The following is a 144179-nucleotide window of genomic DNA, read 5'->3' as shown; positions in this document are numbered from 1 at the left end:
TTTTCTGGTGTATAGAAAGTGTTTTATGAGAACTAAGGGCCTTACCACATTCTCCGCACTTATAGGGTTTCTCCCCTTTATGAATCCTCTGGAGTGAGTTAAGATGAATGTCCTTGCTATATTCATTACAATTATTATGTCTTGTTCCTGTTCAAAAAAGTTGAGATATGATCAAAAAGTAAGCAATATACTCATATTTCTAATGCTTATTTTTTAAATGGAGTCATTTATTCATGCATATTTTACCATGAATCAGAAAGTACAGTGTATTTTAACACCTATATACAGTACACATAATTAACAAAATAGAGTAGGTGAACACAATCTGTAATGTTGTTTTAAAGAATGAAAATCCCAACTGTTCAATTTAACCAATAAAGACTCAGAAGCCAGTTGCTGGGGTGAAAACCTGCTAGCTTAGACAGGCAGAGAAAGGACCCAGCTAAACTTTCTACTCAGCTCATGTCTTGATGGAAAAAGCCCCCAAAGCTCACTAGCTCAGCTGACAGGCCAACAGGAAAAAGCCAACCAACCCAAGGCCAAAAGGCTTGCTAGCTCAAACGTCAAAAGCCCCAAAGCCTCCTTCACTTCTGCACACTGTTTTAGATACCCTTCAACTTAAAGTCCCTCCTACTCTTTAGTTCCTTGGTCATGCTCTGCCTCTTGACCAAGGGTTGACTTTAGTAAATCCTGTGTATAGAACGTTCTTAGAGTAAAGATGTTATGTCAGGGATCAACCATGGCAAACAAGAAACAGGTTTTTACAGTTCACAATCTCAGGTTTCACAGTGAGATTAAATATCCTGTAACATTTCCCCTGTAACTGGGCAGAAGCCAAGGAGGCGGCGCTTAGGTTCCAGGGCTTGAGATTAGATGGGGACCAGGAAGCAAGGCAGGAGAGAAAAGCAGAAGAGGAACCTGGAGAAAATGAAGTCAGCAAGGGGCATATAGACCAAGAGCACGTGGCCATGAGGGCTGGCCTGACGGAACAGAAATAGCCCAGACAGGAGTAATTATGGCAATTATTTCAATTATCCAGTAATTATTGGAGTGTGTAGCTGGTAAATGGAAAAATAGCTTAGAGGGTTGAAATCTGTCTAGGTATTGTGCCTTACATCTTTTATAAAACTAAAAAGTCTCTCTCTCTCTCAATTATTTGGGAACTCGGTGGGGCAGCGAAGCCCTGTAGAGTCTAATATCCCTTCACAGCAAAAATGCTCTCCTGCAGCCTCACCTGCAGCCTGGGAGGAGCCACATTTTACAGCATAAATCAAATTAAACTGATGGAACTGAAACTTTTGAAATTTTAGGTGCCTCTGATATGATGTAATTGTGGGTTTGGTTTTATAAACCCAATCAAATCAGTGTCAGAAAGTCCGTAAAAGGCCAATGTATTTCTTGACACCAAAACCAACTGAGTCCTTCTGGTCATCCAAAGAAGTAGATGAAGATATTTTTCTCTGGTTCTGGTAAGTGGAAGCATGCCTGAAAGTGACTCCTTCCCTAGGTCTCCTTCTAAGAGGAAACTGACTGAAGAAGTAGTGGATAACCTTGTTCAGTTAAATCCCTGTCTTATGTCATTCCTGTGGATGCTGAGTGAATAAATGAATAATACACTATGGTTCTGTACCTCACTTTTTGTACCTTGGCCTGGCTCTTATAGTGGAAAGACATGTAGGCCACTCTTTTAGCTCATTTTGGCTTCAAGGTGACTGGAAGCTATAGGTTCCTTTGTCTTCCTGCCTAAGGTCCATCAGTGGTGCCAGCCTTCTTTCTGAGTTGTGTTAGTGGGTCTGGGAAACTCTGTCTGTTCCTCTTCAACTCTCTCAACCACGGCACCGAGCTGCCCATTATGGGGAGCTTGACAAGTGCCGAAATCTAGTCAACTCCCTGCCACACTCCTTCAAGGTGCTTTAGGCCAATGGAGATGGGGCAATTACTCACTGACTCAACATGGACAATAAGGACCCAATAGAAGCAAACATCCTCTAGTGCAAAAGCCAAGTTGGCTAGGAGAACCACAGAGCCAGGCCCTGTGATGTGGGCTGGAGCAAGACCGCCAGGCATCCAAGGGTCTAGCCAGTGTCTGGGTCCATGACTCTAGCTAACAGTGGCCAAGGAATTGCAGCTTGTGTTTCCAGGTAGGAGAGTCCCTTAGCTGTACTACTTGTATAGGAGACTGTAGACAGGAGTTATGTTGGGCCCTTTCTATTGTGTCCCCAAGCCTGCTCCTTCTGAGACAGGACATTCTGTTTGTTCTTGGGACTCTTTGGCACAAAGCTTGTGGTAGATCTTTGATTCTGCTCCAACAAGCCTGGAATTTCTTGCTTTCATTTCCAGCACTTTCTGAGTTCTCAATTCTGCTAGGCAGTGGTGATGCATGCCTTTAATCCTAGAATTTGGAAGGCATACTAAGTCTGTGTGTTTGAGGCCAGCTTGGTCTACATAGCAAGTTCCAGGACAAGCAGGGCTATACGGAAAACCCTGTCTTAAAAACCAAAACCACAATGCAGAGTACTAACCATTATACGATCTAGAAGAACAATATGATGGCCAGATCTGGGCCCAGGGGTCTTGCTCAAACTATGGCACCAGCCAAAGACAATACGTGCAGTAAACATCAAACCTCTACCCAGATCTAGCCAATGGGCAAGACATTTTCCACAGTTGAGTGGAGAGTGGGAACTGACTTTCACACGAACTCTGGTGCCCCATATTTGACCACATCCCCTGGTTAGGGAAGTCTGGTGGCACTCAGAGGAAGGATAGCAGACTACCAAGAAGAGACTTGATACCCTATGAGCATATAGAGGGGGAGGAGGTCTTCCTCAGTCACAGTCATAGGGGAAAGCAACAGGGGGAAAGCTGGAGGTAGGGAGAAATGGGAGGATACAAGGGATGGGATAACTATTGAGACATAAAATAAATGAATTAATAAAAAAGTGTAAAACAAACAAACCAACAACAAAAAAACAAAACAAAACAAAAAACCAACCAAATAAACAAATCCCTCAATACTAACTCCAAAACCATAGTCAACTAACATCTGTTAGATAGTGTTAACATCAATTAATGGTGATTATGCTGGCGACAAAGCTGTCTACATCATAAAGACTGTCTTGTGTTTGCTATAAGGTTTACCTGGACACATTGGGAGCACAGTGGTTGAACAGAATGTTCACCGGTTATGTTCCTCCATCACGTTACTCTCCCTGTGAAGTTTGCATTCAACCTTCTTTTATTTAGCTGATGTTGCGTAGAATCTTCTAAGCTGAACAGCTACCACCTTCAAAACTCTTGCTGTGCTTGTTAAAGGTTAGCACTGGTTCATAAAAGGAGGATAAAAGCAAGATGGCTGCGCCCTCACCTGAGCACCCAGTCACTCCTCCCAGATAGTTGCATGCAATGGGGCATTAACTGCAGAAAGTTTTGAGATTTTTCTACAAACACGAGGACATATAAGGCAGAAAAACTAAAATCTCCCTCTGACCTTATGGGAAAGCTATTGTACGTAGTGATGTTTTGCCTCCATGTTGGTATGTGTGAGGACGTCAGATCCTCTGGAATTGGAGTTACAGATAGTTATGAGTTACCATGTGGGTGCTGGGAATTAAACCTGGCGCCTTCGGAAGAAGAGCCCATGGTCTTAACTGCTGAACCATATCTCAGTGCTGTGGGAGGCAGCGGCAGGAGGATCTCTGAGTCTGAGGACAGTCCGGCTTATAGAGTGTATTTTACGTAGTGGGTACAGACCTCACTGAAATAGGTATGGCTAAAGCACCTCCCATTCAGGAAATATTCTTACAATGAATGGTAAATTTTTTCTTAATGTTGTCATGTCTCCTTTGAAATTGCTTTATGAAGAGAGATATAGGTACAGGTTCTGCTGCCTGGCTCACAGGAAATGAGGTAGCTCAACTGATTCCTCAGTCAGTTACAGACTGAACTCCCCTGTTCAGTACTTCCCACTCTTGGTGCTTCACAAAAAATTGTTCTCTCATCCAACTTTACTGAGATTTCTAAGCTTCTTGCTGACATGTACATTTTCTCTGTATGGATCAGGGAATCCATTTTTTAAAAAGATACAAAAGATATATTTGACAATATCTCTAATAAAAGGATTTAATTATTTAAGATAGATAAATTCTGTACCTAAAGAGGCAGGCAAAACTTTACGAACTTAAAGACAAGTGATAGGAATTCTTACTGTCGTATACAGGCCTTCTGGAGGATGAGACTTAAATGTCATGTACTTAACAATCACAGCTGTAAAAGTTCCTGAGGCTCTGAAGGTCTACTCGTGTTAACAAAAACTGACCTAAATATGCCTGTCTAGTCACTTATGTCTTTGCGAACCTTGTTACACTTTGGGCATTTGGAGAAACTGAGTCACGACAAGATCTGTGGTAATGAACTGTACACGTTTTTGTTCTTATGGGTGTCTCTTTAAAGGACAGCCTTACTATTTTCTCCTCTGGTTGTATTCTTTGTGATGAAACAAGCTACTTCCTGTAGCAGCCCTGTAGGACTGACCGAGATTCCATTAACACACTGTGGAGGGAGGAGGAGAGTGAGGCCCCAGCCCATGCATGGACTGTGTTTATATCTAACGTTTATTTTGGGACGAAAGAGCTTCAGTTCAAAGACTGAAACTTTTAACATTCATGAATTGTTTTCATTTATTAAGTCATACACTTTTGAGTTACTAATTTATTGTCAGCTGTTGACCAAAGGTAATTAAGATATAATAGCTAATGAGTCAAAATTTTAATGATGAAATATGCCTAAGGTGCCCAAAATTGTGTTTGTAATAATGCTAAATACAAATGTAATCCATTTACAGAGACAATGTTGGAGAGAAACACTTACACTTTCAATAATACAGTTCTCTGTTCATGTTATCAAATTTAGGCATAAAGCAGAAAACTCTAATTTCAGGTCAACTCAAAGCTTCCTTAATATGTAATAACATTCAAAATCAGATGTTCTTTTAAAAAAATCTGGCTTTATTCTTCCTCTCTCTTCCTCTGTCTCTGTCTCTCACTCTCTCTGAGGTACTCCTCCCCCTTTTACTTCTCTTCCCATGCGCACTTAATAAACCTTATAATATATATATATATATATATATATATATATATATATATATATATATGCCTGGTTATTGAAACTGAAGGAGTAAAAAGGGTTAAATATATGCTACACTTGCAAGACATTCCCAGGGTAGACTGGCTTACATGCCCTCTGATGGGACACAGACCTACCAGAGTAACTGGCACACTAGTCATCACAGGATAAGGATGCAGGGGAATAGGACTTGCCAGCATCTGCTGCTCCTGTCTCCCTGTAGCCTGTAAGCCAGACCAGAACTCCTAGTCCTTATCTGCAGGGAAGATGACTTCCTCCTCATGTCTCCCAAGACAGGGGGATGGATTCTGTCAGCTGAGATGACCTTAGCCTCAGCACCCACAGCTTGAATGTCCCAAGCAATGGAGCCACTCACTGCAGTCACCCTGCACTCAGTGTCTCCTGAACTGATAGCTGAGGAGAGTGGGCACAGGGGAACTTGTACCTGAGCCTGGGACTCAAGAGGTGTGTGAACTACAAGCTAGCTAGAACGGCCGTACCCTGTCCCTGCTTTTGACTTCTCCTCTTGACAAAGCTAATCCCTGAGCGGAGAGGTCAGTGCCTGATTCTGTAAGCAGTCTCAGCAAAGCGTGAGACACTATCCAACAGCGGCTCTGCCACAGCGCCAGCCAGCACAGCAGGCTGAATTATGGACATTCATTTCAACTAAGTGGCCTGTGGAGCCACCATAGCCAGGTAAAGAAAGCAATACAGTCTGAGGAGGAGGAGATGTGGACTGTGAAAGCTCACCGAGTACAGTCCCTCTGTGTCACCTTCCAGAGACAACTGAGACTATCCCTTTAGCCTGGTTCCCATTACAAACCTGAAAGCCAATGAGCCAATACATACATGGAGGAAGTTTGCAGAGTTCTATAGAAGACCTTTAGAAAAAGGGACCATGAGTTCTCTCCCTCCCGCTGGACTCATGTAGTAAAGTCATAATGTTTCCTGTAGGGCCAGCAGCACTGGCTACCCATGGCTAGACTCTGACCAAAAAATTGCTACCAGCTCTCATGTATCTGGGAACATTATGTTCATAAATACAAATTTCTGATTCTTTAATAAAGATAACTGGATATATATCCAAAGGAATTTGGTCTTTGTGTATGATAAATAAATTAACCAAAATGGAGACGTACAACTCAGCCGAAGGCCTACATCTACTAACTGCCATGAAAGAGGCACACGATCCCTGGTGCCACAATTGGTGTATGAGGACCCATGGATGAATACCCATAGGCCTTGAAAGACCTCTTGTCCCTCAGTGCTGGGTACTTATAATTAACTGCTTGTAAACCATCATCAAAAAACCGCCAGAGCCAGGTAGTGGTGGTGCAAGCCTTAAATCACCACACTCTGGAGGGAGAGGCAAGAGGATCTTTGTGAGTTTGAGGCCAGCCTGGGAATCTAGGACAGCCAGGGCCCAAAGTGACTCCACTTTGTCTGACTTTTGTCCAACTGCTCTCGACCTCTAATTGTTCTGATCAACAGAACAAAAAACTATTGAGCCTCTGTACCTGCTGCCTCTGTGCAATGGAACTGTGTGACGGTTTGCTTGTAGAAACCCAGTCACACTCACCTCGGTGTAGAGATTTTTTTCTGTCTTCAGTCTGTTCTTAACCCCAGCAAATAAAAGACTCTCAGTTTGACCCAACAAAAAGAAAAACAAAACCGTAAAACCATGGAGGTCACCATATATAAAAGTGCATCTCATCACTGAGGAAATGTAAAGCCGAAGAGACTTAAATTGAGCTCTTGTTCTTCACTTCTTCTCTTGCTGTCTCTGTCTGTCTGTCTGTCTGTTCCTCTCTGGCAATCCCTCTTCCTCCCCTTCCTTCTCCCCCACATGCACATATAATAAACATCTCTATATCATAAAAAATAATTTTTTTTAAAGAAAGATAGACTTAACGGATCATAAAAGTCTGAAAGATGTGCCTGTTTGACAATAAAGCCAAGAAGGAGAGACCAAAACGAAGATTTCCACATGAACACCATGTTTCAATGCACGTGGCAAAGCCTGCTTTTCTGTTTGGACTGCAACTCTGTCCTCTGCCCCCCTCATTCTACACACCAGGAGGCACAGTGGCGGCTGCTCGTGTCCTCACATCCCAAGGTCCTTGTCTCTGCTCCAGAAATGTCACCAGCTGTGGCTTAGACACAGCAAGACCTGTTTGTGGGAAAGAGAACAAGACCATTTCAGTGTTCTTCTACTGGGAATTGACACGACCCTTCCAGGACAGCGTTTATAAGGGAGGAGATGACGCAATGATCACAGACAGTTAGTTCCTTACATGTTTTCTGTTGGGACCATTACAATATGTGAGGGAATTTACAATACCCAGGTTTTGAGTTTCATTGAAAGGAAAAACATTAAGACTGAATTGTGAACATTTTTCATTAACACGAGTGCTCCATGCCTCATGCCATTGAACAACTAACAGTCCCACTAGTGTGAAAGATGCATGCTTTCAACAGACAGGTTAAACACACAAGCGGAAAAACAACGAAATGGTTCTAAGCTATACAGCAACCTGCCTCACTTTTCTTAAAGAATGTGAAACTCGCTGGTGAAAAGCACAGCCTCCCATGAGATAATATAAGTAGTGAGGAAAGTATATGTTGAGGGAGAAATAAAGATTCACTGTAGATGCGCTCCTCACCCAGGGACACAAGGTGGCTGTAAGTCTCCAGCATCACGTCCCTGTACAGACTCCACTGAGCAGGCTCCAGGCATTCCCTCTCTTCTGGAGAAAAATCAACAGCTACATCCCAGAAGGACAGCATTTCCTGAAACAAAGACCAAAGAATAATACCACACTTTTGAGTTATTAAAACAGTGACTAGCAATATCAATCCCAAGATGCACTGGCTGACTAGTTCACCTGCCAAGTTGACACTAGCTAGGGTCATTAGAGAAGAGAGAAGCATCACTGAGAAAATGCTTCCCTAAACTGCCATATAGGAATGTCTACGGGACATTTTCATAATCAATTTTCATACGATTCTAATTTTAGAACTGTATAATGCTTCTGAGAACTTATAAGTTTTCAGAACAAAAGAACCAGACACTGAACGCTGGATCAGACCTGACAAGATTCATTCCTCTCATCATGCTGGATGCGGACATCCTGCATCCTTCCTGTTCCAGGCCCAGGTACTTCCATTGCTGTTACCCATCAGAACAGCACAGCTTCCAGGACAGCGTTGTGGATAACTTCTGATACCAATTGGTCCAGCATTTCAGACTGTCCCACAGAGGACTACTATTAAGCCTGGAATTTCTCAACATTTAAAAACTGGACGACAAATGCTATCCCTGGTTTGTTTAACTATTTTACTTGGCCCCTTCAAAGGTATTATTCACCCTAAATCAGCCTGAAGAAACCTTAAGAGAATGATGCCCCATTTCACCTAAGAGGGGTGTCTGTTTGCTCTCTTGGGCTACAGATACTTATTTTCATCAGGAGTTGGTTATAAGTTATTGGTCTTATACAGAAAGAAAACTAGGTTGGAATCAGGGATGTCTCTCTTTTCCTTTATCTTTCTTTCATATGTAAGGAGATAGGAGCTGAAAAGAAAAAAAGGGGCAATATAGAAATATATAGGGATGATAGAACAAAAAGTAGATTATTGAATCTACCCCTCAACTTAAGGCTATAATTGTTACTTACAAATAAGGTTATTTTTAATTAATTGGTGTAGATTTATGTACATTGATGCAAAATAAGGTTAATTTTGATACATTGGTATAGAATTCAATATAAGATTATTCTTCAGACACACATACACACAATATATATCCTAATAGGAGGTATTGTACCTATCCAACTCAATTATAATACAAGGTTTACTTCTAATACCTTGAAAGTAATATTGTAGGATGTTTAGGATAATTAAGTAATACAAGCTAGTTGTTAGTTGAGTAAATCATGGGCATGTCAATTACTAGTTTATTTTTATCACAATGATATATATCTTAGGTCTAATAGATTGATATGATTCTATAAATATATAAGGTAAGGTAGTTATATGAGGTCTTCAAAATCCTCAGAGACCTACAGAATATGGCATTTAAAGATGTTTTTACTATTCTAAAAATTCTTTGACAAGTCATGTTAATTCCTGGCAACACTCAGACTACCTCAAAGAGGATGGTGAGCATCCAAGAACCTCCTTATGGAGATGGCTTCAAATGTGGCAAACCAGCCACTGGGCAAAATGTCCTTGTTTCTGCCACATACAGAATTCTGCCTAAAAATGAGCAATCTTGGATACAGGCAGAGTAGACAGCCAAACTCTGCAAAGATAGGGTAAGCAAGTTCTCAATAGTTCCTGTCTCTAAAATATGTCTGTCAGTTATATTGGGCCAGAAGGCTGAAATGATGCTCCAACATTATAGTTATAGAGTTCTGGGTAACTATTCAGGCAGTAAACTATCTCTGTCAGTTTTTCATTTAGGAAGCTGCTAACCTGAATGTCTGGTTCACTCAGGTAATTAAGTTTTATTCATTCTCAAGTCTCTGATGGGGTTGAAACCAGATACTTTAGTCTTACAATTAAGCTTAGTTAGTTAGGGGTTAAGATGTTTTTGGCTCTAGATAGACATTTTTAGGTAATAGAGACAAGATATGATAGATATAGATTTTCACTCAGAGCTTAAGACTCAACAAGACAGGAAAGATATTTACTTCAAGTTTGCCAAAGACAAATAGCCAAATCACTATGCATGTAAAAGTTATATAATTCCTGATAGTTTCTTGGTTCTTCTTGCTGTATGTAGTGTATTTTACATATGTGTAATAATATAAATGTACATGTTAAAAAAGGAAATATAATAATTAAAAAAGGAAAAATAACAACAACAAACAAAGAAGAATGACCATATAAATAAAGGACAGAGTTAAGCAGCAATGAGGAGGCCAACGGATCTCCCAGTCACAGGCAGAGTGAAGAAAAGTGGCGAAGAGAACACCCAGCAATTCCTCAGGAGAAAAGCAAGTGTACTGGTCTGAAAGCTCCCTTGTACCCCGTAGAGCATATTCCAGTTTTACCAGGAAATAGAAAAACAACAGCAAAAACTCTGATTCACTGTTTTTTACCTATGAGATTGTCAACAGCGGGGAGAAGGTGGGAAATGACAGGAGTCCAGAGCAGAGTGGAGATGGAAACATTACCCTCTGAGAGAACTAGAGCAGGTCCCCAATCTCCTGGGGATGCTGTGGGTGGTGGGTGGTACATCTGTGAACAGAATAGTATCTGGTAAGGACATTAGCCAATACAATTAATGGCCAACATTTTAAGAGAACTTGATACTGGCAAAATTCCTTTTCTATGGAGGAGAAATGCAAGTAAGGTCAGTATAAGGCAGGCAAAGTGCCACTCATTAATACTTGCTACATATTCTGACTATAATTGGGAGGTGGACATCTGTACTTCACTTGAGTGGAGGCTAGTCCCAGAAGCAAGCCCAGAGTAACAGAAGAGACAGAGTAGAAGTTGTAAGGCATCTTGTGTCTCATGTCAGTGTCTCTCAGAGATTGAAAATTGAAAATAGGCAGGAGATTGGTGGGAATTCAGAGCACCAGCAAGTGAAGGGTATGCCACAAAGACTTGGTACTTGCACTGTCATCCATCTGACTTAATTTTTATATAGATACAGCAAAGAAGAGAACAGCGGAATGCTGTGCAGACTTGAAGAGAATTGTCAGGGCAACCAGACACCTTTCTGTTGGCTCAGTTTATTAACAATTAAACTTTATTATACAACCTAACTAGCATATACAAGAAGGAAAAAAAAGTTAAAGGGACAGAAGATTAAAACCTCCTGGAATCCGTTCGGCAGGACGGGTCCTTAGGTGTCTCAGTCCCACGAGCTGGTCTGGTCCTTTTTTCTCTCTCCATGCCTTCTCCTCTCCTTCTACCTCTTGTTTTTCTCTCCCCCACCTTCCCAGTCATATGCAAAGGGCGGTCCCTTCTCCCTTCGAGGGTCAATTAGGAAAACAATAGCCACGGTGGGGTTTCTAGGTAGGCTTCCTGAATTTCAAGCCCAGGAAGGCTCCAAACAGTCTCTCACAAGGTATTCATGGTGTGCCCCAAGGGTAAAGCCCGCCAAGACTGCTTCCACCTGCGACAAAGCTTAATCTATCCCACACCTTTCAACTCAAGATATGTCACTGAGATGTGACTGCATGTGAGAATGACTAAGGAGGACACTATGACAGACACGTTCACAACAGAAAATGACAACACAATGAAACCCTGTGCTGCTCAGGTTTACTCCTTGCATACGCGTTTGACTCCTGATCAAATCTGTTGTAATTTCTCTCCATGGCCTCTGACGTAAACACACACACCGGCAGGGTCTGAATGTCGTCACCCGGCACACCTCCTCTCCACAGCTCTCCAGATCTGACATGTCTGACACAGCAGGGCTCATGCCTGCGATGTAACAAGTAACTGCTTCCCTCATGCTCACACTAGAACACAACGAAAGAAGCCTGGGAGCAGCGAGAGGACCACACACCAAGGGGACCTGGACTCACACCGTGGAAGAGGACGGAACCCCACATCAGCAGATGGCTTCACTGGCTGGAGATGGCGGTACCCACGGGAGGGACAGGGAGGAAGTGGTTTTGTGCTGACTGTAAGAAGCATCTGCACACAGCTGGACAGGGACAGGGAAGGCATCCCAGCTGCAGCTGCAGCAGAAGACAGGAATGCAAACCACCGTGGCCTGCATTCATCAGGAACTGCAGAAAGGAGCTGAAGAATAATGGAGTCTCGGGGGAGATATGAAAGTAGCAAACTGGAAGAATTCGGTGAGACCAGAGGAAAGCATCGTCAGGTCATGACAGTAGCTAATCCAGATTATTATCCAAAAGGAGTGAACATTCAAACAAGTATGTAGTCACCAGAGTGTAAAGCCTTTAACAAAAGTATGTTAGCAAAATAAAGTTTATATTACACATGGAATGAGACAAGTTAAGCACGGGTAGTTTGTAAGTAAGCAGAGTGTTGATCGCCTGTGCTCACTGTAAGAAAAAACATGAAATGAACCATAGAAAGTATTTCCCATGTCCATCCATATGTTTAAATGTTTTCTGACACAGACTGAGCCTACACTGGGCTTGAGTTTGCTTTTTAGCATGGAAGGACCAGAGGGTCGTGCCCCACCTCACAGATGCAGATGACAGGGATGCCCTTGGGCAGGCCTAAATTTCTTTTCTATCACAGGTCTGTTTACTTTAAATCTCGTGAGGTGGCTTCACCCCGCTGACCTGACACAAAAGTCTCCCACACTAAACAAGGACCAACTCAACAATTTCAAGGCCATTGTGGATCAAGCAGATACTGGCTCTCTTTTTTCACAATTACTCAGCCCTATATTTGGGGATGGAGGACCTGTCAAAGGTTTAAAAAAAAAATCAGCCCTCAATGTGAAGCTAGATTCAGCTTCCCTGGCCCCCAGTTTTGCTTCCTCTCTCCTTGGGTCTGCTGTCCCTGTGTCCCTTGTCAAAGCTTTTCTAGAAGAGCTCCTTCTAGAAAGAGCTCCTTAGTCCCCTGTATTCTAGAATTTCCCATATGCGACTTGCTGCGCCTCAGATTTTCCTCTTAATTCTTTATCTTGAAGAGAAAATGAACACAGTCAACGGGACAAGGCCGTTATAAAAAGCCAGCTACAGAACACAGGAGGGACAGAAAGCCCATGTGCTCTAAATGTACTGAGGAATCTGACAGCATCCATGTGAGATGGGGCAGCTAGTGAATCATGCAGTTCAGTGAGCTCCCTGCACCTCCTCAGGATCAGTTAGTCAGCTGACCACCATTCGCTGGCAATGCTGGACCTTGCACGGTTATCTGCTCCTCAACTACCAGGCAGCGTTGGTTCCCAGAAGCCCCAAGGAGGACTCCGGTCGGTCGCCAGCAGCCCCTAAGGAAACAGTCGCGCGGGGCACAATCCCAACCGCCCTGCCCCCAGCCCTGATCTGCAATCCGTGTCCCAGCCACTGCAGCACAGCATCTCCGAGCAGTTTCTTCTGCCCTCCCATCCAACGTAGGTCCGCTCTCTCCAAGAGGGATCCCTGCACCCCGCACCCCACACAGAGCCTCAGGCTCCGCTGCTCCCTTGACCGACCTCCAGTCAGAGACGTTACAGCACCGCAAGACGCCAACTCTTAGGAACACTCAATGTATAGACCAAAATCCGGATAGGGATTTCCTGGATGGCTCTCTGTGATGTCATACTATCCAGACTACATTTCCCAGAAGTCTGTGCGAAGAAATTCCCGGAACTCAGGTAGAGGTCCCTGACCATCCTCAGTAGAGTATGGGAGGGAGAAGCCTAGTCCACAGTACAGCTGTGGGGAGCCAGGCTGGTTTTCACCTCCAGATCCACAACAGGAGACGTATGAATGTGAGTCGAGCCTGTGACAGAAATATTAGGATTTCAAGTCCTTTCTGGTCCATGTGTTCTGATTTTAATCTTACTACCCTCCGAAAATACCACACTGACTCAGTTATAGTTTAAAATAACGAAGCAATTCGTTGTGAGTTCGAGGCTAGCCTGGTCTACAAAGTGAGTCAAGGACTGCCAAGGCTACATAGATAAACTCTGTCTTGAAACAAAACAAACCAAAACCAGAAAACACCTATGTGAAAATGAAAAATACCATTTTTAGAAGCAAACTTAGTATGCTCGACTGTGCTCTTCACCACTCAGAGACTTCTGGAAGAAACAAGGCTGGAGTGGACAATGTATAGAGAGTTTCTTTGTTAAATTAAACACACACACACATCAGAAGAAAACCAATCTAAGGGAAAAATTGATACTCAACCAGCCTATGGTAAAGCACTAGACTATAACGTAGGCTTTGTCTTAGTGCACAGTCCTGTAAATCAATTACCCTGTTCCTCTACACTGACCCTGTGTAATTCATATATGGATCACTCTCCACAGTTTTGGTGTGAACAAGAGAGTTGGTCAGGGACACAAACAGTATATAAATCATTGAACAAACTTAAAAGTCCAACTCTCAGGCAAAGAACTCCAATAATCCATCTCTGCATTTTTCCACCTGTCCCTTGGGAAACATTTAACTGGTTAATCTATGTAAGAAATTCAGTTTTTCTGAGAGGCCCCTAGACTACTGTCCTTCACAAACACAGGTACATAGTGTTGGCTGTTTGTGGCAGGGAAAGCCTTCCTTGTCAGACTCCAGTTGTCCACTTTGCAGACTTTGTAAACTTTCTATGCTTTGCAGGAAAGTGCCTGGAGCCCCTGCTTAGGAGATTCGGCAGCCAGGCTGGGCAGCTTCAAGTTATGCTCTGGGCTCCCTCTACATCTTTTCCTGAGTGCCCCCTTTTCAGCTCTTTTGCTCCCCTGGGTACCACACCCTGTGGTCCCTGAAAGGGATGCTGGGATCTTCAGGCTGTGCTGCTGGCCTCTTACAGCTCTGGACAGCAACACCTCAGGACTCCAGAGTGGCTGAGGTTAAATCTCAGCCCTGGGACCTGAGCTCAGACCTGGAGAAACTGAGAAGCTGAAGGCACAGAGAAAGCAGCAGCACCTGAGGTCTCGGTTACGGCTGCTGCTGACAGGGAACTCAGAGGGAAGGAGGTGTGTTTAACTGGAGCTGGACTGTGCGCTCTTGTGGTGCCGTCTTTGTGGCAACATCATAAACCAGCCATTCTTCCCAGACAAGGAGATTTACATGGTCTGACCCTGTCATCCAGGCACCAGAACTAGTTCTGACCCCTTAATTAATTCTGACCCCTTAATATAAATTCATAGTTTAGTTATGGAAAGTTTGTTTTGTTTAGCTTAGAATTCAAATCTGAGGACCGGGCATGGTGGTGCACGCCTTTAATCCCAGCTCTTGGGAGGTAGAGGCAGGCAGATTATTGTGAGTTCAAGGCCAGCCTGGTCTACAAAGTGAGTCTTGGACAACTATACAAAGAAACCTTGTCTCGAAAAACAAAAACAAAAACAAAAACAATCCTATATGAAGGCTGTGTTTGCCCAGTTCTCTGCTGTCTCCTTCTGGGAGCAGGGCCAGCCACTCCTGGATTAGTCCCTCCTCTTCTGGATTAGTCCCTTCTCTTCTGGATTAGTCCCTCCTCTTCTGGATTAGTCCCTCCAATAAGTCTCTTTTAAGAGATGTACTGTCAGCTGTGACTCATCCGAAGAAGGAGGAGGAAGGGAAGAAGAAGAAGCTAAGAAGGAGCGAGACTCAGGTTCCAAGGCTCCTCAGTTCCTCAGGGTATAGGGGCAACCCTTCCCTGGGAGCTGCAGCATCTCCTCTCAGCTCTAAGGTCCCCAGGCTCCCTTGCCTCAGGATACCCTTGGGACTCTGTCCCACCTACAGGCTGGGATACCTTTCTGGATCTCGGAGGTTTGGACACACTTCCACCCAAGTACGGGAAGGCAGGTCACACAATGCACACAATGCATGCAGCAGCAGCAACAATGACCACCAGCCCATTATCCATCGTAGGAATCCCCTATGCAGGTATTTGTTCTGACTTGTTCAATTTACTTTGTCTCCTCTGAGACTGAATTCATTCCTATATGAAACATCTTGGAATTGAAAGAATTTGCCTTGAATTTCCCTCAGTTTTCCCAACTTGGGACACAGAAATAATTCTTCCTCAAATACAAAGATATGAGAAATATCAAATGAGCTCATTGGTGTTTGACAACAAGATACTTCAATATAAGCCATGGCCTTCTGTCCTGGCAGCCTCACAGAGTTTCACTTTTGTCTCTTATTAGGAAAGGCAACTTTGGGGCTAGAGTGATGGCTCAATGGTTAAGAGTACTGTCTGCTCTTCTAGAGGTCCTAAGTTCAATTCCCAGCAACCACATGGTGGCTCACAGCCATTTTTACTGGGATCTGATGCCCTCTTCTGGCATGCAGGTGTACACATGAAGACAGAGCACTCATATACATAAAATAAACAAATCTTTTTTAAAAAGGAAAGGCAATTAGTAATTGCTCAAAATTCCCATAGACTTTAGTAGTTTTAGCACGGTCAAAGTCCAAAATCTATTGACTTTATAATTCAAGTGTTTATCCCACAGTGCTTACAAGATAACTGCTTCAACAAACTTTGGAAAAGTGGAAACCTGCCTATTGTAGAAGGTAGGAATAGACATATAGGAAGCAAAGTCAGGAACACGGTAAGCCTGAAATGTGTGAAAATCCAACTACTACAGGATTACATGCATGGCGTCTGAGACTCCTGATGTGATCACCAGGACCTCAAAGAACTATGTCTCAAGCATCTGTCTGTGTACTGGATCACAGATAGCCCGTCTTGGGTTGCTATGTTCTAACGTGAGAATATGGTGGATTTCCAATGCAGCTTTGCAGTCACTTGAACTGTTTCATGTAGTGACCTCACAGGTACTCTTGGAGAGCGAAGGCACACCCCACAACCATCTCTCTTTAACAGTTCTGCAAAGCTCCATCTTGACCTACATAATGTATCTTAAATATCTGCAAAACTAGTAGTACAATGTGGAAAAAGCTGTCGAGTTCTGCTTCCATTTGGGGATAGTTCCCCATAGTACAGTGTCCTTTATATTTGGGTGCTGACCCTAGAGACACTTTCCTAGAAGTGTAGTTTCCAGTGTGGGACCTCTTCAATGGGCTCTCCTACAAAAGAATAAATAATCCTTGTTTTTCTGTACTAACCATCCATGTGAGACATACTCTTCTTCCACTTTTGTGTAGATTGCACTGTTCATAAACCATCTCTTAAGTGTTGTGGGACAAGCAGTTTTCCATATCAACCTGTTGCCTGTTCCTGGACATCTTGTTTGCAGTCTTAATTTCTCTCTGCACTTTATACATTGTTTATCTGCTTATTCATAAATACATTGTCTAGTGAGTGACCTCACTATTGTTTTTCACTTTCTGTAATGGCAGTAACTTCTTGTAAAAATACTCTCAGTTTAAACACACACACACACACACACACACACACACACACACACACACAGAGAGAGAGAGAGAGAGAGAGAGAGAGAGAGAGAGAGAAGAGAGAGAGAGAGAGAGAGACTGTTTCTTGACCTACAGCTGTATAACATCATGTCAGTGTATGATTAGTTAAGAGACAAAACAATCATTTCTTGAGTCATACACAGAGACCATACGTCAAAAACATAGGGGGACAAATGGGTCAATGCCAATCATCCCTCTTCAATTTGGAATGAAACTTAGTAGGTGTGGGTGATTTTCGATGTGTTCACTAATTTCTTTTCACTCCCAGTGTATTCCTGGTGGCCCTTGATGCCTCTTTCAGCTGTCATGCTCACTCAGAACGCCCTGCCTCCTCTCTTACTATAATCTTTCAGCTTGAGAGGGCAACAACTCCTCTTCTCCAGCACAATACCTAGTGGCCTTTCAGTTGTAGCACACCCTTTTGAAACCCATTATCCATGATGCTATCAGGTCAACAGCTCTCATTGCTGAGAGACAGTATGAATATCACTGCTTATCTCACTTGGACTCAGGGGTGTCACCGGGATTTGCTGGATGCTCACTAAGTGTCCAGTTACCTTACAGGAACCCAGTGGTAGGTGAGCAGGCTGGAAGTGTGCTGCTTTTGTGTGCTCACATCCTGAGGTAACGGAGGCAGGACAGTACTGCCTGTGTGACTACAGTGTTAGCAGGAGTGGGGCTTCCATTCTGCACTTCTCTGTCTTTCTGAGACCCAAGGATCAGGAAATTTAACCAGCCATGGAGGCCAGGGCCCAACTTCACTGTAGTCAGAGGGTGGGGGGCATGTTATTCCTGTTAGGGGGCACCTTACCTGTGTGCCTTTCAGGCTTTCAAGTTAGAGAAGCTTTGGGTCCTAATGCCTTCCTCCCTCCCTCTCTCTCTCTCTCTCTCTCTCTCTCTCTCTCTCTCTCTCTCTCTGTCTCGTGTGTGTGTGTGTGTGTGTGTGTGTGTGTGTGTGTGTGTGTGTGTATACACACATATATTTTTATGAAGATTTCCCAATGTTCACCTCAACATAGTATCTCAATAAACATCAAAAATTAAGATGTATGTTACCAAATGAAAAGAAGGAATTGTTTTAATGAGATGTGTTGGCTCTGATTCCTTAACGATTCTATTAGCAATTTATTAAAGGATGTAACTGCCTTACAACTCGACTTCCTTAAATGGGAGGGCAAGGAGATTAAGGAGAACAAGAATGAAAGCTTCTGGGTATCAGTTCTATGGGGCAAAGCCTCTGGCGTACTCCTCAGGAGTCCAGAAGATCCTCTATCCCGTAGAAGAAGTTGCACTTGGACCGAACCTGGAAGCCTCCATTGAGCTCTCCACTCACAGGTGAATCTTCCAACGCCACACTGTTGGGCAGGAACTCAGATCTCTCTCACTCTGATTCCCCAATGTCATCCTCCTCATAATCTATGGTCTTTTTTGCAATACAATAACCTGGGTGAAGTTGCTGGTGTCTGTCTTTTGTCTTGGGCTGAAACTTCCTCTCTCTCTGAGTCTATCTAAGCTCTGTATCAGTTTGTAGATATAAAGTCTCGGTGGGGTCAAGCCCCTTAAGACTGTTTTCACCTTGGGCCCAGCCTAAGGCAAGGTTACATTCTCTCCACAGAGATGTAATAATAAATGAAGGTGTATCTTAGTATGTTCACTCTGCTACCAATAATTTAGAAACAATTCCTGAAAACCATTACATAATATTAAACACTATAAAAAGCACATAACTGGTAAAATAAATCTTACTTTATCAAGTTTTATAAACAATGTATTGGTGATACATGACTAACAATAATATTAGAATTAGCACCAAAAGATTGAAAGGCAATCGTTTATCAGAGAATATCAGGTAGGCGTGTGTGTGTGTGTGTGTGTGTGTGTGTGTGTGTGTGTGTGTGTCTGTTAAGATGTTATCTTGACCATTTGATAATGAGAAGTTAACTATTTCAAAATTACCTTCTTTTTCAGCACTTCTTTTATTCTCAAGTTTTTAAAAAAAAAACATTTCAAGCATTCTTTCAGCACTAAAGTTCATCATGCTTTGATTGCCTATTTCAGACAATGTAAATGATACCAAAGTGTGTGCACTGGAAGGCTGAAGAGGTTCTTCAGTAAACTTTTGTTAGAATTTGACATAAAATACAAGAGTCAAAAAGGGCATAACTTTATTTCTACAAAGCAAAAGATATAAAAAAAAAGTACCAATGATAAAGAGGGTGAAAGTGATATAACGTAAAAGATAATATGCTACAAATTACCTGAAGCACACTAACATTAGGAGCAGACTGATTATCCCACGAATGCCCAAGAGTGTACAATTCAAATGTTAGCTAGACCCTTCTGGTTTGCTTCTCTGTTGCTTTCATAAACCTCAACCCCAAAAAGCAACATGGGGGGAAAAGGGTTTATTTCATCTTACACATTACAGTCCATCATTGAAGGGATCCAAGGCAGGAACTGAAGACAGAAACCTGAGCAAAGATCATGGAGGAATGGTGTTTACTGGCTTACTCCGACTGTGATTTTAGTTACCTGTCTTATACAGCCCAGGTCCATTACCTAAGGACGATATTGTCCACAGTGGACTGGGCCCTTCTGCATGAATTGCACTAAAGACAATGTAACCATAATGTAATCGTACTCACAGGCTAATCTCATAGAGACAATTGTTGAGTTGAGGTTCCTGCTTCCTAGATGTGTCAGGTGGACAGCCAAGATTAATTAGCCTTCACACTTCACTAAGGTAGATATTTTAATGTCTGTGACAGAACCTAATGCTATGTACAACACTGATAATAATTTAAAATCTGCTTATTGTTATTTACAAGAGTCACTAAACTGCATATTCCAAAAATGTATCGTCTCTGGGAAAAAACAAGCTCTGATGTCTCAGGACTCAGTCTTGTTGTTCTGATAAAATCACTAGTAGTGGTGATCTTTTCACTTTTCAAAGTTGAGCTTAACTTATAATTTGGATTTATAGTGATTTCTTCACAGACTTATCTGCATGATTCCAATGTCTATAATGAGTTTTTCTGTCACACCAAGCATTTCCCTATTAACTATAAGGAGCATTTGATGCTTTAGTAAATACTATACACTTCATGGAATTTGTCTCTTATGATAATTCCCTTATATCTCTTAAGACATACATGATGGGCAAAGACTTCCAACATCATTTACACAGTGATTTTTACTGTACCAGTTTGCTTTTCCCAGTTTTATATATTTAACGGTGTTCCTTCCCAAGTCATTATGCAAGTATGAAGTTCGATTAGAATTCACTCATGATTAATGAGGATTTCGCACAATTCTTGCATTTGTAGAATATCTCCAGTTTTTGATGCTGGATAACAATAGAGTGTTCAAAATAGCCATCTTCTTCACCATTACAAGGTCCCTACAGTATACAATGGTGGATATTGAGTAAGGGTTGAACTATTATTAAAGGTCTTCCCTTTCCCTTCATTTCTAAGGTTCCTCTCACATCTGAACTCTTTAGTGTTGAGTTATTATGCAACTTGTTTTTACTAATCTGGATTTTCTCTAGTATGGATTCTGTAGTGTCTAGTAAAGCCTGAACAGTTTTTAAAGGCTTTGCCACACCGTTCACATTTGTATGGCTTCTCTCCAGTATGGAGTCTCCAGTGATGTTTAAGATTCGAAGAAGAATTAAAGGCCTTGCCGCATTCTTCACATTTGTAGGGTTTCTCTCCAGTGTGGATTCTTTCATGTTGAGCAAGACTTGAAGTATAATTGAAGGCTTTGCCACAGTCTTTGCACTTGTAGGGTTTCTCTCCAGTATGAATTCTTTGGTGTTGGATTAGATTATAACAATTATTAAAGGCTTTCTCACATTCATTGCACTTATAAGGTTTTTCTCCAGTATGAATCCGCTGGTGCTTCATATAGGATGAATAAATGCTAAAGGCTTTCCCACACTCATCACACTTATATGGTTTCTCTCCAGTATGAACTCTCTGGTGGTAAATAAGGTTTACAGAACAGTAGAAGGCCTTGCCGCATTCCTTGCACTTGTAGGGTTTCATGCCAGTATGGATTCGCCGATGCTTATACAGATAAGAGGAACAGCTAAAGGCCTGCCCACAGTCATCACATTTATACAGCTTCTCTCCCCTATGGATTTGTTGGTGTTGGTGAAGGCTGGAAGAACTGTTAAAAGCTTTGCCACACTCTTTACATTTGTAGGGTTTCTCTCCAGTGTGGATCCTCTGGTGCTTAGAAAGAATGCAGCGAACATTAAAGGCCATGCCACACTCCTCACATTTGTAAGGCTTCTCCCCAGTGTGGATTCTCTGGTGTTTAGAGAGTGTTGAGTGAACATTAAAAGTCTTTCCACATTCATCACATTTGTAAGGCTTCTCTCCGGTATGGATCCGTTGATGTTTAGAGAGCGTTGTGCGGACAGTAAAGGCCTTGCCACACACTTCACATTTGTAGGGTTTCTCTCCCGTGTGAACTCTCCGGTGAACAATGAGGCCTGAGCAATTAGTGAAAGGTCTGCCACACTCTTCACACCTGTAGCGCTTCTCTCCAGTGTGGATCCTCTGGTGCTTACTCAGGTATGAAGAACAGTTAAAAGCTTTGCCACACACTTCACATTTGTAGGGTTTCTCTCCGGTGTGAATCCTTTGGTGCTGTTTAAGGCTGGAAGAGTAGTTAAAGGATTTGCCACATTCCTCACATGCATAGGGTCTCTCTCCAGTGTGGATCCTTTGATGTTGGATAAATACTGAGTTCCTATCGAAGGCTTTCCCACAGTCTTTACACTTGTGGGGTTTTGATCCTGTTGAAAAAGTGTGGAATGGTCAGCAAAAGCAAACCACAGTACTTTGGATTCACACTGCTCTTTCTTCGTGTGGACGCTTAAACAATTGTGACTACCTTTTGACACAAAATCAAGCATCCTGTAAGCGTGAAAGTATTCACGGACACTGGCACACCTATGTTCCCAGTGGCCTCCTTCAGAGACTACAGCTGCAAACAACATAACCCACCATTAAACTGAGACTATGAAGACAACGTGGACCAAAGAAGGGAGAACTATTATAATTAAACAGCTAAACTTGATATATAATACCTAAATAAAATATTATTAAAGGGCATTGTAATAAAGGAAGTAAGAGCATTATTTGAAGATTGTACTTCTGGTCTTACAGGAAAACTCAAAATTGGAAAACATGTCAAACAGGTAGCCAATGGTGATTGTGATATGTTGATTAGAAGGAGAAATACAAAACATTTTTTGAGCATACAGTTTAAGTTTTCAAAGCTAACACTTTTAATCAGTATACATGAACTCATTAACATAGTGTTATGTTTTGCCAATAATAATATAAACACCTTAAAAATAAAATTATTAAACTTTCTAGTTTACCTAGAAGTGGCATAAGTTCTGCTAAAGGGAACATATGTGACAGTAAAGAAAAAGTCACACAATTTCTAGGAACACTCATTTGGAAGTTACAACAACTATTGAGTAACCAATGAAGAAAAAAAATACATATGGCTTGAAATTAGGAATAATATTTATATAAGTAAATAATACCACTTCCAATAGACTTATGGCATAGGTATCTTAATATTTTACATTATCCTTAAATAAAACAGCATTCATAATATCATCTGAAAATATATGGGTACAGCTAAGCATGCTATCATAAAATATAAAAGTGTCTAGACTTAAAAAAAAATCAAACACAGAAAAGAGGTTGCAAAATGAGTAAAAGATTGAATTTGGGACATATAACAATTTGAAAGACTATCAAAGATCTACTAAAAAAAAAAACGTTATCTATATGTGTTGGAGTAACTTTCACATTGTGTGAAGGTATGTCTCTGTATTTTCCCTTGTTAATTCTGAACCAGCAGTGAGCTAAGTGTGGGCAGATGTTGGTATTGTCATTTCTATGGCCCATCACTGGCTTTATATTTCTAAATATTTGTCCTTCCACATGAGCTCAGATACTTGAAGGTTAGGCAGCGTCTCAGTTACAATAAAGATCATTATAAGAAAGAGCTGATGGCCCAGTAGCTGGAGCAGGAAGTGGAAGGCAAAAATGGAAGGTGGAACTTTGGGGAGAGAGAGGACGCTGGGAGATTTGAAATCAGAAACCAGAAAGGGACACAGGAGAGAGAGGTAAAAGAGCTAGCCAAGTGGTGGGTCACAGGTAGAAATAGCCTGGTAAAGTCTAGATGGTAGCTGGGAATCACCCCAGCTAAAGGCCTACACTTCAAGCTATATAAAAGTCTCTGTGTCATTATTTAAACCACTGGCAGGTCCAAGTAAGTCCCACTATGTACATGTGTAGTTCTTAGCTATGACTGTACACTCATAAAAGTATAGATTTTTAAATTACTTGTGTGTGGCAAGAAAATAAAAATAAGCCCAAGCCTCATAAAAATATATTATAGAGCCAGCAAGATGGCTCAGAAGGTAAGGAGCACTGACCCGCAAGCCTAAACATCTCTCCATCCCCACAATCCACATGGTGGAAGGAGAAAATCAACTCTGAAATCTGACCTCATAACCAGCAGTGTCATGGCACACACATACACACATGCACTTGCACACACATGAGAGCTCTGATGAAACCAGTTTGGCTAATGAGCATGTAAATGAGAATAGAGATGCTTATTTGTGGGGGTCTTGTGTTATTAAGGCTGTTAGAAATGTGTACACACACTTTCTGATTCATGGAAAGGAAAGTCTGTTATAATCTAGACCCTCCCAGGAAAAGTAAAAGAACTGGGACCAGGGAGATGGCTCAGCAGTTAACATGCCTGCCAGCCACACAACTATGAGGGCTAGACTTTGGAGATCCAGAACTTTTGTAAACGCAGAGTGGGCATGGTACTCAGCTTGCCATTCCAGGCCCTGGAAGACAGAGAAATCCCTGGAACAAACTGGTTCCGGAGACTGGCTCTGAGTGTGACTGAGTGACCCTGCCTCAATGAATAATGGAGGAGAGCCATCATGAAGATTCTCCACATCAACGTGGATCCTCCTCAGGCACATGTGAACCTGTATGCGCACATGCACAGGCAAACATACACAGGCACATATGAATACAGACGAGAACACTGCACACAGAGATACAAGAAAACAAGTTAAACGAAGGACTTCGGCAACAACTGTAAACACATACAAAGCTTCTTGGAGGGAAGGAGGAGGGTTGTCATGTAAACATCTTGCAGGGGAAGCCACCAAACCGTAACTCCTAACGCACATTACAGACGAACCTGTCACTGGGGCCTCTGCTCCTTCATCCCACACACCTGAAGGGATGGCAGCCGCTGCCTCTCTCCTCACACTCGAAGGCTCTGCGCTTTGCTCCAGAAAGGTGACCAGGGAGGGCTTAGAGAAAGCAAGACCTGTTTGGAAAAGGGCACAAGATGCTTGGCTGTTTTCTGATGGAAATTAACATTTGAGTCCACTTCCGTGCTTAGAAGGAAAGAGAAGAGACGATACAAGGTTGTGGGAAATTCTATCTTTAAACATTTCCTGAACGACAGGTGCTTAGAAGTCATTTACATCCTGCAGAACCTGAGCCTCACTAAAGGAAAAGCATCAAAGCTGAGGAGTGGGACATTTTCTTTAACATGTGTGCCCCGTGACTCATGCCTCTGAGCTGCTGACACTGTCACTGCAGGGCAAATAACTCTGAAAACAAATATAGTAAAAATCACAAAAGGAAAAAGAGTTTCTTGCCTATATCAATGACATCCTAATTTTTCCTTTTAAAATGGGCATATGAAAACAATCAATAAGCTGGGCAGTGGTGGGGCACACCTTTAATCCCAGCATTTAGGAGGCCAACAGGAGGAGAATCTCTGAGTTCAAGGCCAGCCTGCTCTGCAGAGAGAGAGTTTCAGAACAGGCAGAGCTACACAGAGAAACCCTGTCATGAAAACCCAAAAAATAAATGAATAGAAAGTAAGAATAAAGAAAAAAAAAACAACTAAAAACACAAGCTCCTGTGAGATACTCTTCAGAGGCAGTGATGTAAGAGCTCACTACGGAAGTGATCCTCACCCAGGAACACGAGGTGGCTGTAATTCTCCAGCATCACATCCTTATACAAATTCCACTGAGCAGAGTCCAAGCACTCACACTCATCTGCAGAAAAATCAATGGCCACATCTGTGAATGACAGAGGTTCCTGAAATAATAAATTAATTAATTAGGATAATAGAAATTAATTATAAGTTAATATAAATTAATAATATAATTTAAATTAATGTAAATTAGTATAAAAGAATAATAGAAATTAACTAAATAGGATAATATAAATATCAAACTCAGCAAGCTTGCAGTCAAAATTCTAAATTTTGTCAAAGGTGAAGGGAGAGCTGGAAATGCTTCCGAAACTGGTATGTAGTGTTAATTATATTCTTCAAAATCTAGTTTTACTACCTCTACTTAAAAGAAAAGAAAATTACATAAGGGCCAATAAATAATAAAATAAATGAATATAATTTATGAAATAAAAACGTAAAATTTAGGCTTCCACAAATATATGCATTTATTGTGGTACGCCTACATTATGTGCCAGACATTACACACATTCTCACAGGGGAAAGACATGGTGATGAGGTAGCTGTCCACACTGAGTGCACACTATCCTGAAAGAGAAATGCAGTGAGCATGCAGACCCAGACGCAGCAGCTCTGGGCTGAGGGCTGCGGTGTGCGTTCAGTTCCCTGGTGAAGGCTGGACAGATGCGTCAGAGGCCAAGGGCTTGAGCAGCCAAGGGGAGATCAAAGGAAGAATTAGGAGATAAAATGGAAGTGCAAGAGTATTACCATTTACACACTTTAAAACAGCAAGCCTAACTCAGCTGCAGTGCAGGCCCTGTGAGTGACAGAGTCATGGAAACCCAAGTCCAAGCGAATGCCAATAGATCATCCGCCAACCTTAGGTTGCTTTTATTCGGGAAATCTAGAGTTGTTTCAACCTGATATTTGGCAAAGAGGTAAAAAACACACACTGAGAAAAGATAACACGTTCACTAAACAGTGCTTGGAAAACTGGATGACCAAAGGCAGAACAATGAAACTAGACCTGTGTCTATTACCCTGCACGAAGTTCGGAACCCCCAACCTGAAACCTGAAACACCAAACTGCTGGGAGAAAATATAAGCAGCACCTACAATAAACACGTGCAGGAAAGGAGCCTTTAAGCGGGACTGCATTTGCCCAGGAATTCAGGCCAACAATTGACGGGTGGGACTTCATAAAGTAACAACCTAGGTACGGCTAAGAAAACAACTGCATGAAAAAGAAACCCACAGGAGGGAGGGAACCTTTGCCATCTGCACATCTGAGAGTGGATTAATACCAACGCATACGAAGAACTCAAAAACAAACATTCAAAGAAACAAATGACACCATTTAAAAAATGAGCAAGGGATTGAAAGTTCTCAATAGAAGAAACAAAGAGGGCCAAGAACTACCTCATCATCCTTAGCTATCAGGGAAATCAAATTAAAGCAACTTTGAGATTTCATCTCACCACAGACAGAAAGGCTAAGATACACAAAACAACTGACAAAAGATGCTGGCAAGGAGTGGGGGTAAAGGAACCTTCGTTCACTGATGCTAAGCCCGCAAATTGGTACAGCAACTCTGGAAATCAGTATGGACACTCCACAAAGAGCTAAAAGTAAATCTACCTGACTCTGCATAAGCACAAAGGATTACACATATTACTCCACAAATACTAGCTGAAACATGCTCGTTGCTTCTTTATTTACCATAGCTAGGAAATACAATCCACCTTTCCTTTAACTGACGAATGAATAGTGAAGGTGTCATACATAGACACCATGGAACACTATCCAGCTGTAAATAAAAATGGATCATGAACTCTGCAGGTAAATTGGTGGACCTAGAATAGTCTACGTTGGCCCAGAATAACAAATATCATGTGTTCTCTTTCACCAGTGGTTCCTGTCTCCAAATCCTCAGATGTGAGTACACGATATGAAGTAACCATAGAAACCGGGAAAATGTAAAGGGACACTGTGAGGAGGGGCATGAGAGAGGAATAGCAGGACATGGGACAGGGAAAACCTGGAGGGGGCTTCACCTGGGGACCAGGGGGGAGGTCAATACAGATGGACAAGGCGGGGCATAAGGACAAATAGCACCACGGGTATTTGGTAAAACCTCATGAAATCTTATTTTATACTTACCAAAATTATACACTATACATTATATGCTTAGATAGACACAGAAGCACAAGCCCTGAGCTAACCAGGTGTCATGATGGTTTTGTTTAGAGTTATCCAATTGTGTGTGTGTGTGTGTGTGTGTGTGTGTGTGTGTGTGTGTGTGTAAGGGTTTGCCAGCTTGTACATTGGTGGGCAACACAGTGCTTATTGAAGGCAGAAGATAGATAGCGTTGGATCTCCTGGAACTACAGTTACAATTCTGAGCCACCATGTGTGTCCTGGGGACTGAGCAGTGTTCCACTGCTGGAGAAACAAGAGCTCCTTTTTTTTTTTGTAAGTTTTTGTTTTTGTTTTTGTTTTACAGTCTCATATAACATACCTGGCCTTGAATTTGCTATGAAGCAAGAAGTGACACCCCCACCTGGGAAATGCACAGATAATAGGGTTCTGCACAGAATAGAGTGGTGCTTTCTTTCCAGTCATAGATATATTAAACATGTGTGTGTGTGTATATATATTAAATGTATAGGTGTGTGACCTGTAAGTAAGCATATCCCTGTATCACATCTACAGTGTAAGAAACAAGATTTGAGGTACAAGAAAATGTAGTTTTCACACCTTAAACAGTGTAAAATGGTGTATTACCTTCCTGCATACTAGTGACATTAACTAGAAAGTGTCTCTGTTATTTTTAGTTAGATAGCATAGAAAATATTGGTATTTACGATAATGTTTAAAGCTCATGCTTCTTCGGAGTATAGTTCAATGTTGTAAGTCAGTTTCCAGCACACAAATCAATTTGACTTAAGTGTAACAAAAATATAAAACAGCACAAAGGGCTGGGTGAGCAGCCCACGGCATATAATGAGAGAGAGAGAGAGAGAGAGAGAGAGAGAGAGAGAGAGAGAGAGAGAGAGAGAGAGAGAGAGAGAACACACACTTGGGCGCCCAGTCTCCTTCCCCAGAATAACTGTACAGGGTACATCTGGGAACTCAGCATTGTTGGTTTCAGGGAGTTACAGCAAGGATGGAATAATTTGTGCTTAGAGAGCAATGTAGACAGCCTGTCAGGGCTGCAAGACTTTCTCCTCCTCAGAGACATTCAAGCCCTTCCATTAACAAGCCTCACACCAATAATCTCTCCTTTCAGAAAATCAGTCGTGTTTCTGACATAGCAGCTTCTGATGAAATTAGAATGTGATACTATTTTCTAGTATTTTTCACTCTGCACTGTAGGATCAGTGCAAAGCGCTCGGATGGTGCAAAACTTAGTGTGTCCCCTTTATGAGATTTTTCTGCTTCTTATTGGGTGTGTGAGTGTGAGGATTCTAGTCACAGCGTGTATCCTTGAGAGATTCTTATCCAAAGTGAGCCGCCCCCAAAACTAACAATTTAGTCCAAAGAAAACGGGACTAACATCGCATGCACCAAACTCCCCCGCGGAACTCTCTGTCCTGGAAACTAAGCTCTACATGAACTCAAAACCAAAGCCCTGTGCCGGCCATAGCGTACGGGAGGGACCAGAAAAACCCACTTGCTCTAAGATGTCCTGAGAAATCCCACAACAGCAATGTGAGAGCTACTGACAGCCAGCTCACCCAGCCAAGGTGGATGGAGTGTGAGCGCCCACCCCATCATCGCCTCCTGCAGTCAGCCCAGCCACCCTGCTCTAGCAATCCTGCACCTTCCACGCCTGCCATTCTCGCACTAGCAGACCAGCTTTCCGATCTCTGAAGCATCATATTGACGCAGTCAGCCTGCCAAGCCCTAACGGAGCAGCCACTCCCCGCCATCCGCCCGCAATCTACTCTGCCCTACCTGGAGTCCTAGCACTTTGGACAAGCCTAGTTCAGCAGGGCACAGCCAGGCTGGCTTCTCCCCGCCTCTCGCACTCCCCTTCTCTGCTCCCTCCAGGACGGACCCGCCCATCCGGCACAGTCTCCGAGACCCTGCAGGCCTAGGCTGCACCCTGACCCACCTCCATGTCCAGCGCAGAGCAAACGCCACACTGTCTCAACTTCCAGAAAGCCACAGAGTTTGGAGAAACGCAAATGCAAAATGAACCCGGAAGCAGATAGCAGACTCCTGTCTAGTGACGTCATGATGAGACAGACTACATTTCCCACAAATCCAGCCTCTGGCAGCAGCGTGTATTAGTTTTCTTACTCTGACCAATATGTTGTGACTTAAAAGGCTCTGGCGTACCTAGAATCTTAATGGCAGGAGGACAAATTCACAATGACTCAATTTTATAATGGAGCAAGAAGCTACATTGGGGACACATCATAAACTCTTTAGGATTGTTTTCAAAACCAAATTTCCTGGAAATGTTCTATAATATCAGCTACTCCGGGATTTAAGACAGAATAATCACACGTCTATGCCCTGAACTACTAAGTACCAAAATATTCGGGGGCTTCTTACTGTAAAGAACCTGCATAGAGTGAAGTAGGCTTTGGCTTAACACCCATTACTATAAATAAATCAATGAAGAAAAAAGCTCCACAGTTTGGGGAGTGGGCCAGGGGACACAGATGTCTCTTGTTACCTATAGATAAGGGCCAGAACCCCTTTGAGACTCTTCATCTGTCCACAGTCCTTTGTCCACACTTTATTCCACTATTCTACATAAACACCTTAATTTTGTGAGAGCTGTTACAAGGTTTTACCCACTTCTCTCCGGGGTCACAGACTCAGGCAGATATTTACCACCAGGTCTTCTCTGAGCTCCCCGCTCCTCAACCAATGCAAGGAAAACTGGTCTTGGGACCAATACAGTATGGTGTGTGCACTGACTGCTGACCCTTCATCCAGCCTATGATTTGCCTCCGTATTGGGTTGGATCTGCCCTATTCATTTTCCTCTGTCTTTTTCTTCTACTGCCATTCCTTCTGTGTGGCAGTATTCAAAGGATGTTTTTTACTTGAACTTCACTCCCCATCTCAGAACACAGATATGATTCTTCCTTTAATACAAATGTATCAGAAATGTTTTCCTGATACTATAAAATAAACTCATTGCAATAAAGAGGCTAGATTGATACCGTGGAGTAATGGGACACGCCCATCTATTTCTGGACTGGTAATATCTGAGACTGAACTATAAACCCCACGAGAGGAAAGAGTTCATTTTCATGCCGTGGACATTGATTCGCAATGAAATTATTTCTCAGCTGAGACAATGGAAAGATCAGTTTATTTTTATCACCAGAAGAAACTCACTGTCTTGGAGTTTATGTCAACTTGATGCAAGCTAATGTCAAAAGAGAGAAGTTAGCCTCAAGTGCGAAAATGCCTCTCTAAGGTCAGGATGTAGGCAGGCCTAGGACATTTTCTCAATAACTCACTGATGTGGAATGGCCCAGGCCATTGTGGGTGATGCCAACCCTAGGCTGGTGGTGCTGGGTTCCTTAAAAAAACAGCCTGGGTAAGCTACACCTCTCCATGGCCTCCACATCAGCTCCTGCCTCCAGGTTCCTGCCCTGTTTGAGCTCCTGTCTTCTTTAAAGGGACTTTCTTTGGAGGGCCAGATCACTAATAATGACATGGAGACTTTTATTAATTGTGAGAGCTTGGCAACTAGCCCTTCAGCCATTTATAATAATCTACGTTCTGCCACATGGCTTGTAACCTCTCCTCGGTCTCTTACTACAGGCATCTGTTTCTTCCTCCACATCTGGCTGGTGAATTTCTTGTGCCTCAGATCCTTTCCCAGAGTTCCTTTCTCTGGAGGAAGTCCTGCCTTTCCTCTCTTCCCTCATATATTGGCCATTCAGCTCTTTATTAAGGCAATGAAGAGGTGAGAGAGGGAGTGTTTACAAAATATGATGCAGATAGCTGGACAGTGCTCGGCTATGTGGTGGTACAGAATTAACAAATGAATATATATCTCCTTTGCACAGTGCACACAAAGATCACTGAACAGCCTTGGCTTCCTGCGATGGCCAATAGTCCTGGATATGTAAACCAAATAAACCCCTTTTTCCCTGTTGATTGCTATTCTTGGTATGTTATTCTATCTGGAATTAACTGGAATCCAGAAATAGAAGGTACTGTGGGGGATTTTTTTTTAAATAAAGAGGATGGATCCACTTCTACTTCAGCCTTTTGAAGCAGAAAGACAGATGCCTTTGATCCCAATCTTGAGGTGGGAAGATACACCTTTACCTGGGCCACACCTTCTACTGGAAGCCTAGATAACAGTAGTTTTCAACCTGTAGGTTGCAACCCCTTGAGTGACAAACAACCCTTTCACAGGGGTTGCTTAAGACCATCTGCATATCACATACTTACACTATGACACATAACAGCAAAATTAGTTATGAAGTGGCAACAAAAATGATTTTATGTTTAGTGTCACCACAAAATGAGGAACTGTATTAAAGGGTTGCAGCATTAGGAAGGTTGATAACCACTTCTATATAAGAACATGGGACGCTTTGGGGTTTTGTCGGCTTGCTCTCTCTCACCTTGCTGCCAAGTCCATTCCTTCACTGGCATTAGAGCTAATTCTTTGGGATTCCAGCAAATGCTGAAGACCAACTGAGACATCCAGCCATGTGGAGTGAGTATTATTGGATGCCTGGACTATCCACTCACTGCCAGCCATCGTTAGATTAGCTAGACTGCAGTCTGTAAGTCATTCTAATAAATCCCTTTTCTATATATATAGATCCATCCTATACATTGCTGTTCTAGAGAACTTTGATGCACCCCAAAACTTCCTTTGGTTATAATAGTACATCCTACAAATACTCATCCAAACTAGGACATAAGTTGGTACCAGGCTTGTGGGGTACTCATCAGACAGCAGGCCTGACCATCTTGTCTTAGGGAGGATTGTGGAAGGACTTTGGAACTTTGGGCCAGGAAGGCTGTTGAATGTTCCAAATTTGGTGAGCCATTCTGTGGGAGCCTGGAAGACCAGAATCTCAAAAGAAATGCGGAGGATGAAGGCTCTCAGGGAAGCTTGAGAGTCGCGTACAGTGTCTGTGGGGCTGTTGCATATTGAGTTAAGAATCTGTGGTCCTCACCTGGGGCTGAAGGATCTGCTGTGATTATCAAGAGAGCAGAAGCACTGAAGTGAGACCTTCGTTTTACAGGGATAAGTGATGCTGATGGGTGCTGCGGAGTTCACGGCCACCAGAAAGACTCCCAGACTCAACTCAGGAGATAATTAAGCAACTTTATTAAAGCTGCTATCAAGGCCATAGTCTCTAACCCAAGTGCGCTCAGAGGCAGGTGAAACAAGGCCTTTTAAAGTAAACAAACAAACAAAACACAAGACGTGCTCTGTTCTGCCAAGGCTAGGTGACCTCAAAATAAACTGTGACTGACTGCATAAACAAGCTACAGAAAGCAAGCCAGCAGTTAGTCTTGTCATAACAAGCAGTCACAGCTGCACATTTCTGAGTGGCGGGTCCCGGTGTCAGGGTTGCTGAGAAGTTATCTTCCAGAAACTTGAAGCAGAGACAAACGGCTACTCGGTACCCAGATGATACCTAGCACAAAACGGGTTTCTTTACTCATCTCCCAATGGCTCTAGACCACATGAATAAAATCGTAGATTCATGTTGAAGGACAACGTGGTACGGAGCCTGTAGTGATAATATTGTGGTACGGAGCCTGTAGTGATAATATTGTAGCAGAACTGTTTCTTTTTAAACCTATGTTAGTAGCCAATCCAAGGGCGATTGGAACACCGAGGGGAAATACAAGAATAGGTCCAGATACGGCAGCTAGAAGGGTAGTAAGCCATGGTGACCAAGAAAAGAAGAGACTTGTGCCAATTACAGTGGTGTTGGCTTGTCCCTGCAAGGGGGGAGCATCTGGTCCTAAAAAGAATGCAGGGAGCACCTTGCACAGTTGCTGCACTGAATTTAGTTAATATTTCTTTAATCGTCTTATTAGTGCTTTCTATCTGTCCTGAGCTTTGGCCCTATACACACAGTGCAATTTCCAGTGTATTCCTAGAGTTCAAGCCACTTGCTGAGATACCCCCCAAAGAGTAGGAAAGGCTAGATAGGGAGTGAGATCCGTCAGGAACTTCTTAGTAGCCATTTCTGGTCTGGTGGAAATAGCTGCTACCCATCCTGAAAAGCTAGCTGCAAAAAAGCTAGCAAATATCAGTAGCCAAACTTGTCAGAGTAACTTGAGTAAAGTCCGGTTCCCAGTGTCTGCCAGTCAGGAGGGCCTGGCCATAGGTGTCTAGTGCGACCTTATCTTGACCCGTTTTGGGGTCCAGATTGGTAAAGTTGAGGGTACTATTCACTCAACCCATCATTCTGTGTCCACCTGGATTATCCTGAGACCCACCGGAGCCTTCCTGGCTTCAGTCAGCAGTAAAAAGGTTACCTGGAAGCTGCTTATGGTCATCCCGGGTCAGAAAATAGTTTCCCGCAGGCTGGGGAGGGCCTGAGGCTTCTCAGAGAGGGATGCACCCTGAGTGTTCCAGACCGCTGGAATGTTAACTAGAAAAGAACGTCTGGGCCTCTGCTCATTAGCCCCTTGCACTAATGGGGGCTCAGTAGGCTTCTGTGGGGGCTCAGCTGAGGTGTAGCATAATCCAGCCAACTCCTGTGAGGTGAGGTAGGTCAGGAGAGATTCTTGGGACTGCAGATGCTCGATCATTTCAGACAGTCAGATCCAGAATTGGTTCAATGTGAGGACTGTAAGGCAGGGGAATCTCCTCCTCCACAGGGGCCAGAACAGAGAGGCGAGGCATCTTACTTAGGTTTTTATTCAGGCTCTGACTCACTGACTTGGTAACTAAACCAAGTCACAGCATTTCAGACAAGGAGGGGGGTTGAGGAGGAGGAAGACCCAGCGGTCCAAGCAGTCTGGTATCTACTGCACTGGTTGCTCTGATGCCAACTTGATATAAGGTAGAGTCACGAGAAAAGAGGGAACCTTATTTGAGAAAATGCCTCCATACAATCCAGCTGTGGGGCAATTTCCTCATTAGTGATTAATGTGGAGGGCCCAGCCCACCGTAGGTGGTGCCATCCCTAGGCTGCTGGCCCTGTGTTCTATAAAGAAACAAGCTTGACAAGTCATGGGAAGCAAGCCACTAAGCAGCACCCCTCCATGGTTTATGCATCAGCTTCTGCCTCCAGGAGGATCCTGCCCTGACTTCCTTCGATGATGAACAGTGATATGGAAGTGTAATCGAAATAACCCTTTCTTCCAGAACTTGCTTTAGAGTCATGGTGTTTTATCCCAGCAATAGTAACTCTGAGACAGAAGCTGGTACCAGTATTGTAGGACATTGCTGTGACAGACATGACCATGCTGGTTAGGGGAGGGCTAGGAACGGACTTTAGAACTTTGGCCTAGAACAGCCATTAAGAAAGGGAGGAGAATCAATAAAAACAATAAAAATTAAGGAGAAAAAAAAAAAGATCCATTGAGTGTTTAGAGCTCCGAGGGTTTTTCTGGGATTTAAAGATAAGAACGTTGAAAGCATGGCAGAGGATGGAGGCGTGGCTTATAGAGGATGGAGGCGTGGCTTGTGAAGTTCCAGAGGGATACAAAGACTCCACCATGAAGAACCTGAGGTGTCAGGCCAGCTGGAGCTGAAAATTTTGCTGTTATTAACAAGAGACCAGAACCGCTAAGGTAAAACCTTTGTTTTGCTGAGATAATGGATGCTGGTCAGCTGGAGGTGAGAAATTAGCAGTGAAGAAAAGAGACTAGCATTGCCGAGATGAAATGGTTTTGTGTTTCATGAGACTCAGAAACTGTGGCCATGATCTGTACCTCACGCTGGCAGCCAACTTGGTAGAGTACGCGGTGTCATCCAAGTGGTACTGCTCTTGAAGGGATGAAGGGACCACGGAGAGCAGCTGAGGCTTGGCACTGTGAGAATGTGGCTTCAGTAGCTGCTGAAGTCCCAGCGGAAAGACTCATAGAGAGAAGTTGAGGCTTGAAACCCTGAAGGCAGCCTAGGAAATTCTAGTGGTGAAAGGGCAGCCCGCTTGTGGGAGACGACCCCAGAAGGTTGGAGACAGCAGTACAGTAGTACTGGCTGAGTGACGACCACCAAAGGCCACAGTAGGTGTGGGAGGAGCAGCCTGAGCCTAGGAAACAAGCTATGTGTGTTGCAGAGTGTGGAACGTGAGAAATGACTCAGGCCTTTATAGGAACCCAGATGATCATGAGTGATTCTGGGATAATTGGACATTGAGTTATTTACACTTTTGTACTTTGCTTTTGCTTTGTTAAAACTGTGACTGTGCCCTGGCTCTTCCCTTTTATTTATTTATTTTTTATTTTTATTTTTTGAGACAGGGTTTCCCTGTGTAGCCTTGGCTGTCCTGGATCTGCTTTGTAGACCAGGCTGGCCTCGAACTCACATAGATCCACCTGTCTCTGCCTCCCGAGTGCTGGGATTATAGGTGTGCGCCACCACGCCCAGCTGGCTCTTCCCTTTTAAAGGAAGAAAATATTTAACTCATCTCTTTTATAGAGGTCCACAGGTGAGTGAATAAATTTAAAAAAATTTTTTAGGGTTTAAAAGAGACTTTAGATTCTTAATATATATATATCTTTAAAGTATTTGAATTTGTAAAGACTATGGGACTTTTAAAAATTATGTATTATTTTTATATTATGTGCATTGGTGTTTTGTATGTGTGTGTGAGAGTGTTGGATCCCCTGGAACTAGAGTCACAGACAGTTCTGCGCTGTGATATGGGTGGTGGGAATTGAACCCAGGTCCTCTGGAAGAGCAACCATTGCTCTTAACCACTGATCCGTCTCTCCAATCCCTGACTGTGAGACTTTTTCTGTTTACTATGTTTATATTGTAAAGTTGATGTTCATGTTTGATCTTGGTAATGAACAAGAAAGAATACTTATTATGACTTAAAAGTGATATGTTGACAAGTTGTCCTGGCTAGTCTTATGTCAACTTCACACAAGCTAAAGCCATCTGAAAGGAGGAAACCTCAGTTGAGGAAATGCCTCCATAAGATCCAACTGTAGGGCATCTTCTTAGTTAGAGGTTAATGGAGAAGGGCTCAGCCCAGTGTGGGTGGTGCTCCCTGGGATGGTGCTCCTCTGTTCTATTAGAAAGCAGGCCAAGCAAGTCACAAGGAGTAGGCCAATAAGCAGCACTCTTCCACGGCCTCTTCTTCAGCTCCTGAATCCAGGTTCCTACCCAGTTTGAATTCCTGTCCTGGCTTCCTTCAATGGTGGACTACAATGTGGAAGTGTAGGCCAAATAGCCCCTTTCCTCTACAACTTGCTTTGCAGTCATGGTGTTTCATCACACCAACCATTTGACTCAGCTACACCATCCCTTAGCAAATGCCCAAAGGACTCTTAATCCTACGTCTGATACTTGCTCACCCAGGCTCATTGCTGCTCTATTTAAAATAGCTAATATAAAAAAAACCTAAATGTCCTTCAGCTGATAGATGGATAAAGAAAATGTGGTATATATACATGATGCAATGTTATTCAGCTGGAAAGGAAAAAAAGAAGAATGAAATTTGTGGGTAAGCAGAACTAGAAATTATGTTATTGAGCAAGACATGTCAGACCCAGAAAGACAAACATCATATGTTCTCTCTGCAGCTCCTAGTCCCAGATAGATGTTCAGATGTGAGTACATGCCCTGGACTGATTGCAGACATCAGGAAAGTGAGAAGGATCCATTCCCAGGCTCAAGGGGTGGCAGGAGGAAATAGAGAGAATAGAAAGATATAAGTGATGTTGAGTGAGGATTTGGGGAAATGGGATGTAATTAGGGAGGTTGTAGATAAATACAAAAGGAGGGAGGCAGGCAAGACTATTTGAAAAAATCATAAAGATTCACACTATCCACTTCAAAATACCCATAATACATGAAAGTTGATGCATAAACTAAATTTATAACTTTAAAGGAAATTTTCCCATCTGGGCTAATGCTTCCTCCAAAAACCAAGGACCATCTAGCAAAATCCCCAACACCAGGGATGGGAAGTCCTCTTATGACTTATTGGTCAGAGTTGTCTTAGGAGACTCCCCAAACACTACAGGATATTGTGACTGTTCTTGGTAAGGCAAATCCCTATTGCAGAGGAGACCAAGCATGTAAATACACAAGGGCGAGAGGCCTCTGACAAAGACCTAACCCAAATCTCTCCTCTCTTTGGACTAGCATTCATAGTTAACAGAAGGCACTATGCAGTCTTCCAAAGAGGGGAAGCAACCAATAGTCATATGCAGGCATGATGCCTATGAACCAAACAATGAACAGCATGGCAAAAAAAAAAAACCACAAAACAAAACAAAAAACAAAAACAAACAAACAAAAAACCCTCTAAGTATGCAGTCATGCCACTCACAACTTAGTGATAATCAACAACTCTCTATTTAAGACTTCAGCAGAGGAGAATCATTCCTGATGCTGCAAACTTAGCCAATCACCTAGTGAAACCATACGTCTTGGAGGAGAACCTACAACCACCACTTTTCAAACACAGTTTGAGGGTCCAGTCCACCATGACAGGAGATGCACAGAAGGATGGGGATGAAGCGACACTGCCACCGAATGAAATAAGCAAGCGGAGAAACAGGCACGCCCTCTTGCTCTTCATTCAGCCTCGGGTCTAATGCAACTTAGCTTTCACCTTCACTTCTTCATGCAGTGAGGACTTAGCTCTCAAAACTCCGAACATGTCACATGTGGCCTGGACAGATCAACTGTCTCTAAGAGTGGTGCAAAGCTGTGTAACTTTTGCACTGCTGTATCGTCAATGTAAGAAATACATTAGTGCAGACAACGCTGCCTGCTCTGCTCAGCTCAATCAATGCTTCTTGAAAACACAGTAATTGAAAGATCAGATAGGGCACAGCAAAGGGAAGTCTCTGTTTTGGACTCAGGGTTTTCTGATGAAATCCGGGTAGGTCAGAGCTGAAGGTTGCTAATCTACCTGCCACAGTTCCTCAAGGCAGGAGCTGATGCAGAGACCACGGTGGGGCAGCTCACTTGCTTTCTCCAAATGGCTTGCTCAGGCTGCTTTCTTATAGAACCCTGGACCACCAGTCCAGAGATGGCATCATCCACAAGAATGTGGGACCTCCCACATCAGTCACTAATTAAGAAAATACTACAGGCTTGCCTATAGCTCTACCTTATGGAGACATTTTCTCAATTGGGGCCTCTTCCTCTGATGGCTCTAGTTTGTGTCATACAACAAGCCAGTACAGTATTTAGTGAGCAAATTTCCTACTAACCAAAGCAAAACTATCAAATAAACAGGATATGTGTCAGCACTGGAACAATTTTTATTAACTTCTCTATAACCTCCAGGCATCTCTACTTTCCTCCAGCAAAATCCAACACTACCAACATGGGAAGAAAGGAACTTCCAAGAAGCCACCTGGATGAAAAATGAATCATACACAAAAGCCAACCCTTCTCAGCTAGAACTCTGAATGCAGGTGAACTTAACAGACCAATTAAGTGACAAACAAGTGCACTGAATCCAAAAGAGCTGTCTTTGGCATCAAAGAAAAGCATCTGGGAAAGAGATCCACTACAGAGTCAAACGTTTAGATATCCAACTGTTGAGAGCTACACTGATCAACGGAGGCTTTCCCTGAGGCCCTGAAATATGGGAAAGGCCCTGGCCTTCTCAAAACCAGAAGCATGCTTGGCAGAGCCAGTAGGGCTAGAACTGGGGCTGCTGGAGCTTTTTTCTGAGGACGTGGTGTATAAAGAAGGAACTCAGCTACTTCTCTAAAAACAGAAATATGCTTGGAAAATCTTGGAGCGGTGGCCTTGGGGGAGCTGTGGCTTCAGATCCTGAGAACCCACTACTTCCCACAGAGATATGGCTATCAGTCCCAAGGCTGCTGTGTGCTTGGTCTATGGTGTCCTTGAGATACCCTGTGTTCCAACATTGTTTGATTTGCTTCTCACTGACTTTGTCCCATTGTACGATAGTTTCTGCTGACTTTGTCCTATCTAGCCCTCTTCACAGAATATGCCAAATGCTATAATTCTCAATAAGCTTGCTTGGCATAAGGCATAGGTTGTGCAAGGCCTCCCAACCCCAAACTTTATCTTTGTGACGGAGTTTGTGGCCCCTTGCGAAAAGACCATGGGCTTGATCTGGATTATTTAATTATATTTATTGAAGCTGCTAGCAGAACAACACTCTTGGAGCCAAAGTTGAGATTGCAGGCTGAAGGAGGGTGAAGGACTTTTAAAGGCAGAAGCACAAGAAGACTTTGCATACCTGCACAAGCTGTTCTCCTCTGCCAAGACTAGGTAGCCGGACAGTCCTTGAAGCTGCATAAGCAGGTTACAGACGCTGAAAAGCAGTCAGTGGTATCATAACCAGCAGACAGACCGTCAAGGCATTTGTTGTGTGGGGAAGCACTAACTCAGGGTTACTGGGAATTTACCTTCCAGGGACTGGAGTCAGAGACAAATGTCTAGTGGGTACCAAGGTGGATGCCTAGCATAAAATGGGAGTTTCTTCAGCCATCACAATCTTCTCTATCTTCATTCCTCTTTATCACCTGATCTTCTGGTCCTCTATCTCAAGACCCCATCACTGAAGCATGACCTGCTGGGCCAGGTCATCAAGCCATAAAGCAAATGAAGCCTCAAAACCTTGGATGAGAATTCATAACTGATGGAGTAGATGTCACACAAAATCTAACCAGAAGACATGAAGAGGGCCACCACATGTATGTAAAAACAGATACAACTGATGGGGATGCTTCTGCACAAAATCAACATGTTTTTCAATTCTATCCAGATAACATTAAAAGACACAGAAGATCAAGCAGTTCAGAGAAACTAAAACAGGACACTTCCACTCTCACATCTAAGTAGGTCCTCCAAACCAAAAATGTGCAAAGGATTCTTCAAGTATCCAAACTATCAACTGGATTTAAAAGATAGCTACAGAGCATTGCACACAAAAAATAAGGAATATATATTCTCCTCAGTGGCATAAGATACATTTTGTTTTTGAGACAAGGTTTCTCTGTTACACAGAGCCCTGCCTGTCCTGGACTCTTTGTAGACCAGGCTGGCCTTGAACTCATAGAGAGCCACCTTTCTCTGCCTCCCAAGTGCTGGGATTAAAGGCGTGTACAACCACCACCCGGCTAAGATATCTTTTCTAACATGGACCACGTTACAGGCCACAAACCAAGGCATTATAAATATTAAAAAAGAGAAAAGAAATAATCATGTGCACCCTACCAGAACCCAATGTACTGAAACTAGAAACAAAAAGACTAACCTAAGACAATATGCAAATATTTGTTGACTAAATGATATGTGTTAGAATGAACAGTGTCTTACTGAAGGATTAGAGGAAAAGCCACTCCTAAGTGGAAGAGTGATAATGACTTCAAAGATGGGATGTAAGCTATTCTGAGGAGACCTGATAGACTATGATCAGATGGTGGGGAGAGGAGCCCCCCCATAAAGAGGTCTGGGGGAGGGGAATAGAGCAGAGGAGGGAAGGAGGGTGGGACCTGGAAGATAGAAGCTAGAGGATAATAATTGGGATGAAATGTGAACAAATTATTTAAAAAAAAAGAAAGAAATAGCAGAAAGGTATCAAATTGAAAAGAAAGGGGGGGAGGGCGGGAGGAACTAAGCCAAGGCAGAGAAAAGCAAGAAGCCAAACAGAAACAAACAATACAAATGATAACAAGAAATAGTGAGCAATGAAAATAATAAAAATCAATACAGAATTCATGAGCTTGAGACTGAAGAAAAACATACAGAATTAATCAAATGTGGCCCTTTACTAAAACCCACATGACTGTATCCATCCACTAGCCAAACAAATCAGAGACAAAGAAATGACCATCATGGGATACATCGAAAGCTATAGTCCAAAAATATCAGAAATGTATAAAATTAGATAATCTTACAAATATTTTATGGCCCAGTGAAAATGAAGGCAGAAAATTTAAACAGCCAAAACAGACCCAAAACAAGGAGACTGAGGCATTCATTAAAAGCCAAGAGCCAGATAGACTTCCTAAAAGTCTTTCAAGGAAAATTAGTATTTTTATTTTTAAAAATTTATATTTATTTTTAAAACAAAAAACCCCCAAATAAACAAAACCCTCAAGTATCAACACTTTTCAAGACATTCCACAAAATAAAAAAAGAGGCACACTACCAAACTCATTCCAAGGTGTCACTGTAACCCTAATTTATCAAAAGTAGACACATGCACATGTGCACACACACACACACACACACACACACACACACACACACACTCGGGCACAAACGCACGCATACCCACACCAGACAAATAGCCCTAATTAATATAGATTTTTAAAAAGAAAATTAACTATAGTCTTACATCTTGATGAAGCTGGCTTCATGCCCGTGATGGACGGTTGGCTGAATATGTGCAAACAAATATATAATACACCATGAAATAGACAAAGCAGAAATCCCACGATCATCCCACGTAGAAAAGTTATTTGAAAACCTTCAAAATGTGTTCATAAGTCATGAGGCGAGTAGGAGTAAATGGGGCATCTCTCGGCATGATGAAAGCTAGGGATGACAAAACTATAGGCCACCTTCAGTAAGTGGAAAAAATGAAAAAAAAATCCAGCATGAAGACTACGGTTCCTAATATCTCTACTTTTTCAATACTGTACAAAAATTCTTAACTAAAGAAAGAAGAAAATATAAAGCTAGGCAAAGGGAAAAATTAGAAAGGAAGAAATTCAACTATGCCAGTTTATAGATTACATGAAGGTATATAAAAGACCTTGTATACTATACCAAAAACTTCTAAGTATGATTGTGCTGGCTACTTTTATGTTGTCTTGACACAAGCGAAAGTCATTTTGGAGAGAGAACCTCAAATGAGAAAACGCCACCAGACTAGGCTGTGAGGCATTTTCTGGACTGATGACTGATGCTGGAGGGACCAACTTACTGTGGACCATGGCACAACTGGTCTGGAGGTCGTGGGTGCCATAAAAAACATGCTGGAGAGATGGCTTTCGGTTAAGACCACTGGCTGCTCTTCCAGAGGACCAGGGTTCAATTCCTAGGACTCACTGGACGTTCTCAAGTGTCTGTAACTCTATTTCCAGGGATTCTGACATCCTCACACACACACACACACACACACACACACACGCACGCACGCACGTATGTACTGGCAAAACTCCAATGCACATCATTTTTTTTTTAATATAAAAAAGAATATATATTAAAGGAGTAAGAAAGAAAGGGAGAAAGGAAGGATAGATGCTGAAGAAGCCACGGAGAGAAGGCAGTAGGCAGCATCCCCTCCAAGGCCTCTCTACGGTTCCTGCCTCCAGGTTCCTGCCCTGACTACACTCAGTGATGTACTGTCACCTGGAAGTGTATAACAAAGTGAGCCCTCTCCTCCCCAATTTGCTTTTAGTGACACTGTGCTCTGCTGCAATAGCATCACTAAGACAACGATAGCCTGTTTTAATCCAGCAACATGGCTGCTCTGGCAACAGGATCACATCCAAAGACCTTTCAGGCCTATATGATCCAATGGAATTTAGACAGACACACTCTTAGCACACAGTTTTAATCCCAAACAGTGAAGGTAAGGTTAGTTGACAGAAGGAAATGGCCATGTTTGAAAGTGAAGTCTAATTGAGAGGTAAAGTGACCAACCAGAGGAAGATTTGGCAGAATGAATCAGAGATAGGTTATGCCCAATTCTCACAAGAACAGAGCAGAAAAGAGAGGCTACTTAAGAGTAGCACCGGGAAACAGAAGAGTTTTTCCTTTTCTTTTTTTTTTTTTTTTTTTTTTAACCAGAGAGTTTTTGTTTTAACCAGCAGAGTTTTACAGAAAGAGGTTGAAGAGAGAACAAGCTAGACACAGGTGAAGACAGAATGAGCCAGAGAATGAGAAAGAGCCACAAGATTAAATCATGTTACTAGAATTAGTGTGAGGCCAGGCAGAGCAATTCAGTCAGAAGGCAAGAGAAGGCAGTTTGAATCAGTCAGCTTGGCGAGGAGTTAAGGCCAGAGAAGCTGAGTTGAAATAGCCAGTAAGAGTTCAGAAAGCACTAGAAAGGCATGGGAATGACTCTCATCTCATCCCCTCATCTGAGGAAATAAAAACATTTACAATAAAATATCAATTAAAAAAGCTGTTCTCAAAATCAACATGAAATATCATTACCCTTTGTACACACCAACAAGATACTTGCAGGGAAAGTAATTAGGAAAAATAGCACCTCGTCATCATAGTCTCAAAAAAATTTTTTAAATGAGACATATCCAAGAATGACCCTAAAGAAAGAAGTGAAAGGCTTCTATAAGCAAACTTTGAAAATATAAAACAGCATCACTTACAGGAAGACCTTATAAGACAGAAAAACATTCTGGGATTTGCAGAGGCCATATTCTAAAGACATCTAGAGTAATAAAAACAATCTATACATTCAATGCAATCCACAGCAAATTTCCAATGACAAAGAACTAGAAAAACACACAACACATGGGAATAAAAATGGTCATATATAAGCAAAGCAATTTATGCAAAAAGAACAGTCAAATGTGCATTACTTTGTCTCAAACTATACTTCATAGCCATAGTGATAAGGATGCCATGATACTCATTGAAAACAAACATGTAAATAACGGATTGTAAAATATCACCCAGAGAGAAAACACTGAAGTAAAGGCACATAGTATTTGACAAAATTTCCAAAAATATGTTCCATTCCAGAATAGAAAGCCTTTTCAACAAATACCGCTAGCAAAATTGGATATTCAAATTCATCCAAAAAGAAGAATAAAATTATAAAATTAGAACTATCCTAGACAAAAATGAATTCAAACTGGATAAAAGATATTAATCTAACACTGAAATGCAAAATGTATAGTAACTCGTGGTGCAGCATGCACACATTCAAACCACACACAGCACATTTTTTCTTTTTTGTTGCAGTTTTACAAAGAAGTTATATTGAGTTGTATTGATACTACCATCTGTAACTCTCCATGTGTGTGCACGCACGTGCATGTGTGTGTCTGTGTGTGTGTGGTGTGTGTGTGTGTGAGTGTGTGGTGTGTGGTGTGTGTGAGTGAGTGAGTGTGTGGTGTGTGTGTGTGAGTGTGTGGTGTGTGGTGTGTGTGTGTGTCTGTGTGTGTGGTGTGTGTGTGTGTGTGTGTGTGTGTGAGTGTGTGGTGTGTGTGTATGTGTGTGAGTGAGTGAGTGTGTGGTGTGTGTGTGTGAGTGTGTGTGTGTGTGGTGTGTGTGTGTGTGTGTGTGTGGTGTGTGGTGTGGTGTGTGTGTGTGTCTGTGTGTGTGTGGTGTGTGTGTGTGAGTGTGTGGTGTGTGTGTATGTGTGTGAGTGAGTGAGTGTGTGGTGTGTGTTGAAAGGAAAGAGTTTAGAAAGAGAACAGGGCAATAAAGAGGCAGGAAGGAAATAAAGGGAAAGTAGGAAGAAACACTATGATGCACATGTAGTAAATGTTAAATTGAAATTTTTATTATTTTTATTTGAAACTGTTCCAGTTGCTGTGATAAAATACAAGAGCAACTTGAAATGGAGAGAGTTTAATCTGGCTCAGGGATGACGGTTACTCTCTACTGTTGTGGTGGTTTTAACAAGTGCAGGCCCTATCGGCTCATCTATTTGAATGTCTGGTTCTCAGTTGGTGGAGGAGTTAGGAAGGGTTAGGAGGCGTGGCCTTTAGGGAGGAGGTGTGTCGTATCTATAGGGTTTCTCAACAAAGCAAATTCTCTGATGTATGAAGAATAAGTAATTTGTCTTAACACTTGATTTGCAGGGTTGTTTGTTTGTTTTGTTTTGTTTTGTTTTGTTTCTGTTTTTTGAGACAGTTTCTCTGTGTATCTGTGGCTGTCCTGGACTTGCTTTATAGAGAAGGCTGGCCTCGAACTCACAGAGATCCACCTTCCTTTGCCTCCCCGAGTGCTGTGACTACAGGTGTGTGCCAGCGTGCCTGGTTGGGTCTCTCTTATGTGTAAATTTCAAATGCTGCGGATTAGAATAACTGTTCAATAGTTATCTAATATCTAATATATCACAAAGTTCCTCTCTTGTATGATTACGCAGTGTTTAATTAAGTACAATTAAAAAAATCTTCTTCGTCCTGTTCTTTGCATAGGTAGGCCTTTTCTCCAATGTGAATGCTCTGGTATCGAAGGAAGGTTGAACAAATCTCAAGGCTGTGTGTCCTTATCTCCCATATAGTGTCTGCTGACAACTAAGTATAAGGAAGACTTAAAATCTGTCATACATTTAGTGCCATCTTACTTTGATTTCTCTTTTCATAGCAAATGCCAAGACCTCAAACACTTTAGGGGGAGAAAGGTTTGTTTTCAGCTTCAAGCTTAAAGGTTCATCATCCAGGGAAGCCAGAGCAGGAGCTACAGAGCTGCTATTCTCAAGCTGTGGGTTACAACCCCTATGGGCATCCAACAACCTTTTCACAAGGGTCACCTAAGACCATCTGCATTTATATTACAGTCCATAACCATCAAAAATTACAGTGATGAAATAGCAGTGAAAATAAGTTTGTGGTTGGGGGTCACCACAACAGGAGGAACTTTATATTAAGGGATCGCAGCATTAGGAGGGTTGAAACCCACTGCCATAGAGAAAGCTACTTACTTCTTTGCTTGCTCCATCATTCCTGAATATGCTCCACCATGCAGAATTCTCACATAACCCAGGAACACTTTCCTGGGATGGCATGCCTTACCCTTGGATGGACTAATGAACATCACTTAGAAATCAAGAAATGTCCCCCAAATATGCACATAGGCTAACCTGATTGAATCAGACACCTATGAGAGTCCCTTGGGTAATGCTGGGCTGAGTGACGGAGATATCTACAGCAAACAAGGTCATCTGCACCTGCAGGGTTTGTCACCTGCACCAGTTCTTTGGCATTGATGAAGACTTGAAGTACTATTCAAGGCGTAGGGACAGTGTCCATATGCGGAGAGTGTCTCTGCAGTCTCAAGTCTTTGGGGATAGTTAAGGTGTGAAGAACAGGTAGAGAACATGCCACGTTGATTGCTTCTATAGGCTTCTTCATAAGAGTGTATTATCTGATGCTTATACAGGCACGGGGAATAGCTCAACCCTTGTCCTTTTCTGTACGGGTAGGGTTTCTCTCAAGTGCATAGTACTGAGGTTGAACCAGGACTGACTGATAACTGAGACCTTCACCACATCTTTCACATTACAGATTTGATGGTCAGGGTAAAGATCATTGTTACTTAAGATACAAAGAAACACTAAAAGCTGGTCACTACCTTCATGCTTGACTGGCTGGTGACACACTTGCCCTTCTTCACATGTGTGGCTTCTGTACTCAGTGCATTTGTTTGTGCTCTGTGAGGTCTCAGTGACCATCATAGGCGTTACCACATTCCACACACTGTGGAGTTTCTATTCAGAATTAACTATTTGGTGTCTTTTAAGTGATGAAGAAGTATAAACTTTTTTACGACATTTGTAGGATTTCTCTCTAACATGAACTGTCCTGTGTCGAGAAAGGGTATAACGATTAACAAAGGCTTTGCCACATTCCCCACACTTGAAGGCCTTCTCTTCAGAATGGATTGTTTTGTGGACCTTAACATATGAAGAACAAGAAAATCCTTTGCCACACTCCTCACACTTGTACGGTTTCTCTCCAGTGTGAACAAGCTTGTGCTGGGTGAGTGTGTACAGCTTAGTAAAGGCTTTGCCACAGTCCCCACACTTGAAGGGATTGTCTTTAGAATGAATTCTTTGATGTGTTTTAAAGTCTGAAGAATAGGAAAAACTTTTGCCACACTCTTCACACTTGTAGGGTTTCTCTCCAGTGTGAGCTATCTTGTGTTCAGTGAGGACAGAGGGCTTAATAAAACCCTTCCCACACAGGTCACACTTGTAGGGTTTCTCTCCAGTGTGGACTGTCTTGTGTCTCTTAAGGGTTGTACGTGTAGTAAAGGTTTTGTGACATTCTTCACACTTGTATGGTTTCTCTCCAGTATGAATTTTTTGATGTTTTTTAAGATCTAAAGTAGAGTAAAACATTTTGCCACATTCATCACATTTATAAGATTTCTCGCCAGTATGGTGTAATTTGTGCAAAGTAAAGTATGAGAGAGTAGAAAAGGTTTTTCCACATTCCTCACATCTGTGTGGTTTCTCATTGGTGTGAGTTCTCTTGTGTACAGAAAGTTCTGGGTGAGTACGAAAATCCTTGCCACATTCTTCACATTTGAAGGGTTTCTCTTCACAATGAATTCTTTTGTGTCTCTTCAGTTTTGAGGTAGAGGCAAACATTTTGCCACACTCTTCACACTTGTGGCATTTCTCTCCACTATGAACTATTTTGTGCTGAATCAGGGAAGAATTCGTAGAAAAGGCTTTTCCACAGACTTCACACTTGTACAGTTTCTCTTGACAATGAAGTCTTCTATGTTTCTTCAGTTTTGAAGTAGAATAAAACATCTTCCCACATTCTTCGCACTGATAAGATTTCACTCCCGTATGACTCAGCTTGTGCTGAACTAAGGAAAAATTGTAAGAAAAGGCTTTCCCACATTCTGCACACTTGTGTGGTTTCTCTCCAGAATGAACAAGCTTGTGCTGAGTAAGAGAATAAAGTGTAGAAAAGGCTCTGCCACATTCCCCACACTTGTAGGGATTGTCTTCAGAGTGAATTAATTGGTGTCTCCTATGGGCTAAAGAAGAAGAAAAACATCTGCCACACACCTCACACTTGAAGGGTTTCTCTCCAGTGTGAGCTACCTTGTGCTCTGTAAGCACAGAGGGCTTAGTAAATCCTTTTCCACACACCTCACACTTGTAGAGTTTCTCTCCAGTATGAGCTGCCCTGTGTCTTCTAAGGGATGAGTGATTACGGAAGTCTTTGTGACAATCTTCACAGTTATATGGTTTCTCTAGAGTATGAGTTTTTTCATGTTCCTGTAGGTATGAAGAACAGGAAAATCTTTTTTCACAGTCTCCACAATTGTAGAGATTCTTTCCGGAATGAATTCTGTGATGTTGCTTAAGAAGTGAAGGATAGCAAAAGGATTTGCCACATTCGTTACACTTGTATTTTTTCTCTTCAGAATGGGTTTCTTTATGCTGGCTAAGGGCTAAGGCAGAGGAAAATGCTTTGCCACACTCGTCACACTTGTAGAGTTTCTCTCTGCAATGAACTTTTTGATGTTGCTTAAGGAAGGAAGGGTCATAAAAGGCTTTGTCACATTTTTCACATTTGTAGGGTTTCTCTCCAGAATGAATTCTTTGATGTTGCTTCAGCATTGAAGGGTAGTAAAATGATCTGCCACATTCTTCACACTTGTACGTTTTTTCATCAGTATGATTTTTATGGTGTATAAAAAGTGATGAACGAGTACTGAAGGCCTTATGACACACTTTACACTTGTAGGGTTTTTCCCCAGTATGAAGTCTCTGGTGTATTGAAAGGGTTGAGTGAGAGCTAAGGGCCTTACCACATTCTTCACACTTGTAGGGTTTCTCCCCTGTATGAGTTCTCTGGTGTTTAATAAAAAGTGAGTTATAATCAAAGGCCTTGCTGTAATCATTACAGACATTAGGCATTGTTCCTGTTGAGAAAAAGTTGAGGTATAATCAAAAGCTAAGCAATATCCTTTTTTTATTTATACTTTTAAATATATTTTATTAATTCATTCATATTACATCTAAATTGTTGTCCCATCCCTTGTATCCTCCCATTCCTCCCTCCCTCCCATTTTTCCCTTACTCCCCTCCCCTAGTAATAGTCTTTATACTTATAATGATTATGTTTAAAAATGGGGAGATTTATTCATACATATTTAACCATAGGTCAGAAACTACAGTATATTTCAACACCTATTGTCACTGGAGCCAAGAAGTCTCGGAATGACCACATATTTCCTGATACCGAAACCAACCTAGTCCTTCTGGCTCTTCGTGGGGGGTAGGTGTGGGGTCTTTTTCTTTCTGGCCCAGATTCTGGTAGTTAAAATAAACCTTGGCAAGAACTCCTGCCCTGGGTCTCCTTCTAAGAGTAAAGATGTTGGTTGAAGAAGTAATGGATAAAATACTTCCGTTAGATCCGTGTTTTATGTCACTTCTGGAGATGCTGAGTGAGTGAGTGTATAGTCCGCTTCATCTATGCTGTCTCAGCTATTATCTTGCCTTCTCTTTTGTCCCAATCCTTGACTCTCCTCAGGGAGGCTAGGCCACTGCCTGAGCTCACTTTGGAGTCAAGGAACTGGAAGCAGTGGGGTTCTTCTTCCTTCCTGCCTGTGCCCTATGAGTGGTACCAACCTTCTTTCTGAGGCTGTATTAGTGGGTCTGGGAAACTCCATGTTTGCTCTTCTTTAACCCACTCATCCCCAGCACCAAACCCTGCCTTATGGTCTTGTCAGGAGCCCAAACCTAGTCAGCTCCCAGCCCCATACTCAGGAAAAGACAGCATGCACTTGAAAACAGCTAAGAGGTGAACTCTTTCCAGTAGCGGTGTCTATTATTTGCCTCATGATAGGAAGCTGTGTAGAATAAACAACTTACAGAATGTTCATCTTTAAAGGGATTAAAAGGGACGCTTTGTGTAAAATTGCTCAATAATAACTGAAAAACCATAGACAGCTAAGTTCTGATAGATGTTTAATGTTGAATACATTTAATGATGATCATGGTAAGTCCGAATGCTATCTAAGTCATAAAGACTGTGTTAAGTTTCTTATAAAGTTCTCCTGGAAACATTCAACGTAAGACAATTTAGCAATAGCCCTTGATGTGTAGTCTGTCATCTTCGTCAATCTAGCTGTGCCTGCTACAAATACTTAACAGCCGAGCTTGTTAAATGTTAACATTCTAGCCAGGCTTGGTGTCCCGAACCTTTAATCCCAGCAGTCAGGAGGCATAGGGAGAGGCAGGCGGATCACTGTGAGGTGCAGGACAGTCATGGCTATACAGAGAAACCCTGTCTTGAAAAACAGAACAAAACCAACCAACCAAAAAAAAAATCTTCAAAAAAGGACATAGGCAAGGTCACTGACCCCTCACCTGAGCATCCAGTCAATCCTCAAGGACAAATGCATGGAATTGGGCCTCAACTGCACGAGGTTTCAAGGTTTTGTGGAGACACTAGGCTATACAGACAAGAAAACCTAAAACTGGTTGGAGTCCGCCTCTGCAATCATGGGGAAGCTTTTATATGTACCCAGTAACGGCCTGCAGGAGGACAGATACTGTTTAATACCCTCCTCTTGGGGAAATTTTCTTAGAACAAATGGTAAATTTACTTGTTCAGGTTATTGTGTCTCATTTGAAGTTGCTTAACCAAGGGGGCGGGGGATATATGTAAAGGTCACAAGGCTGGTCCAAAGGTAGTGAGTGATCTCAATGGATTCATTACAGTCAGTTGCCAGAACTCCCGTCCTATACTTTCTGCCTCTAGATTCTTGTTTTTAAAAAAAATGTTCTCCCTTCCAAGGTTATTCATGTGTCTAAAGCTTTTGCTGAGATGTAAATTTTCTCTCTTAGACCAGTGAAACCATTTTAAAAGGTTACAAAAGACATAAACTTGAAGCTCATCTCTAAAATGGGGGTTAAATTATTTTAAATAAGGTAATTAATTTTATTTCTTCTCAAGTCTCTGATGGGGTTTAATACCAGATAGTTAAGTTTTTATAATTAAGCTTAGTTGTATAGGGGTTAAGATGTTTTTAGGTCTAGATAGATGTTTTAAGTTGATAGAGATGAGATATGATAGATATTGATTTACATTCAGAATTTTAGACTCACCAAGATAGAAAAGATGTTTTCTTCAAGGTTGCCAAATACAAATAGCCAAATCACAATGAGTGTAACATTTATGTAACTCCTGATTGTGTCATGGTTCTTCTTGCTGTATGTAGTTTATTTTATTTATGTGTGATAATATAAATGTATATATAAAAATAATTAATTAAAATATACAAAAAAAGAAAAATTAGATAGATAAAGAAGAGGCCAAAACCATAAAATCTTTAAGAAGTCACAGTAAGTCTAAATACGTTATATACCACTCACGGTAGGTGAGTCTTAAAGATCATATACTTAATGGTCAAAAGTTGCTAACATTCTACAGCCTATTAACGCTAACAGAAACCAACTTAAAGATGTCTACCTAGTCACGTAGGTCTTTGCTAACTTCTTTAGCCTTTAATCATTTGGAGAAACTGAGTCCTGAGTAGAACTGTGGTGATAATGATTCTCTCCACTGAATATATTCTTTTTGCTTTGTTTGTTTTTGCATTTTTCTTTGTTTTGCTTTGAGACAGGGTTTCTCTGTGCATCCCTGTGTGTCCTAGAACTCACTTGGTAGAGCAGGCTGGCCTCAAACTCAGAGATCTGCCTGCCTCGACTGCCTGAGTACTGGGATCAGAGGCGTGTACCACCACCGCCTCCGGCAAATGTATCCTTCATGATCAAACAAGATACTAATGGAGAGTATCTGTAGGATTGATTTAGCTTCTGTAAAGGTACACAATAAAGGAATCGGGAAAATAAAGTTCCCAGTCTCTCTATGAACCCTATTCATGGTTTAAAGTTGGTATGGTATAAAAGAGCCTCATAAAAAGTATGATTTTTTTGTTTTTGTTTTTTTGAGACAGGGTTTCTCTGTGTAGCCTTGACTGTCCTGGACTCACTTTGTAGACCAGGCTGGCCTTGAACTCACAACGATCTGCCTGCCTCTGCCTTCCTTATGCTGGGATTAAAGGCGTGCGCCACCATGCCTGGCTAAATTTATGACTTTTTTAAGGCTCACAATTTTAACTAAGATAAGTTACTTTTAATTATAAAACTCCAATCTTATGAGTTACTAGTTCATTGTAAGCTGTTACAAGAAAGATAATTAATATAGAGCAGTTAATGATAAGCCACCTTTATGTGATTGAGTACCTTTAATGTATCCAACACTGTGTTTGTAGCCCCACTAAATATACATGTACTCATTTACATAGACAATGTTGGAGGAAAAGACTAAGATCTACCTACCATTATACAGTCCTGTCTCCATGCAATCAAAGTTAAACCTAAAGCAGATATCTCAAACAAATTTAAGGCCAACAAAACATTTTAATAGCTCTGATGTGTCTGAAATATCATGTCCATAAATACAATTTTCAGAGGTCTTAAAATGAATATTTAAGAAAATTTAATTATTTTCCTAAAAATAAATAGAGCCTTACAACTCTTTAAAAAGACAAAATCTATTAGCTTCCAAGAAAGCCATATGAACGACCCCTGGATTTCCACCCACTCCCAGCCCTGGCAACAATATCCTGCTGTGCAAATGTTCCCATGCAGCCTCAAATGCAGCTTTGGGGTATCCATGTTTATAACACAAAGCAAGTTGTTGTCATCAACAGATATGAAAGCTTGGAAACTCCTGACCCCTGTCAGACTCCGGTGTGGTGGAATTGTGTGTTTATGAAACTTTGTAAACTCAATCATGCTTCCCTTTAGGATATAGAGTTCTTTCTGGGTGAGCCCGCTCTACACAACCACCAAATAAATGCTTAGTCTGACCAGCATGGAGTGGCAGTCCCCTGTTTCTTGCATTACAACTTACACATAACAAAAGGAACTCTGCATGATCATTAAATATAAGAAGAGCTCATCAGAGAGGAAGAACAAAGCTTGGACACATAAACATCATACATGCCTGAGAGATGACGTTTCATGATAGCAGAAGACAGTAAAGGAAATACCTTAAAAATGAATTCTACCACAGTGAATATCTCAATATACGCTGTAAAGTCTGGCTTCCTGTTCTACCTTGGGCTCTCTCATGTCTCCTCTGACCCCCTCATTTTACACACCTGGAGGCACAGTGGCTGCTGCTCGTGTCCTCACATCCCAAGGCCCTTGTCTTTGCTCCAGAAATGTCACCAGATGGGGCTTAGACACAGCAAGACCTGTTTGTGGGAAAGAGAACGAGACTGTTTGAGTGTTCTTCTGCTGGGAATTGACACGACCCTTCCAGGACAGTGTTTATAAGGGAAGAGATGATGCAAGAAATGATTGCAGACAATTAGTTCCTTAAATGGTTTATGGCAGGTGTTCTACAATACATAAAGGAATGTACCATGTCCAGATTCTGAGTTTCATTTGAAGGGAAAGACAAATTAAAACTGAATTGTGAAACACTTCATTTAACAAGTGTGCTCCATGCCTCACTTCCCTTGAATTTCTAACAGTGAAGGATGCACGCTTTCAACACAGACAGGTTAGACACACAAACTGAAAAACAATGAAATGCTTCTTAGCTATACAGCACACTGCCTTAGTTCTTTAAAAGAATGTGAAACTCACTGTTGAAAACCAAATATTCTCATGAGCTATTGCATAAGTGAGGAAGCTACATGCTGATGGTGAGATACATATTCACTGTAGATGCGCTCCTCACCCAGGAACACAAGGTGGCTGTACGTCTCCAGCATCACGTCCCTGTACAGACTCCACTGAGCAGGCTCCAGGCATTCCCACTCTTCTGGAGAGAAATCAATTACCACATCCCAGAAGGACAGCATTTCCTGAAACAAAGACCAACACATGATATCACAGATTAAATTAATAAAAAGCATTAAAAAGTAATGTAATTCCGAATAGGCACGTTGGTAAATAGTTCTCGTGATAAATTGGTACAAACTAGGGTCTTTTTCACATGATATAGACAAACCTGACTACTGGAGATGGTTGCGGCAGTCAAAGCCACATGCAAAGACAGAGCTGTATTACGGCACAGGCTCCAAACACTAGTGACCCTCCATTCAGACCTGGACTGTCTATCAACTACGTAACATAGCACTTTAAAAACACTACACACTCATGAAGTAGCAACTCACCGGTCTCTGTCCCAGCTCTTGACAACAACCATTCATTTAAAAAAATTTTATTTTATTAATTTATTCATATTACATCTCAATGGTTATCCCCTCCCTTGTATCCTCCCATTCCACCCTCCCTCCCATTTTCCCCTTACTCCCCTCCCCTATGACTGTGACTGAGGGGGACTTCCTCCCCCTCTATATGCTCATAGGGTATCAAGTCTCTTCTTGGTAGCCTGCTATCCTTTCCCGATGTGGTCAAATATGAGGCATCAGAGTACATGTGAAAGTCAGTCCCCACTCTGCACTCAGCTGTGGAGAATGCCCTGTCATTTTTGCCTCAAGTAAACACCTTTGGCTATACTGACTCAGTGCATGGAGCTGACCCTGAAGAGGACATGCAAGCGCATATGCCCGATATTTTTATCGGCAGCATGTCTGTCCTGAAAAGGGTCCACACTTCCAACATCACAGGGCGAGGTGTTAGTTTCTGTTATTATCTAGGCCGGCACCGTAGGACTAACATCGCTGGGACGAAGCAGAACTCAGTTTATCCCGTTAAGTAATTGTTCTGCCTCCCCATCGGAGTGTTGGTGTGAGGATTCTGCCCACAGGAGTGGGCACGGTGAATGCCTAAAGCAAGTAAACCATCCTTAAATCCACAGCTCATTCCAAAGAAGGTGGTGTAACCACCACACACACCAATCTCATCCCAGGAACCTAGCCACTTGATGAACTTCAGTCACCTAAAACAAGCATCCTGGCCACCCAGTCAGTAAAGAAGGGACCAGAACTCCCGTTGCAAAGATAACAGCCATGTGACAAAGGCTCAGCATCTGAAGACAGGCTTCAACAGCCAGCATGTGATGTGAGCTTCCAACACCACCTCCAGCCAACGGCTGTCAGAAACCCACGCAAGCAATCCTGTATCTTCCAAGTTTCTCCATTCCTGAAGTACCAAGCCTCATCTCCTGGCTCAAAAGCACAGGAGGATTAAGGCAGCAAGATGCCTTCTTACAAGGTGGCTATTCCCAGCATCAACCCCATCGTTTTTCTTGCCAGCCTTGACATACATGCTGATGGGGCCCAAGCCAATTCTGCAGAGCTCCTCCAGGAAGCTTAGATCCCACCCCTCCTCCACTCCCTTCAAGCCCGACTACGCCACGCCCACCCCTCACATTTCTTCAGGCCTGCAAGGCTGCCCTGTACCCTGGACCAACCTCCATGTCAGAGGTGCACTGGGAGAGCAGAACAGAACCAGATCTCGGAGAGGTCGCGGGTGTGTTTATCAAAAGCTGAATGGCGGTTTCCAGTGTAACTTCTGTTCAGTCAGAGTCACAGGGACTACATTTCCCAGAGGCCTTGCGTGTTCCAGGAACCCTGGGAGAGAGGCTAACACTGTTTATGGTTACTGCTCCTAAGGTCTGCAGAACTGGCTTCAGAGTAAAAGCAGAGTAGCACCTGGAGAGCGCCGGGAGTCAGGAGGTGTTTGTATGTGAGCTGGGTCTTTCACGGGAATGTTCATTCAGTTTACAAGTTGTTTATGATCCAGAATAGCAGAGCTACAAACTGACAGTGAAGGAGGCAGGGGTTTGGGGGTGAGGGGTGGGGTGGGGGGCTGGGTGGGGAGAAAGAAAAGAAGAGGAAGAAGGCAGAGGAGGAGGAGGAGGAAAGAAACAAAGAAAGAAGTAATTTAGTTTCACTTGAACATAATGGTAGCAAGAATTTAGTGTGGGAATGAAAATTATCTGTTGTTTTTTTAATTTGGTTTTTGAGCCAGCCTTGGTGTCATTGCATGTGCTCCCAGCAGCTCTCAATGTTATGGCAGAAGAACCCTGAGTCCTAAGCCAAAAAGGACAAGGCAAAGATCTTGTATCTAGATAAAAAGTAAGAAAACAGAAGGAAGTTACCTTGGGGGCAACACACTAGCATAGAATGAAGTCAGCTTTTGGGTTAATACCCAGTACTACACTAAATGCCCAGTACTATACATTTATATTAGGAAGAATCACGAATCCTGTCTCACAAATATGTCTGTCAGCTATATTGCGCCAGGAGGCTAAAGATGATGTTCCAACTTTATAGAGAGCTTTGGGCGACTGTTCAGGCAACAAATTGTCTCTGTCATTTCTTTTTTCCCCTTCTCATTTTGGAAGCTGCTTACCTGTTCACTCAAGTAATTAAATTTTATTCCTTCTCAAGTCTCTGATGGTTTTGAAGACCAGATAGTTTAGTCTTACAGTTAACCTTAGCTGTTTAGGGGTTAAAATGCCTCACTCTAAACCAAACCCTTCTACCCTGGCAGCCTTCCTCTCAGAGTTTCACTTTCCTCTCTTACTAGGAAAGTCCATGCCTCAAAGTTCCCATAAACTTTAACAGTCCCGACACTGACAAATTCTCTCGACTCTGGAGTTCAAACAATTGCTTACCTCATGGTGCTCACAGCATCACTACTTCAACATGCCGCAGAGCCGTGGAGCCTTGTGTATTGCAAAAGGGAGAAATAGCTATTTAGCAGGGAAAGATAAGAACAAGTACAACAGAGATGCAGTGGGAAAAGCCAGATCCTGCAGCACCACTTGTGTCTGGGGTCCCTGATAGAATGATCTGGACCCCAATGTAATGTATCTACTCAAACCTCCAGTGCTGTGGCCTGAAACACCCATCAACCCTGAGTCCTCCTCTCCTTCCATGCCCGGTTCCTAAGGTTCTGCCATGTGTACATTGTGATGTTTTAATGCCACTGTTGCAGGGTGTTCACTCAAAAATTACTACTTGGACATGGGTTTAAAAGCCAACAGAAAATGTTGGGAGTAGTGTCAGGCACCTGTAATACCAGTGCATAGAAAGGCAGAAACACGTGGATTTCTTTGAAGTTAGACCAGGTTACCCTAAATTTGGTAGAATTGCTTGCCTCTTCCTACCCGAGTTCTGGGATTTAAGGTGTGCTCCAGCATGTGAGGTACATGTTACTGCCAGGGACCAAAAGGCCTGAGGCCGACCCCCACCCATTCAGTATTTGCAGCAAACATCCTGCTGGGCCACTCATTAGGTATGCAAGGCATCCGGCTTAGTCCTGAGAAGACAGCGATCTGATCCTAAGATAACCACAGAGATATCCTGCTTTGTGTCACCTGGAAGACCCCTCCCCTTGCTAATGTTCCCGGGGCTCAACCCAGAAGATTTTGTACTTTTCCACTACTCTCCTTGCGTACCCCCGCCCTCACTAAAGCAGGTTTTAAAAAGCCTGCCATTACCTTCAATAAATGGCTCTTGACAAGCAACTGTTCGCTTGAGCTCTACGTCTCTCTCGCCCATTTCTTTAAATACAGGTTGCGACCCCCCTCGGCCCCCCAATAACTGACCAGCTGGACTGGTCGGTGGACTAGTCACATGGACTAGTTATCGTTACATGGACTAGTTAATCTGGCGCCCGACGTGGGACTCGAGGTGCGGGTTTCTTCCCGAACGGATTAAGGGACCGGTCCACAGGAGTTTTCATGACCAGCCGAGTTCGCCCGGCCGGCTTCGTCATTAGGTGAGTCATCCGTTCGCATATCTCAAGAATGGGCCATTCGCTGTCCAAAGAAGCAAAGAGGCTTAAAGGACGTACTCAGAGAGAGGGGTATTAGGGTAAAAAAGAAACATTTGATTGAGTTTTTTGTTTTTATTGACCAGACCTGTCCCTGGTTCATGATTGATGGACCTACTATTCATTCTGAAAAGTGGCAAAAGGTGGTGGAACGGCTCCTGACCCTACCCAGCCTTTCGCGCTCATAATTTTTCCTTCCCTCTTTGCCCCCACAGGACTGCTCTGGCAACGGGCCCCTCTTTTTTGGCTTCATCTCCCCTCCTCCTCCACTAAGGTCCTTCCTACTTATCCTACTCTGGTTGCGTCTCTCATTCGGCAGGGGCGGGAAGCGGCCACCAGGCTTTTCGGAAGGGACCCTCACTCTATTATCACGCCTTACTCGGCCACACAAATAAGGTGGCTTTTTCAAAATTCAGATGATTGGGCGGTCTCCTGTATTTCTTTTTGCGGCCTATTAGATAATCATTATCCCCCAGATAAACTAATTCAATTCCTGCAGCGACAACCTGTCATCTTCCCGAGAATCACCCGCTCCAGACCCCTCCCCCAAGCTTCCCTGGTTTTTACTGATGGCTCCTCTACCGGGGTTGCTGCCCTCTCTGTGGACGGAGCTATCCTGCAAAAACAAACCCCCCATACCTCTGCTCAGCTTGTTGAGCTGGAAGCTGTCGCACACGCCTTTACATTGCTTCCCCATACTCCCTTTAATCTATATACTGATAGTGCCTATGTCGCGTCCTCTGTTCCACTCCTCGAGACGGTTCCTCGTATTAAGCCTGCTACTAATGCCTCCCCTCTCTTCTCCCGTATCCAACAGCTTATTCTTTTGCGCTCTCAGCCTTTTTTCGTTGGTCATATTCGCGCTCACTCTACCCTGCCAGGGCCTTTGACTACACTTAATGCCCAGGTGGACTCAGCCACGCGCCCCCTGCTTTCAGGGCTGGCCGTTCCATCCGCCAGTGACCCCGTTGCTATGGCCAGGGAGGCTCACGCCCTCCACCACCTTAATTCCCAAAGCCTTCGCCACATGTTCTCCATCACTCGGGAATAAGCCCGGGCTATTGTTAAAGAATGCCAGGCATGTGTCACCTTTCTTCCCAAGCCACATACGGGAGTCAACCCTCGTGGCCTCATGCCTGGACAGGTCTGGCAAATGGATGTTACTCATTTCTCCTCTTTTAAGAAACTTAAGTATATTCATGTGTCTATAGATACTTTTAGTGGATTTATTTGCGCCTCTCCGCACGCTGGAGAGGCTACTAGAGATATTATTGATCATGTTTTGTATTGCCTTATTGTACGATGGAGAGTCTACTAGAGATATTATTGATCATGTTTTGTATTGCCTTATTGTACGATGGAGAGTCTACTAGAGATGTTATTGATCATGTTTTATATTGCCTTACTGTTGCCCCCAAACCCTATACCTTAAAGACTGATAACGGCCCTGGGTATACAAGCTCTGCCTTCAAGTCCTTCTGTGCCCAACTACAGATTAAACATGTTACGGGGATACCTTACAATCCCCAAGGACAAGGAATTGTCGAGAGGGCCCATCAGACACTTAAAGCAATGCTTAATAAATTACAGTTTTCCAAAGGAATCCTATATCCCTCTACAGCAGGGCCTCGCCTGCTTCTCAATCATGCATTGTTCATCCTAAATTTTCTACAAAAGGATGATCTTGGCCATTCGGCGGCCGATCGCCTTTGGCACTCCTCCACCTCCTCCACCTATGCCAAGGCTCTGTGGAAGGATCCACTGACCCACCGATGGCATGGACCCGACCCAGTCCTTATTTGGGGCAAAGGTCATGCCTGCATTTATGATCAGAAAGAACAAAATGCGCGCTGGTTACCTGAGCGCCTAGTCAAACCTTTTAACCCCCCTCTCCCAGGGAACTCCCCTGAGGAAAAGATGTAATTGTGCTCTTTTTTAGGATAAAAAAGATACCGCCGATGCATCACGTTGCTACTCACCACGTCGCTCCTTTGCCTCTGCCTCCCTGAAGTGATTCTCGCCGCATTTCTGCGCCAACCTCAGCCTTATACAATCTATAATTTTATCTGGGTCATTATTAACCAAGCGGGAGATATTGTTAGTTCCTCCTCCTCTCAGGGCATTAATCCCCAGTGGCTCGATTTACAGGTTGACCTCTGTGCCCTGGCCCTGGGAGGCCCCTCTTCTTGGGGCGTGGAAGACATTTTTTTTCTCTCGCTCGGTTGGTGGTCCCAGTCCCGGCTGCTGTAATGACCTGGAGCGCATCATGCTCCACAAAACCTTACACCAAGATGGGATTGCTTGGGCCGGAGGGCTCTATGTTTTCCCGGGACCCTCTCATCGCTGTGGTGGGGCCCAAGATTTTTACTGTGCCTCTTGGGGGTGTGAGACCACTGGCGACACGTACTGGAAGCCATCCTCTTCTTGGGACCCTTAAAGACCTTTGCAATGTAGCTCGTTCAGTCACCAATGGCTGGTGCAACCCCCTGACCATTCGCTTCACTGAGCCCGGTAAACGTGCCATTTGGACGGGTCGTGGATTTGAATGGGGCCTCCGTGTTTATAAATCAGAGTACGATTTTGAACTTACGTTCAGGTTACACCTCCTGAAAGAAGGTACCCAGTAAGGGCGCTACAGTGGTTGGGCCTAATCATATTTTCCATCATCCTGTTCCCGTTCCTGCTCCTGACCCGCCCCCCCCCCCGCCTAAACCCGCCACCCCCATGCCTCCCTCCCCTCCCACCCCCTCCCTTCCGACCTACCCTCCCCGTGGGCCCCCCCCCCCAGTTCGGCTGATGTCATTCCCCAGTTGACAAATGCCTCCATATGGGCCTTAAAAAAAAAAAAAAAAAAAAAAAAAATGAATGACTCCTCCTTGTCATTTCCTGAATGTTGGATGTGTTTCTCCCCCTCCCCGCCCTTTTACGAGGGTATTGCTCTTCTTTCCACCTTGCTCTTTACTAATGTTACCCCACCCTCACCGGCTTAGCTCCCGACAATCGCATTACCCTCCAGCCTGTTTCCGGCATAGGTACTTGCCTCCTGGGTCCCCATATGCTCCCTCCCCCAACCTCTTCCCCTCAGCGACGTTCGCGCCCAGACTGTCATTCCCGACCTCTCCCTCCCCTACATTCTCGCGCCAAATAACACCCATTTTGCTTGTTCCTCTGGTTTAACCTCGATCGTCTATGCCCCTACCTTCCTTTCCTCCAAAGACTGGTGTGTCCTTGTTATTCTTCTTCCCCGTTTTACTATTCATGACCCCGACTCATTTTTAAATTTTCTGAAAGGGGGAATTTCCCCAACCCTAACCTTGCCTCCCCCTGGCTTACTACCCTTCTCCTCACCCTGCTCGGGCCCCTCGTTGGTGTTCTCCTTCTATTATCCTTTGGCCCATGGACTTTAAACCGTCTTACAGGGTTTGTTAAAAGTCAGGTTGAAGCTGCCACCAAGAATATCCAGGTTCACTACCGCAGCCTGGAGACTGAGGACTCAAATGAGACTTCTATTTCCATCCAGGAGATTTCACCTACACCTACGTTAACTATGGGCAGCCTTTGCAGTTCCTATGGGCGGCCTTTGCAGTTCCCGAGGATGCAGAATGCTGGATGGTGAGATTGGTTGTGCCCTCGGTGCCTTTGATAAACCTGTGCAAGCCCTCCCCTATATCTTTTGGCCTGAGCCCACCTTGACCTGACCCGCGATAGTGCCTGGTAAGTCAGAGACGGAGCGTTCGAATAAGCCTCGGTTATCAGACGTCGGTCGGTCCTTGGTGGGAGGACAGACCATAGGCGTGGTAAGATTGAGCATCGATCCTCTAGCAGGCTCAGGCCATCGCGAGGCCCCCTCTCCTTGGGAATTTGGCCGGTCCAGAATAACTGTTGTCCTGAAACACTTGGACAATAGTGATTCTCAAATATACCGCCATCCTGTAACAATGACTGGTGACCTCCTAAAAGTCATTCGCTGGGCTGTAAGGTCTCCCTCAGGCCAAAATAAACAAAAGGGGTGAAGATGCCAGGGACCAAAAGGCCTGAGGCCGACCCCCACCCATTCAGTATTTGCAGCAAACATCCTGCTGGGCCACTCATTAGGTATGCAAGGCATCCGGCTTAGTCCTGAGAAGACAGCGATCTGATCCTAAGATAACCACAGAGATATCCTGCTTTGTGTCACCTGGAAGACCCCTCCCCTTGCTAATGTTCCCGGGGCTCAACCCAGAAGATTTTGTACTTTTCCACTACTCTCCTTGCGTACCCCCGCCCTCACTAAAGCAGGTTTTAAAAAGCCTGCCATTACCTTCAATAAATGGCTCTTGACAAGCAACTGTTCGCTTGAGCTCTACGTCTCTCTCGCCCATTTCTTTAAATACAGGTTGCGACCCCCCTCGGCCCCCCAATAACTGACCAGCTGGACTGGTCGGTAGACTAGTCACATGGACTAGTTATCGTTACATGGACTAGTTAATGTTACAGTTATCACACATGCAGCTCTTCACAGTTACCATAGAGACTAGTTCATTCTCCTGTGACTACTAGTACACAGCAATGGCATGTGTATCACTGATTATTTAAACGTGCTCATTCATATAAGGAGGAAACAGATAAAGGCTACATGATTTCTATATGGTGATTAGAAGTAGCTTTGTGATTGTCTATTAAAAGCAGCTTCCTCGTGCCTCAGTGCCCATCATATAAGCATAGACGCTGCCTTCTGATAGAGGTTTGTACTGTGGCTTCTCACCTGATCTGCACAGGAATGGCCATTCCTGCTAAGAGACTCCACAGTGCCCAATCTGGCTCATCCCGTGAGCTCATTTGACATCCCCATGAAGCTATTTCTTATGACTTTGCATCCAAGGGAGAATCATTTCTGGGCCCTGATTTGGAGAAACTGAGGGAAGTTCAAGGAAGATGCTCTTGATTTTCTAATTATTGTCACAGAGGAACAGTTTCATGGACAGCAAAGAAAGGCAACTGAAGACCCTGCAGGGAATCCCGACAATGGATGACAGATGGGACAGGGGTCATCACACAGGCCGGTGGGATCACAGTACCTGTGTCCATCCGTGAGGGAGAAGAGCAGGTGAGGTAGGCAGGAGCTTGGAGAACACCTGGTGGCAAATCCTGGTCCAAGTTAATGAAAAGCCAGGGCGAAGTGGATGAAGTTCTCTTACAGCTCGCACGTTATCAAATTGCTTACACAAATTATTGCTGTGTCCTTGGGACTTATAGACCAAAAGATCCTGAAATGGATTCTGTGGATTTCTTTGCAAGTAAACATCAGAGAGCTGCAATTTTAGCTTTGTCCTGTGATTTAAAACCTGTACCCCTGACCTGTGCCCTTCACGGTATGGGCCCTTTATCCAGCTGTGGAGTCTTATCTGTGTTTAGCTCACACAGTGTGTACAGGAGAAGAAGACGAGGTCTTTCTTTCGCCCAGGTTAGCCTTTGATTTGGAGTTCTCCTGTCTTAAGATCCTGAGCAGCTGGTTTTTAAAATTATCCTAAAGATATGGTGATCATTTCCTTTTTATTTTTTTCTCAGTTATTTTAAAATAAAATCGAATCAATGTGAACTTTACACATGAAAGTAAAATTCCATAGTAAGGAGACTTTAGCTGCAACATATTGACCAAAAATAAGCTGCAGCCCTTATTATTAACATTACTGTCAAAGGCTCGACCCACATTCAAACATCTCCTGCTCTGAGTTAAGCATTTTAAAAGCAGCCTGCTCCTGGTGGATGTCCTAGAGCAGAGGCTGACTGTTTCCTCCATGCTTCTCTACAACAAGGAAGCCAGGAATTGTACCAATCACAGTCCGTGGGAACCCGGAACTCTTTCGCATAGAGTTGTGGGAAATGTAGTGTCGCCCTCTATGATGTCACAGGGCACCACTCTGAAAACCGCGTTTCCGCTTTTGATATGCACACGTGCATCTTTCTCAAAGTTGGGCAAGAAACGAATCGTGCTCAGTACTCGGTTTGCATCTCTGACATGGAGGTTGGTGTAGGGTGCAGCGCAGCCCTGCATGCCTGAGGGACTGCGCAGTGGGACGGGTCAAGATCGCGTGGGAGGCGGGAAGAAGCGGACTTGGTGCTGTAGGAATGCAGAGAGGAGGGGTTGGTTTTGAGAGAGAAGGCTTTGTTTGCACCAGGCTGCTGGGCTTGTAGGACTAAAGAGCTGACTCAAGACCAGGGAGTGAGAACTGCAGGAAATCCAGGATTGCCCTGATGGGATGGGTGCTGATGGCCTGAGGCTGTGCTGGGTGCCCTCGTTCAAGCTTGGTTGGGGAAGCACGCTCTGGGTAGCCTACTCACTTTTTCAGGATATCTAGAGCCAGCTGGGTGTCTGGCCCCTTCTATACGTTATTGTAACCTCAGGACTCTTAGTTTGAGTTGACAGAAGTTCATAACCTAGTTTGCTTGCAGGTACAGAGTTCTGTGAGGGTGGCTGGTGTATGATACAATAGTCCCGTTTTCTCTTGAATAGGAATCTTTCATGATCACCCTATGACCTGAATGCTGAATGTCCACTCCGGCGAGGTGCCAGGATAATCCCATAAAGGGAAAGATAGAGTTTTGCATCATTAATTATTCACTCTGTAGTTCAGAGTGAAAAGTACTAGAAAATAATAATAATACATCCTCGAGTTTCTTCAGAGATTGATGTTTTGGTCTTCCCCCCTCTGTTGTTGTTGTTTGTTTGTTTGCTTGTTTGTTTTTTCAAGACTGGGTTTCTCTGTGTAGCCTTGGCTGTCCTGGACTCACTTTGTAGACCAGGTGCGCCTCGAATGCACAGAGATCTGCCTCTGCCTCTGCCTTGCCTCCAAGTGCTGCTAGGATTACAGGCGTACACCCTATGGCCAGGCTCTGGGCTCCTTTTTAAAATGGAGAAACGAGTTGCTGTGAGAACAGAGTTTGGTACAAGGTCTTTGGTGAAAGGCTGGAGGGGGCAGGGATGTCTCTGTGGAGGAATTAGCCTTGTCTACACTGCTCCTCTCTGATCACAACCCTGTGTGTCCTTGCATGTCATCTGCACTGTTTAGTCTCCCTTAATGGGGCATCTCTGTCATCCAGGTTCCCTGATGCTCCCTAAACAGTTCTAGAAACACCCACCAAGTATTGATAGTGTGTCAGAGAAACCCAAAGATGGAACTGGAGAGTGGGGGATGAGATTTATTAGTCACAAGTGAAGAAGCACTGACAAGGAACCAAAGGTTTGAAATTCAATGATATTTTGAAATTTAATGGTGAACTTGCAGTGTTTCTTTTGAGCCTAACTGTCTAGTTCATGTTTGAAATGAAGACAGTACCCATGTTCTCCCTTGGCTTTTCCATAGTGCAGCTCTATGCACCAGATCACAGGATTGCAAATGTAGTGCCCCAACCGAAAATTTCCAGATTGATGTGTGCTGCACGCTCAGATCATCAAAGACCATTTGGAAGAAGAGTGGGAGGTGTGTCCATCTTTACCTGTAGAGCTGGGGATGTGTTCTCCCACATAGAAAGGAACATTCATTAGAGACTAATTCCTTTTATTTTTTTCCTTAAGAAATTACTGGATTATCAATGAACCAACTTTCTTCACTTGTTTAATGCTTGAGGACCCATTTCTTATTCCTTCTGGCTGTTTCACACTTCTCCTTTAATTGAAGATAGTTTTCTGTGCATCATTTATGTGGAAAGTACAGTGTGTGTGTGTGTGTGTGTATATGTGTGTGTGTCAAAATTGTTTTGACCAATTTTGACCCCATGCACCCAAGGACAAACTGTCTGTTCCCTGGCCTCCTGTCCCCTCTGGCTCTGTCAGGGAGCAAGGGCCTGCGAAGCTCACTGTTTCCAGGCTCGGCTGCTGCATCTTCGCTTGTCTCTCTTCATCCAGCACTTGGCATGTATCATCACTCAGCTTTCCCGACTGCTGTGTCTGCTGACACATCAGACTGAGGATTTTCAGAAGCTCCTTCCGGCTGAGGAGCCATTGTTCTCATGCTCCAAACAGAATTATCCTTTAATCAGCTTGCTAAGGCTCATGGAAGTTTCCTTAGGGTAATCTAGAGCTTATTGAAACTCTATTTTCTGTCATTACTTAATATACTGTATGTTTTAAAGACATCATTTAGATATATTTTCTTCTGTTCTGTTGGATGCTGTTTTCTCTTTGTTTTATGTTTTTGTTTGTTGGTTTGGTTTTACAAACAGAGGATCTCATATAGCAGGCTAAAATTGAACTCACCATAGATGAGGGGAGACTGGAACCCCTTCATACAAATTTATTATAATTTATTCAGATTCCATCCCAAATCTTACTTCTCACTTGTGTCTTCCCATTCCCAGCGTCCCTCCCTCTTCTGCCCTAGTCCCCTGCCCCAGACCTCTGAGAGAAGGGGAACTGCCCCCCTCCCCCCAATTCCTATGACCAGAGCCTATCAGGTCTCATCTCGATCACCTGCTTCCCCTTGCTCTGTGTGCCACCTGGCTTCTCCACCAAGGGGAAGTGATCAAATCAGGGACACCAGAGTTCATGTGAGAGGTAGTCCCTGCTCTTCCCACAACCATGGAGAATGAGCTGTCCAGATTGTTGGCTTTCAGTTGATGAAAAGCTTCAATCACACGCCATCCCTCGAGAGGCTCGCTCTCTTCCCAGATCTCTGTAATCTTCCCTGTCTTTCTAGTCTCCTTCAATTGCCTATAGTCAGTAGAAGACAACTGTACTGTTAAGCAGACTCCAGTATACAGAACAGACCCTCCCCCAACCCCAGAGTGTAGGTGTGATGGCTTGAAGGAGAATGGTCCTCAGAGGCTCTTATTTGAGCACTTGGACTCCGTTTGGTAGAACTGTTTTGGAGGGATTAGGAGGTGTGGCCTTGTTGGAGAAGATGTGTCACTTTAGGCAAGTTTTCAGATTACAGAAATACTCCCATCATTCCAAATGTACCTCTTTCAGAGCTCTGCCTCTTGCTTGTGGATCACGATGTGAGCTCTCAGCGATTCCTGCTGACATTGCGTTACTCTGAACTCTAATCTTCTGAAAGCATAAGCCCAATAACACTCTTTTATAAGTTGCTTTGGTTGTTGTGCAGTGGTGGCGCACACTTTTAATCTCAGCACTCAGGAGGCAGAGGCTGGTGGATCTGAGTTCCAGGCAGCCTGATCTACAGAAAGAGTTCCAGGACATCTTGACTACACAGAGAAATCCTGTCTCACTCCCCCGAGCCTTGAGAAAGTTGCCTTGGTTGTAATGTCTTATCACAACAATAGAAAAATAATTAAAACAATAAGGTGTGTACACTAATGTGCTGTATGGATGGGGTTTCAATTCATTGCAACCAGCATAACTGTGGGCAAGGAATATATACTCAAAGCATAAAAACTATGTGACTTTACAGGACTTTTCCATACTAAAGGCTTCTATTAATTTTGTGTCTTGTTAATATATTGTCTAAGATTTACTATAAAGACTTGCTAGCTGTGCGTGGTGGTGCATTTCTCTAATCTCAGCACTTGGTAGGTAGAGGGAGGTAGATCTCTGTGAGTTCAAGGCCAATCTGTTCTATATAGTGAGTTTCAAGACAGCCAGGTCTATGTCTCAGGCAACAAACATATTAAGTCGTATGGCAATTTTACTTATACAATGTAGTGGTTTGCATGAGCATGACCCTGTAGCTCATATATGTGAATGCATGGTTCCCAAGTTGTTGAGCTACTCCCCTCTATGCTGTGTTCCTATGGATCAAGCATATGAGCCTCTTGGGGTGACACTCACCAACCCCCACAGTATTTGGCTGTCCGTTATAATGACTTATTAACTTACATCCTAGCAGCACCAAGGGAGTCCCCTCTTCTCCAGATCCTCCTCAGCCATTTCCGTTTTGGGTTTAGGTTACCACTAATCTTGTCTCAATTTTAATTTGTATTTTTTTAGGTTATGCTTATAGTGTTTATATGCTATAGAACTCAGCAATATTGGGTTAATACTTATCAGAAATTCCTTTAGGATTGTTTATTGCATCCTTGATATCCCCAAAGAATAAAAATAATTTTTCATTATTGCATCGATTCCCGAAACTGTGTTTGTAAGTTGCCAGACTGTTTCAGCAAAACAATAGTCTTTTTCTGTCACAGCATCTTTTACAATTTTGCCATTTCCCCCCCAAAAAACTTTGCATATCTATAATTTATCTATTTTATATTTGTCACTCATCCTCTTGCTAAATGGAATATTAAAATTACTAGTGGAAATATTGAAGTGGTTTTAGAGAATTCTATACTCACAAGTCCTATGGTGTAGGAAATGTGAAAAAAGTGCAGTAGCTACCACAGAGACTGACTGTAGGGTACATGATGGCTGTTATTTCTAAATCTTCTTAAAAAATAATACTACCTGAGAGGGTATCATCAAGATGCCAGTGAATTTTCATATCAAGAGAATTTTGTCATCTTAGAATAAACATCCCTTCAGTGTTTTCAAGTGCTGTGAGAACAATTGATATTTTCATTTTTCATAGAACAAAGCTAGAGATTATGAAAGAATTTTTCACAAAGCTTAACATGGGTGATGATAGCGTGTGCTTAGAAAAAGGACATTGTAGATCCAACGGTGGGTGTACACATCTCACAACGTTGTCTTTAGTGACTTTCTTAATAATAACCATATGTGGTTTTGGTGGCTTCTGAAACGGCATTGTTTAAAGAGTTGTGAAAGAAATATTTTACCCAACTTCCTATGTATATAGCACAGCAGTTGATTACTGAAGTGTCTTGGCCTGATAACAAGCAATAAGATGGCAATATATGTTACGTTAAAAAAAAAGAGGCCATGGGCTTGAGATGGGAGCAAGAGGGTAGGACATTGGAGGGGTGGAAACGAGGAAACATAATAGGGGAAACTTTATCACTAAACTAAAAATATGATTCCTACAAGAGTCCTGGAACCCTTACTATATGCACATTATAAAGAAGTCAGGGCTGTTGTAGAAAATAAAATGGCTGTCAGTGTTTACTATTTTTTTGTCTCTTTTTAAAAATACTTTTATTTTATTTCACATGTATAATACAAACTACATACAGCGGGGGGACCATGTGACAATCATGAGAATAATGAGTTCTATGCATGTTACATTCATAGTGAATTGGCCATCTGCATTCCTTCTGTGTGAAGTAAGTGTCTTCCCTGTCTTGTTGGGTCTAAATTTCCAAATGAGATTTAATATCTATCCTATCTCAACTCTAATAGCTTAACTTCTTTATCTTGATCTAAAACCATCTTGTCCCCTAACCAACTAAACTTGATTGTAAAAGTATACTATTTTGTCTTCAATGCCCCTCAGAGACTTGAGAAGGAATAAAACTTAAATTCCTGAGTGAACCAGCAGTGTGGGTTAGCAGCTTCCAAAACGTACAAATTGATTGAAGACAGTTTACTGCCTGACCAGTCACCAAATACACTTTATAACATTGATGCCTCGTCTTCAGCTTTCTGGCCTAATATCTCTGCCAGACTTGTTCACAGGACAGGAACTGTTGAGGACTTGCTTACCCTGACTTGGCATAGTGCAGCTGTCGACTCTGCCTGCATCTAAGTTGCCCATTTTTAGGCAGATTATGTTTGTGGCAAGAATGAGGACATTTTGCCCTGTGGCTATTTTGCCACCTTTGAAGCTATGTCCATAATGAGGCTCTTTGATGCTCATCATCTTCTTTGAGGGCTGCTGGGTGTTGTCAAGAGTTAACTTGTCACATTGTTGAAGAAATTTAGGATTATAAGAACAACTTTAAATGCCATGTTCTGTGTGTCTCTGAGGCTTTTGAAGACCTTATTCAACTATTTTACCTCATATATTAGTAGAGTCAAATCTATCTGTTAGACTTAGGATATATATTCTTGTGCTAATTCTGCCAAGTATTTGACATGCCCATGTTTTGTATCAATATACTAAATTCTATAGCAATGACTTAGACATAACCTTCATTATAAGTAACAATTCAAGCCTTGAATTAAAGAGTAGGTTCAATCATCTAGACTTTGTTCTGTCCTCCCTCTATGTTCCTAAATCTCCCTTTCTTTCTTTTCATCTCCTATCTCCTTGCCTACATATGCAAGATAAAAGCAAAGAGATATGTTCCTGTGTTTCCCCAAATTTTTTCTCTGTATAAGACCAATAATGACTTATGACCACCTCCCGATGAGAATGAGCATTTGTAGATTAAGTGAGCAAAAAGCAACCTATACAACTCCCCCCCTTTGAGGGAATGGGACATCATTCTCTTAAGGTTTCTTCAGGTTCAATTGGGGCACATAATACCTTGGAGTGCCCCCCCAAATTTGAGAGAACGGTTAAGCAATCTAGTGATTGCATTTGTGGTTCAGTTTCTAAATGTTGAGAGATTCCAGGCTTAGTAGGAGATTGAAATGGTGGTCCAAAATGGATCAGAAGTTTTCTACAATGTTGTCCAGGAAGCTGTCCAACTCTGATGAGTAAAAGCAACAGAATCATCTGGGGCTGGAACTCGGAGGATGCAGGATGTCAGTGTCCATCATGCTGGGCGGAATGATTCCTGAAAAATATGGAATACTTCACGAATTTGCGTGTCATCCTTGCACAGGGGCCATGCTAATCTTCTCTGTATTGTTCCAATTTTAGTATATGTGCTGCTGAAGCAAGCACCAATGTTTACTATTAATCATAGAATTATTTCAGTGCTCATTACTTAACCTGCTACCATAACTATAAAAGACACAGACACTTGATAGATTTTTAATAAGCCTATACACTGGAACTGGGCAGAAACTGACCTCCTAATCTATGTCAATTGCTCTAATAATTCCTAGCTGGGCCACCTCCCATCCAATATCCCATAAACACTTGCACATGTTTGTCATCTGGACTACTTTCCTCCATCACCATTCCTCACAGTAAATTCCTCTGGCCACGTGGTTCTTTCATAAGCTAACACATGGCTGCTTGTTCCTTTCTTCTCATGTCTCTGTCCTCTTCCTCCTCCTCCTCCTCTTCCTCCTCTCCTTCCTCCTCCTTCTCCTCCTCCTATTCTTTGTTCCTATGATCCTCTGTCTTCCAAGCTCATGAACCTAAGCTCTGCCTACCTCACTTCTGCCCTGCTCACGTGTAGGCATATATTTAGCCAGTCATGGATAATTTGGAGGTAAGGTTACCCAGATGTCATTTTGGCATACAAGAGGGTTTGCTCATAGAACAGTAAGAATCTCTAGAGGCATCAATTACCATTTGAATACAAAGCATCCAAACTGGAAGAACCTTTGGCTCTACCATGATTCTAATAGGTCACTAAAGGCAGAATCCAATGTGGATTTAGTTAGGTATGCGACTGGTATGGGATTGAAGAACACCTTGCCCAGGTTCTCAGCACTCCACTCTAAGCTGCTCCCTATTGTGTTGTCAGAATACGATGGTCCATCAGATTTTATGGAATGACTGTCCTCATCATTTTAATTTTTGAATTGAGGCCCCTTGGTCATGAAAACAGCATAGTGAAGATTTCATATTGAGGGTATATGAAACACAGAAGAACAGCTCCAAGAAAGGTTATAGTTGTAGGATAAATTAAACAGACAACAGGTAGCTGCAAGGTGGTAGTTCATGCCTATAGTCCCAGCACCCTGGGAGGCAGAGGCTGGTAGATCTCTGTGAGTTCAAGGCCAGCCTGATCTACAGAGGTAATCCAGGGCAACCAAAGCTATGCAGAGAAACCTTGTCTCAAAAAGCAAAAACAAACAAAAGACAACAATCAGTATATATGATTATATTAATAGTGTCTGTAAGAAAAAAAGACCAGAATTAAATTCAAACATAAGTAACACAACTCAGGGTAGATTTACAAGTGCAGTGTTGGCGTAGTGTGTGTCCGATGGTGTTGAGTTTGGTGGTGCTACACAGCATAGGCACCAGAACAGCAAGTGTTATTATGTAGGAAGACCTTTAGAGTAATAAAGCACTTTCCTCATATACCGATAATCGGACACTAATTACATTTGCTGAGTATAAAATTTATATGTTCACTTGCACGAATATGCATTTACACACTACATACTTTAAATAAACAAATTTCCTGCACCAATAATTTCTTATTTTTATTAGATTTTTAAATTAATTCAATGATTAGATACATATATATCATTTTACTCTGATGTCAATCACCCCAAGAAACACACTGTCTTTGTCATTTATCTAAGTAAGATATTACTATTCTATCTAATAGAACATAAAAATCCCATCATTTCTAACCAACTTTTAAATTAAAATAATTGGAAAGGTTCTCATTTTCTTTTTTAAAGTGAAGCTTAGGAAACTATAGACATCTCTGTTTTGCTGTAAAGTGACAAAATATGCTCCTAATGTGTACGTAATGCTTACACTTAGCAACAGTGTCTTAGGGTTCCTATTGCTGTGAAGAGACACTCTGGCCACGGCAGTTCTTATAAAGGAGAACATGTAATGGGGGCTGGCTTACAGCTCAGAGAGTTAGCCCATTGTCAACATGGCGGGATGCGTGGCAGCACACAGGCAGACATGGTGCTGGAGCGCAAGCTGAGAGTTCTTCCTCCAGATTGTCCAGCAGCAGAAAGAATGAGTCACAGGGCCAAGCTTGAGCATCTGAAGCCGCAAAGCCAACCTATAGTGACACACTTACTCCAAAACGGCCACATGTCCTAATCCTTCCAAATAATGCCACTCTATGAGCCTATGGGGGTCATTTTCATTCACAACACCATACCTGGGCTCTTAAAGAGGAAGTCCCTCCTCTTTTTGTGCTACAATTATGGGTTTAATATTGATTAATGTAAATTAACTCATAAAGCACAACAGTGTAACTACCCACATGGATGTTTTCTTCGAGAATATTTGAAGTATTCTCTTAGCTTTTAAATTCATTTTTAGTAAATTTGCACACAGAAGTCTCTTTCCAGGGAGAATGCCCTTATTTTCTGCATGAGAAAAAGTTGAGTTGAGTGTGCAGCCAGTCCGTGTCTATCACTCACTATTGTTTTACTGAGCTACACCCTGGGGTATAGCTGTGGTACAGGGGAAGCTGGAAAGGAAAATTTAACTTACACTATTCAGGGCTCATGAGTTGAGGAAGCCACTGTGGCCATAAAATTAATCCACATTACTAGGACTCAGAGTATAACATGTCCAAGTGTAGAGCTAAAGAAGATAAAAACGAACCAAGGTGTGAAAAGTATTAGAAGAAAATATATAAACCACAAAAATGATCCTAAGTGATAGGAAATGTCAATATCTGAAGTCCAGATTGAGATTAGAGGCCCCACTAGACTTATCCATAACAGAAATGATTGTCCAACAGAACTACTTACTATATAAACAGCTTTGTTTGGAACTGAGACCACGGCAACATTTTGTATCTTGCTGGAAGAGTCTGTTCTATAATCAGTTACCTCACCGGCCCCTTGTTGGTTCCTTCTACACACCAACAGTGTCAGCATTCCCTTACAACATCTAAAATATAAAGATACAAATATAAACATTAGAACAAGGTGTAGCCAATGATGTGGAAGCAATGAGCTATGCTTTCTATACAAGAGTGTATATATAACTTATGTAATAAAAGATGATGGTTTTATAGTAAATTATGAATATGGAAAGACCCTATGGAGTTTTAACTTATTAACCCATCATATATCCCTACCTTCCTAAAACCTTAGTTACCCTTGTTGACACTAAGGTCCTGGGTGGTCTGGACATGAACCTGTGTCCAAGCAGTCATGCAAGGCATGTTGTCTTTCCAGTCAGCTGCACAACTGGAAAACAAGGCGCGACTTTCACAATGTACAACATCGTGAGTCTGGTGTGTGCTAGTCTCTGTCTCAGGTTCTCGGAAAGTCTGCTTCCAGAGGGAAAGTTCTGTTTGTGGGGAAACTGTAGAGAGAAGATAGTTATAAAGAAGTTGAAATGACTGTTTGCAGGACTGAGCATCATTAGATGAGGTTGCGTGGTTGGAACTAACTAGCACTATCTCTGGACCTGTGAACATGCCTGATGTCAATGGTAGAGTGTAGACCCTAGGCCATTGCTGTACTGTGTTACACTGTGGGAGAATTTCCTTCTCACCATGGCTTTCTCCTGTGAGAACATGTGTAATGTGTAGTGTGTAGTACAAGCATTCCACCCCAAATACGTATTTTTGTGGATTCCTAAATTTAATATTTTATCTCCATAAAAATCATATTTATGTACGTTTTGGATCTTTTGTCATTCTCTTTGTCTAAAGAGGACAAGTTCATGAGCTGTCATTTCATTTAAAAGTATCTAATACCACACCCCATGCTGTCTCAGAAGCATTTCTAACACTAATTTCATTTTTGGCAAACTTTAAAATTGTGACTGGAAGCATGTTGACTATTCATTATTTATGTTAATAATTGGGCTGTTGATTTCATTTAATTTCAGAAACTGCTCTCATTCAGAGATGTGGCCGTTGATTTCTCTCCAGAAGAGCGTGAATGCCTCCAGCCTGCTCAGTGGAGTCTGTACAGGGACGTGATGTTGGAGAATTACAGCAACCTTGCGTTCCTGGGTGAGAACTGCATCTGTGTCCTCATCAACATGTAGTGTTGTTGTTAAATTCCCAGTTGACCTATAATTATTATTACAACAATGTTTTTTAACCCACTAGTAATCAATCAAGAAGCACATACCTGTTATATTTTAAAATAGCCTTAGTGAACCTGGGGCAGGGAAGATACTAATCCTCTAAACTACTTCTCAGAATGGGACAGGTATGGGATACCTGTTCCAATCCCATGTCATCTGGTTCTAGTAATTTCTATCAAACTACCTCCCATCCCTAATCCCATATACTTGCTAATGTTCTTCGTGTGGGCCAAATCTCCATCCATGCTGGCCATGTGCGTCTCCTCCATCTAACCCATGGCGGCCTTCTGCCCCTCCCTTCTTTTCTGGTCTCTCTTCTCCCCAAGATTCCCTCTGCCTCCCCAAGCCTTAGCCTTGCCTATCTCACTTGTCCTGCCCACATGTGAAGGACTTTTATTAATTAGCATTAAAACACATCAGGCCAACAATGTAGCCTCCTCTCTTTGTACAGTATCTGTGGGAGCTTATGCTCTGTTATAGTTCATATGCCTGCCTTTGTCCCGGCCCCCGGGGTCTTCAATGGGTAACCTGTGCAGGGGGCAGACAAGTAAGGGGACAGGAGACACAAAGAAATGAGGGCAAATCTGGATTCTGATCAAGCCCCGTTTATTGAAAATTTCACAGAGTTTTTATAGGCACAGAGGCATGGGTATTTGCATAAGCGAGGGTTGCTATGGATACCTAACTCTGGAATGCTCCAGCAGGTGTCTACCTTTACAGCTGATATAATCACAAAAGCAGGAGAAATTCCAGAGAGAAAGGGAAGTTGTAAAAGATCTGGTTAGTCAGGAAAAAGTTCCCAGAACTGCTGCTTGCAGGCAGCTGGCCTTTAATCTGATTTTACCAGTAGTCTTACTGGACAAACTAGTTTTTGCCAGAAGAGAGTGGATCTTACTATGAGTTCGAGGATCTTAGAATGACCATCCCCAATAATAAACCACAACAGGTGTCTAACTGCCGAACCTCGTCAGGGTCAGCTGGTTTCTGATAAATGACAGACTGCTGGAGAAATAGGAACCTAGGCTCTGACAAGATGGAAGAACATTGGCCATATAGCCCGTCCCCAACATGCCTTAAGGAAAACATGGAATATGATGGAGCTAAAAAACGTTTTATAGTATGTCTAACTTGGTTTTGGAGATATGCATCCTTTACCATAGTAGCCGTGTTAGAAGCTCAGTAGCAAGAATGGGAGGATACAAGGGATGGGATAACCATTGAGATGTAACAAGAATAAATTAATAAAGGAGAAAAAAATGTAAAAAAAAAAAAAAAAAAAAGAAGCTCAGTAGCATGTGGCATGAAGCATACACATGTCTCACCCTTCGGCTTTAGTATGTTTCCTTGTAATGAAACTCATGATCTGAAGGTTGTAAATGACTCCTAAGCATGCCATCCTTCAGGAAATGGGTAAAGATAGAATTTTTTTTACAACCAATTACCACCTCTTCCCTTATATGTACAAAAATGAGTTCACATGTTAATTTCCAGGAGAAACCAGCCAAGTGTCTCATTTTCTTTTCCAAACAGGTCTTGCTTTCTCTAAGCCATACCTGGTCACATTTCTGGAGCAAAGACAAGAGCCTCGAAGTGTGAAGACACAGGCAAGTGTAGGCACAAAGCCAGGTATGTAGGAATGAATGAATGACGGCACGCCAGTGAGTCCAAAAATACAAGAGAATGCACAGCTTTCCAGTGTGTGTGGAGAAGTTATATGTTAGTGGGAAATAGTTTCAAGTGCTTACTTTACAATTGGAGGACATCTCATGCTGGATGCTTATCATGTCCAGCCTCTCCAACCACGTCACTCAGCAGTGCATGTGTTTATAGTAGACCAGGCTGGCCTCAAATTCAGAGAGCTGGCTGCCTCCCAAGTGCTGGGATTAAAGGCATGTGCCACCACACCCAACTCTTACCTCCTTTTTTTTTTTTTTTTGCTTTTAGTGGTTGCTGTATTCTGCTGAGTACTCCTAAAAATACTATGTGCTAACTTTATTATCCATTTCTTGATAGACTGATATCTTCTGTCCTTTAAAGGTAACTTAGGAGAATTTTCTCGATTTGGTATTTCTTTTAGGTATTTGTTTTATTGTGTTTAAAAAATAACACTGTCTTATGTATTTTAAGACATTTGTTTCATAGTATTAGGGACATCCTCTGTAACATATCTGCATAAAAATGTTATGGCTTTGAGAAGTGAAGTCCTGTACACATAGGAAATGTATTATTTCTGCCAGTGTGTTCAGCCGCCCAGCGTGTTGGATTCACCACTTGATCTCCAGTCTCACACGTTTTGCTATGTTGAGTTTCTATGTAAGACCAATATTACAGTCAAATGGCTTCATATTATGTGCTATTTCTTTTAGCATAATGCCCTCATTGAAGATTTTCCATCTGGCTTAGCTATTTAGGTATAATAGTATTCCATTATCTGTTCCATATTGTCTTCATCTTTACAACTTGGTGGTGGCTTAGGTAGTATTAACTTACCACATTTTCTAAAGGATGCTGAAGGCCCATAGGTGTGTAAATGTCTATAGTTTCCAATTTATGTGATTCTTTTTAAAATTATTTATTTCATTCCATGTGCATTGGTTTTGCCTGAATGCGTGCCTGTGTGAGAGTGCCTGATCCTCTGAAACTGGAGTTACAGACAGTATTGAGCTGCTTTGGCAATGATGGGAATTGAACCCAGGTCCTCTGGAAGAACAGCCAGTGCTCTTAACCACTGAACCACGTGTCCAGCCGCCATTTATGTGATTCTAAATTACATTTAAATATGTAACCATGGAGAAAATGCACATATTAAAACTAATTATAATTTAAAATATAATTGAACTCTTTTAACAGTACCTCATCCTTTACTCAACAGGATCAAAACCCCATAAATGTAAAGACTGTGGGAAGGGCTTTGACTGGAAATCACAGCTTGTTCAACACCAGAGAATTCACTCAGGAGAGAAACCCTACATATGTAAAGAATGCGGCAAAGCTTTTAAGACTTCATCATATCTGCGTAAGCATCAAAGATTCCATACAGGAGAGAAACCCTACAAATGTGAAGAATGTGACAAAGCTTATACTACGTCATCAGACCTTACTGTTCACCGCAGAGTTCATACTGGAGAGAAACCCTACAAATGTGAAGAATGTGGCAAGGCCTTTAAGATTCGAGTAGCGCTCTCCACACATCAACGGATACATACTGGAGAGAAACCTTACAAATGTGATGAATGTGGAAAGACCTTTAGTGCTCCCCAAGCACTCTCTAAACACCAGAGAATCCATACTGGAGAGAAGCCTTACAAATGTGATGAATGTGGCATGGCCTTTAATGTTCGCTGCATTCTTTCTAAGCACCAGAGGATCCACACTGGAGAGAAACCCTACAAATGTAAAGAGTGTGGCAAAGCTTTTAACAGTTCTTCCAACCTTCACCAACACCATCAAATCCATAGGGGAGAGAAGCTGTATAAATGTGATGACTGTGGGCAGGCCTTTACCTGTTCTTCTTATCTGCATAAGCATCAGCAAATCCATACTGGCATAAAACCCTACATGTGCAAGGAATGCGGCAAGGCCTTCTACTGTTCTGTAAACCTTACTTACCACCAGAGAGTTCATACTGGAGAGAAACCATATAAGTGTGATGAGTGTGGGAAAGCCTTTAGCATTTATTCATCCTATATGAAGCACCAGAGAATTCATACTGGAGAAAAACCCTATAAGTGCAATGAATGTGAGAAAGCCTTTAATAACTGTCATAGTCTAACTCAACACCAAAGAACTCATACTGGAGAAAAACCATACAAATGCAAACACTGTGGCAAAGCCTTCACTTCTTCTCCAGGCCTCAATCAACATGAAAGAATTCACACTGGAGAGAAACCCTACAAGTGTGAAGAATGCGGCAAGGCCTTTAGTTCTTCCTCAAGCCTTAAACAGCATTGCAGAATCCATATTGCAAAGAAGTCGTACAAATGTGAACAATGTGACAAAGTCTTTAAAAACTGCTCAGGCTTTACTATACACAACAAAATTCATAGTAGAGAAAAATTAAAATTAGTAAAAACATCACCACAAAGCCTTCAATAATGTTCAGCTATAGTTCAATACTATAATTCAATACACCAAGGGATAGACCCATAGAATTGCAAGGGATTTAATAATCAGTCAACCTTTCTTCCACACTAGAGAGATGTTGTCAAGACAAACAGAGGGTCTCAGATATTAAATAATTATTTTATACAAATCATCAAAAATTCTACAAATTCAAACAACACAGAAAATCCTTTATTCTAAAGGACATTAGCAACAGAAGTATTGCTGAGAAGCCCTTCAAAATACAATGCTGCAAGGCCCTTAAGTAAAGCGGGATATTTGTTAACTATGAGTGAGTTCATACAGAAACTGTACACGTGGAATGACACAGGAAGCACATTTTCAAATGTGTAGATCTGAAAAAAGAAAATTTGTTACCGTAGAAATCACTGTGTAAGTGGTGTTGTAACCCTTAACCAATTGCTTGGATCTAAAGCAGTGGATCTGGACACCCCTAATGCTGCAAAACTTTAATACAATTTCTCTTGTTGTCGTGATCCCTAACCATGAAATTACTTTCGTTGTTACATCATAACTGTAACTTTGCTAGTGTTAGGAATTGTAGTGTAAATATCTGTTTTTTCTGATATCTTAGGCAATCCCGGTGAAAGGGTCACTTGACCCTGAAAGGGGTTGCAATCCACAGATTGATAATCACTACCGGAAGTCCAATGGTGCTGGAGACGAACCTTGTGATTTGTATTGGAACCATCCGTAAGTCCACGGTTCATTCCAAAGAACGTGATGTAAACAACACATACACCAATCTCATCCCAGGAACCTAGCCACTTGATGAACTTCAGTCACCTAAAACAAGCATCCTGGCCACCCAGTCAGTACAGAAGGGACCAGAACTCCTGTTGCCAAGATGTACTTAGGAATAACAGCCATGTGACAAAGGCTCAGCATCTGAAAACAGGCTGCAACAGCCAAGCTGTGATGTGAGCTCCCAACACCACTTCCAGCCAACGGCTGTCAGAAACCCACCCAAGCAATCCTGTATCTTCCAAGTTTCTCCATTCCTGAGGTACCAAGCCTGATCTCCTGTCCCAAAAGCACAGGAGGATTAAGGCAGCAAGATGCCTTCTTACAAGGTGGCTATTCCCAGCATCAACCCCATCGTTTTTCTTGCCAGCCTTGACATGCATGCTGATGGGACCCAAGCCAGTTCTGCAGAGCACCTTCAGGAAGCTTAGATCCCACCCCTCCTCCACTCCCTTCAAGCCCGACTACGCCACGCCCACCCCTCACACTTCTTCAGGCCTGCAAGGCTGCCCTGCACCCTGGACCAACCTCCATGTCAGAGGTGCACTGGGAGAGCAGAGCAGAACCAGATCTCGGGGTGGGGGGGGGGGGGTGGGGGGGTGGGGGGGTCGCGGGTGTGTTTACGAAAAGCTGAATGGCGGTTTCCAGTGTAGCTTCTGTTCAGTCAGAGTCACAGGGACTACATTTCCCAGAGGCCTTGCGTGTTCCAGGAACCCTGGGAGAGAGGCTAACACTGTTCATGGTTTCTGTTCCTAAGGTCTGCAGAACTGGTTGCAGAGTACAGCACCTGGAGAGGTGCTGGGAGTCAGGCTGCTTTGAAATTCCACAACAGGAGGTGTTTCACAGTAATGTTTATTCGGTTTACAGGTCATTTCTGATCCAGAATCTACCCTATGACAGAGAGAGGGAGGTGAGGGAGGGAGAGAGATGAAAGAAAGAAAGAAAGAAAGAAAGAAAGAAAGAAAGAAAGAAAGAAAGAAAGAAAGAAAAGAAGAGGAAGAAGGAAGAAGTTAAGTTTCACTTGAACATAATGATAGCAGGGGAATGAAAATTATCTTTTTTTTTTTTTTTTGGAATGTGGTTTTTGAGCCAGCCTTGGTGTCATTGCACTTGCTCCCAGCAGCTCTGAATGTTATGGCAGAAGAACCCTGAGTCTCAAGCCAAAAAGGACAAGGTAAAGATCTTGTATCTAGATCAAACATAAGAAAACAGAAGGAAGTTACCTTGGGGCGACACACAGCATAGAATGAAGTCAGCTTTGGGTTAATACCCAGTACTACACTAAATGAAGAAACTTTGTTCTGCTGTGCTGACCCTAATGTGAGCCACACATGGATCAGAACATCAAAGAGCTCATTGGTGTTTGACAACAAAATACCTCACTTTGGTTTTTTTAAGATTGTATTTTATTTTATTTTTGGTATATATATGTATATTAGAAAAGTTACATACAGCAAGAACTATTAATCCTGTCTCACAAATCTGTCAGCTATATTGGGCCAGAAGGCTGAAGATGATGCTTCAGCCTTATAGAGAGTTTTGGGTGACTGTTAAGGCAGCAAATTGTCTCTGTCATTTCTTTTTTTCCCCTTCTCATTTTGGAAGCTGCTTACCTGTTCACTCAAGTAATTAAATTTCTTTCCTTCTCAAGTCTCTGATGGTTTTGAAGACCAGATAGTTTAGTCTTACAGTTAACCTTAGCTGTTTAGGGGTTAAAATGCCTCACTTTAAACCAAACCCTTCTACCCTGGCAGCCTTCCTCTCAGAGTTTCCCTTTCCTCTCTTACTAGGAAAGTCCATGCCTCAAAGTTCCCATAGACTTTAACAGTCCCGACACGGTCAAATTCTCTCGACTTTGCAGTTCAGGCAATTGCTTACCCCATGGTGCTCACAGCATCACTACTTCAACATGCCACGGAGCCGTGGAGCCTTGTGTATTGCAAAAGGGAGAAATAGCTATTTAGCAGGGAAAGATAAGAGCAAGTACAACAGAGATGCAGTGGGGAAAGCCAGATCCTACAGCGCCACCTGCATCTGAGGTCCCTGATAGAATGACCTGGACTCCAATGTAATATATCTATTCAAACCTCCAGTGCTGTGGCCTGAAATACACATCAACCCTGTGTCCTCCTCTCCTTCCATGCCCGGTTCCTAAGGTTCTGCCATGTGTACATTGTGATGTTTTAATGCCACTGTTGTAGGGTGTTCACTAAAAAAAATTACCACTTGGACATGAGTTTAAAAGCCAACAGAAAGTCTTTATTATCTGGCTCATAACTACACTGCTGTTGAGGATCCCAGGGTTAGCCTGGAGCCTTTCACAGGGTGAGTTTTTAAGCATAGTAATCATATCCTGGGTTGACATATTTCAGTTAACAAGAACAGTTAGCCAGAAGCAGAACTAAAGACTTTCCAAGAACTGTGGATTTTGATGGATTAGGCCTTAGTTTTGGTTTTGGCAGTTGGTGCCGTCTGTGTGCTGAGTTCTATGGCCTGAATTCTGCTTCCATCATGGAGTCAGTTGTGCTAAGGTCTGGGGCCACGGGCTTGCTATGATCTGGGGTTGGTCTGATGTATTTTGATGCTAGTTACTGCTTGCTGTCTCTGTGACTCTCCTTGCCTAGGAGCCTAACCTGTTTGACCAATAAAAGGCTATCACACAGGGGTAGGGCAAATGGGATAGGCATGGCTAAGTTTCCAGGCTGAGGGAGACAGAGAGAATCTTGGGAAGAAGGGAGACCTGAGGAAAGGAGAGAAGTAGAAGGTTGCACCACCATGGGTTAGGTGGAGGAGAAGCACGTGGCTGGCATGGATGGAGGATTTGGCCCACATGAAGAACATTAGCAAGTATGTGAGATTATGGATGGGAGGTAGCTTAATAGAAATAATTAGAAGCAGATGGCATGGGATTGGAGCAGGGATCCCATACCTGCCTCACTATGGGAAGTAGTTTAGAGGATTAATATCTGCCCTGCCCCAGGTTAACTAAGGGTATTTTAAAATATAACAGGTATCTGTATCTTGATTGATGGTTAGCGGGTTAGAAAATACTGTCTTAATAATAATTATAGACCTAATAATAAACATTATTAGGCCTTACTGGTAACTTAACCACAACATGGGGGCCTCTTACTTTTGACACTGGTCTTTATAAATGAATCATATTGTAGATTCATCCTGCTTTAAAGGAGTGTAGTGTATACCAAGGACTAATCATTTTACTTAACCTACTGACACATGATTAGCCATACATACAGCTTAAGTTATAGGATCCTGATGATAATTTAATCAAAATGAGAATTAAAGGTCTATCCAGTGCTGACAGCAGAGTAGTTACCCAGAGGGACCAAAAGAAAGAGACTATTACCAATCATCTGATTCGTGTCTTTGTCTCTCTCTCTCTTTTTGTATGTTTGAGTGTTTTTTCCCCCAACCACAGCAAGATATATTTTTTTTTCATTGCTCCCAATTGATTAGCATAGGAGCAACAGGTTTCTCCCAAAGCCACACAGAGTCCCAAATCACAAGAGAAGCCTAAGTGGCTCTAAGTTTGTAGGATCATTTCTGTAAGGGAATCTAACTGTTGTTCTAATTCAATAGGAGAAATCTTGAATACCATCGGGTCCTGATCAACCTCTCTACTTAGCTTTTTTAAATGTTTTATCTCTCATAATGAAAGCTGATGCTTCTATAGCTGTTGAGCCAGCTGTGCTGGTTTCATCCAGTAGTGGCATGCGGACAGACATAACTCTTTTATTCTTTGTAGTCTGTGGGCCATATTAAAGTTTTTTTTTCTTTTCCATTAAATAAAGCATCAGAATAAAACACTTTTAGTTAAGCCATTAGTACATCCCACTAACTAGTCTCAGGGGCTTGGTAATATGCCAAGGTGAGTAACCCACAGGGAAGGACAGCAGCATCAGAATAAAGAACAGTGACTTATCAGTGGGGATAAAAGTCAGACCCGAAGAGAGCTCCGAGAAAGAACACTGCTGTCACTCCCTCCCTGCTGCTCTGGGAGCATTGCTGGTAATGGAGTGTGAGGTATCCTGACAGGAGGACTGGACTTGCCCCAAGGAACCTGATGACCGTTAAACACAAGGAAGTAGCTAAGAAAATCTACGCCCCCTCTCCCCACTAAGATTCTTTCTCTTTTACCTGATGTTGGGGTGTTGAAAGGGACTGGGGTATAGAAGGGAGCAAAAAAAAATTAAGAAACCCAAAATAAAAATACAGCAACAACCGCGAGTCCTCAGTCAATAACTCATGGTCTGGTGAAACCCAATTCAGCCTGGGGCTGAGGGCCTGAGCATTAAGCAGCCGTGATATGACAACTTTACTACATCTGCCTTGTGTAATGCCTGCTAATGATCTTTTACAACCGAGCAGATCTATTACTCCCCTTATTCTCCACAGTAGGATCTGTATGCCAGGCAGCTTCCGCTGCGTCTCCAGTTCAACAGCTTCGCTCTGTTAACCGTGTATATTGTTTGACCCAAATGTTTCCTTAGCTCTGATTTCTCAGGATATATTGACCAAGGTTTTACAGATAAAATTAATGCTTTAGGTGAAGCCATCCTCTTACTCAGATAATATATATGGAGGCATGTCTAATTACCACATGTCATGCTGATTATAGATAGATTTCTGTTACGCCTCTGTCGTCTGTGAGGTCAGACATGTCCTGGAACCAGACACAGGCACCCCTCTGAGGCATTTGGAATGGTTCACAACTTGCTATTAATTTGGAAACACTACATTCTCATATTAGTGCTCACAGTCACTCATATTTACAGGGATGCTCCGCTGAGGAACCAGCTAGCTATAAACTTAGGAATAATCATGGGATTGATCATCTTACTTCTGTTTATTCTTCTAGTCATCTTCAGGCAACTAAGAACTGCGGTCCATTCTGCCCAGAGAGAAATTCACACTCTTCATTTAATTAATTTGAAAGGGAGAGATGGCAAGAGCCACCCTGTTAAGGGAGCTCTCTAGGCATGTGGGCTGTCTAGAAGGTGATCTGGTGTTTGCAAGGTCTTGTACCACGATGCACCCCCGAACTGCTTCTAGCCTCTGACATGCTGTCAGGAGCCATTGAATTGGGGAAGTCCAATAGGTATGAGAGATCCCTGGAGGTGATCCAGTATTTGCAAGGTCTGTATCGTGATGCACCCCAGAATTGCTTTCAATTTCTGACAACCCTGTCAATTGTGCACTGCTGCATCTCTCTAAAATCTGACATTAGAGCCAGGCATGGTGGCACATGCCTTTAATCCTAGCACCCAGGGAGGCAGAGGAAGGTGGATCACTGTGAGTCTAAGGCCAGCTTGGTCTACAAAGTGAGTCCAGGACAGCCAGGACTACATCAATGGCCAGCCAGGTCTACAAAGTGAGTCCAAGACAGCCAAGATTACACAGAGAAACCCTGTCTCGAAAAACCGAAAAGTAAAAACAGCTGCCATTGCTGTGAACTGTTACTTTCTGGGTACTGACCAGCTCTGATTGAGCAAACTTCCTACAGGATCTTGTTGAAGATGTACTGTTTGTTATTCAGATGAATTAATCCCTGATTATGGAATTTCTGATTTGATTCAGATAGTTTTAAAAGTTAAAGTTGGTTTATGGCTGCAATAAATACCTTTGTGGACCTGCAGATGCCTCGCTAAGGGATAGCCTTGGAGCAGGTTTATGGCTTCAGATAAGCCTCCACTGCAGATGGCTCCACAAATCCTGGTATTTTGCCATAAATATAGGTAAGTTTGTTTACATTTCTCATGACCTGAGTGGAATAAAGCTCCCTAGATATGTCTGAATTTACTCGTTTCTTAGAAAGACAATTATTGTCCTGAGCTCATAATGAACTAAGAGATAGCTGGATAATGTATAGTTAGGTCCGTCCTAACTGATGAGTCATATACTCTTGTAGGTTTCAGCCCCTATTAACCTTAGACCCTGTCAACCTGAACTCACTATAAACTTAAGTAATGGATACATAGATAAGAACTGCTTAGCCTTAAAACATGTAACCTGTTATATTTTAGAATTCATCTGTTTTCGTGATTAGCTGTACTTTTTTTTTTGCTATGAAGTAATTCCCTTTTCTCAGAAGTATAAGTACGGTCATCAACAATAAACGGTGCTGAGATTGGGAAACATGACTTCGGCTGAAGTCGAGATGCCTAACTTCATCCACCTTTTCTCTTGAATGTATGTGTGTCAGTGGTTTATTTTCTATCTCTCTCTCTCTCTTACTTATTTCTCTGTATTTTCACAAATAAGTTAGCCGACTCAAGGCCATCAGACGTCTACGGCTAATAAGCCTAAGTTTACACTAACTTATTGGAGATCTCTGCAAAGAGGCCTATCCACAGATCAAAGAGCCTCCTTTTACGACCCCGGTGCGGTTTCTGGCTAAAGCCGTTTTTACAGCCTCAGCCATAGGAAAGTTGTGATCAGTTTAAATTCTCCTCCTTGGCTGTAGTATAGCTAGTCCATAGAGAAGAAACCTTGGGCTCCTTTTCCCCTTCCCTCCTTTATCTTTCAGTCCTGATTGGTTACCTGAGCCATCAACTGTGACCACCCAAGAGGTAAAACGAACTGGAAGGGCATCTTCATCCAGCCACAGAGACCCTACCCTGGACCTCTTCAGAGCTGCAGCTGGGCATTAACATGGAGGACTCGAGGGCCTGTAGTGTCTTAGAAAGAAATGGTTAGAGAGTTGTTCTGCCAATTATCTGAGCCAGGGAAGCAGCAGGAGAGGTCTTCCAAACATAATCTCAGAGGGCGCAGCAGGCCCAATGCAAAGCAAAGCAAAGAGGCCCATTCAGCCTTCACTGGACTCTAATGGGAGTTTTGTTTGTTTCTTTTAACTTTCTGTTCATACTTTTTACCTGCCCAGAACTCTGAGATCTTTATGTACTCTAAAGTTCCTAATTATCCCTAAAGCTTTCACTATTAATTGAGAGGATGTGGCTGTGAAAACAGGTTCATTGTTGGACCCCGGTTGTGAGGTGTAGTGAGAGGGGGAGGTAAACCAGGGTGTCTGAAGGAGCTTTTTAATTTATTTGTGCAGTTTCTGTCAGGTGGAGAATGCTTCTACCCACACAGAAAAGTGTCTATAAAAAATATGCTAGTACTTGTACCCTCTATTGGCTGACCAGATCTCTGGGAAGCTCTTTTCCCAGAGTTCACTAGGGCGTTGGCCTCTCATTTGGACCCCTTCCTGGGAAACGGCGCTTAGTTTTGCATTCAGTTGAGTACAAACCTGGCATCTGGCTGAGGTGTCCCATACTCTGTCTCTCTCTCTCTCTCTCTCTCTCTCTCTCTCTCTCTCTCTCTCTCTCTCTCTCTCTCTCCCTCTCCCTCTCTCTCTCTCTCTCTCTCTCTGGCCTCCTGGTTCACTCAGGCCCTAACTCCTCTCCCCTCCACTTCCCTCAAATAAATCTCCTTGTACCATATATGTTGTGTGGTGGCCTATCTTTCTTTATTATTACATTGCTGTTATGACAGGATAGGCTCCGCTGGTGCTTCTCTTAGTTCTAAGGACCCTATTTTTAGGCCACCACTACCTGAAACAAATCTGCTTTCCTGCTCATCAATCACACACCACACCACCCACCTGCTCTTGGGCTGCAAACTTGCAGCCTCTTGTAGGCCCTGCTGGGCTGCTGCCACCCTCCCTGCTCCTCTATCACCTCCACTCTGAAGCTGTCTGCCTCCGTCCTTTCCTGAGGATGAGATTCCTCTGAGAGTCCTCCACCTTCACTGCTGCTAAGGACCTGGTATCAGGTGCTCAGTCTTTTCAGGCTTAGCAGGGCTAAAGCCCTGACCTCCATGTTAGCTGTTTGAGGAACTGCTACCCAGCTTGGGCCATGTTCTATGGCTGCCAAGGCCTGGGATGCCCATGACTGCAGGCTGCAGGGACATCCATTCCTCTCACTCATCCTCAGCAATGGGGTCTTGATATTTTCTTATTTCCCGTTGGGAAACTTCCAGTCTCTGGTACCCAACATGAAGGGCTTTAAACACATTTGCCTTTCTGCTCAAATTTTTAATATTATTCAGAAACACTAAGAGCAACCAATGAAATGGAAAGCGTTTACCTATTTCTGTTTTCTCAAAGTCCCGTGTCTTTCCCTCTGCTCACTCTTCCATGCTACATGTACAGCTGATGAGAGTCAAATGGGGACGGTGGCCACTGCACACACCTGCTCCCACCACCAGCTACTCCAAGCTAAGCTGCGAATTTGGCCACTCTTGAGGTATGTCTGAACCCTCTGTCTGTGATCTTGATCTTTAATTCTACTCAGAAATTCCTCCACGTGGCTCTCTCTGCACTTGTTGCTACCAGCCCCACCCCCATCCCTGAAAAAGGCCTGCAGGAGCCCCAAGAGCACTGACTCTCTTCCCCTCCCCCCCTCTTCCATTAACTCTCTTTCACAAAAACCTGGCCTCATGAAAAGACCAAAACAACCACAACTTATTTCCAAATATCTAAACTCTGCCCTACCCTCTCAAGGCCACTCATCTCTGAGGCTCTACTTTCCACCTCTTAAAAAAAATCTTCTGAGTGCCACCAGGTCTCCCCCTCCAGGGGACGTAGTCAAATATGAGGCACCAGAGTACATGTGAAAATCATACCCTACTCTCCACTAAACTGTAGAGAATGTTCTGTCCATTGGCTAGATCTGGGTAGGGGTTTAAGGTTTACCGCCTGTATTGTCCTTGGCTGGTGCCTTAGTTTGAGTGGGAGGGAGGGAAGAATGGGAGGATATAAGGGATGGGATAACCACTGAGATGTAACAAGAATAAATTAATAAAAAAATTTTAAAAATCTTTTCTCTGATTTCTTTACACTCTGTTCTCAAAAAGTCATAAGATTATACTGTAAACTCTTTATCTAGGGATTTGTATAATTTACTCATTGGATATGATGTTTAAAATTTAAGTTCAAACTCTCATGTAGAGCATATATGTGCATGCGTATGTATTTCTTACATCTACAGAAACACAGATGTTTTAGCTAGCTGCTACATCAACCACATGACATGTGACTCCAAAATCTTGAGATGACCACATGGTATGAAAACAAGAAATGATAAAATTTCTAAGTCATAATAAACTCTGCTTATTATCCTATTTTCCTTTAAACTAAGACAGCAAAAAGTCTCATTTTAATTTAGTATGGGTTTTTATAAAAATTCAAAGTTATATATTTACAACATACTGTACTTTCAATTCTGGCTCAAAATATTCTTTATATGATGGTGAAAATTTAAGGTTCCAATGGTCTGTTCCAATGAACAGGCTAATTTAAAATGTATGTCTTGCTACTTATGTCTTCACTAGTTCTTGCATGCATAAAGGAGTGAATGCTGTTTCTCCTGCCACCAGCTGCCTGTGCTCGGGGTTCACCTCCAGGCTTTCTGGCCAATGGATTTGGAATAATAAATTAAAATGCATTTTTAAAGTTGTATTATACTGTTCTACTATATTGCCAGCTCTGGAAATGGGATTGGTTCCAGAGACATTCCTTTGTTTACAATGATAGAACTTGTTATTATGCTCTACCTTCGTTTTCAAAAGGTTAAAAATAACTATCTCAAAGCCATGTTGCTTTGCTGATGTTAGTAATCTGCAATAAGCTACAGACTTTTTATAAACTAAATTATTTGGGAAGCTGTTATGCTCCACATTAGTACACCATAAAAGGTCAAAAAGCCCCTTCATGGACTGTGCTTATGATATTTATGGCTCCAAACTACGAGGGATGAAACCTAAAGTCCCAGTCCTTAATGATTAAAACATGCACGTTAAATAGTCAGCCATCTTAAATAGTCAGCCATCTTAAGATGACCAAATTCTTTAACGTGTTCAGAAATATAGTTGTAGTCATGCTAAGAACCAATGTGATTAATCTGTACATGTTTTCAACGTTAAACAAAAAGTAACTAGAGGCAAACAAAAGTTTTTTTTTATTTAAATCTACTTGAGAGAGACCTGGTCCTGAAACACTTATTTGCAGAATATGGCATAATTACATATATGTAGTTTAGAGCAGATAACTAAAGACAGACAAAGATTAACTCAGATATGCTTGCCTTCAAGCTAGTCAGAGAGCTGCTGAATAGGGACTTAAATATGTTTAAACTTAGTTTGAAGTACAGACACTACCATATGCTAACGATGACCCCCCAAGGACTTTGAGACGGCATGTGCACAGCGACAGATGACTCCAACCCTCCATTGTAGCATGCTAGCCACTGGGCAGTACTCCCCCCCAATGCCTCACCCACTGTTAGGGCCCAACATGAACTGTGGACAAGCTGACATCTGGAGTGTTATTGTCACTGCACTTGCTGAAAACGAGGTGAGGTCAGTTTCTCCCATGTTCTTTGATGTTGACATATAGACATATAGAACCTGGCACAACTGTTTTGGTAATGGACTTTAGGCTGACTGGTCCTCTGTGTTTTAATTGATACATAGACTCATTTAGGCTAAAATGTATCCTTCTGTGGTCTCTGATCACATTGACAGCTAAGCCAATGGTAGCCTGACCGCTAGAGAACAGGCTATTAGCTCCTATCCTAAGGTAATCCACCATGTTAGCCTTATTAGTCAGTTCAATAGCTAGTTAAAACTACTAACTACTGGACCTCTTATTTAAAAGGTAAACAGGTATGCCTTGCTCACAGACCTCATGTTAAAGATGTGTTATTTAAACACTCACTATAAGGAGGAAACAGATAAAAAAGAATATGATTTCCATATGGTGATTAGACGTAGGTTTCTGATCATCTGTCAATAGCAGCTCCTCGTGCCTCAGTGCCCATCATATAAGCATAGACTCTGCCTTCTGATAGAGGTTTGTACTTTGGCTTCTCACCTGATCTGCACAGGAATGGCCATTCCTGCTAAGAGACAGGAGGTCGCAATACTCCACCGTGCCCAATCTGGCTCATCCCGTGAGCTCATTTGACATCCCCATGAAGCTATTTCTGATGACTTTGCATCCAAGGGAGAATCATTTCTGGGCCCTGATTTGGAGAAACTGAGGGAAATTCAAGGAAGATGCTCTTGACTTTCTAATTATTATCACATAGGAACAGTTTCACGGCCAGCAAAGAAAGGCAACTGAGGAAGACGGATCCACAGACCCTGTCAGGGAATCCCGACAATGGATGACAGATGGGACAGGGGTCATCACACAGACCGGTGGGATCCCAGTACCTGTGTCCATCCGTGAGGGAGAAGAGCAGGCGAGGTAGGCAGGAGCTTGGAGAACACCTGGTGGCAAATATTTGCCCGAGTTAATGAAAAGCCAGGGCGAAGTGGATGAAGTTCTCTTACAGCTCTCACGGTATCAAATGGCTTACACAAATAAATGCTGTTGAAGGAACCTGCCCCCCTAAGGACCCCCATTAAGGCCAAAGACTGGGAAAGTGTAAAAGTCAGCCTACTCAGTCCTCCCTTAAAGACCCCCATTAAGGCCAAAGCATCTAAATTTTTAGAGGGTCCAGCTTGAACCAAGGACAGACAGATATCAGATCACTGTGTGTGTGTGTGTGGCTGGGACAGGAAAAACCTTGAAGAGTCCAACTTGACTCAAGGTCTCAGTCTGTGCTCAGGGTCCAGCTGGACTCAAGGACAATCAGCTGTGTTTAAAATTTCCACTACCCCTCCCCAACTAAAAAAGTTCCTAAATGCCCCCTGTGACTGCTTCAACCAATTTTTCCCATAGGTTGACTTGCCCCTCCACCCGTTATCCAATCACCAAACGCCAAGACTTGTAACTCCCTCCTTGCAGCTTTTCTGCCCAAATGCCAACCAATCACATACTGTAAAACTCATTTCCTTGTCTAAAACACCAATAAAAGGCCTGTGCCTCTGTTTCTCGGGGTCTGCAGCTTGAAAGAGCCGGACAAACCCCATCATGATGACTCAATAAATTCCTATTCCTATGCATTTGCATCGACAACGGACTCCGTCTCTTAGTGGGGACTCCGGGAATAGACTAGGAATCTCTCTAGAGGTCTCAGTCTTACACTGTGTCCTTGGGACTTATAGACCAAACGTCTTGAGATGGATTCTGTGGATTTCTTTGCAAGTAAACATCAGAGAGCTGAACTTTTAACTTTATCCTGTGATTTAAAACCTGTGTCCCTGACCTGTGCCCTTCACTGCACGGACTCCACTGTTCACACGGACCCTTTATCCAGCTGTGAAGTCTTATCTGTGTTTAGCTCACACAGTGTGTACAGGAGAAGAAGGGATATTTGTGTATATGTAACACTGGGGAGCAAGCCAAAGCCTCCACTACAGTCAGGAGCCTTACCCCGTAGGTGCTCCCTAACCTTTCCTGTACTTTGTAGTTTGAGACGAGGTCTTTCTTTTGCCCAGGCTAGCCTTTGATTTGCAGTTCTCCTGTCTTAAGCTCCTGAGCAGCTGGTTTCAAAAATCATCTTAAAGAGATGATCGTTTCCTTTTTATTTTTTCTGAGTTATTTTAAAGTAAAATTGAATCAATGTGGACTTTACACGTGAAAGTAAAATTCCATAATAAGGAGACTTTGAGTTTTAAACTGCAACATATTGACCAAAAATAAGCTGCAGCCCTTATTATTAACATTACTGTCAAAGGCTTGACCCACATTCAAACATCTCCTGTTCTGAGTTAAGAATTTAAAAGCAGCCTGCTCCTGGTGGCTGTCCCAGAGCAGAGGCTGACTGCTTCCTCCCATCCTCATCTACAACAAGGAAGCCAGGAATTGTACCAATCACAGTCCGTGGGAACCTGGAACTCCTTCGCATAGAGTTGTGGGAAATGTAGTGACTCCCTTTAAGATGTCCAAAGCGCTACTCTGGAAACGCGTTTCCTCTTTTGATCTGCAGAGGAGCATCTTTCCCAAAGTTGGACAAGAAATGAATCGTGCTCAGTACTCCGTTTGCATCTCGGACATGGAGGTTGGTGTAGGGCGCGGCACAGCCCTGCATGCCTGAGGGACTGGTCAGGATCGCATGGGAGGCGGGAAGTAGTGGACTTGGTGTTGGGCTGACCTAGGCTGAGCCAATCCCCACAGGATGCAAGACAGGAACGCTGAGGGGGTGGGGGTGGGGTGGGGGGATGGGGGTTGGTTTTGAGAGTGAAGGCTTTGTTTGCAACAGGCTACTGTGCTTGTAGTACTGAAGAGCTGGCTCAAGACCTAGGAGAACTGCAGGAAATCCAGGATTGCCCTGATGGGATGTGTGCTGATGAGGCTGTGCTGGGAGTCCTATTTCAAGCTTGGCTGGGGAAGCATGCTCTGGGTAGCCTACTCACTTTGTCAGGTCATTCTAGAGCAAGCTGAGTGTCTGGTCCCTTCTGTGCTTTATAGTAGGCTCAGGACTCTTGATTTGAGTTGACAGAAGTTCAGAACCTAGTTTGCTTGCAGGTACAGAGTTCTGTGAGGGTGGCTGGTGTATGATACGATAGTCCCGTTTTCTTTCGAATAGGAATCCTTCATGTTCACCCTGTGACCTGAATCCTGAGATGACCACAACCATGTGGTGCCAGGATAATCCCATAAAGGGAAAGATTGAGTTTTGCATCATTAATTATTCACACTGTAGTCCAGAGTGAAAAGTACTAGAAGATAATAATAATACCTCATCGAGTTTCTTCAGAGATTGATGTTTTGGTCTTACCCCCTCTGTTGTTGTTTGTTTGTTTTCAAGACAGGATTTCTCTGTGTAGCCTTGGCTGTCCTGGACTCACTTTGTAGACCAGGTGCGCCTCAAACTCACAGAGATCTGCCTGCCTCTGCTTCTGCCTCCGTGAGTGCTGCTGGGATTATAGGCGTACACCCTATGGCCACGCTCTGGGCTCGTTTTTAAAATATAGAAATGATTTGGTGTGAGAACAGTTTGGTACAAGGTCATTGGTGAAAGGCTGGAGGGGGCAGGGATGTCTCTGTGGGAGGAATTAGCCTGCACCCCGAGGCTTGTCTACACTGCTCCTCTCTGATCACAACCCTGTGTGTCCTTGCATGTCATCTGCAGTGTTTAGTCTCCCTTAATGGGGCATCTCTGTCACTGAGTGTGGCATCCAGGTTCTCTGATACTCCCTAAACAGTTCTAGAAACACCCACCAAGTATTGATAGTGTGTCAGAGAAACCCAAAGATGGAACTGGAGAGTGGGGGATGAGATTTATTAGTCACAAGTGAGGAAGCACTGACAAGACACTAAAGGTTTGATATTCAATGATATTTGGACGTTTAATGGTGAACGTGCAGTGTTTCTTTTGAGCCTAACTGTCTAGTTCATGTTTGAAATGAAGACAGTACCTGTGTTCTCCCCTGACTTTTCCATAGTGCAGCTCTATGCACCAGATCACAGGATTGCAAATGTAGTGCCCCAACCGAAAATTTCCAGATTGATGTGTGCTGCACTCTCAGATCATCAAAGACCATTTGGAAGAAGAGTGGGAGGTGCGTCCATTTTTACCTGTAGAGCTGGGGATGTGTTCTCCCATGTATGAAGGAACATTCATTAGAAACTAATTCCTTTTTCTTTCCTAAGAAATTGCTGAGTTATCAATGAACCAACTTTCTTCACTTCCTTAATGCTTGTGGAATCACTTCCTATTTCTTCTGGGTGTTTCACGCTTCTCCTTTAATTGAAGATAGTTTTCTGTGCATCATTTATGTGGAAAGTACAGTGTGTGTGTGTGTGTGTGTGTGTGTGTGTGTGTGTGTGTGTGTTTCAAAATTGTTTTGACCAAAACTCTGCCCCATGCACCCAGGGACAAACTGTCTGTTCCCTGGCCTCTTGTCTCCTCTGGCTCTGTCAGGGAGCAAGGGCCTGCGAAGCTCACTGTTTCCAGGCTCGGCTGCTGTATCTTCACTTGTCTTCTCTTCATTCAGCACTTGGCATGTATCATCACTCAGCTTTCCCGACTGCTGTGTCTGCTGACACATCAGACTGAGGATTTTCAGAAGTTCCTTCTGGGTGAGGAGCCATTGTTCTCATGCTCCAAACAGAATTATCCTTTAATCAGCTCGCTAAGGCTCATGGAAGTTTCCTTAGGGTAATCTAGAGCTTATTGAAACTCTATTTTCCATCATTATTTAATATACTGTATGTTTTAAAGACATCATTTAGAATATTTTCTTCTATTCCCTTGAATTCTGTTTTCTTTTTGTTTTATGTTTTTGTTTGGTTGTTTGGTTTTAAAAAGAAAGGATCTCATATAGTCCAGGCTAAAATTGAACTAACCATAGATAGATGAGGTTAGACTTGAATGGTTTTTTTAAAATTTCTTATAATGTATTCAGATTCCATCCCAAATGTTACCTCTCACTTGTGTCTTCCCATTCCCAGCGTCCCTCCCTCTTCTGCCCTAGTCCCCTGCCCCAGACCTCTGAGAGAAGGGGAACTCTTCGCACCCATATGACCACAGCTTATCAGGTCTCATCTCGATCACCTGCTTCCCCTTGCTCTGTGTGCCACCTGGCTTCTCCACCAAGGGGAAGTGATCAAATCAGGGGCACCAGAGTCCATGTCAGAGGTAGTCCCTGCTCTCTTCACAATTATGGAGAATGAGCTGTCCAGATTCTTGGCTTTCAGTTGATGAAAAGCTTCAATCACACACCATCCCTTGAGAGGCTCACTCTCTTCCCAGATCTCTGTAATCTTCCCTGTCTTTCTAGTCTCCTTTAATTGCCTGTAGTCAGTAGAAGACAACTGTACTGTTAAGCAGACTCTAGTATACAGAACAGACGCTCCCCCAACCCCAGAGTGTAGGTGTGATGGCTTGAAGGAGAATGGTCCTCATAGGCTTTTACTCTGGACTCTAATCTTCTGAAACCATAAGCCCAATAACACTCTTCTATAAATTGCTTTGGTTGCTGCGCAGTGCTGGTGCACACTTTTAATCTCAGCACTCTGGGTGCAGAGGCAGGTAGATCTGAGTTCCAGCAGCCTGATCTACAGAAAGAGTTCCAGGACATCCTGACTACACAGAGATACCCTGCCTCACTCCCCCAAGCCCTGAGAAAGTTGCCACTGGGCAAAATGTCCTTGTTCCTGCCACAAACAGAATCTGCCTAAAAATAGGCAACTTAGATGCAAGCAAAGTCGATGGCCGCACTCTGCCAAGTCAGGGTAAGCAAGTCCTCAATAGTCCCTGCCCTATGAACAAGTCTGGCAGAGCTATTAGTCCAGAAAGCTGAAAATGAGGCTCCAATGTTATAAAGTGACTGTCAGGCAGTAAACTGTCTTAAGTCAATTTGTACATTTTGGAAGCTGCTAACCTGCACTGCTGGTTCACTCAGGAATTTAAGTTTTATTCCCTCTCAAGTCTCTGAGGAGCATTGAAGACAAGATAGTATAGTTTTACAAGCACGATTAGGTGGTTAGGGGACAAGATCATTTTAGATCAAGATAAAGAAGTTAAGCTATTAGAGTTGAGGTAGGATAGATATTAAATCTCATTTGGAAATTTAGACCCAACAAGACAGGGAAGACACTTCACACAGAACGGATGCAGATGGCAAATTCACTATGAATGTAACATGTATAGAACTCATTATTCTTGTGATTGTCACATGGTTCTCCCTGCTGTGTGCAGTTTGTTTTATACATGTGTAATAAAATAAATGTATAAAAAAGTAGGTCTTATCATAACAATAGAAAAATAATTAAAACAATAAGGTGTTTGCACTAATATGCTGCATGAATGGGTTTTCCTTATTGCCACCAGCATAACTATAGGCAAGGACTATGTACTCAAAGCATAAAAACTATGTGACTTTACAGGGCTTTTCCATACTAAAGGCCTCTCTATTAATTTTGTGTCTTGTTAATATATTGTCTAATATTTAGTATAAAGACTTGCTAGCTGGGCATGGTGGTGTATTTCTCTAATCTCAGCACTTGGTAGGCAGAGGGAGGTACATCTCTCTGAGTTCAAGGCCAACCTGGTCTATATAGTGAGTTTCAGGACAGCCAGGTCTATGTCACAAGCAACAAACATATTAAGAAGTATGGCAATAGTACTTACATATTTAGTGGTTTGTATGAGCATGACCCTAGAGGCTCATATATGTGAATGCATGGTTCCCAAGTTGTTGAGCTAACAGCCCCCTACCATGTGAGCCTCTTGGGGTGACGCTTATCATCCCACCACAGTATCTGGCTGTCCTTCATAATGGCGTATTCACTTACATCCCAGCAGCACCAAGTGAGTCCCCTTTTCTCCAGAGCCTCCTCAGCCATATCTGTTTTGGGTTTAGGTTACAACCATTCTTGTTTCAATTTTAATTTGTATTCTTTAGGTTATGCTTACAATGTTTATATGCTATAGAATTCAGCAATATTGGATTAATACTTATCAGAAATTCCTTTAGGATTATTTATTGCATCCTTGATATCCCCAAGGAATAAAAATAATTGTTCAGGGGACGTGGTCAAATATAAGGCACCAGAGTACATGTGAAAGTCAGACCCCACTCTCCACTCAACTGTGGAGAATGTCCTGTCCATTGGCTAGATCTGGGTAGGGATTTGAAGTTTACAGCCTGTACTGTCTTCGGCTGGTGCCATAGTTTGAGCGGGACCCCTGAGCCCAATGAGACCTGGTGGCACTCAGAGGAAGGACAGCAGGCTACCAAGAAGAGATTTGATACCCTATGAGCATATACAGGGGGAGGAAGTCCCCCTCAGTCACAGTCATAGGGGAGGGGAGTAAGGGGAAAATGGGAGGGATGGAGGAATGGGAGGATACAAGGCAGGGGATAACCATTGAGATGTAATATGAATAAATTAATAAACTAAAATAAAAAAACAAAAAATTGTCCATTATTGCATCAATTCCAGAAACTGTGTTTGTATGTTGCCAGACTGTTTCAGCAAAACAATAGTCTTTTTCTGTCACAGCATCTTTTAAAAATTTTGCCATTTTTCCCCAAACAAAAATCTTTGTCTATCTATAAATTATCTATTTTATATTTGTCACTCATCCTCTTGCAAAATGGAATATTAAAATTGCCAGTGGAAATACTGAAGTGGTTTTAGCGAATTCTATACTCACAAGTCCTATGGTATAGGAAATGTGAAAAAAAGTGCAGTAGCTACCACAGAGACTGACTGTAGGGTACATGATGGCTGTTATTTCTAAAACATGTTAGGAAATAATACTACCTGATGAAGTATCATCAAGATGCCAGTGCATTTTCATATCAAGAGAATTTTGTCATCTTAGAATAAACACCCCTTCTTTGGTGTTTTCAAGTGCTGTGAGAACAATTGATATTTTATCTTTTCTATTTCATTTTTTTCATAGAACAAAGCTAGAGATTATGAAAAAGAATTTTTCACAAAGCTTTTCCATGGATGTTGATAGCCTGTGCTTAGAAAAAAGACAGTGTAAACCCAACTGTGGGTGTACACATCTCACAACGTTGTCTTAAGTGACTTTCTTAATAATAACTATATGTGGTTTTGGTGGCTTCTGAAATGGCATTGTTTAAAGAGTTGTGAAGGAAATATTTTACCCACTTTCTATGTATATAGCACAGCGGTTGATTACTGAAGTGTTTTGACATGACAACAAGCAATAAGATGGCAATATATGTTACATTAAAGAAAAGGAGACCATGGGCTTGAGATGGGAGCAAGAGTGTAGGACATTGGAGGGATTGAAAGGAAGAAATGTAATGGGGGAAACTTTATCACTAAACTAAAAATGTGAATCTTACAAGAGTCCTGGAACCCTTATTATATGCACATTATAAAGAAGTCAGGGCTGTTGTAGAAAATAAAACAGCTATCAGTGTTTACTATTAATCATAGAATTATTTCAGTGCTTATTACTTAACCCGCTACCATAACAATAAATGACACAGACACCTGATAGATTTTTAATAAGCCTATATACTGGAACTGGGCAGAAACTGACCTCCTAATCTATGTCAATTGCTCTAATAATTCCTAGCTGGGCCACCTCCCATCCAATATCCCATAAACACTTGCGCATGTTTGTCATCTAGACTACTTTCCTCCATCACCATTCCTCACAGTAAATTCCTCTGGCCACATGGTTCTTTCTTAAGCTAACACATGGCTGCTTGTTCCTTTCTTCTCATGTCTTTAGTCTCTTCCTCTTCTTCCTCCTCTTCCTCTTCCTCTTCCTCCTCCTCTTCGTTCCCATGATCCTCTGTCTTTCAAGCTCATGGACCTTAGCTCTGCCTACCTCACTTCTGCCCTGCCCACATGTAGGCATATATTTAGCCAGTCATGGAATGATTGTCCTCATCGTTTTAATTTTTGAATTGAGACCCCTTGGTGATGAAAACAGCATAGTGAAGATTTCAAATTGAGGGTATGTGAAACACAGAAGAACAGCTCCAAGAAAGGTTATAGTTGTAGGATAAGTTAAACAGACAACAGGTAGCTGCAAGGTGGTAGTTCATGCCTATAGTCCCAGCACCCTGGGAGGCAGAGGCTGGTAGATCTCTGTGAGTTCAAGGCCAGCCTGATCTACAGAGGTAATCCAGGGCAACCAAAGCTATGCAGAGAAACCGTGTCTCAAAAAAGAAAAACAAACAAACAAAAGACAACAATCAGTATATATGATTATATTAATAGTGTCTGTAAGAAAAAAAGACCAGAATTAACTTCAAACATAAGATATATAGGTAGATGTCAAGCCTTGTGATGGATGCTGCTGCAAACCAGAAGTTTGGTTTAACTGCCTATTTATCTATCTTTACATGAATCTATATGGATGCATATATGTATATGAATATAAATGGATATTTAATTGCTAACTCCCAAAGAGGCAATTCTTAAGAACAAAATATAACCTTATATAAAGAGCTGACAAATAAATACAGCTGGCTGACTCAAAATTAACGATCAATAAAGAAGGCATACAGGGTCAACAAACTTATTTAAATTAAAAAACTTAACTGGCATCTAGGTATTTTAGACTGTGTTCATTTATTATATTTATAGGTGAGATACTGTTAATATGAATAACAATGCTTACTGATCAAATGCTTACTGATACTTGACAACTTTATAGAATGAATGTATAATTTTATTTATATATTCAAAATAATGTTAACTGTAGGTAGAAAGTCAATTATATGAAGATTTTAGAAAGCAAACAGGGCTTAACAACAAGAAGTAACACCTCTGTCAATATCAATGTTAGAGACACTCCAGCCAAGGGACATGTGTTAAGTGGCAGTGGAATCCTGACTAAGCTGAGAAAGCATAGTCATTTGTTCCTAGTTAGGCACTTGTGTGATGGTGACAGGAGTTTATCTCTACATCAGTGGAATGACTTCCTGATGAAGAGGCTAAGAGAAACTTGAAGAAGGGAAGACCCTATGGAGTTTTAACTTATTAACCCACCATATATCCTTATGTTCCTAAAATCTTAGTTATCTTTCCTGTCACTAAGGTCCTGCATGGTCTGGACAGGAACCTGTGTCCAAATAGTCGTGCAAGGCATACTGACTTTCCAATCAGCTGCACAACTGGAAAACAAGGGTGACTTGCACAATGTACGGCATCGTGTGTCTGGTGTGTGCTAGTCTCTGTCTTGGGTTCTCGGAAAGTTGGCTTTCAGAGGTAATGTTCTGTTTGTGGGGAAACTGTAGAGAGAAGATAGTTATAAAGAAGTTGAAATGACTATGTTTGCAGGACAGAGCATCACTTGTGAGATTGCGTAGTTGGAACTAACTAGCACTATCTCTGGACCTGTGAACATGCCTGATGTCAATGGTAGAGTGTAGACCCTAGGCCACTGCTGTACTGTGCTACACTGTGGGAGAATTTCCTTCTCACCATGGCTTTCTCCTGTGAGAACGTGTGTAATGTGTAGTGTGTAGTACAAGCATTCCACCCCAAATATGTGTTTTTGTGGATTCCTAAATTTAATATTTTATCTCCATAAAATCATATTTATGTAAGTATTGGATCATATGTCATTCTCTTTGTCTAAAGAGGACAAGTTCATGAGCTATTATTTCATTTAAAAGTATCTAATACCACACCCCTATGCTGTGTCAGGAGCATTTCTAATGCTGATTTTATCTATGGCAAACTTTAAAATTGTGACTGGAAGCATGTTGACTATTCATTATTTATGTTAATAATTGGGCTGTTGATTTCATTTAATTTCAGAAACTGCTCTCATTCAGAGATGTGGCCGTTGATTTCTCTCCAGAAGAGCGTGAATGCCTCCAGCCTGCTCAGTGGAGTCTGTACAGGGACGTGATGTTGGAGACTTACAGTAACCTTGCGTTCCTGGGTGAGAACTGCATCCGTGGTGAATTTGTGTGTCCTCATCAACATGTAGTGTTGCTGTTAAATTCCCAGTATGGCCCAATAGTGTTTATCATCAGGCCTATAATTATTATTACAACAACGTTTTCTAACCCACTACTAATTAATCAAGAAGCACACACTTGTTATAATTTATAATAGCCTTAGTTAACCTGGGGCAGGGAAGATGTTAATCCTCTAAACTGCTTCTCAGAGTGGGGCATGTATTGGATACCTGTTGCAATCAATACCATCTGGTTCTAGTAATTTCTATCAAGCTACCTCCCATCCATAATCTCATGTACCCTCAAATGTTCTTCGTCTGGGCCAAATCTCCATCCAAGCCGGCCATGTGCTTCTCCTCCATCTAAACCATGGTGGCCTTCTTCTCCTCTCTTCTTCTCAGCTCTCTCTTCTCCCCAAGATTCCCTCTGTCTCCCCAAGCCTGGGAACCTTAGCCATGCCTATCTCACTTGTCCTGCCCACATGTGAAGGACTTTTATTAATTAGCATCAAAATACATCAGGCCAACAATGTAGCTTCCTCTCTTTGTACAGTATCTGTGGGAGATTATGCTCTCCAACATTATAGTTCATATGCCTTCCTTAAGGAAAACACAGAATGTGATGGAGCTAAGAAACGTTTTCTAGTATGTCTAACCTGGTTTTGGAGATATGCATCCTTTACCATAGTAGCCGTGTTAGAAGCTCAGTAGCATGTGGCATGAGGCACACACATGTCTCACCCTTCGGCTTTAGTATTTTTCCTTGTAATGAAACTCATGATCTGAAGGTTGTAAATGACTCCTAAGCATGCCATCCTTCAGGAAATGGGTAAAGATAGAATTTTTTTTACAACCAATTACCACCTCTTCCCTTATATGTACAAAAATGAGTTCACATGTTAATTTCCAGGAGAAACCAGCCAAGCATCTCATTTCCTTTTCCAAACAGGTCTTGCTTTCTCTAAGCCATACCTGGTCACATTTCTGGAGCAAAGACAAGAGCCTCGAAGTGTGAAGACACAGGCAAGTATAGGCACAAAGCCAGGTATGTAGGAATGAATGAATGACGGCACGCCAGTGAGTCCAAAAATACAAGAGAATGCACAGCTTTCCAGTGTGTGTGGAGAAGTTATATGTTAGTGGGAAATAGTTTCAAGTTCTTACTTTTACAATTGGAGGACGTCTCATGCTGGATGCTTATCATGTCCAGCCTCTCCAACCACGTCACTCAGCAGTGCATGTGTTTATAGTAGACCAGGCTGGCCTCAAATTCAGAGAGCTGGCTGCCTCCCAAGTGCTGGGAATAAAGGCATGTGCCACCACACCCAACTCTTACCTCCTTCTTCTTTTTTGCTTAGTGGTTGCTGTATTCTGCTGAGTATTCCTAAAAATACTATGTGCTAACTTTATTACCCATTTCTTGGTAGACTGATATCGTCTATCCTTTAAAGGTAAATTAGGAGAATTTTCCTGATTTGGTATTTCTTTTAGGTATTTGTTTTATTGTGTTTAAAACATAACACTGTCTTACATATTTTAAGACTTTTGTTTCATAGTATTAGGGACATCTTCTGTAACATATCTGCATAAAAATGTTATATCTTTGAAAACTGAAGTCCTGTACACATAGGAAATATATTATTTCTGCCAGTGTATTCACCCTCTCAGTGTGTTGGATTCACCACTTGATCTCCAGTCTCACAACTTTTGCTATGTTGAGTTTCTATGTAAGACCAATAATACAGTCAACTGGCTTCATATTATGTGCTATTTCTTTTAGCATAATGCCTCCATTTGACTTAGCTATTTAGCTATAATAGTATTCCATGCGCATTAGTTTTGCCTGAATATGTGCCTGTGTGAGAGTGCCTGATCTCTGAAATTGGAGTTACAGATAGTTTTGAGCTGCCATGGGGATGGTGGGAATTGAACCCAGGTCCTCTGGAAGAATGGCCAGTGCTCTTAACTGATGAGCCATGTCTGCAGCCACCATTTATGTGATTCTTAATTACATTTAAATATGTAACCAAGAGAGAACATATGCATGTTAAAACTCATTGTAATGTAAAATATAATTGAACTCTTTTAACAGTACCTCATCCTTTTCTCAACAGGATCAAAACCCCATAAATGTAAAGAATGTGAGAAGGGCTTTGATTGGAAATCACAGCTTGTTCAACACCAGAGAATTCACACAGGAGAGAAACCCTATATATGTAAAGAATGCGGCAAGGCTTTTAACTGTTCTTCCAGGCTAAAGCGACACCAAGGCATTCATAACGAAGAGAAACCCTACAAATGTGAAGTATGTGGCAAAACTTTTAGCTGTTCATCATATCTGAGTAAGCATCAAAGAATCCATACTGGAGAGAAACCCTACAAATGTGCAGAATGTGGCAAAGGTTTTAGCAGTTGTTCAGGACTTATTGTTCACCGCAGAGTTCACACTGGAGAGAAACCCTACAAATGTGCGGAGTGTGGCAAGGCCTTTACCATTCGAATAGCGCTCTCTACACATCAGCGAATCCATACCGGAGAGAAACCTTACAAATGTGATGAATGTGGAAAGACTTTTAATGTTCACTCAACACTCTCTAAACACCAGAGAATTCATACTGGAGAGAAACCTTACAAATGTGATGAATGTGGCATGGCCTTTAATGTTCGTTGCATTCTTTCTAAACACCAGAGGATCCACACTGGAGAGAAACCCTACAAATGTGAAAAATGTGGTAAAGCTTTTAACCGTTCTTCCAGCCTTGACCAACACCAACAACTACACAATGAAGAGAAAGTCTACAAATGTGACGAGTGTGGGCAGGCCTTTTCTTTGGCTTCATACCTGAATAAACATCTGAAAACTCATATAGGTGAGAAACCCTACAAGTGCAAGGAATGTGACAAGGCCTTTTACTGTTCTTCCAATCTTATTTACCACCAGAGAGTTCATACTGGAGAGAAACCATATAAGTGTGATGAGTGTGGGAAAGCCTTTAACATTTATTCATCCTATATGAAGCACCAGAGAATTCATACTGGAGAAAAACCTTATAAGTGCAATGAATGTGAGAAAGCCTTTAATAACTGTCATAGTCTAACTCGACACCAAAGAATTCATACTGGAGAAAAACCATACAAATGCAAACACTGTGGCAAAGCCTTCACTTGTACTACAGGCCTCAATCAACATGAAAGAATCCACACTGGAGAGAAACCCTACAAGTGTGAAGAATGCGGCAAGGCCTTTAATTCTTCCTCAAACCTTAAACATCATTACAGACTCCATATTGGAAAGAAGTTGTACAAATGTGAACAGTGTGGCAAAGTCTTTAAAAACTGTTCGGGCTTTACTAGACACAACAGAATTCATAGTAGAGAAAAATCAAAATTAGTAAAAACATCATCATGAAGCCTTCAGTAATGCTCATCTATAGTTCAATACTATAATTCAATACACCTAGGGATAGACCCATAGAATTGCAAGGAATTTAATAATCATTCAACCCTTCCTCCACACTGGAGAGATCGTGTCAAGACAAACAGAGGGTCTCAGGTATTGAATAATTATGTTATACAAATCATCAGAAATTTATTCTACAAATCAAATAACACAGAAAATCCTTTATTCTTCAGGACATTAGCAACAGAAGTATTGCTGAGAAACCCTTCTAATACAATGCAGCAAGACCCTTAAGTAAAGCTGGATATTTGTCAACTCCGAGTGAGTTTATACAGAAACTATACATATGGACTGACACGGGAAGAACATTTTCAAATATATTAACCTGAAAAGAGCAAAATTGTTACCATAGAAATTGCTGTGTAAATGGTATAGTAACCCTTAACCAATTGCTTGGATCTAAAGCAGTGGTTCTGGACACCCCTAATGCTACAAAACTTTAATACAATTTCTCCTGTTGTTGTGATACCTAACCGTAAAATGATTTTCGTTGCTATATCATAACTATAATTTTGCTAGTGTTAGGAATTTAGTGTAAATCTTTGTTTTTTCTGATGGTCTTAGGCAATCCCACTGACCCTGGGTCACTTGACCCTGAAAGGGGTTGCAGCCCACAGATGGAGAATCACTGCAAGAAATACAAGAGTGCTGGAGACGAACCCTGTGAATTGTTTTGGCTGTGCTGGTTAAGTAGTGCTAACTTGACACACACTAGAGACACCTGGGAATAAGGAACCTTAGCTGAAGGCTTGCCTCTTGGCATATTGGCATGTCTTTGGGGAATATTTTCCTGATTGATGATGATATGGAAGAGCCTGTCACACTGTTGCTGGTACCACTTCTGAAAATGTGGTTCCTGGATTGTACAAGAAAGGGGATAGAGTGATAAGTCAGTGGTTAACATCACTTGTTGGTTTTGCAGTGGACCCAAGTTCTTTTTCCCAGCACCAACATGATGGCTCCCAACTGTTCATAGCTCCAGTTCAGCCAACATCCTCTTCCCATCACCTCAAGCACCAGGAGTGCATGTGGTACACACAGTACATGTGGGCAAAGTGCTCATAGGCATAAAATAAATAAATATGAAGAAGTAACTTAGAGAAAAAGGGAAGAAAAAAATCAAAGAGAGAAAGAGAAGAAGTGAGGAGTAGGGAGGGAGAGAGCTTAGACTGAGCCATGGAAGTCAGTAAGCAGCCTTCTGCCATGACCCACTCTTCTGGTCCTTTCTCCAGCTTCCTACTTGAGCTCTTGCTTTGGCAGCCCTTGATGGTGTAGCCTGTAAGCTGAAATAAGCCCCCTTTCCCCCAAGTTGGCTTTTGGCCAGTGTTTTATTACAGCAACCAAAAGCAAACTAGGTCAGAAAATGGTACCAGGATCGTGCAGGTACTCCTGTGTTCTATCCGGCCGTATTTGGGGGAGCAGGATTATGGAAACATTTTGAGCTTTGAACTGGAAAGGCCATTGAGTGCTCAGAGCTGACTGAGAGGGTAGAGGAGCTTGGAAGATAGAGCTGTTGAGGGAGATGTAGACAGTAGAAACGCAGCTTGGAAGGTTCCAGAGGAAAGCAAACAGAGAAATGGATTCCAACGAGGTCTTCAGATTAAACATGGTGAGTTCTGTGTTTTTCCGCTGTTTATCAAGGCTGTCTCTGTGATATATTTTATTTACGAACCTGTGATTTCTGTTCAGCTAGGGCTGAACAATCAATCAGCTTTGAATAACAAGAGGCCAGCACTGCTAAAGTGAAATCATTGCTTATGAAGACAACTGATTCTCAGCTGGGCCTGAAAACCCAGCGGTGGTTGGTAAGAGACTGGCATCACGTTAAAATCTTCTGCAGATACTTCCTCAGTGTCAGCCACCAGGAGCTGTAGTCCAGATGTGGCCAGTGCTGCAGCTCAGGCTGGCATCCAAACTTGGCAATGTGTAAAAGTCTCCCATGTGGTACTAGTTCTGGTGGCGGCAAAGCTGCAGGATTGAAGGGGTCGTGGAGGGCAGCTGAATCTTGGCACTGTGTGAGGCCGGGAGAGGCTATGAGTGAAGGGGCAGCATCTATTGTGGTTGAAGTGGAAAACTCAGCATTAAAGGTGTCATGGAGAGAAATCGAGGGTTGGCAACATGTGGCATGGTTATAGTCCCTGAAGAGGCCAGGCCAGTCCATTGCCAAAGGTGCTGACTTAGTTACATTGGAGAATCCAGAATTGGAGATGTCAGCACTGTGGGCATGACCATCAAGGACACAAGCATATATAGATTGGACTAGAACTGAGCCCACAGGACAAACTGTCTGGAAACTATGTTTCCAGAAAGCATAGCAGGACAGATGGGTGTTGGCTCTGGTTCCTGAACAATTTAACTTCATTATGAATTTATTAAACAAAGGTATCTTCCTTACAACTCGACTATCTTAAACAAGAGGAAAAAGAGTTAAAGGAGAATAAGAATGAAACCTTTTGTCCCCTGCCCCTGTCACCACCACCACCACCAGCCCATGTCATTAATCACTGGCCCAAAATGGCTCCTCTCAGTCTTCTCACTGATGTTTATTTCAATGGGGTCAAGCCACCCAAGACTGCTTTCACTTGGGCACAGTCTAAGGCAAGGTCACATTCCTTCCACACATAGTCTTATCACAGATGTTTATCTCAGTGGGGTATCCATGGGGTCAAGCCACCCAAGACTACTTTCACCTTGGGCCCAGTCTAAGGCAAGGTCACATTTCTTCCACAGATGGGGCTACCTATATACTTTCAAACCTAGAACAAATCCCAGACATTGGACATTGAACCGGTTATACTGTGGGGTTTGGGTTTGCTTTGGTTCAGTTGTAGCTGTGTTCTGGGTCTTCCCTCTCTTGGAAGAAGAAAATAATTTATTCTGAATTCTATAGGAAGCCAAAGTTGTAAGGCTTCAGATTTTTAAAGTGACTTTGGACTTCTAAAGTGTTTGAGTTTGTTTAAGGGCTATAAGGCTTTTAAAATTATACTTTGCTTTATATTGTGATATTAACATGAGATATTGAGGATAAGCCAGAAAGGAAAGGCTATAGTCTAAGGGCAATGTATTTGTGTGTCAAGTTGACAAAGAACCAATTTTGGTGATTAGTTTTTGTCATCTTGACACAAACTAGAGCCACCTGTAAAGAGGGAACCTCAGTTAAGAAATTGCTTCCATCGAAGTGCTGGATGAGCATGTCTTTGGAACATTTTCGTGATAAATGTTTGATTTGGGAAAGCCATGCCCAATGTGAATGGATCAACCCTAGCCAGGTGGTCCAAGGCTATATAAGAAAGCAAGCTGAGCAAACCAATGTAAAGGCATTTCTCCGTGGCCTCTGCATCATTTCACAAGCCCCCCCCATGTTGCTGCCTTGAGTTTCCCCCTTGATTTGATGATGAACCGTAACCTGTTAGCTGAAATAAACTCTTCCTGAAGTTGTTCTTGTTTCATGTATTAACACAGCAACTAAATGTTAAGTGGGATATTTAGCAAGGTATGAAAATACTGCTTGTGATTTATAAGACATTGTTGTTTAGCTTGACTGAAAAACTTACTACAGACATCAGAATCATGCATGTAGCTCAAGTCTTGAGTATATCGATTTGTTATAAAACCAAATTACTTCATTGGCTCAATAAAAGATTTTTTTTTTACCAGAACAAGACTGAATCCCAAGATTTTAGAAGCTTTCCCTGCCTACCCCCAAAGACCATTCAGTATGTAATTGGAATATAATTTGTATGAAATTTAGTGATTTTTTGTAAATAAAAGAAAGTAACTATTAATGCATGGTCACTATTGTGTTTGGAATAACATTCACAGTCATTAAAATTATTGTACATTAGTAAGATTTGGCAGCTCTTCTTGGTAGTCACCACTGCTGGGAAAGAGGGTTCCTCAATGGAGCTTGAAAATAAGGCAGTAAGCAGCATTCTTCAATGCGCTCTCATCCAGGTTCCTGTGGCTTCCTTGAATGATGAACTGTAATGTGTGAGACAAAATAAACATTTTTCCTCCCCAAATTGCTTTTGGTTGTGGTGTTTATCGAAGCAACAAAGAAACAGAGTAGAACATAAGTGTTGTAGGTAACAGATTTTTGTGTTTTGTTTCGTTTGATTTCAAGACAGGGTTTCTCTGTATAGCCTTGGCTGTTCTGGACTTGATTTGTTGACCAAGGTGGCCTTGAACATACAGAGATCCACCTGCCTCTGCCTTCCCTAGTGCTGGGATTACAGGCATGCGCCACTGCACCCATCTGTAGGTAGCAGATTTTAACTATATATTTCTGAGGATTAGTGAAATGAAGTCAGTCTGTCCCTAACCTTAATATACTCCAAGTAATTTGTAACTCATTATTTTATCTTTCATATATTTATTCATCTTGTGTTCACTTTGAGGTCATAAGTTTTAAAGAAGTAAGTTGTACCCTAACTTTTTGAATCTTGAATTACTTTATGTCAAATTTTGCCATAATTTTTAAAAACAGCATCTCTCTGGGCCTACATGCATACACACCCACATATCCACACGCATATACATATATACTCATATGCCCACACAAACATCTATTTACTGAGATTATTTTTCCAGTAACTGATGATTGTTTTCTTCAATCTATCAATGCTAATTCTGCCTCATATTACTGGAATGCGCCATTTAATATATTTCTTGCTGTATCTCAGTCCAGGAAGTAGGGCTTACTTATTTAATGTTTTTAAAATATGTCAAAGTGGACATGCTGAGGTATGTATTCATCCCATGTGACCTGTTATCATTCTCTTCTTAGCAGAATAACTGCCTTTCCTTCTTTTTTTATTTTTATATTTTTGGTCCATATTTCTCCCCATAATTTTGTAAGGTACATCTTAATAGAGAATGGGTTTACAGAGATTGTTCAATTAAAAATTAAGAAGGCTTCAGAAATTGGTAGGAATACCACAGAAACAAAACAAATGTTCCATTGAAAATTTCTTAAAACTCAGCTAGGCGGTGGTGGCACACGCCTTTAATTCCAGCACTCAGGAGGCAGAGGCAAGTGGATCTCTGTGAGCTTGAGGCCAGCCAGGTCTACAGAGCTAGTCCAGGACAGCCAGGCTGTGAAACTCTCTCTCAAAAACAAAACAAAGCAAAGAACAAAAATGAGCAAAATAGTTCTAAAAACTATTAGAGTGAGATTCTCGCTTTTTTTTTTTTTTTGAAAAAGCAAAGTGTGGGATGAAGGAATTGTGTGAGCCCTGTGTGTAGGATGAAGACAGCTGTGCTGTGGCTGCAGCCGGGACAGTGAGTCTGTGGGAAGAATGGTCCGTTTTCTATTTATCTCATTACTGTTTGGCTGCTCATTTTAATCCTCAGATAAATGCGCAAAGCAGCCATCATCCTCTCCAACCACTACTGTGTTCTCATTTTCTGATTTACTTTTGCTTTTGTTTTGAGCTTCTGCTCCTCATCTTCCTGTCTCTAGTACGCGCATGCAGGGAACGCTGGCATGTAAAAACACACTCGCATCATTTATTCAGTGCTATATTAAACAGTATTGGAAGATAGAGTAACTAATAGCTCCAAGCCTCCTAACAATTTAAATGAAAATTACAAAATGTTTTGAGACCCTGTTTTGGAATACAAAGAGTGTTTGACTTCCAATTTCCATTCTCCGTAGAACAAGAACAGGTCATTCCTTCATTGACATGCATAAAATACATCACATTTTTCTGTTCTGCTGATACTATAATTGTCAGTGGATGAGTGATCAACTAATAGCTCTCCTAGTAATTGATTTATTTTTCTTCAATAAAGTTGCATAAACCAAAAAAAAAAAAAACCACACTCACTTTTAAGCTATGTTGAGGATCAATACAAGAACTTTGGCATCATGGGCAAAGAACTACCAACTGAGCAGCGTTGCCAATCCCCCATGCTCTCATTTGAAATGAGAAGGCTGAGATGGAATTTCAAAAACACCTTTAATTTGAATTTCCCTGATTACTCAGACGTTGAACCCTTTTCCCCATAATTCATTGCCTGCTTTCATTTCACCTTTTGAGAATTGTTTTTTCAGAACATTTGCTCGATTTTAGAGTCCAACAGTTTGGACTCTTTTTCATCCTCTCTATATCTTGGATAGTAATCTTATTTTTCTCATACAAATGGCCCATTCTTTTATCTGTTATTCACTCCAGTCTTGTTTCCTTCATTGTGCAGATGCTTTTTAATTTCATGTGGTCTCATTTGTCATTTCCCGTGATCATTCCTTGTGCTTTGTAGTTCGTTTACCTATGCCTGTAACTTCACCATGTCTCACCAGTTTTGTCCCAGCAGTTTAAAATTTCAGGTCTTCCACTAAAATCATTGTTCTTTTCTGAATTGATTTTTTTCAGCAAGGTGAGAGATGTAGATCTAGTTTCATTCCTTTCTCTGTGGAATCCAGGTTCCCCAACACTATTTGTTAAAGAGGTATTCTTTTCTACAGTGTGTGTTTCTGACAGCTTTGTCTTTTGTTTGTCTTTTATTTCTACACATCTGTTTTTGATATGGTGCCTTGCTGTTTTTGTTGCTATGGCTCTATAGCATAAGTTGGTACTGGGCATTGTGTTACTACAAACAATGCTCTTTCTACTGAGCATTGCTTTATCTATTCTGGATGTGTGTGCTTCCTTGTCATTTTTAAGATTTTCTTTTTCTGTAGAGAAGGTCTTTCGAATTCTGAGAGTGATTATATTGACTCTGTTCACCATGTGAAGGAATATAGATAATTTTATAACAGGAATTGTGCCTATCCGTTAGCAAGGGAAGGTTTTCTATCCTCTAGTAGCATTCTTTACTGTGTTAAAGTCTCAATCTCTTCAGTGTCTTAAAGCCTTCATTATATATACCCTTTCACATCCATGGATAAGTTTATTCCCAGGGGGAAGGGTTCTTCTCCTTAGGCTATTGTGAGTAACATGCCCCCCACCCCGTTATTTGTTCATTACTGATATGTAGCAAAGCTCCTATATTTTCTGTTGATTTTATATTCTAATGCTTTGCTAAATGTGTTTGTCAGAACTGCGAGTTTTCTTGTGGGGTCCTTAGAATTATTTAAATAGAAGATCTTGTCATCTGCAAATAGGTACATTTTGACTTCTCTCTTTAGTATTTATATTCCTTCCTTTGCTCCATTTATTTCTTCAGCTTTATGAATTTGATTACCCCAAGAGTAAAGACATTGGATATAGTATTTCACTTCTGGACTTTAGAGACAGCTATTATTTATTTCCTCTAATTTGTGAATCTCATATTTTATAAGTGTATGTGTGATATTTTCTATAAATGTCATGATTCATAGAAAAGTAGAATCATAGATGACAGGAAAGCAGAAGGGAGCTACAGGATGGACGGAGACATTGGGAGGGGACAAAGGGAAGGAGGAGCATGCAGAAGACGAATATGCTGGAAATATATAATATCCTTACTTGAAATTGTGAACCCCAGTACTATTTACAATGGATATATACAAACAAAAGTGAGGAGGGGCAAAAAGTGACTGCAGATAAGTCTAACAAGCTCTAAGACATAGTTATCATCTTCTGTCTCCCTGAAAGCCGCAACAAAGAGTTTCAAATATACTTGCCTTTAAAAATTAATTTGGATCATTAAAAATAGAGATAGCTCAGTGGTTAAGGACACTATGCTCTTCCAGAGGACCTGGATTCAAATCCCAGCACCCACATGGCAGCTCACAACTGATTGTAACTCCAAGATCTGATACTCATGTAGATATACATACAGGCAAAAACACCAATGCACATAAAACTTAAAATTTTTTTAAAAAAACTTAAAAAGATTCTTTCTCATACAGTTCCCACTCCCTCTACTCTTCCAAGTTCCTTCCCACCTCCTCTGCCATCTGGCTCCACTCCCTTTTGGTGTCTCATCAGAAAAGAATAGGCTTCTAAGAACGAAATCTAACAGTAAGATCAGACAAAACCATCACATTGAAGCTGGACAAGGCAGACCAACAGATGGAAAAGAGCCCAGGAGAACATAAGAACCAGCGACTCGTGTGTTCACAGATTCAGGAGTTCCAGAAAGGTACTAAACTGAAAGCTATAACACAGGCACAAAGCCCCCGTGCAGACCACTGTAGGTCCCTGTGCCTGCCGCAAACTTTTTCCATAGGAACTTTGCTCAGTTGATGTAAAGGGCCTTTTCCTTCTAGTGTCCTCGATTCATCCCTCCTGGCTCCAATATTCTTTCTACTGCTTCTTCCATAGGGTTCTCTGAGTTCCAATGGAAAGATTTGGTGGAAAAGACTTTCATCTAGAGTTGTGTGTTCCAAGGTTGGTCTGTCTGTCTGTCTGTCTGTCTCTGTCTCTCTCTCTCTCTCTGTGTCTCTTTCCATAATGTCTGCTGTGGGTGTAGTGCTCTTTCTTATAAACTCTTCTTTATTTAGGGCATTTAGGTCTCAACTTCCCTTCCAACATTCCAACCCTACATAGGACCGAAAAGGTTATTGGAGAGAAGGGTTGCTTTACTTCTTCTGGCTGTGTAGGGTCAATTGTTTCAATAGGGTTCTTTTGGGCTATACCTGTCTCTATCAACAGCAGATGTAGCCAGCAGTCCCCTCCAAGCTGCTGAGCCTCAAAGCATTTCTCTCCATCTCTCTGCTCCAAACCACAACACTGTCCATCAGTATCTTGTCTCTTCAAACTGCTACATGCCACACGCTACACCCCACATGCCAACACTGCACCCCACCCCACACTCTCTTTCTGTGCTCTTATTTATATCCTCAGAGCCCTAGACCACTCCCCTATCCATGCTGCAGGAGGAAGGCCATTACCAGCTGGCAATAGCTATGCCCCACATGAGACAATTGACAGGTGTGGGCAAGCTAAAGCTCAAACTAAAATCCCACACTTGAGATTAGAACAAAACTATACTTACATAACACAACTGAGTTTATAAAGAACCTAAAACTTCCATTACATGTGGGTCTCTGTATATGTTCTCATCTGCTGCAGGAGGAAACTGCTCTGATGAAGGAGCTGTTTCCTAGCTTGGTCAGTTAAGCATCCAACTAGTAAAAAGAACAGCCTCGGACATGTTCTGCTCCTAAAGAGCAACAACAAACTAAATTTCTGCAAAGATGATTCAGTGGGCTGACCTCCATCCCAGTGGAACAGAAAATGTGGTTCTGGCTTTAGAGTCGTGAAGGATACACAAGTGAAAGGGTTGTGGAGTGCTCATAGTCAAGAAAAGCATCTGACACCATGGTTGTGACACGAGATTCCCTGAATTGAGGCCTGGGAGGCCATTACAGGAAGCTGTGAAAGTGAGGGCCTAGATTACATTGGGGACCCGAAGATATCAGAGTTTCCTGAGCCATGATGTATCTGCCAAGAAGGGATACAGACAAGGGAGTGAAACCAGCCCCAAAGAGAGAAGTGTGCTACAGTCAGCAAAGCTGGAATGGAAGAGCCATATGAGACACAGAACTAGATAGAGGATTGGAGTTTTCCCTACTGTGTTCTAGTCTTGCTTTGGTCCAGTATTTCTTCACTACGCCCCATTCCTCCAGTTTCCATTGGTAATTGGTACATTGGTACATTATTTACCTTTGTATATTGGAAGTATAAGATTTGTTTGCTCTTTGATTTCACAGCTGGGGGTGGGGAGTGGGGTGGTTACAATTCAGAGATTGTCTTCGTCTCAAAAGAGATTTTTGGAATTTTGAACTGCTGCGATTATGATGGCCTATGGAGACTTTTGAAGTTGAACTGAATGCATTTTGCCTTATGATGGACATATGGGGGCCAAAGAGTGGAATGTGGTGGACTCACATGTTTGAAAACTTGTGTTTCCTGCCTCCTCTCCTGAAAGCCCCCAGGGCTTTGGGAGGGATTAGGAGGTGTGGCTTTGTTGGAGGAGGTATGCCACTGAGGCCAGGCTTTGAAGTTTCAAAACACTTTCAGCATTCATTGTGGGTGGGTGTGTCTTAGCTCTCAGCTGTTTCTTGTCTCTGCCATCATGGACTCTCACTCTCTGAAACTGTAAGATAAAATTAAACTTTTTCTATAAGTTGCCTTGGTGATACATAGTGTATTCTCACTGCACTTGAAAAGTAATTGGGACAATTGTGTTATTTCTTAATGATATACAAGAAAATTAAAAGGTGTTTTCAACCCTGAACTTACAGTCCAACTTTGAAGCATACTTTAGAAATTCTGCAAGCCTCATGGATTCATTCAACAAATTATGATTAGCTATATTTCAGCAGAGAGCTGTCATCATACTAGAAGAGATAAACGTTTATTCTATGGTTGATGCCAAGGAACTACGTTAAAATTACATGAGCACAAAAATTATGGGAAGTCAGCAATATCCTAGAGAGTTGTAGGCATTGGATCCTGTTTATGGAATGGTGCTACCTGGTGTGAGTAGGAAGCATCACAGAAGGTCCAGGTGCCAATTCAGCTGCCATTGTCTGTGGGAGGCAGTTATTATGGTAGATCTGATTTTGTGTTAGAAGTGTTTCTTTGGAGCTGGGCTGACAGGTTTGGCCAGATTGAACATTTCATCCTAAGGAATGAATTCAAGGTTTCTGGGCCTGGCTGTGTTTTATTCCAGAGTGGACACTGAGCCCTTTTGTATTTGTGAGGCTCCAGTTGCTATGCTAGAAATGTTTCTGTGGAGCTGGGCTGACAAGTTTGGGCTAATGTACAAGCTTAAAATCACCATTGACACCTTAGACATGGATAGTGTCTGAAGGGAGCTTGAGAAGCCCCTTACCATTAGAACACTTGCAACCATTCAGAAAAGGGAAACTCTCTCATTCCATTAAATGTATACCCCTCTATTATTCCTTTGGATTAATAATGTATAAATACTTGCAGGATTTCCTCAGCTACCTCAACCTACACTAGGACATTATAAATCTTACTACTAGGGTGAGAGTCATCCATTTTGTTCCTTTCTGATCAATGGCAGAGAAAGTCTGCCAGTGATACCATTGGGTGGCTTGTCTCTAATTTAGGCATGAAAATCTTAAGCAAGGAAATTTTTATCACAAATATGCCTTGTCTCTTTAATAGAGTGATTTTTAAAATGTGGGTGGAGTCACCTGTAAGGCAGGGCTAGAGGGCAGTTTAGAAAAGATACCCTGTGGGCTGAATTGATTCCACCTTTACTTTCTTCATAACCTGGCTTCCCATTAACAGGAGAGGTAGCAAATTTATTTGAAGCTATCACAACTTACAAAGTTGAGTACCAAAGAGGTATTTTCAAAAGCATCTCAACAAAATCATAAAGGCTTCTGTAAAGGAGATGCCATTTCTACTTTCCTGTTTGTATGCAATGGTTGCTAACAGAGACAAAGAGCTAGCACATCTTAAAACAAAACTTGAATAGGACTTTTGATCCGCAGACCCAAAGCAGCAGTACAACAAATAATATTGAGCATGTCTTATATAACTTAGGCACAGTTAAATTCATCTAGTGACCTGTTAACTGGGCATCAGGATAAAGGATACAGAGGTGCTAGTAGGTTGCTGTTGATCACACATTCTTCCAAGTGTTGGTGAGTCTAATCTCTGGTCCTCAGGGTCTAAATGTCCTACTGTGAGTTTTGATAGCCAAATAAAATGACAATAATTAAGACAGGCTGACTCTTGCACCTATCTCTAGCACTTACTCTATGTCAATGATGAGAGAAAAGAAACACAGTTAAAAACAGTACTTTTGTGATAAAAGAACATTGCGCTTAATTTATGACCAGGAATTGCTTACACTGATTAACAGTGTTGTCCCAAAAGAAAGCTATTATCTGAACCTGATAATTGAGTTAATTAAAATTTCCTTTTAAGGTATATAGTAACAAGGAAGATCTAATTTGTTTTCCCCTTTGAATTCCCATTTGCTACATAAATTTAGCTCTGACATTTCAATGCCAAGTCCAATTTGATTCATTTGCTCAATTATAAGTTAAGAGGAAAGAACTTTCTGAATGCATTAGCTATCTGCTGCTTTGGGATAATGACCAGCTGAATTGATGGATTTTGTATAATGATCTGTTGCTATGGTGACTAGCTGCCCAGTGAGTAGGAAAAAGTATTTTACTTTTATTGCACTGGTAATGCTTGGCTGGTAGCAGATGTGAATACCAAGGACCTTCTTCCTTTGCAGTAATTGGGTCCATGAGACAAACACTAAATACGCCTCTCGGATATATTAGTTGGACATCAGACATGCACTCCTCCAATAATTCTAATTCAACCTCAATAAAATCAAACTAGGCATGGGAATCAGTAGCCTCAATGTTCATGAGAGTCTCTACCCTTGTCAAAGATAATTATCATCAGTGGAACTGGGTGTTTTTTATGCAGGTATAATTTCTGCCAGATTGGCAGAAATTTCCTTAATTGTAAGGAAAGTAAAAGAAGAAATTAAAAGAAGGCAGTGCCATTTATATATCCAGAGTGTTTTTGTTTTTGTTTTAAATCCCAGCTGTGTGTGTGTGTGTGTGTGTGTGTGTGTGTGTATGCGCGCGCGCACACGTGTCTCCAGGTGAGAGGACCAGACATTGCTAAAAGGTCAGTGGTGAGAGTCACATAGACTTCATGGGCGCTGGTGCTCGTCCAGCAGAGTAGAGAGTAGAGCATTTTCAGGAGAGCATGTTCTGTTCTCTGGCAGTTGGTGAGTTTGGGCGCACCTGTTTTGCTGTCATCTTGTCTCTATTTGTTTCATTTCTGGTGGCTCTGATGTCCATACACAATCTGGAAGCTATAGGAGGTGGGGCAGATGCACTATCTTCCTCCTAGCCAAGGAGTTCCGAGGATGCTCCAGACTGGGTCTGATGGACTGAGAATATTCCCTTGCTTGTCTCTGTAGATGGGTGGGTTTCTCACATCCTCCCTAGGATAGTTTCTCAGGATTGAGCATTTCAACCCTAGGCTTTACACCACAGACACAAAAGCAGAAATAGCAGCCACCAGCATGCAGTACGCTTGTGGATGAGTCACACTTGTGCTAGGTATTCTGAAAAGGGGCAAATGTTAGACTCTTGTAGGTCTCCAAAGCAAGTTTCCCAGCAGAAAGAGACAAAGATTCAAATTTGAAGTACAACAGCCTTTATCATATGAGAGGCACGAGTCTCTGGAGGTATTGCCTTGAGCCCAAAGAGGAAGTGAGGATGAGAGGAAGGGACCAGCTAGGATGACATCATATGAACCAAACTCAAGAGAGACCTCAGCATTTCCCGAGAGGAAAACATAGAGGCAGCATCCCTTTGGGGTACAGAATTGTGAGGGATTCAGGGAGAAGAATGCACACAGAAAGGGGAGACACATAGGTAGAGGGTTGACTGATAGTCCCTCTATAGCTCTTGTTTGCCTCAGGGACCTGCTGTCCACCTGAGACCATGGCTGCCCTGCTCAGTGATCACTCAGCTGCTCTGGCTCTGCTATCACAGACCAAGTCCCATGCTCTGACCAGTGTGGGCATCGCTCTGAAGAGTTGGGACCCCAGGAAGATGTGACTATGAAACTATGGATGCAGAGCCAGGCCAGGCAGCAACTTTGTGAGACTGGTGAGTGTCATGGTCCTTGCACACAAACACAGGGACACAGCAGGCCTCTCCAGGAAGAGCTGGACCTCAGGAATGTGTCTAGAGTAGAGCTCACCCATGAGACATTGGGAATCCAGGCCTGCAGCTGAAGGACAGGACCGTCAAGTGACTGGACTGTCCCTTAAGATGGGTAATTCTTCCCAGGGTCGCTGTGCTAACTGGGCCACAGAAACATACTCAGGGATCAAGATAGACACCTCAAACTCACAAGTGTCTCAACTGTAGCTTGGAGGTTTCAGAAGGACCCAGTGCTGCTTCCAAGATCTGACAAGTTCTGTGTTGAGGGCACCCTGCTGCCTGCCGGAACTCACATCCGGTACAGGCAGTGTTCAAGCTACACCTTTGTTCTGAGCCCTGATGAAGACAAGTTCTAAGAGCATTCAGGGAAGCCATTGGGTATGCCTGTCTGTTTGGAACAGCCTCAGAGCCTGGGGCTTCGAGAAGGCTCAGCACTTCAGAGCACCTGGAGTTCTGCCGGAGGACCTGGGCTTGGCTCTCAGAGCTCATTTCAGGCTGCCCCTATGACTCCAGGGGGCCTGATAACCATCTCTGACTTCTGTGGGCACCTGCAAATACACATTTTTTTAAAATTAAAATGAAATGATATTAATGAATATTCCTACACTCATAGGCCAGTACTTAACAGAAATAATGTAGAATATATAAATTTGATATAAATAAAAAACAAAGAGATAGGCATGCGGATCCGTCACATGATTTTTAGGACTTTCTCAAACTCCTCACATCCCCAGTTACTTTGTTTTCAGTTAATGTTCTGTAATATCTACCAGGGTCTAAAAATTACAAAAACATTTATATTTAGTCAAATGTAACATTTTTATTTTCAAGACAGGGTTTCAAGGTTATCCTGGAACTCTGTAGATCAGGCTGGCCCTGAACTCACAAAGATCCACTTGCCTCTGCCTCCCAAGTGGTGGGATTAAAGCCATGTGCCAACCACTCCTGCCTAAATGTAGCAATTTTGATCCTTTAATTGTCATGGAAACTTAAGAAAGTGTCAAAACTGAGCCATTGTATGGAAGCAAAAATCCTTCATCAGCTGCAGATAATAGTTGTTTATGTTCTAATTCTCATGTCTTCACTGGTCCTATAAAAAGAGGCCCATCTCTGTGGTGTTTTCTCATCGGTTTTTTATTTGTGTCACCCTTTATTTCTTTCATGAGTTCATAAGAAGAACTATAAAATCATGCCTCCTCCCTCAGGCACTGTGTCCTCAAAGAAGGAACTGGGGCATTCTAATAAAATAGTGATCCGAAGCCAATAAAGGGCACAGACCACTGGAGGGCTTAGCATGCCCCGGGACAGGCACTAACGACCTTTTAAAAAGTCCTAACTTGTCCACAAATTTCGGGAAGTCCTTGTTTTTAATAGCTGAATAGTATTCCATAGTGTATATGTACCACAGTTTCTTTATCCATTCTTCTATTGAGGGACACTTCGGCTGTTTCCATGTTCCCGAAATTTGTGGATAAATGGATTGAGCTAGAAATGATCATAATGAGTGAGTTAACCCAGAAGCAGAAAGACTCAAATGGTATATACTCACTTATATCTGCATATTAGCCCAAGGGGCATGTCCCACGAAAGCCTTCACTTACCAGGAAACTGAGACAGAGGAGAGGACATTCTAGTGGGATTCTAGATGAGAGAATCATGGGAGAAAGGCAAAGTAGAAGGACCCAGAGGGTCCTAGAAGCCTACAAGTAGAACATTATGATAGGCAGATTTGGGCATAGGGGTCCCGCTCAAACTAAGGCACCAGCCAAGGACAATACAGGCGGTAAACCTTAAACCCCTACCCAGATCTAGCCAATGGACGGAACACTCTCCACAGTAAAGTGGAGAGTGGGATATTACTTTCTCACATACTCTGGTGCCTCACCTTTGACCATGTCCCCTGGAGGGGGAGACCTGATGGCACTCAGAGGAAGGACAGCAGGTTACCAAGAAGAGACTTGATACCCTATGAACATATAGAGGGGGAGGTAATCCCCCTCAGGAACAGTCATAGGGGAGGGGAGTAAGGGGAAAATGGGAGGGAGGGAAGAACGGGAGGATACAAGGGAGGGGATAACCATTGAGATGTAACAAGAATAAATTAATAAAATAAAATAAAATAAAATAAAATAAAATATGTATGTGTAAATAGCATGCATATTCAAAAAAAAAAAAAAAGTCCTAACTTGGTCTTGTAATTCTGCAAACGTCTCAAAGACTCAGCAGGCTCGGAGCTCAGACCTTTGTGAGAAATAAATGCCCCTTCTCTCCTGGTCAGTGTCTGCCAGCAGCAAGCAGATGTGTCCAGATGCTTACAAAGTGCTTCCTGAGACAGGACTTTGGTGGAAGCCAGGCTCTCATCGGGATGCTAGTGCTGGTATAAATCACTGTCAAGTCTCTGTTGCTCATTCCACTGTCGTTCTTTCCCTGTCCTGTGTCTGCTTGTACAGACATCAGCCTACAAGACTCACAGAAGGACAGTGAGTAACATTCTAACACATTTCAGGTACAATTCAGAGACCCTCCCACTATTATTATTATTTTTTTTTTTGAGACAGGATCTCTCTCCATAACCTTGGCTGTCATGTAGACCAGGCTGTCCTCGAACTCCCAGAGACCCACTTGCCTCTGCCTTCCGAGTGTTGAGATCAAAGGGATGCACCGCCACACCAGGCTCTGGTTTTCTTTTTAAATACATTTGACTTATTTTTCAGAAGAGGAAAAATAAGTTGACAAATGCAACATCTTACTAAGGGACACAGCAGGCTGAGGGCCAAGGGAATGGGTCACTCTAAGTAGTCTTGCCTGTACTCAGGTAGAAAACAGTAGGTTGTTGGCAGGCAGGAAGTTAGGGGGCATTTTATGGATTTATATCTATCTATTGTCATTTTTATCTTATTTATAATTATATGACTCTTGTTCTGCTTGGTGGTGCTTCCAGGATACAGGGACTGATTGTAACTTTTCCCGTCACTGTGTTCCTAACATGGAGCTCACCAGGGCATGGGAGCAATGGGCCCTCCCAGATGTTCCTTCTGAGCATTGTGTCTCTGAATGGACTCTCCACCACAAAGCACATCCAGTGTGCAGGCCTGCATCTGCTGTGCTAGCTTGCTCCTGTTCTCCCTAGTCCACACGCCACGCTCCAGTTCTACTGAGTCCTCTGTGCTATCTACCCCAGGCTTGTCTCTTCCAGCTCAAGCACATTTCTTACGATGCATTTCCCCTTTCTTCAAGGATCTATGCCACCGATGGTTTTTTGTCTCACTTTATACCCAAAGCATTCTCTTCCTTGGTACTCTTCGGCTGTGGATTCTGTGTTCTCTGCAAAACCCTATTTTCCAATATAACAGATGCTGTCATGAGAGATAAGGATGTGGACGTGGTTGTATATTAGTAAATCAGATGTCTGTAGACACACACGCGCGCACACACACACACACACACACACACACACACACACACACACACACACACTACACCATCCTCCATGGTCCCTACCCTATGCCATCTGGCTCATGTAGTCTTTTCCCTTCAGCATTTAGGCTGTTGTTTTTCTTTCTTTCTTTCTTTCTTTCTTTCTTTCTTTCTTTCTTTCTTTCTTTTTTTTCTGTTGTCTTTCTTGAGTAATGTTTTTCCAGCCTCATAGGAAATTTCCAGGAAATAGTATCCACCTCATGGTTCTCTTTCACCCTCCTCTTCAGCGCACCCTGCCTCTATCAGCCCTTCTCGGATGACAGCCAACCATCTTGCCAATCCTAGGAGAGCTTACATGGGTCCCACGGTGCTCTCTCAGCCCATACCCAGATTCTGTCTCTGGCTGCTCTTTCCACCCAGTTCGTTCCTGGGAGCTTTCTGGAAAAAAAAAAACAGCAGCCACTTCCTCTCACAAGCCATCTCTTGTCTGAGCCTTACAAGAGACAAAGCAACAGCAGGGCATCCACAGAGAGATGACCCTAACTCAGGGCTCATCAGATTTAAATAGGCTATCACTTTGTTGATTAATCAAGAAAAAAAAATCCGTGAATTATCTTTGTCACTACTAGTCAACAAGGAGGCTCCACTCAAAGGATGAGTTGATGAAGATGCTTGTTACATTCCCCCAACGCAGCCTGTCTCAGTGACTAGTGTGCCTTCCTCTGCCCAGGGCTTACTGCATTCTGAGCGAGTGACTCAAGTCTCATTGGAAATCGTTAGTGTGCAAAGGACAAGATGTCTGGGCAGCCAGGACATTTTCGGCTGCTTATGCAGTTAGTGGGGTGGCTTCCTCACACAGTCACAGCCTCAGATGTGACAAGCATCGGCACTGTTATCCTAGGTAAAGAAGTCACTTGTTTCCCTTGCCTTCTGTTTTAATATGTCATTATAAAATTAAATGGCTCTTTGGGAATCGATCTTGAGAATCCCACACCTTCATAAAGTGTGTCCTATTCAAGGGTTGATGCATCCCTGGGGTGTCTTTAGGTTACAGGGACTAGTAATTATTGTTATTTAACTTCTTAATCTTCTTCTCTTTCTCCCAGGAGCTCCGAAGCTTATTGTCCTTAAGCAGCTGGCTTAATGGAGTTTCCTTTGGAGATTAACATTATTGTAAGGAAGGATTCACTCACCTAAGCGACATTTATCTGTCAGCTTTCACATTGAGAGTAGAAATGCAGAGCTCTTGGTAGGGGCCTGGGTTTGTGAGGGGCATTCAAGCAGTGTGCACAAGGCTACCAGAGCACCTTCCCTCAGCATGGCCTGTCACCTGACATGCCTATTAGGCCTCCCCTTCCCTTCCTTGGTTACTTGAGGAAGGTCTAGAGCCCAACAAGGAAGGAAGTGAATTAGGTTCAAATTTATCTTCCTTTGACTTTGCCTTTTTCTGATCCTCCATGTCCTTGAGATGTCTGATGCTTCTTTACTAAAACTGGTACTATTCCTGAGGCAGCACTGAGCCAAACAGACTCAAAATAGATGAAATTGCACCATGGATTGAATTCCCTACTGCATAAAGCATTAGATTGTATATAAGTAATGAGGAATTTTTAAATGGTAGGATAAGTGAGGGTGAAATGATAAATGGCTCTTTTTCCTATTAAAAAATAAATAAAAGTCGACTGCAGTAATGGTTACCAGAACCATCCTGCAGCTCAATTTTGGAAGTAAAGCTCTCTCTGTCTCTGTCTGTCTGCCTGTCTCTCTACCTCTCTGTATGTCTCTGTCTCTCCCTGTGTCTCTCTGTTTCCATATTAACAGCATTTGATGAGCTAAAAGTGGAATGAGAAAAAAACAGACCGAGACACTGGGTTCAAGCCACATAGCTGTAGACACAGTGACCTAAAGTGGCTGAGGAGATGGGAGCAACAGAGCTCGAAACATGCTCCACTGGCACCTCCCCTGCCAGGGGTGGTCCTGGCTCTGCTTGCACTTTCCCCCTTCTCCCTTTTATTACCCTCTTTATGTTTTACATGTTTATTGCCAGGATCAACCTGATTTTAATCATGTGCATGTCTAATGAAATAGGCATTAGATGGAAAAGAGGGGGAGTGTCCCTAAAAGTTAAGTTGGAGGAGGCAATTTGCCTTATTGCAAATGAACCTGAAACCAGTCTAAATGGAGTTGGATCTACTTCCCTTATACTGAGATATGCTTGAATAGAAACTGTGTAAGTTTGGTGGTCATTGAGGAAAAGAAAACTTATTTCACTGTGTAGAGCGTAGGAGACGCTGCTTGATGCAAGTGCAGGTCTTGGGTTGTTAATAAGTGGCTAGGTGCATTGTTCAAATGGGGGTGTGCATACATGGCATAGTGTTAAGGTAACTGGACACCTTGTATTTGGTCTTTGTCCAGGCCCTTGAGGATGTTATCTGATTTTTCTTCTAGCACATTTAGGAAACTTCCAAAAAAGACTTTCTTTATGTCGGAACCAAATGAAAAATATACATCTATTTATGTCAAAGTCCAAAGCCCAGGATCTGCAGGCCTATCTCCAACAGTAACTGATCAATCATTTGGTACCATAGTGTCAATATAGCTCAAGGATCCATTGGATTATAAAGAAATTGCATTGATAGAGCTGAGAAGATGGCCCAGCAGTTAAGAGTGTGTACTGCTCTTTTAAGGATCCGAGTTTGCGTCTCAGCCCTCACAACTGCCTGTAACTTCAGTTCCAGGGGTCCTGACACCCTCTCCTGGCCCCCATGGGCACTGAACTCATGTGCACAAACTCACACAGCGACACATATATACAAAACTTTTTAATTAAAATATTTTAAAAGTAGATGGCACTGAATAGTTGCAGTAGTGTCAGCTTCAGAGGATTTCCCAGCTTCCAAGAGGCAGGGCTGGCTTGTCTCTAAGTGTTCCAAATGCCCTGAGGTAATTTCTGGCTTGTAAATGACCAGTGATACTTATCTGCCTTTGTGACCATTTTGGATCTTTTTCTATCTACCGAGTCCATAGATAATTATCCAATTGGACTTGTCAAGGTCTTGCCCAGCAGTGCAGGGATCCTCAACCCTTTTTCTTGACCCAATTTACTTGTTTCTGGGACAAACTTGACCTTATACCATCTGTATTTTCCTTGTCGTGCTACGACAGGATTTTTTTTTATATAAATAAAAACCACCTTGAAAGGCAGCCAGGCAAAGAAAACACTGGAAGAGTCCTCTCAGCCTTTCCAGAGACAGGTAGACAGGGATTCCAAAGGGCTGCCTGTCATCTAGGATTGAAATGGAAGCTACATCTAAGACAGAGGAAACAATACTGATTACTGGGAGATTTGTCTCCTGGATAGGAAACAAATAGCTTGGGTCCCTGTGGAGACCCACTTTGCAGGGGACAACTGAGCTGCAGGCGGGTGGCCTTGCAGGGATTGGCCCAGTGAGCATTGGTGAAACTGGCAAAGAGATGAGATGGTCTGGGAGACACTGAAGGTATGTGTTGGGGGGTGGTGTGTGTGGAACAGGAGATGAAATGTGTCTAGAATTGTATGTCTCATCTGTAGTTCTCAATGTTTTCATGCATTGTCACTTATAGCAGGAGAGGTGAGTCCGCTAGACAGATAAATCCAAAACTCCTCAAACAGCACTGTAGTAACACTTTTCATGAAAAAATTGACTTTATTGGTTTGTTTGTTTTTATTTTCATACGATATTGTCTTTTATTATCCTGTCAAAGTCTCAGCAGTCAAGGATGAAGAATTATTGCTTTACCTAAAAGAAAATGACACATTTGAGGCTGGCAAACATATTTTCAACTCAATTCATAAAAACTCAAGGTGAGATTAAAGACTACTTTTATTCTTTAAAAACCTCACCTGAGGAAATCTTTGTGGAAAATAACTACAGGTGTGGCTTGTCTCATAAGCACCACACACACGGCAGAAACTCACCAGCCTTTTGGTATCTGAATGTGGAATACACCATTGGAAGAGGCAGCAGGTGGGAGCTGGCAGAGTGAGTAGACCGTGATTCATGGTAAAAGTGGCATAAGATTGACTCTTGCAGGGAAAGCAACATTACCATTTTCTTTTTTTTATTTTTATTTTTATTTTTTTTACTTTATTAATTTATTCTTGTTACATCTCAATGTATCCTCCCAGTCTTCCCTCCCTCCCATTTTCCCCTTATTCCCCTCCCCTATGACTGTGCCTGAGAGGGATTACCTCCCTCTGTATATGCTCATAGGGTATCAAGTCTCTTCTTGGTAACCTGCTGTCCTTCCTCTGATTGCCACCAGGTCTCCCCCTCCAGGGGACATGGTCAAAGGTGAGGCACCAGAGTATGTGAGAAAGTAATATCCCACTCTCCACTCCACTGTCTAGATCTGGGTAGGGGTTTAAGGTTTACCGCCTGTATTGTCCTTGGCTGGTGCCTTAGTTTGAGCAGGACCCAAGGATCCAGAGGTTCCTAGAAGCCTACAAGTAGAACATTAACATTACCATTTTCTATGTAGGTCTGGGTGTGGAGATGTTTTCCCAGGATAAGGAGATCATAAAGAAACTGAGGCAGACAGGCAGACAGACTGCTGAGGCTGTTTTATTGGAGCAGTGTGAATCCCCAACCTGGACTGGGGATGTATACACACACACACACACACACACACACACACACACACACACACACACACACACAGACACACGGGCTATACCAGACTACATTGTTTCTATAAGCGAAGCAGAAAAGCAGAACAGCCAGGCTATGGCTACACACCTTTTATGGCTAGGAACTACTGCTGTATACAGCTTGAGTCAGTTCTTCATGTCCCAAGGCTGTTACCCAACAGTGATCGGAATGGCACTTGTCAACACATCATCCTGACATCATAGTGCTATAAGGTGCTGTGCACAGGACTGGAGGGAGTAAAGGAATCAGTGATCTTACCCATCTGTGAGTCTTTCAAGCTACAACAATGTCCAGGCCTGTAAAACATGCTCATTGGTGCAATACTGTCATACCTGTCTTGAGAATGACTAAAAACTCTCTGATTAGGGGACTTCTATCCAAATTAAAACTTATACCTGCACTGTCAGAGCCAAGCACCTATGGTTAGACAGGTCATAGGCCTAGGGCAAGCCTACTACTTATACTGTTAATATTGTTTAATATATGGTATTGTTCAATACATAGTATTTTGTATTGATATTGTATATTATTAATATTATATAATAATTGTTTAATACATAGTATTAAACAACTCCTAATGATTTATCCTTATACTCACAGATTAGTACACTTGGCAGCCCTTATCAGAGAAGTTTGATTTTGCAGTACAAATCTACAACTGATCTTGGTGCAGAGCGTAAGAGACTGTGGGATGCTCAGTCCTAAACAGGACATCTGTATTAGTCACACTCCACCTGAATCTTGGGATCATGAGGGGAAAAGGAGCAAAAGACTGTAAAAGACATAAATGGTGGATTCCAAGGAAACTGTTTTCTTGACACAGAATGGCAGTTGTACAAATGTGTCATGGCAGCTGAGACAGCATACACAAGACCTTCACAATTTCAGGCCAGACAAAACTCCAGGATGGACAAGGTAGCCCAAAGTCCTGCCCTGGCCATGGAGGTACTGGTATTTGACAGTGACTAGGAAGTGATGACTCGGTTTTCTCTAAGGGTACAGCCCTGGTAGGTAGACCACTGTCCCGTGAAAACCACACATCCAAGAGTATACAGGGTATACAGGTAGCATAAACATTGTGAGTTAAAAACAACACAAAACAAGAATAACAAAAGAAAAAACTGAGAGGGTACAATGGCACATGGGAGGGAAGTGGAGAAATATGGGAGAGGTTGCAGGGAGAGTAACTATGTTCAAACTGTACTGTAGGACATTCTCAAAAAAAATAATGAGGAAAGATTTTAATAGTAGACGATAGCTTTGAACAAGAAAATTTATTTGCATTTAGTCCCATCAACTGCAGCCTTCAGAGCACAAGAAAAAATTGAAGTACCATCTGTTTTAAGTGTGTCCTTGTACTTTCCCTAATTTCAGCCATATAGGAGTATTGGTCACATTTTAAACTCTGGTCAATCTTCAAGGAGTTTCAGTTACTGAGAAAGCATGTGACTTATTTGGAAGATTTTAAAATTAAGCTAATGTAGGATTATTCACTTTCAGGAATTGTGTGCACATGGAGCTGACTTTATGCCTGCAAAGAAAGCCTAAGTGGTATTCTGTGCTTGACCTCACACAAGATCCCTTTTAGACAGGAAGCAGTCATCAGCTCCTTTAGGGAACAAATTCAAAGAAAGTTTTGAATCAAAGCATTGCTTTCTACAACTAGTTTGATCATGAAAGTGGCAAAGACTCTAATCAAAGCTTCTGGTCCATAGTATCGCTTACAGACAGGAAAGATAGGGGCTGACGTTGAGACTCTTTTCCATCAAAGCTTTTTTCCTCCCCTGTATTTAAGTCAGGGATGAAGAATCAGATTCAGAACCAATCTGGACATCAAGTGCTATTAGAAATAAACCCCTACTCGATGGTAAAATGGTACAAATCTACACAATTACATGGTTGCAAAGTCTTTTGCAAATGACTTTCCAATGACAGTGTTTTTTTTTCTTCTACAATTTCTCTGCACTCCAGAGCAATTTCCCTGAGCTGCAAGCAACTATGCTGTGATGTTGGAAAGTTATTCCAAGGTCATTAGACTATTCCGTACTCATGCCAATTAAGGCAGAAAACTTTCCTTCCTTTGTCACCACCCCTGTCCCACTACAGTCAGGAAACTTCTCTGTGGGAAAGCAACAGTGCTATTCTATTTTGGTCAGGGAATATTAATGTGGATGCCTTTTTTGCTATATCACTAAGATTAGAAAATACTAACTGCGCAGATAGCACTAGTGAAAACAACAGTATCTAAATTATAGTATTAGTCCTTCAGAACCTGGACCACCTGGATCAGCATCACCTATGATGATTATAAAATATTTCCATCCCATGCCCAGCTTTATCCTTGTGATAACAGAGAGAAGATGGATGTGATGGTTTATTAAAAACAACAACAAACAAACCAAAAAATCCATCCTACTCACTCTTTTTTGTGATCCTTTCCTTTCAATGATCTTAACATTTATTTTTCTCTTTCTTAAAATATTTGCTTTTATTTTATGTGTATGAGTGTTTTGTCTATACTTGCATACATCATCTGCATGCTTGGTCCCAGAAAGTTCCAGAAGGGAGTGTAGGGTCCCTAGAAATGGAGTTATGGATGGTTTTGAGCTTCCACACAGCTTCTGAGAACTGAATCTAGACCCTCAGTAGAAGCAGCAAATGCTCTTAACCACTGAGCCATCTCTTCAGCCCTGTATTTTATTTCCTTCGCATATATTTCTTTTATGGTAAAATATATTATTATCAATGAACCTAAAAAGTAGAGTGCATACTCAAATCAAAATTCATTATTGAATTTTCATATTTAAAGAGGATTAACAATGAGTATAGGAGAGAAAAACATGTTTTTATTTTGATCCCAAGTGTGCAATGGGGAAGAGAACAGGGATGTTTTTCCGCTTAGAAGTCTAACAAGAACAGAGATGTTTTTCCACTTAGAGGTCGAACCACTTTGTGGGGGATCTTGGTTGTTGCCAGCTGAAAAACATCCTTGAACAGACTGAGCCCAAAACAGGAGGCTGGGATTTTTAGTTGGGACTTGGTATTGTTTGGCTGTTCATTGAATGCAAGGAACGCACTGTGGAGCACACAGTGCTAGATTCTAGGACTCTGCATTCCCAGCGTTGTCACTTATTTTGTTAGTGTTCCCAGCAAAAAGCTAACTAACTGACCAACTAACTAACTAACTACATATAAAGTCATCCTCAGAAAAATGCCGACCTGTTTGAGAAAAGGGATTGCTACAATCTGTTTTGGATTTTCAAAATTATGTGGACACACTCAGCAACAACTGTCTTATGGTGTCATACTGGTCACAATCCAGCTATCTTATTGATCTGACAATGTATAAATCACTGATAGAAATTCTCTGTTTGGGCGTCCAATGCAAATACAGATTTCGTCATTATCCTCACAGTGTCTGTTATCAGCGCAGCTGCTGATGGCTGGACTGTGTGCACGTCCCCCACAGGGCTGCTCTGTGAGTGGACTCACTTCTTAGATAAAAACAAGCAGAGATGGACATGTGTGCCGGGAGGTTAATCTACATGTGGTTGCATGCGGCTTTCTTGCTTCTCCTGTCCCCATAAGTATGCCTTGCTTTGCTTATGTTCTATTCTTGGTTTCCTGGGATGGAGACTTACATATATTGTGGTTCTGGAATGAGATTAGCCACAATCCTATTTACCGTGCTGCGTTTGAACTCTGGGGCAGCTGTCCACTCTGATTCGCAGTGTTGGAAATCACTCTGCAGCTGTCAGGGTGGGCAATTTGGGGAGGTCGGGGTCGTGTGCTTTGTTTTATTAGGTTTTGTTCCTTAGGTTCTGACTTCTCCTGGACAGTCTCCTTTTAGTGTTCCCATGCATAATTTAGCAGCTTACATCATTTTAGGTTACTCTTGAAACACTTTTATATATTTCTTAGGACAGCTAACCTTAAGAGCATATTCCTTCTGAGAAAACATTCAAGAAGACAGTAAGATATTGGCCAGATAACCTGTTATGTCCCACCAATGCATCACTGCAATTGGCTAATGGCAAACTCATATTTCTTGGTGGTGGCTATTTCCTAAAGAGACATAGGGCTTACATTTTAATAGTTTAGGTAATTTCCCATTTTTATGATCTCTTTCAGGAATTAGAGATATTTATATCCTCCCAGGGCTATTGCAAACTCTTGCAGTGTCATTAAAATTATATTTCAGCCCACTATTTTCTACCCAATCACCTATCCCAGGGATTCTGGCATCCCAGAAATGAATTATTATACTTCTTTCTGAATGCCTTTCAAACTATATAAACAATTTAAAGCCACCAACGCCCTGTGCTGACTTTTTACCCATACGAGCTATCCTAGAACTCACTCTGTAGACCTGGCTGGCCTTGAACTCACATAGATCCACCTGCCTTTGCCTTCCCAGTGTTGTTGGGATTAAAGGCATGTGGCCCCACTCCTGGCTGGAGTGTACTGCATGTGTGTGTGTGTGTGTGTGTGTGTGTGTGTGTGTGTGTGTGTGTGTACTGCATCTTAAAATTGATATCCAGGTATCAACCAGTAGAGAACAGAGGGCTAAGGGCAGGTTTTTTTGTTTTGTTTTGTTGTTGTTGGTTTTTTTTTCTTTCTGACTTTAGATGAACAGACAGGGAATAGGTGCTTTGTAATGACTGCACAGTAAATACTGGAAATACTATCTCTTAGGTCCTGCTGCAGGGCATAGCTGGCATGCTCTGTCCTCTACCTAGGGGTGGGGACTTCCCCTCTCCCAGAGACCTTTCACTATCTAATCCAGACATTTTGGTTCCATGGCCAGTTTTGCTCCCATTTCCCACCTTCCTGCTTTCTCTCCTTCCCGACCCCCCCCCCAGCATGTGTTCTCCCTTCCACGCCTCCCGCTCTGCTTCCAATAAGCCTGCTCTTGCCTTTTCTAGCTTCGTCGCCATTAGCTCATTCCAATATTCAACCAATCACTATTCAAATAAGAATTTCCCACACAACCTCATTGATTTTGAAATAAATGAGACTCACTTTTAAAATATGACCATTTTAGGTGTATTTTTACCTGCACAATCCTATATCTGCCTCCTTTTGCTCTTGTATGGTACAAGGCCACACAGAAATCATTTTTGTTGATACCTTTCTGGGTTACTGTCTAAGTCAGAATTTCTGTTGTTGCGATAAAACACTACGACCAAACAGCAAGTTGGGGAGGGAAGAGTTTACTGGCTTACACTTCCATATTGCTTATTTATTATTGGAGGAAATCAGGACAGGGGTGCAAACAGGGCAGGATCCTGGAGACAGGAACTGATGCAGAAGCCTTGGAGGGGTGCTGCTTACTGGCTTGCTCCTCGTGCTTTGCTCAGCCTGCTTTCTTTTAGAGCTCAGGACCACCAGCGCAGGGATGACACCTCCCCCACTGATCACTAATTGAGACAGCCTTTCACACCGGCTCCTACCCTGTCACAATATGGATGCATGATCAATTACTAACACTTTGTGGCTCAACTATATTGCTCAGTACTATTACTTTATAAAGGTATGTTTATCCCTTAACTTATTGAAAGGCTACTTAATTGCTTCTAGTTTGGGGTGATTTTCCAAATAGCCACCACCTGAGTAACAGCCCTCCGAAACATGCAGGTACCAATCCTCAGAGCCTATGAATGCCCTCTTTTTCTTTTCTTTTTTTTTTTTTTTATTAATTTATTCTTGTTACATCTCAATGGTTATCCCAGCCCTTGTATCCACCCATTCTTCCCTCCCTCCCATTTTCCCCTTATTCCCCTCCCCTATGACTGTTCCTGAGGGGGATTACCTCCCCCTGTATATGTTCATAGGGTATCAAGTCTCTTCTTGGTAACCAGCTATCCTTCCTCTGAGTGCCACCAGGTTTCCCCCTCCAGGGGACATGGTCAAATATGAGGCACCAGAGTACGTGTGAAAGTCATACCCCACTCTCCACTCAACTGTGGAGAATGTTCTGTCCATTGGCTAGATCTGGGTAGGGGTTTAAAGTTTACCGCCTGTATTGTCCTTGGCTGGTACCTTAGTTTGAGCAGGACCCCTGGGCCCAAATCTGCCTATCATAATGTTCTACTTGTAGGTTTCTAGGACCCTCTGGATCCTTCTACTTTGTTATTCTCCCATGCTTCTCTCATCTAGAGTCCCAATAGGATGTCCTCCCCTCTGTCCCAGTTTCCTGGTAAGTGAAGGCTTTCATGGGACATGACCCTTGGGCTAGTATGCAGATATAAGTAAGTATATACCATTTGAATCTTTCTGCTTTTGGGTTAACTCACTCATTATCATTTCTGTGGGGAGAGAGGAACACTCCTTCATTGCTGGTGGGAATGCAAACTAGTACAGCCACTTTGGAAATCTGTCTGGTGCTATCTCAGAAAACTGGGAATAGGGCTTCCTCAAGACCCAGCTATTCCACTCCTTGGAATATACCCAGAAGATGCTCCAGCACACAACAAGAAACTTTGCTCAGCCATGTTCATAGCAGCCTTATTCATAATAGCCAGAACATGGAAACAGCCTAAGTGTCCCTCAGTAGAAGAATGGATAAAGAAACTGTGGTACATATACACTATGGAATACTACTCAGCTATTGAATGCCCTCTTATATGGAGAATTACAATTCACAGAAACTGTTTAGGACCATAAGGCAGGGGCATCAATCTGTATTGTTCAGATAGGCCTTACATGTCAGTTTCCTTGTAGGAAGTTGACCATTAGTGGACTGGGAGCGTGGAGGTAGAGATTGGAGTGACCCTGGCTCCTGTCTTCTTCCTCACACTTGGAGATAATTGTCTCTGTCTACAGAACAGCTGCATGGTGATGGAGACCACGATGCATCACATTACCCAGCCAGGACACAATGCAGCACACCAAGGCTACGTCTTCCTATTCACAAGTGTGGACCGTGTGTTTATATCTCTGGTTTATTTAATTGGTGTTTGCATTATCTTTTCATATAGATCCTGCACATAGTTTGTTAGATATATGTCCATGTTTTTTGTTTTATCTTGATTCTATTGAAGGTTGACTGCATTTTATTTTATTTTCAAATTCTGATTGATGTCCAACTTCTTTGTGCTGACCAGTTAACTACCTTCATCAGCTGCTGAGTTGAGGTATTTTGTTCCCTTGCTTATTTTCTTGTACCTCCTGTGTGTGCGGTTTAGTTATTGCCTGTATTTCCTTTTTCTTGTTTTTGCTGAGGATTTCAGCTCCCGGATGAGGCATCAGCACAGTTCCACTTTGCTTTCCTGCTAACCTCAGGGACAGAAGGACATGGACTTTTCAGTTTCTCACCATTAAGTCTGATGTTAGCTGATGTTTCTGAAGCTACCACAGCACCTGGAAAGCAGTCCTCACTAACACAGCTATGGGATGGATGCTGGATTTTGTCAAGTGCAGTTTTGCATAGATTGATAATTTTTAATTTTTAATATTTTTGTATTTTGAGACAGAGTTTCTCTGTGTAGACCTGGCTGTCCTGGAATTTGCTCTGTAGACCAAGTTGGCACTGAATGCAGAGATCCATCTACCTCTGCCTCTTGATAATTTTTATTTGTATTTTATCAACGAAATGTCTTTGATAATTTATATGTATAATTTTTAATATTGTAATTGGATTTCCTTAGCACTGATGATGCACCACTCCCTTAATCTGAGGAAAAGGTAATAGAATAAGAGGTGATTTTTTTTTCTTCTTATGAACCAAAGTAATCTTGAAATTATCTTAACTAACGTGCTCTTTGGACTCCTTGCAGGGGATTGTGGGGAAGAAATCTACAGTGTTCACTGTCTGAAGTGGAATGCCTGATGGACTATACAGAGAAGCAAAAGTGGCCATGGACACAGGCTCATAACTGTGGGGATAGAGCTATTGTAATCAACACCACTCCACCCAAGACAGCCGTCCAGGCCCTATTGGCCGCCTGCACTGAGGAGTTTTGCTTTATCCACAGTGAGCTGAGCGAGCAGAAGGTTGGAACACAGTGGGCTGATGTATGGCAAGGAGGGGTGAACACTGGACTCAGTGTGGTATTTGCTTCGGAGTGGGACTCCCAGGCTCTGTCCGCTCTGCACAAGAAAGCAGATGTGACTTTCCTGATGCATGCCAGGTCCACTTGTCTCCTTACTTTGGGAGTCTGCTGTCCATACCGAGCACTGTCTCTGTGCACTTTCCTCCCCGCTGAATGGATGCCTGAAGAGCCAGCTCCGCCCATGCCGAGTAGGAGAGCTCCCTCAGCTGAGTGTGCCTCTAGCCCTCTCACTCTGCCGTCAGACCTGAGAAGAGTCTCCTGCGTGGCTCCCAGCATCCACAGAGACTTACTTCACCTCCTAGCAGACACAGCCCTGTCGTACTGTAAGGGCAAAATCAATGCCATATTCTATATGTAATGTATATTCTGCATTTAATGATGGTCTGTATGAGACCTTGTCCTCCAGGTGACCCTTCTCCCTGAGTTCTGGGAATGACACCTGCCAGCAGTCCCCAGAAACAACACCAGAGCGATTACATACAACTAGATCCCAATGTTCCTCTGAGACGAAAAGACTTCCCCTCCAGACCCAGCATCCACCCAACCTGCCTGAACATCAACATTTGTAAGCTTCCCTTTATAGGCCCATTGCCCTTGAAGCTTGGGGTCACTGTCCTATCGTGCGGCATCAGGAAGGACTCTGATCTGAAGCTCTGAGCCCATAATACAAGACCCTGTGTATGTTGCATCGGTATCCAATCCTGGTGGTCTTTTGGGGGGGGGTCTCGCGATCTGGGTGATCTCAATATTACACTGGGCCATCTCGGGATTACAGTACATGACAGAAACAGTAGCAAGACCAGAGGTGTGATTACAAAACTTCAGCATTTGGTTTGAGCTGTGGAGGTCCTGTTTCCTAACTCTTGCCATCTACTGCTCAGACTGTAATTAATCCTTTATATTAAAACTGGACATAGGAGCCTCTTTTATTATTATTATTAATTATTCACTTTACATCCGGGTTGTAGAAGCCCCTCTTACATGCAGTTTTTGAACAGTTATGAACTACTAGAACCCTACGTGATTTATCCTGACAGTTCAAAGAAGAGGGTATGAAAGTGAATATGATTATGTAAGAGCGTATGAGAGTTCAGACCAACATGGTAATACTTTGACATTACAGCCTATGTAAGTGAAAATAACTTGTAAGCCCCAGATGGTACTTGGCACGAGGAACGAGAGGATATTATGCTGCTGCCTTAAAATAAGATTGCATGCTTTTGCATTGTTGTATTATTTCCTTTTGCAACAGGCACAAGAAAGGATGGAATTGAGTTGGGAGAATCACTGGGGGATTTGGGATCTTGCTATTGGCTTCTTTGCATTTCCTACAGGTGTTTTGAGATACTTTTTGCTGTGGCCTCACAGGCATCCAGCTGTGATGTAATTGAGAAGAATGAATGAATACCTTTGGAGCCCCCCTGGAGGAGCAGGTCAGTATCTCCCTGCTGGACAGTGGCTTTGGTGTGGTGGCAGTCAGTATTGGAGGTGTGGGATTGAATTTGCTTCCTCAGGTGGTAGAAAGATCCTTTCAACAAATTGCCACCAGTTTCCCACTTGCTCACATCCACTTAGCCCCTTTCACACAGTACTGTATTTCACTTTCTTGGCTTTAGGATGAGTCAGTATGTAGCGATTTCTCCACCTGCTGGCTCTGATGGTCATAGCAGCATGGCCACACTCTGCACTGGCCCCTCCCCCCCACCCACCCCCGTCAACACTAATCTTTGCCGAGAAGCAGCAGAATTGGCTATAAAGGGTTATTATCAATGGGAGTTGGTTACAAGTTATTATTGGTCTTATTTAGAGAGAAAACAAGGTTAGCCTCAGCAATGTCTCTCTTTTCCTTTATCTTACACTCTTAGGTTTGGAGATAGGGTTTGAAAAGAAAGAAAGGGGAATATAGAAATATAAAGGATAGATAGAACAAAAAGTAGATTATTGAATCTACTCCTCAACTTAATGCCTCAATTGTTACTCACACGGTTATTTTTAATTCACTGGTATAGAATTTTGGATATAGGTGCAAAATAAGTTTAATTCTAGATACAGTGATATAGAATTCAAATGTAAGATTATTCTTCACACACATTATATATATTTCTACTCTAATATGAGGTGTTGTACCCATACAACTCAATTATAATACAAGGTTTACTTCCAATACTTTGAAAGTGCTATTGCAGGCTGTTTAGGATAAATAAATTACACAAGTTAATTGTTAGTTGATCAAATCATGGTCCTGACAATTGCTAGTCTACTTTTATCACGAGAATATACATCTTAGGTGCAGCAGATAGATAAGATTCTATAGAAAAATAAGGTAGGATACTTAGATAAGGTCTTCAAAAACCTCAGAGGCATGAAGAATATGGTATTTAAAAATGTTTTTTATTATTTTAAGGATTCACTGACAATGAGACAGGTTAACTCCTGGCAACACCCAGCCTATCCCAAAGAGGATGATGAGCATCAAAGAACCTCCTTATGGACATGATTTCAAATGCAGCAAACAAGCCACTGGGCAAAATGTCCTCATTTCTACCACAGACAGAATTCTGCCCCAAAAAGGGCAAGTTTGGATGCAGGCAGAGTCGATGGCCAAACTCTGCCAAGACAGGGTAAGCAAGTCCTCAATAGTTCCTGCCTCACAAATATGTCTGTCAGATATATTGGGCCAGAAGGCTAAAGATGATGCTCCAACGTTATAGAGAGATTTGGATAGCAAACTGTCTCTGTCATCTTCTCATTTGGAAGCTTCTAACCTGCACTCCTGGCATACTCAGGTAACGAAGTTCATTCCTTCTCAAGTCTCTGATGAAGTTGAAGACCAAGTAGCTTAGTTTTACAATGAAGCTTAGTTGTTTAGGGGGTAAGATGTTTTTAGGTCTAGATAGGTGTTCTAAGTTGATAATGACAAGATGTGATGGAGATTAATTTACATTCAGAATTTTAGATGCACCAAGATAGGAAAGATGTTTCCTTTAAGGCTGTCAAATACAAATAGCCAAAACACTAAGAATGTAACATTTATGTAATTCCTGATTGTGTCATATTTATTCTTGCTATAGGTGGTTTATTGTATATAAATGTAATAATATAAATGTATATGTAAAAAATAAAAAATGTTTAATTAGTAAAATAAAAAAATAAAAAAGATTTAAAAAAAGAAGAAGCAACAGAATTTGAGTGGTTTCAAATGGAGCTGCAGTAAAGTTTCCCAGATGGTTTCCTAACGTGACCCTGTAGAAGTCCACTAGGGATGTGATGCTTTCCTTCAGCAAGTATTATGCAGGACTGCTCTGGGCATTTGCTCCAAATAGCACAAAAGCCATGCTTCTCAGAATATCATGGGACCCCCCAGACCTCTAGAGACTTCTAGGTGTGATGTGGCCCCTGGTCCTAAGGGTTTAGTGAAAGTGACATTTTTCCTTTGAAATGAGCACTTGCCTCTCTCCATTCTCCAGAGGGCAAAATCTCCTTCACCTGGCGCCTCCAGGTAACCTAAAGGGGGTGTTGTGATGGCTAAAGAAACTCCATTTTATGGTAGGTATCCATTTTGGTTCCAAATAGCCATTTGTCATACTCAAGTTCCCAGTAATCCCAACTCAGTAACCATCACCTAGAAACACTCAGCTGTGACCATCTCACCACTTCTTCGGCAACATGCTTCTGCAGACATTCAAGGACTATTTCCAAGTCACCTTGGCTGCCTAATCTTTGGCAGTGTGGAACAGCTCTTGGCTCGATTGTGCAGATATTCAAGGTCTTTTCTTCTGGATTTTCCCTTCCCACATCAGCCTTGGTGCAGCAACCCCTGGTCTGGGTTGGAGACTGCAGCCCCGGCTAGGGGAATGAATGGATTTGCCTAGTTACAATCTGAATTAAATCTGCGGGTTTCCCTCCCTCTCGTGTTCTCAAACTCCACAACAATGTCTTCTTTGTCTTCATGAACCTCACGTTGTGTAAGAGTGGATTTGAGTGCCCAGGGGCTAGCCCAGTCTTATTGCTATAAAAACAAACAAACAAACAAACAGCATAAAACATTCAAAAAGAAGGGACTGTGGAGCTGGAGGGATGGCTCAGCAGTCAAGAGTACAGAGCACTGAGACTCTGAACATCCCGTGACTCCAACTTCAGGGGTGTCCTACGCTTCTGGCCTCTGTGAGCACCTACACTCACATCCACATGCCCATAGTCAGACCTTTAATTTAAAAAATAATAAAAACAAATCTTTCTTGAAAAGGAGAATACTAAACAGAATTGCAGGTTTCTGGTATATACATCACTGGAGGAAAAAAAATCAGCATTTTTATTTTCTTTCATTTAAAAATGTGTATGTGCAGCCCATTACCACTCAGAGCCCTAGGCTACTGCTACCAATGGCCTTGCCTGTGAAAGAAACACACTCTGCATCATAGACTATCCTGACCCTTGGCACACTAAGGGTGGGAGGAAATGACCTGTAGGACATAGGTCTTCTACCTTAAGGATGCAAGAATGTGCTGTTTCTTAAGATTTATGGTGTTGGAACATGGTGTGTTATAAGGACCAAACTAATGCTGTGTTCTGTATGTTCTGTAACTAATGCCTTGGTCTGTATGTTATGTGAGAATTTGTCTTCTAGGTGACCCTTACTTCTCCATGCATTCCAGGAGTGACCACATACTGCTGTAAGCTGAACCTGCCAGCAGTCTCCAGAAACTCCACCTGGGCAATTAGATACAATCAGCTCCCAATGTTCCTCTGAGATTTAAAAAAAAATCCCCCTTGAAGCTCAGCCTCTACCCAACCTGCCTAAAGGTCGACACTCCTGTGACCCACAACCTCACTTATAGTTTTTCCTTTTATAAACCCATCGCCCTTGAAGCTCCAGCACCACTCTCCTACCCTGCTGCATCAGGAAAGATTGTGGTCCGAGCTCGAGCCCGTATAAGAGGACCTTGTGTGTGTTGCATTGGTATTGAGTCCTGGTGGTCTTTTCAGGGGTCTCTTGATCTGGGTACTACAGTGTGAATGAAGCTGTAGGAAGAGATCTCGGAGCCCTTTGAGAAGACTCCAAGTAAACAACGCAAGAATCTTGTTGTCCTTGCTCTTTCATAATATGGGTGTTCCTGTAATGCTCTTTGGTACCCCTCCCAGGTATAACAACAGGGATGGGTTTACTTTAGAGTGCTCCTCCTCATCTCACCCATCGTCACTCAGAGTGATGCTACCAAACATAGGCTGTCTTATGACTGTATACAGCTTGAACTAATGTGACCTTGCCCTTCAGAACCCTGGGACTGTATACAACTTGGACTCAAGTGAACTTTGCTTAACTCTCAGAATGTTAAAAAAAAAAAAAAGTCTGATACCCTGAATAAAGTTGGCTGCTGTGTGAGGCTTTGGTCTGTTTCTTTTTAGGCTTTACTCTCCCAGGTTCACCCTGACATATAGAGGGGTGAGAGTGTGAACTTGTTATGTTTCCATATATTTTTCTACCTGTACTTTCTTGTCTTTGTTCTCCCTGGTGATCTGTGTAGAAAAGCATTCTCTTTCCTTGTAAACACGGTTTAATGATTGCGTAGTATCTCTGCATGCGGTTGCCTGTATTAAAAGATCAGTAGTGGGGCTTCTTGCATGCTTTTCCGGTCTCCAGCATCCCTTGTTGAAAATTCATGTTGCAGACCCAGTCTCATTTCATGAACCAAGGTATGATGTCTTTGGCAGGTATCCTTCCTAAAGCTGTGAAAAGAAGTGAATAAATATACACATTTAAAAATATATTCTACCAAGCAGGACAAGTTTCAGTATACTTTATTAATTTCTGCATCTCAGGAGGCAGAGACAGGTTGATTGCTGTGAGTTTGAGGCCAGCCTGGTCTACAAAATGAGTCCAGGACAGCCAAGGCTACACAGAGAGACCTTGTCTCAGGAAAAAAAAAAAAAAAAAGAAAAGAAAAGAAAAAGAAAAAAGAAAAAAAGGATGATCTGTTTTCACTCTATGTGTCCTTCAATATATGTGACAATTTTTCACATGGGTTCTGCTCCCCACGAAGGCACCTGGGAAATCAGGCCTTGGTTGATTCAGGTTATAGGAACCACTCTTATTTGTGCTCATACAAAAATGTCCCCAAACAAGGTTTAGGGTCATTTCAAACTCTGCAGGCGCTGACTGGAAGTGATTCATCAGTCAATTTACCGTGCACATTAGTCTATTTTTGCCATATACTTTATTATTCTTCCTAATTTTAAATTAGTCAATATATTAATAGGTTTTATTGTGGCATGTTCTTTTGTTTGTTTGTTTTTCTAGACAGGGCCTCTCTGTGTAGCCTTGCCTGTCCTGGACTAACTTTGTAGACCAGGCTGGCCTCAAACTCATAGCAATCTACCAGCCTCTGCCTCCCAAGTGCTGGGATTAGAGGTGTGTGCCACCAAGCCCAACCTGTGGCATATTCTTTTTTAAGTGTGTGTGTGTGTGTGTGTGTGTGTGTGTGTGTGTGCGCGCGCGCGCGCGCAGGCATGCCTACCTGTGCTATAGGGCTTGTGTGAAAATCAGAGGATGACTTTTGGAAGTTGGGTCTCTGTTTCAACCTCACTGAGGCAGAGTCTCCATTTTTGCTTCCATGCTGTGTGCTCTGGGGTAGCTGGCTTGACAGCTTCCAAAGCTCTTTCCTCTCCATCTCCCACCTCCCCATCGAAGGGCTGGATTCCAAATGTGTACTACCACATCTGACTTTGTATGTGGGCTTCTCCGATCAAGCTGACACAAAGGCTTTTACCCGCAGAGCCACTTCTCTCGTTGTGCCACCTTCATACACACTTTGTTCTTATTCGCCCCCCTTCTGTGTTGTCCGCAGTCCCATGAGACTCTTGCTGGTTTCCCTCCTCCACGATAGCTCCCCTGTTGCTCTCATGATGTGCACTCCTTTAGCCTGTCCACTCTCTCTCCCTCCTTACAGTCTCTTCCTCCTCTTTCATGGTCCCCTATATAGTTTCAAGCCACACATGCACTTCTATCTAGGGTTGGCCTCGTCGGCCAGACAGTTTTACTATGCGCATTCAAGCACATACATGATGACGGAGACCTTTTCGGCAAGGCCAAGAAGTCTAGGAGCAAAACTCGAATGACAATTGCCTGCCTAGAATAAGACCTTGCTGTGACACTAACAGTGGGGTGGCTTCCACTCTTCTGTCTATCAGCCCTTTGAGGAACAGTCACAGTGACGCTTTCCTCTCTCTCTCTACTGATGAACACCCTTCATCTTCATAGACGACTCTGATGTCGTGGGAATGAATGGGAAATAGCTCTTGTGTTGTGTATTTGTTGATGAGTAAGTCTCCCTGTGACTGGGAAGGAGAGAGGTGGGCAGGGCTTAGGTTCCCTGGCCTTGGGGTTAGGAGAACATTAGGATGAGGGAGAAGTAGAAGCCGTAGCAGGAAGAGAGGAATCTGGAGAGAAAGAAGTCTCCATGGAGAGAATGGAGTGAGAGAAGGTGGCCATGAGGACCGAGTGATGGAGCAGACCCAATCCAGACAGGACAACTTAGTGGCAGGTAACTTGGGATGTGTAGCTGAGAACTAGCAAAATACCTCAGAGGGTTGATATCTGCTCAGCCCCAGTGATCAAGGCTTATTAAGAATCTAACAGGCTTCTGTGTCTTTTATTTATATAACAGCAGGTTAAGGAGTAACTGCCACCTTAAAATTTTTTTAATCTATTTTTATGTATACAGTGCTCTATCTGCATGTATACCTTCATGCCAAAAGAAACATCAGATCACTTTATAGATGGTGTGAGCCACCATGTGGCTGCCCGGGAATTGAACTCTGGACCTCTGGAAGAACAGATAGTGCTTTTAACCACTGAGCCATCTCGCCAGCCCTCTGACACCTTAATTATTTTTTAAAAATCAGTATTAAATATGAATAATCATGCTACATGTCTGTTACCATGGCCACTGCAGGAAGCAGTGCCAGCTTCCATACCAAATGCCGTGCTTGTAATTGGAATTTATCTTTCACGACCATCTTCAGTGCAGGCCCCTCAATCTCTACTATGACTCAAGGAAATAGGGATCTTGGGACAACAGCCAAGCAACCCAGGTCATCTGTGGGAGACCAGTAACAGCCACGTGAAGATTCATTTGCCTTTCAGATGACCATGTCCAAGATAACTGAACTCACACATTGGTTACTTCTCCAGGCATCTGATATAGTTTATTTCATGTTAGTTTGGAACTGCTGACTTAAGGGAAGCACATGATAAAATTTGTTTTAAATTGGTGGCAAGCCAATATTCTCCACTGTAGAATGATTGGTGGACAGATAATTTAAATGTGTAGAAGCATCTTGTCCATCAAACTTCTCCGTTTGCTAAATAGCATCACACCACATAAAAAGAGATTACCTTTCATGTGTTTATCCATACCAAGGCAGATTGGCTTGGCTTACTGTATATACTGAGCCATTGTCTCTTACAATAAGTAAATGTTTTATTTATTTATTTATTTATTTATTTATTTATTTATTTTTGGTTTTTTGAGACAGGGTTTCTCTGTGTAGCCTTGGCTGTCCTAGACTCCCTTTGTAGACCAGGCTGGTCTTGAACTCACAGCGATCCACCTGCCTCTGCCTCCCGAGATTAAACCTGGGATTAAAGGCGTGGGCCACCATGCCTGGCTAGTAAATATTTTATTAATGCCCCAACTTCACAGGTTTTCAAACTCCCTGTGTTGCTGTGGTCCCAAGACTCTTGTAGGAAACTTTAGGTTTTTCCTAGTAGGATTTTCCTAACCCAGCTGGTTCCTTTCTTCCACTGGATAATATTATTTAAAAACAAAGATACTGATGCTAGAATATAAAGTGTACTGGGTCCTTTGCCAAGCCCATGGGTGGGAGGAGCGAAGCTCATGGGTGGGAGGTGCCAAGCCCATGGGTGGGAGGAGCCAAGCCCATGGGTGGGAGGAGCCTCCTTCTGGTCACTCTTTGAAGGCCTCTCACACACTCAGTTGAGGGAATTAATTGAACCACCATTTTAAATCACCCTGATAGTGATGCTGTATTTACGCAACAGCTCCATAAATATCTTTGAATGAAATGAATGAGCTTGCCTTTGTCTTCAAAGCTGGTTTGTTTTAATGCTAATAATGTGTTTCTGCATCATTTGTTGCCCACCTAGGTTTGCAGTGGGAGACTGAATAAATTGGACAAAGAAATGTGTGCACCACAGAAAAATTACATTATTCCCTGTAATATCTTCCTTAAGCTTAAAAAAAAAAACTTACACATAGCTCATTTCTTATAATTGTATTTTATTGTTCTATTCCTATGACTGTGCACTTGAAATGAAATCACCTGTGCAGAAAAAAAATACATATTTTCTGTTTGCTTAACTTTTCTATGAGATTAAAATTTTCCTTGAAGGTTTTCTAAATTTGCCTTAGTTAACCTGGGGCAGGGTAGACATTAATCCTCTAAACTACTTCCCATAGTGGGGCAGGTATAGGATCCCTGCCCCAATCCCATGCCATCTGCTTCTAATAATTTCTATCAAGCTACCTCCCATCCATAATCCCAAATATTTGCAAGTGTTCTTCATCCGGGCCAAATCTCCATCCACACTGGCCACATGCTTTTTCTCCATCTAACCCATGGTGGCCTTCTCTTCCCCTCTCCTCTCCTCAGGTCTTCCTCCTCAGGTCCCTCATCTCCCAAGATTCTCTCTGTCTCCCTACGCCCAGGAACCTTAGCCACGCCCATCTCATTTGTCCTGCCCAGGTGTGATGGCCTTTTATTAATTAACACCAAAATACATCAGACCAACATTACCTAAAAGCCTCCCCCCAAGAGCTGTAACACTGGTGTTATGTATGGAGCGTGCAGGAAGCTCTTTCAGCAGGTCTCCTCTCTCCAGAAAACACTGACTACTGATAGAATCTTGGAGAGAGGGCTTGTGAGTCTAGTAATACTTATGAACTTCCTGAGCTTTGTAAGTTTTCATTTTCCTGCTTCCCTCCAAGACTGAATGGGACATCCCATTCCTTTCTCTGGCTCTTAGGTTCTGTCTGCCCCCTCGTCCATGACCATAGATGGTTAATTATTTTCTTCCATGTGTGTTAGAGCATTTCACCACTATCCTACTGTAGCAGTCAATTACTCTCAGTCACAGTTTGGTTTCTCCCTGTTGTGCAGCCAGAGCACATGAGAGCCTCAGCAGCATGCAGCTAACATCAGAGACAAGAGCCTTGTGCTTTGTGGAGCTCAAGGAACTGTCTCCATGGCCAATAGCTCATAGGCAGGTATCCTAACCCTGACACTGGCCTTTCAAAAGGTTTTA

General features: G+C 42.4%; 5 protein-coding genes across 17 annotated transcripts in view; 2 read left to right on the top strand and 3 right to left on the bottom strand.

Moving 5' to 3' along the window:
• LOC311598054 (uncharacterized protein) overlaps window positions 1–13368 on the bottom strand; it is a 19273-nt gene extending 5905 nt beyond the window's left edge. The window contains exons 1-4 of the mRNA XM_084782850.1: window positions 13262–13368; window positions 7788–7914; window positions 7199–7294; window positions 1–147 (exon numbers count right to left, since the gene is read on the bottom strand). The exon at window positions 1–147 is cut by the window's left edge and continues 5905 nt beyond it. Of these exons, the coding sequence (XP_084638976.1) occupies window positions 1–147; window positions 7199–7294; window positions 7788–7911 (367 nt within the window). The 5' untranslated portion in view covers window positions 7912–7914; window positions 13262–13368. The remainder of the gene's footprint in view (window positions 148–7198; window positions 7295–7787; window positions 7915–13261) is intronic.
• Window positions 13369–19280: 5912 nt separating this feature from the next.
• LOC311598062 (uncharacterized protein) lies at window positions 19281–32482 on the bottom strand. 5 transcript variants are annotated; one of them, XM_084782866.1, is made up of 4 exons: window positions 32362–32482; window positions 25189–25315; window positions 24396–24527; window positions 19281–21939 (listed from the first exon to the last, which is right to left on the bottom strand). In XM_084782866.1, the coding sequence occupies exons 2-4, from the start codon at window positions 25220–25222 to the stop codon at window positions 20663–20665; spliced, it is 1443 nt and encodes a 480-aa protein (XP_084638992.1). In that variant the 5' UTR covers window positions 25223–25315; window positions 32362–32482; the 3' UTR covers window positions 19281–20662. The 5 variants fall into 5 exon arrangements, with proteins under 5 accessions (XP_084638992.1, XP_084638990.1, XP_084638989.1 ...); XM_084782864.1 differs by lacking the exon at window positions 32362–32482 and adding an exon at window positions 29308–29501 and having other exon boundaries at window positions 24432–24527; window positions 25189–25272; XM_084782863.1 differs by lacking the exon at window positions 32362–32482 and adding an exon at window positions 29308–29498 and having other exon boundaries at window positions 25189–25272.
• Window positions 32483–46519: 14037 nt separating this feature from the next.
• On the bottom strand, window positions 46520–79863 carry LOC311598052 (uncharacterized protein). Of its 3 annotated transcripts, none has more exons than XM_084782847.1 (4): window positions 79821–79863; window positions 53762–53888; window positions 53175–53270; window positions 46520–48920 (listed from the first exon to the last, which is right to left on the bottom strand). In XM_084782847.1, the coding sequence occupies exons 1-4, from the start codon at window positions 79824–79826 to the stop codon at window positions 46741–46743; spliced, it is 2409 nt and encodes an 802-aa protein (XP_084638973.1). In that variant the 5' UTR covers window positions 79827–79863; the 3' UTR covers window positions 46520–46740. The 3 variants fall into 3 exon arrangements, with proteins under 3 accessions (XP_084638973.1, XP_084638972.1, XP_084638974.1); XM_084782846.1 differs by lacking the exon at window positions 79821–79863 and adding an exon at window positions 55403–55516; XM_084782848.1 differs by lacking the exon at window positions 79821–79863 and adding an exon at window positions 55361–55449.
• On the top strand, window positions 55592–133644 carry LOC311598063 (uncharacterized protein). 6 transcript variants are annotated; one of them, XM_084782868.1, is made up of 5 exons: window positions 55592–55673; window positions 80386–80466; window positions 100471–100597; window positions 101565–101660; window positions 102730–108138. In XM_084782868.1, the coding sequence occupies exons 2-5, from the start codon at window positions 80422–80424 to the stop codon at window positions 104022–104024; spliced, it is 1563 nt and encodes a 520-aa protein (XP_084638994.1). In that variant the 5' UTR covers window positions 55592–55673; window positions 80386–80421; the 3' UTR covers window positions 104025–108138. The 6 variants fall into 6 exon arrangements, 2 of the variants coding, with proteins under 2 accessions (XP_084638994.1, XP_084638995.1); XR_014779459.1 differs by lacking the exon at window positions 55592–55673 and adding an exon at window positions 133580–133644 and having other exon boundaries at window positions 79900–80466; window positions 102730–105684; XR_014779460.1 differs by lacking the exon at window positions 55592–55673 and having other exon boundaries at window positions 79900–80466; window positions 102730–104168; window positions 104249–108138.
• Window positions 63659–79879, top strand: LOC311598065 (uncharacterized protein). Of its 2 annotated transcripts, none has more exons than XM_084782871.1 (4): window positions 63659–63778; window positions 74223–74349; window positions 75957–76052; window positions 77299–79879. In XM_084782871.1, exons 1-4 carry the CDS (start codon window positions 63701–63703, stop codon window positions 78519–78521), a joined length of 1524 nt encoding a protein of 507 aa, XP_084638997.1. In that variant the 5' UTR covers window positions 63659–63700; the 3' UTR covers window positions 78522–79879. The 2 variants fall into 2 exon arrangements, with proteins under 2 accessions (XP_084638997.1, XP_084638998.1); XM_084782872.1 differs by lacking the exon at window positions 63659–63778 and adding an exon at window positions 65123–65234.
• Window positions 133645–144179: the final 10535 nt, after the last annotated feature.

Source organism: Acomys minous (assembly GCF_964271855.1).
Source record: "Acomys minous genome assembly, chromosome: 5".
NCBI classification, from domain to species: domain Eukaryota; kingdom Metazoa; phylum Chordata; class Mammalia; order Rodentia; family Muridae; genus Acomys; species Acomys minous.
This window is presented reverse-complemented; position numbering and strand designations above follow the sequence as displayed.

What these genes read in the sequence shown, in the direction of transcription:
- LOC311598052 (XM_084782847.1), bottom strand. An exon ending in CAGCCACCTTGTGTTCCTGG is followed by an intron (nt 53,271 to 53,761) that starts GTGAGGAGCGCA and finishes TCCCACAAACAG; the next exon opens with GTCTTGCTGTGTCTAAGCCC. An exon ending in AGCAGCCACTGTGCCTCCAG is followed by an intron (nt 48,921 to 53,174) that starts GTGTGTAAAATG and finishes TTTTCTCAACAG; the next exon opens with GAACAATGCCTAATGTCTGT.
- LOC311598062 (XM_084782863.1), bottom strand. Translation starts at nt 29,431, where the DNA reads ATGACGTCACTAGACAGGAGTCTGCTATCTGCTTCCGGGTTCATTTTG. An exon ending in GCTCTGCGCTGGACATGGAG is followed by an intron (nt 25,273 to 29,307) that starts GTGGGTCAGGGT and finishes ATTTTTCTGCAG; the next exon opens with ATGAGTGTGAGTGCTTGGAC. An exon ending in CAGCCACCTCGTGTTCCTGG is followed by an intron (nt 24,528 to 25,188) that starts GTGAGGATCACT and finishes TTTTCCAAACAG; the next exon opens with GTCTTGCTTTCTCTAAGCCC.
- LOC311598063 (XM_084782868.1), top strand. Translation starts at nt 80,422, where the DNA reads ATGTTATGGCAGAAGAACCCTGAGTCTCAAGCCAAAAAGGACAAG. An exon ending in CTCAAGCCAAAAAGGACAAG is followed by an intron (nt 80,467 to 100,470) that starts GTAAAGATCTTG and finishes ATTTAATTTCAG; the next exon opens with AAACTGCTCTCATTCAGAGA. An exon ending in CAGTAACCTTGCGTTCCTGG is followed by an intron (nt 100,598 to 101,564) that starts GTGAGAACTGCA and finishes TTTTCCAAACAG; the next exon opens with GTCTTGCTTTCTCTAAGCCA.
- LOC311598065 (XM_084782871.1), top strand. Translation starts at nt 63,701, where the DNA reads ATGCACACGTGCATCTTTCTCAAAGTTGGGCAAGAAACGAATCGTGCT. An exon ending in TTTGCATCTCTGACATGGAG is followed by an intron (nt 63,779 to 74,222) that starts GTTGGTGTAGGG and finishes ATTTAATTTCAG; the next exon opens with AAACTGCTCTCATTCAGAGA. An exon ending in AAGTGTAGGCACAAAGCCAG is followed by an intron (nt 76,053 to 77,298) that starts GTATGTAGGAAT and finishes TTTACTCAACAG; the next exon opens with GATCAAAACCCCATAAATGT.